The following is a 110623-nucleotide window of genomic DNA, read 5'->3' as shown; positions in this document are numbered from 1 at the left end:
GGCTCAGAGGCCAGAGTGCTATGTGGAGTCAGGGGACCAGAGTGATTGGAGAGCCGTGTCCTGCCTAATAGGGCAGTTCTGTTGCAGCCTCATATTGCCAAACGTTTCAGTTTTTCTTTTTCTTTCTTTTTTTTCTTTTTCCATTGAGGCAGGGTATTGTTATGTTATCCAAGCTGGAGTGCAGTGGTGCCATCATAGCTCACTGCAGCACTGACCTCCTGGGCTCAAGCAATCCTCCCACCTCAGCCTCCTGAGTAGCTGAGACCACAGGTGTGCACCAGCACACCTGGCTAATTATTATTATTTTTTTTTGAGATGGAGTTTCACTCTTGTTGCGCAAGCTAGAGTACAATGGTGTGATCTTGGCTTACTACAGCCCCCGCCTCCTGGGTTCAAGCGGTTCTTCTGCTTCAGCCTCCTGGGTAGCTGGGATTACAGACACCCGCCACTACTCCCAGCTAATTTTTTGTACTTTTAGTAGAGACGAGGTTTTGACATGTTGGCCAGGCTGGTCTCGAACTCCTGACCTCAGGCGATCCACCAGCCTCAGCCTCCCAAAGTGCTGGGATTACAGGTGTGAGCCACTGAACTTGGCCCTTTTTTTTTTTTTTTTTTTAAGAGACAGGTCTTGCTATGTTGCTCAGGCTGGTCTTGAACTCCTGGGCTCAAGCAATCTGCCCTCTTTGGCCTCCCAAATGCTGGGATTACAGAACTGCACCACCATGACTGGCCTCCAATTTTTCTTTTTTTTTATTATTATTATTATTATACTTTAAGTTTTAGGGTACATATGCACAACGTGCAGGTTTGTTACATATGTATACATGTGCCATGTTGGTGTGCTGCACCCATTAACTCGTCATTTAGCATTAGGTATATCTCCTAATGCTATCCCTCCCCCCTCCCCCCACCCCACAACAGGCCCCGGTGTGTGATGTTCCCCTTCCTGTGTCCATGTGTTCTCATTGTTCAATTCCCACCTATGAGTGAGAACATGCGGTATTTGGTTTTTTGTCCTTGCGATAGTTTGCTGAGAATGATGGTTTCCAATTTCATCCATGTCCCTACAAAGGACATGAACTCATCATTTTTTATGGCTGCATAGTATTCCGTGGTGTATATGTGCCACATTTTCTTAATCCAGTCTATCATTGTTGGACATTTGGGTTGGTTCCTAGTCTTTGCTATTGTGAATAGTGCTGCAATAAACATACGTGTGCATGGGTCTTTATAGCAGCATGATTTATAATCCTTCGGATATATACCCAGTAATGGCATGGCTGGGTCAAACGGTATTTCTAGTTCTAGATCCCTGAGGAATCACCATACCGACTTCCACAATGGTTGAACTAGTTTACAGTCCCACCAACAATGTAAAAGTGTTCCTATTTCTCCACATCCTCTCCAGCACCTGTTGTTTCTTGACTTTTTAATGATTGCCATTCTAACTGCTGTGAGATGGTATCTCATTGTGGTTTTGATTTGCATTTGTCTGATGGCCAGTGATGATGAGCATTTTTTCGTGTGTCTTTTGGCTGCATAAATGTCTTCTTTTGAGAAGTGTCTGTCCATATCCTTCGCCCACTTTTTGATGGAGTTGTTTCTTTTTTTCTTGTAAATTTGTTTGAGTTCATTGTAGATTCTGGATATTAGCCCTTTGTCAGATGAGTAGGTTGCAAAAATTTTCTCCCATTCAGTAGGTTGCCTGTTCACTCTGATGGTGGTTTCTTTTGCTGTGCAGAATCTCCTTAGTTTAATTAGATCCCATTTGTCAATTTTGGCTTTTGTTGCCATTGCTTTTGCTGTTTTAGACTTGAAGTCCTTGCCCATGCCTGTGTCCTGAATGGTATTGTCTAGGTTTTCTTCTAGGGTTTTTATGGTTTTAGGACTAACATGTAAGTCTTTAAACTATCTTGAATTAATTTTTGTATAAGGTGTAAGGAAGGGATCCAGTTTCAGCTTTCTGCATGTGGCTAGCCAGTTTTCCCAGCACCATTTATTACATAGGGAATCCTTTCCCCATTGCTTGTTTTTGTCAGGTTTGTCAAAGATCAGATAGTTGTAGATATGCGGCATTACTTCTGAGGGCTCTGTTCTGTTCCATTGGTCTACATTTCTGTTTTGGTACCAGTACCATGCTGTTTTGGTTACTGTAGCCTGGTGGTATAGTTTGAAGTCGGGTAGCGTGATGACTCTAGCTTTGTTCTTTTGGCTTAGGATTGACTTGGCAATGCAGGCTCTTTTTTGGTTCCATATGAACTTTAAAGTAGTTTTTTCCAATGCTGTGAAGAAAGTCATTGGTAGCTTGATGGGGATGGCATTGAATCTATAAATTACCTTGGGCGGTATGGCCATTTTCATGATATTGATTCTTCCTACCCATGAGCATGGAATGTTCTTCCATTTGTTTGTATCCTCTTTTATTTCATTGAGCAGTGGTTTGTAGTTCTCCTTCAAGAGGTCCTTCACATCCCTTGTAAGTTGGATTCCTAGGTATTTTCTTCTCTTTGAAGCAATTGTGAATGGGAGTTCACTCATGATTTGGCTCTCTGTTTGTCTGTTATTGATGTATAAGAATGCTTGTGATTTTTGCACATTGATTTTGTATCCTGAGACTTTGCTGAAGTTGCTTATCAGCTTAAGGAGATTTTGGGCTGAGACGATGGGGTTTTCTAGATATACAATCATGTCATCTGCAAACAGGGACAATTTGACTTCCTCTTTTCCTAATCGAATGCCCTTTATTCCCTTCTGCTGCCTGATTGCCCTGGCCAGAACTTCCAACACTATGTTGAATAGGAGTGGTGAGAGAGGGCATCCCTGTCTTGTGCCAGTTTTCAAAGGGAATGCTTCCAGTTTTTGTCCATTCAGTATGATATTGGCTGTGGGTTTGTCATAGATAGCTCTTATTATTTTGAAATACGTCCTATCAGTACTTAATTTATGGAGAGTTTTTAGCATGAAGGGCTGTTGAATTTTGTCAAAGGCTTTTTCTGCATCTATTGAGATAATCATGTGGTTTTTGTCTTTGGTTCTGTTTATATGCTGGATTATGTTTATTGATTTTCGTATGTTGATCCAGCCTTGCATCCCAGGGATGAAGCCCACTTGATCATGGTGGATAAGCTTTTTGATGTGTTGCTGGATTCAGTTTGCCAGTATTTTATTGAGGATTTTTGCATCAATGTTCATCAAGGATATCGGTCTAAAATTCTCTTTTTTTTGTTGTGTCTCTTCCAGGCTTTGGTATCAGGATGATGCTGGCCTCAAAAAATGAGTTAGGGAGGATTCCCTCTTTTTCTATTGATTTGAATAGTTCAGAAGGAATGGTATCAGCTCCTCTCTGTACCTCTGGTAGAATTCAGCTGTGAATCCGCCTGGTCCTGGACTTTTTTTTGGTTGGTAGGCTATTAATTATTGCCTCAATTTCAGAGCCTGCTATTGGTCTATTCAGAGATTCAGCTTCTTCCTGGTTTAGTCTTGGGAGGGTGTATGTGTCCAGGAACTTATCCATTTCTTCTAGATTTTCTAGTTTATTTGTGTAGAGGTGTTTATAGTATTCTCTGATGGTAGTTTGTATTTCTGTGGGATTGGTGGTGATATCCCCTTTCTCATTTTGTATTGCATCTATTTGATTCTTCTCTCTTTTCTTCTTTATTAGTCTTGATAGCGGTCTATCAGTTTTGTTGATCTTTTCAAAAAACCAGCTCCTGGATTCATTAATTTTTTGAAGGGTTTTTTGTGTCTCTATTTCCTTCAGTTCTGCTCTGATCTTAGTTATTTCTTGCCTTCTGCTAGCTTTTGAATGTGTTTGCTCTTGCTTCTCTAGTTCTTTTAATTGTGATTTTAGGGTGTCAATTTTAGATCTTTCCTGCTTTCTCTTATGGGCATTTAGTGCTATAAATTTCCCTCTACACACTGCTTTGAAATGTGTCCCAGAGATTCTGGTATGTTGTGTCTTTGTTCTCATTGGTTTCAAAGAACATCTTTATTTCTGCCTTCATTTTGTTATGTATCCAGTAGTCCTTCCAGAGCAGGTTGTTCAGTTTCCATGTAGTTGAGCGGTTTTGAGTGAGTTTCTTAATCCTGAGTTCTAGTTTGATTGCACTGTGGTCTGAGAGACAGTTTGTTATAATTTCTGTTCTTTTACATTTGCTGAGGAGTGCTTTACTTCCAACTATGTGGTCAGTTTTGGAATAGGTGTGGTGTGGTGTTGAAAAGAATGTATATTCTGTTGATTTGGGGTGGAGAGTTTTGTAGATGTCTATTAGGTCCGCTTGGTGCAGAGCTGAGTTCAATTCCTGGATATCCTTGTTAACTTTCTGTCTCGTTGATCTGTCTAATGTTGACAGTGGGGTGTTAAAGTCTCCCATTATTATTGTGTGGGAGTCTAAGTCTCTTTGTAGGTCACTAAGGACTTGCTTTATGAATCTGGGTGCTCCTGTATTGGGTGCATATATATTTAGGATAGTTAGTTCTTCTTGTTGAATTGATCCCTTTACCATTATGTAATGGCCTTCTTTGTCTCTTTTGATCTTTGTTGGTTTAAAGACTGTTTTATCCGAGACTAGGATTGCAACCCCTGCCTTTTTTTATTTTCCATTTGCTTGGTAGATCTTCCTCCATCCCTTTATTTTGAGCCTATGTGTGTCTCTGCACGTGAGATGGGTTTCCTGAATACAGCACACTGATGGGTCTTGACTCTTTATCCAATTTGCCAGTCTGTGCCTTTTAATTGGAGCATTGAGCCCATTTACATTTAAGGTTAGTATTGTTATGTGTGAATTAGATCCTGTCATTATGATGTTAGCTGGTTATTTTGCTCATTAGTTGATGCAGTTTCTTCCTAGCCTTGATGATCTTTACAATTTGGCATGTTTTTGCAGTGGCTGGTACCAATTGTTCCTTTCCATGTTTAGTGCTTCCTTCAGGAGCTCTTTTAGGGCAGGCCTGGTGGTGACAAAATCTCTCAGCATTTGTTTGTCTGTAAAGGATTTTATTTCTCCTTCACTTATGAAGCTTAGTTTGGCTGGATATGAAATTCTGGGTTGAAAATTCTTTCCTTTAAGAGTGTTGAATATTGGCCCCCACTCTCTTCTGGCTTGTAGAGTTTCTGCCGAGAGATCAGCTGTTAGTCTGATGGGTTTCCCTTTGTGGGTAACCCGACCTTTCTCTCTGGCTGCCCTTAACACATTTTCCTTCATTTCAACTTTGGTGAATCTGACAATTATGTGTTTTGGAGTTGCTCTTCTCGAGGAGTATCTTTGTGGCGTTCTCTGTATTTCCTGAATTTGAATGTTGGCCTGCCTTGCTAGATTGGGGAAGTTCTCCTGGATAATATCCTGCAGAGTGTTTTCCAACTTGGTTCCATTCTCATTGGTGTCACTTTCAGGTACACCAATGAGATGTAGATTTGGTCTTTTCACATAGTCCCATATTTCTTGGAGGCTTTGTTCATTTCTTTCTATTCTTTTTTCTCTAAACTTCTCTTCACGCTTCATTTCATTCATTTCATCTTCCATCGCTGATACCCTTTCTTCCAGTTGATCGAATCGGTTACTGAGGCTTGTGCTTTCGTCATGTAGTTCTCATGCTGTGGTTTTCAGCTCCATCGGGTCCTTTAAGGACTTCTCTGCACTGGTTATTCTAGTTATCCATTCCTCTAATTTTTTTTCAAAGTTTTTAACCTCTTTGCCATTGGCTCAAACTTCCCGCTTTAGCTCGGAGTAGTTTGATCTTCTGAAGCCTACCTCTCTCAGCTCATCAAAGTGATTCTCCGTCCAGCTTTGTTCCGTTGCTGGTGAGGAGCTGCGTTCCTTTGGAGGAGGAGAGGCACTCTGATTTTTAGAGTTTCCGGCTTTTCTGCTCTGTTTTTTCCCCATCTTTGTGGTTTTATCTACCTTTGGTCTTTGATGATGGTGACGTACAGATGGGTTTTTGGTGTGGATGTCCTTTCTGTTTGTTAGTTTTCCTTCTAACAGTCAGGACCTTCAGCTGCAGGTCTGTTGGAGTTTACTGGAGGTAAACTGCTTATACCCTGTTTGCCTGGGTATCAGCAGTGGTGGCTGCAGAACAGCAGATATTGGTGAACCACAAATGCTGCTGCCTGATCGTTCCTCTGGAAGTTTTATCTCAGAGGAGTACCTGGCTGTGTGAGGTGTCAGTCCACCCCTACTGGGGGGTGCCTCCCATTTAGGCTACTCGGGGGTCAGGGACCCACTTGAGGAGGCAGTCTGCCTATTCTCAGATCTCAAGCTGCATGCTGGGAGAACCACTACTCTCTTCAAAGCTGTCAGACAGGGACATTTAAGTCTGCAGAGGTTATTGCTGTCTTTTTTTTGTCTGTGCCCTGCCCCCAGAGGTGGAGCCTACAGAGGCAGGCAGGCCTCCTTGAGCTGTGGTGGGCTCCACCGAGTTCGAGCTTCCCAGCCACTTTGTTTACCTACTCAAGCCTGAGCAATGGCAGGCGCCCCTCCCCCAGCCTCACTGGCACCTTGCAGTTTGATCTCAGACTACTGTGCTAGCAATGAGCGAGGCTCCATGGGTGTAAGACCCTCTGAGCCATGTGCAGGATATAATCTCCTGGTGTGCCATTTGATAAGTCCATTGGAAAAGCACAGTATTAGGGTGGGAGTGACCTGATTTTCCAGGTGCTGTCTGTCACCCCTTTCTTTGACTAGGAAAGGGAATTCCCTGACCCCTTGCACTTCCCGGATGAGGCAATGCCTCACCCTGCTTCGGCTGATGCACAGTGCACTGCACCCACTGTCTTGCACCCACTGTCCTGCACCCACTGTCCGGTACTCCCCAGTGAGATGAACCCGGTACCTCAGTTGGAAATGCAGAAATCACCCATCTTCTGTATCACTCACGCTGGGAGCTGTATACTGGAGCTGTTCCTATTTGGCCATCTTGGCTCCACCCCCAACTGGCCTCCAATTTTTCAAGAAAAGCTATAAATACAGATTCCTCTCAGAAATCTCTCAATTTTAAAATGTCAGCAATTAATCAAAAACAAACAAACAAGACCATGTGGGTCAAATAAGACCTGACAGCTGGATTTGGTCCAAAGGCTGTGAGTTTGGAATCTCTTTTCTGAATTGGAAGTGATTATGAGCTAAGAATCTCCAAAAACAAAGCCTGTGTGTTTTCCCTGGGAAAGGGAAATCCACACCATCTGGGTGCACATCTCTCGAGAATCACTCCAGAAAGGGAGGGAAGCACCTTTCTAGCACCTTTCTCATGCATCTGCAGGGGGGACAGGTCACGGCCTATTTCTCTATCAGATCATCCTGCCACCAGGTGGGAAGGAATGAAGGGAAAGGACCCACCCCACAGTGCTCTCAGAGGTGGAGGGTAAATCCCTAGAGACCAAGCCACATGGGCTCATCACGGAAGGTCCTACACATGGAGAAAACATAACTGCACCTGTGACCATCTTGGGGACCCTCTATTTTGAGTGCTGGCCTTATCATGAGTAGTGATAAAAGGAAAGGGATTAAAATGCTAGAAGCTGGGGTAGCTGCACCATCAAGAGGCCTTCAGAGGCCGGGAGTGGCAGCTCACACCTGTCATCCCAGTGCTTTGAGAGGCCAAGAAGGAAGGATCACCTGAGGCCAGGAATTCAAGACCAGCTTGGGCAACATAGCAAGACCCCGTCTCTACAAAAAAAAACATAAAACAATCAGCCAGGCATGGTGGCACATGCCTGTAGTTCCACCTACTCGGGAGGCTGATGTGGGAGATCACTTGAGCCCAGGAGCTCAAGGTTGTAGTGAGCTGTGATCACGCCACTGCTCTCCAGCTTTGGCAGCAGAGCGAGACACTGTCTGAAAAAAGAAAAAGAAGAACAAGAAGAAGACGACTTCAGCCTTTACCACAAGTGGGAGAACAGAATCTTTGGGAAGGTGGTGATATCAGTTAACAAAACAGATAAACTGCTGTATCGGAGGCTCTGAGTGATAGTGTTTTCAACAAGACCAGTGTTCTCATCTCTCTCCTGTAATGGCATGAGAATATGAAGTCCAGGGCTGACATGGTGCCTCCGCAGAGGCGGGACCCAGCCTCCTCTGTTCCACTCTTGCATTCTTCGATGTCAAACTCATCTTCAGGGTCCAAAATTGTGCACCGTGATGCTGACACTCCAGCCAGTGGGAAGATGGTGAAAAGAAAGGACACTTCTTCCCTCAAAGGACCTGGCTCCGAAGTTGCTCGCTTCACTGCTGCTCACATCCCATCAGCCAGAACCTCACCAGGCAGCCACGCCAGCTGCACAGGAGGTGGGGAGACGAACCCTAAAACTATGGGGCCATACGCAATATCCATTGCAGTGTAACAAACCCCCACGCAGGACTGAGACATCAGTAATTGATTATTTCTCACAGTTGCATGAGGTGACAATCCAAGCAGTTCTGTGGGACTCTCCAGTGGCTGCAGGTGTTGGACAGCTGGATGGAAGGATCACAGCGGCCTCATGCATGCACAGTGGCAGTGGCCTCCGCTGTCTCCTCCATGAGGCCACTCATTCTCCAGTGGGCCATATGGATCACGGCGTGGTGGCCTCAGTGTTCCAAGGGGTGCAGGGCAGGATCTGCTGTGCTCCTAAAGGTCTAGGCCCCAGAACTCACACGACCACACTCCTACTGTATTCTATTAATCAAAGCAAACCACAGAACCAGCCCAGATTCAAAGAGGTAGACAGGCCGCACCATGTGATGTCAGGGACAGCAATGTCACACTGCAAGGGTGTAGGGCCGGGAAGCACCATTCACTGGGAGTCAGAACTGTAACCATCTCCCATGGTGGCCCAAATTAAGATTCTACTCTAAGTAGGAAAAGGAGAGTGGATACTGAAGGGATTCATTTATTCTGAAGTGAGAAATCCCCAAAAATAAAAGCAAGCAGACGTTCCTGGACTTGGCCACTTATCACCAGATTTATGGTCCTGTTTATTAGTCACTTTGTGGTCATGCTAGGGAAATCTGTCGCTTGAAATGATTGACTTTTCTAACCCATCATAAAGCTCCTATCTGGCTGAATTCAACACAAGCTTCTCATTTGAAGACGCGGAGGTGAACTCTGAGTTCACAGGACTTTAACCGCCCTGCAAAGACTGGCGGCTACAGGCACGGAGGCTGCAAGGACAGGCAACTACAGGTATGGAGGCTGCCGGGACAAGCAACTAGGTATGAAGGCTGCAAGGACCAGCATGAAGGCTGCAAGGACAGGCGACTACAGACATGGAGGGTGAAAGGACAGGCGACTAAAGGTACAGAACTCTCTCTGTTCCCGGAGCAATTCAGGACTTCTGCAGATATTGAGGACTTTTATCTTTCAACATAAGGAAACACAGAAATTCTTAACAGACTTTATTTAAGTCAGGAGAGGAAATAGCAAAGAACCGTCTAAAGGTGACCGTGTTTTGTGTCACCCCCACAGATACAAAGGGCCATTGTCTCATTAGCCACCTTTTGAGGGCATCTCACTTCACTTTGAGTGAAATTGGAACTACTCACTCTGGCTTACAAAGCACTCATGCCCAAGCCCTGCCCACTCTCCCAGCCTCCCCTGCCCTCCCTTCTGCCTGGAGGGCTTCTGGCCCTGCTTCAGTCAGGTGTCACCTCCCTTGGGGACCCTTTCTTCACCTCCCTAAGGAGTAAGCCCTCTCTCCTCCTGCCACATGTGAAACAAGTGTCCCTCTAAGCCATGATTTTCTTGTATTTCAATGAAGATCATGAAATTACCATTTTTTGGCTGGGCACAGTGACTCACGCCTGTAATCCCAGCATTTCGGGAGGCCAAGGCAGATGGATCACCTGAGGTCAGGAGTTCAAGACCAGCCTGGCCAACATGGTGGAACCCCATCTCTACCAAAAATACAAAAAAAAAATTAGCCAGACATTGTGGTGCACGCCTGTAATCCCAGCTACTCAGGAGGCTGACGCAAGATAATCACTTGAACCCTGGAGGGAGAGGTTGTAGTGAGCTGAGATCACACCACTGTACTCCAGTCTGGGTGACAGAACAAGACTCCATGAAAAAGAAAGAAAGAAAGAGAAAGAAAGAAAGAAGGAGAAAGAAAGAAAGAAAGAAAGAAGAAAGAGAAAGAGAGAAAGAAAGAAAAGAAAGAAACATTTTTGTCCAAAAACATGTCATCAATTTCATATGCTTTAACCCAATATCATAACAGTTAAATAACAGCCACCCTCTCCCCACACTCCCTCATGCCTGTTCTGGGGTCATTCCTCTGAGGCTGTCAGGACAGTAAAAGAGAAAAGCTTTAGAGCTAGGCAGAGCTGGGATTAACTCCTAGCTCCATTCCTTCCCAGCTGTATGACCTCAGGCAACTGGTATGATCTATCTAAGCCTCGGTTTCCTCATAAGTGAAATTCATGTAAATACCAAGGACTGGTGTGAGGATTAGAGAGGATGTATGTTCAGGCCAGGCTAGTGTTTACTGTGTTTGCAAAGTATGAGGGACAGGCACTGGGCATCCTCCCTCTGAGGAAGCAGCCACCAAAATGTCACCTGCACACACCTTGGCAGCAAGTGCTCCTGGTGCCCTGACCTGAACCAAAGGCGCCGTGTCAGGGGCTGTGTTCACCTGTCAAACATCCAGCCAGCAGCACTGGTATCACTTTCTCTGGCCACTAGAGCCCGCTCTCCTCACACTCAGGGCAGGCTAGAAGTGGTAGGAAATTAACACACTCTCCCCACCAAGAGCAGCCCTCATCCAATAGCTAAGTGGAATCGGTGTCTATGCGCTCTAGCCTTCTCCCCTGGGTGGGGTGATACTGAGGTGCGTGTTCTGCACTGCCTCCGAGAACTGCCCAGTGGGATGAAGCTCCAGGAACTCACAGCAGCTTCTCTGTGGATGATACACCTGTTATTGGCAGCCTTCTCTTCCTCAGTATTTCCTGGAGCCATCTATTTTATTTTATTTTATTTTATTTTATTTTTTTAAGATGGAGTCCTGCTCTGTCGCCCAGGCTGGAGTGCAGTGATGCAATCATATCTCACTGCAACCTCTACCTCCCAGGTTAAAGCAATTCTCCTTCCTCAGCCTCCCAAGTAGCTGAGATTACAGTTGCCTGCCACCATGCATGGCTAATTTTTTTGTATTTTTAGTAGAGACGGGGTTTCACCAAGTTCGACAGGCTGGTCTCAAACTCCTGACATCAGGTGATCCACCAGCCTCGGCCTCCCAAAGTTCTGGGATTACAGAGGCGTGAGCCACTGTGCCCGACCTTTATTTTATTATTTTGTTTGAGACAGGATCTCACTCTGTCACCCAGGCTGGAGTGCAGTGGTGCGATCATGGCTCACTGCATTCTAGACCTCCTGGGCTCAAGTAATCCTCCTGCATCAGCCTCCGGAGTAGCTGTGACTACAGGCACGTAACACCAGGCCTGGCTAAATTTTTTTAATTTTTCGTGGACACAGGTTCTCAATATGTTGCCCAGGCTAGTCTCGAGAACTCCTGAGCTCAAGCAATCTTCACACCTTCACCTCCCAAAATGCTGGGATTTCAGGTGTGAGCCACCGTGCCTGGCCTGCCACCTCTTAAATATGCTTGTTTCACCCAAATTCTTGGGTTTGCTTCTGGGAGAACCCAAACTTCCAGGAACATATCCTATAAATTATCCTTACATATGTGCAAAAATGACATATATTTGATTTATTAACTCAGCATTGATGCAATAACAAGAGATTGAAAATAGTATATCAAAAGAAGACTGGTTAAATACATTGTGTTACACTCACACAATGGAATACTATGCAGCGGTATAAAAGAATGAAAAAGTAATTTATGTCTTAATATGAACCGATGTCTGAGAAATATTGGTGAAAAAAAGCAAGATACAGACCAATATAAAGTATGCTACCATTTGTGCAAAAAAGTTTGTGTGTGTGTATGTGTGGTGTGTGTGCACACGTGCATACACTTGCACATCGCCTGGAATCTGTCTGAAGGAAACCTCAAAACACAATCTTGACTACCTTTAAGGAGGGGATTTGAATATCTGGAAAGGGAGACTTTTCACTGTACACTTGAATGCCTTGTGATTTTTGTACCGTAGACAGGCTTATCCATCCAAAAAATTAAAGTCACATTGAAATAATAAATGAATCCATAAAGGAAGCTTCATCATTCCTCAGTGGGCATCTTTGTTGGGCATCAGCGCTGGTGTGGAGGAGGCTCCTGGTTCCACCCACGGCTTCTCATGGGGTCTCCATCCAAGCTGCACAGGCTCCAGCAGGCCGCAGGCCGCAGGCTCGCAGGCGACGGGAAGTCCCACTTCTTTCAGTGGAGAGAAGCTGCTGTGTTTCCCTCTGTCTTCACCCACAGGATTGACCGTCCCCTCTCCCAGAGGAAAACCCAGCAGCGGCTTCACCCACACACAAGGGAGCCCAGGCAGTTCCCTTCTGCCGGAGAGGCTGCGCTGCCGTCACCTACCCACACGCCAGAGACATCTGAGTCACACACGTGAGCCACACGCCCCTGAGCACACACATGCACACACTCGCACACATGCACACACTTGCACACACGGACACACGCGCACACACACTTGAACACACATACTTGCACACACTCACACATGGACGTGCGAGTGCACATGCACGCACACGCACACATGTGCACACACTTGCACACACTTGCACACACTCACACACATGCACATACACACTTGCACACACACAAATGGAAGCCCAAGCCCGTCCTGTTGGGGAGACTTCGCTGTCCGACGTGTCCAGCAGCCTGGGGGCTACGTGTGGTCTGGGCAGAGTCCTGCTGGCCACCGAGAGGCAGCTCTGTCGGGAAGGAGCCGCTACTGGGGTTCGGCCCCCGGGGGACCCCCTTCACTCATCATGTCCTTGTATTGCCGCTTGAAGAAGCCGAGCTGCGGGGCAGAGGAGGGCAGTAAGAGCGACAGCAGCCAGGGAGCGTGCGGCTCCGCAGACCAGGGGGAGGGGGCGGGAGGGCCGGCAGAGACAGAAGGGACCCAGGAGGGCGGGGCGGGAGGGGAGTGACATCCGCGTCGGGGCCTGGAGAAAAACAGAAACTACAACAAGGAGGGCGACTCGTTCTCAGCGCGCCCCGCGCATGAACCCGGCCACCCTCCCTAAGAGACTGAGGCGCAGAGAGGCTCCTGGACTCGCCCCAGTCACACAGCTGGCAGCCCCGCCGGGGAAACCGAGGCACGGAGCTGCAGCGCGAGGCCCGAGAGGATGAAGGGAGGGGGTGGGGGAGCGGCGGGGAGCACCTTGTACAGCGCGGCGGTGATGAGGGCCAGGAGCATCAGTCCCCCGACAGAGCTGCCCACGATGAGCGGCAGGGGGTTGGGGACCTCGAACGGCTCCACTTTGGTCTCCGTCTGGGGGAGGAAGGAGAGGCGTCAGGGGAGACGACTCCGGATTTCTGGGGGTTCCCCATTCACACCGTGTGCACCCCTGAATCAAGTAGGGAACCCCTCCTCATGTCCCCCAGAACCCCAGCCCTCAGTCCTCCTCCCCCACCTCTTCTCCCTCCTCTTCCTCCGCTTCTCCGTCCTCTATCTCTATCGCTTTCTGCCTCTCTCTCTCTATCTCCATGGCTCACTGTCTCTGTCTCTGTCGCGCTCTGTATCTCTCTCTTTATCTCTATCTCTCTGTCTCTCCATCTCTCACTGTCTCTATCTCTATCTCTCTGACTCTCTATCTCTCTCTCCTTTGTGTCTGTCTCTGTGTCTGTTTCTCCCTCTGCCTCTCTCTGTCTCTGTCTGTCTCTCTCCTTACGTCTCTGTATCTCTCTGTCTCTCTGTCACTCTGTCTCTCTCTTCCTCTCTCTTTGTGTCTCTCTCTCCTCCCCCAGAAATCTCCACAAGCCCAGCCCCTCTCCCTCCAATAGTTCCTCAGCGCCCAAGACAGGTACCTGGGACCTCACAAACGCCCCCTGTCCCGGCAGCAGGGTGAACACGGAATCGTTAAACAAGATCTCAGCTGTGCTCACGATCAGGAGGTGGTTATGCGAGGTCTGTGGAAGAGAGCGGGTGGGCACTGCACCTGGGCCCTGAGCACCACGCCTGTGCCCGGCGAAGCCTCAGGACCCCACACACCTTGATGTACCAGTCAAACGAGAGGTTGCCTTTGAGGGTAGCATTGAATTCTTCCTGGATGCCAAAGAACGGGATGTCACACTGGATTCTCTGGCAGACAGCGATGGAGCAGTTCTGGGGAACGCAGGAGGGGAGGGGACGGGTAAGGAAGCCGAAGGCAGAGAACACCCCTCCCCGTTTGCTCAGAGACCATACAGGTTCCAGCAGGGAAGCGCTCTGGGTCTCTGTGTGGCCCTGGGGCTGACTTAGCTTCTCACCACCACGGGGGCCTTCCGAAGCTCAGCCAGAAAGTCGGAGTGAGAGGGCAAGCGCTCCTTGGTGTGGCACGTACTCGAGAGGTTCTGAGGAAAGAGACGCACTGAGAAGGGGCAGAGATGAAGGCGCCAGGGCCTCATCTCGGGAGGTGAGATGGCCTGGGTCCAGGAGAGGGGCGGAGCGGCTCTAAAACCCAATAGCATTAACAGAGGTGAGAGGAAGGCGCAAGGCCGTGCAGGAGTCAGGCCGAGCTCCGCTCACCTCGGAGAAGGTGACCTGGGGGCGGTCCCATATGACAGTCTGGTTCAGCCGGACGGGCACCAAGAACACCAGGCTGATGGGGAGGCTCCTCTGCCCCAGGTTGCTGACCTGCACCGGGGAGGGCGGGGTCAGGGCTCTGGCCTTCCTCCCCCACCAGCCTGGAGAATCAGCCTCCCCTCCCCACGGGGCAGGCCATAGGCCCGGGCGTCCTGCCCCTTCCTGTTTGAGAGAGTAGAGTGTACACCTAATACGCATTCCAGTGCCACACGGCCTGGTCTCCAGTCCTAGCTCTCCCACTTACTCAGTGGGAGACCTCGGGCTTGTTCTGTAAACCTCTCTGAGCCTCAGTTTCTTCATCTGTAAACTGGGGATCATGACAGTGCCCCACAGAGTCGTTACGAAGGTAACACAAGATAACTACGTGCGTGCATGTCACATACATACGTGCGTGTATGTGTGCATACTGAGTGATAGCAGCGTGGAACCAAGCCTGGCACACCACAGGTGCCTTGCGCACATTTCCCGTCCCTGTTTCTGCATTTTCTACCATCGATTTTCCTCCCCAGCCTCCTTCTCAGGACCCGGACGTCCCAGCTCCCCACCTGATATTGATGCTGCATGACCCGACTGGTATTCTCTGAGGCCGTGAAGTTGAGATATTTAGTGGAGACCCCATGGCTGAAGGGAGAAAAAAAGGACAGGAGGTGACAAAACATGAGGGGTGCCCTGGGAGGGTGTCTCAGGCTAAGTGTGTAAGGAGCGAACAGGCACATGGGTAATGGGTATGAAGTCCTGGGGGGTGGAGATGGGGTGGGGTGCAGGGGGTTGGGGGAACCAATGTGTGCTGGACACACAGTGCATGCTCATTTGGGCCACTCACACACACGTGCACAAATGCACACCCATGAGCACATACACACATGCACACAGACCCTCAGACACACACACGCACAAATACACACCCATGCACACATACATGCACATAGATCCTCAGACACACACACATGCACAAATACACACTCATGCACACATACATGCACATAGACCCTCACACACATGCACAAATACACACCCATGCGCACATACATGCACATAGACCCTCAGACACACACACATGCACAAATACACACTCATGCACACATACATGCACATAGACCCTCACACACACATGCACAAATACACATCCATGCGCACACACATGCACATAGACCTTCACACACACATGCACAAATACACACCCATGCGCACACGCATGCACATAGACCTTCAGACATATGCACAAATACACACCCAGGCACACTATGCACATAGATCCTCAGACACACACATATGCACGCACACCCATGCCCAGACACACATGCACATAGATCCTCACACACACATGCACAAATACACACCCATGCACAAGGATCCTCACACACACGCACAAATACACACCCATGCACGCACACACATAGATCACACTCACATCCACAAATACACGCCCATGCACACATACACACATGCAGATAGATCCTCAGACACACACATGCACAAATACACGTCCATGCACACAAACATGCACATAGATCATCACACTCACACACCCATGCCCAAATACACACCCATGCACACATACATGCACAGAGATCCTCAGACTCTCACACACACACACATGCACAGACTCATGCACACAGATGCACAATCAGCCGTGTCCAGCCCAGAAGTGGAGGCTCAGCTAAAGTCCTGGAAGCCAGCACCTGGTGACCACCATGTAGACAGCATATTTCACCGGCAGCTCCTGTTGGAATTCGGTTTTGTTGGTTCTGGGCATGTTGTTCTCACTGGAAGGAAAGAAAGAGCTCCAGCCGGCTCTTGAGAACTGACAGTTAGTCTTTCCTCCGCCCTCTCCCTCACTCCCTGCCTCCAATCAGCCACCAAGTTCTGTTATCTCCTCATCTGAAATCCCACTGTTCTCCAACCCCTGCCCCCGCCTAGCCCAGGCCCATCCCTCTCCACCTGGATGTCTGCAACCACCTTCTTCTAACTGGTCCCCTGAATTCACACCTGCTCCCACCCCAATCGCCAGCCCTCCTGAAGAGTGATCGTTCTAACATGCAAATATGATTATGTCACTCCCAGAGGCGAAACTGCAAATCCCAAACAACACCCGTCAGTCATTTTGGGACATGGCCTGTATCTAACCACCACCAACTCCTTCAGCCCTGCATTTCATGCTGAGGCCACTCTTAAACACACCCTGATCTTCCCGTCCCTGGTATCTGCTTCCTGCCTTCTGTCTTCATGCCCGCCCTCAGTTCGTGCCTTTGCTTTGTCTAAATATATTATATTTTCTTTTTTTCCTTTTATTTTTTATATTATTATTATTATTATTATTATTATTTTGACACTGGGTCTCACTCTGTTGCCCAGGCTGGAGTGCAGTGGCACCATCTCAGCTCACTGCAGCCTCAATCTTCCGGGCTCGAGCAATTCTTGTGCCTCAGCCTCCTGAGTAGCTGGGATTACAGGCATGCACCACCATGCCTGGCTAATTTTTGTTTTTTGTTTTTTTTGTAGAAACAGGGTATTGATATGTTGTCCAGGCTGATTTTGAACTCCTGGGTTCGAGCAATTGTTTTGCCTCAGCCTCCCAAAGTGCTGGGATTACAGGCTTGAGCCAGCACGCCCAGCTCCTAAATATATTTTCTTTAGGAATCTTCTCTGAACACCAAACTCCCAAGAACACTGGCCGTCCCCCATCTAATCTTGCATCTCATACTGGATTTGAGATGCAAGATTAATGGCTAGATTTCTTGTCTGTCTTTGCCACTAAATTATCATCTCCGAGAGGGCAGGAACCACTATCGTCTGATCCACCACCGTCCCACCAGCACTCAGCACAAGGCCCAGCACGTGGTGGGTGGTCAGTGAGTGTTTGCTGAGTGAACAAATGAGTTGAAGGGAGAACCACTGGGCAAAGGGCAAAGGCCCACCATGGGCCAGGGGCTGGGGCCTCAGACGGGCAACTGCCTGCAGAAGCCTGGTAGCAGAGAGCACCTGGTCACATTGGCCTTGAGGAGCAGTTTGTTTCCAAGGGAAGCCTTAGAGTCTACATCAAACGTGATATTAAAGGTGACCTGGAGTGAGAGAAAGGAGAGACAATGACAGAAATATGAGAGAAAAAATAACCCAAATGCCCGTCATCTGATTAATGGAGACATGAAATATGGCCCATCCATGCAACAGGATATTGTTCACCAAATAAAAAGCAATGAAGGCCAGGTGCGGTGGCTCACACCTGTAATCCCAGCACTTTGGGAGGCTGAGGCAGGTGGATCACCTGAGGTCAGGAGTTCGAGACCAGCCTGGCCAACATGGCAAAACCGTGTATCTACTAAAAATACAAAAATTAGCTGGGTGTGGTGGCGGGCGCATGTAACCCCAGCTACTTGGGAGAGTAAGGCACAAGAATTGCTTAAATCTGGGAGGCAGAGGTTGCAGTGAGCCAAGATTGCACCACTGCACTCCAGCCTGGGCAACGAAGTGAAACTCCATCTCAAAAATATATATAAAAAATTTAAAAACAATTTTTTTAAAGCAATGAGGTACTGACATATACTACGACATGAATGATCCTTGCTAAGTCCTTGCTTAATATTATGCTAGGGAAAGGATCACATACGGGATTATTTCATTTATATGAAATGTCCAGAATAGGCAAATCTATAGACACAAAGTAGATTAGTGGTTGCATAGGGCTGGGGGATATGGGAGGACTGGGGCTGAGGGCCAACGGGAACAGAAGCTCTTTGTGAGGTAATGAAGATGTTCCAAAATGGATCATGATGACGGATGCAAGACCCTATGAATTCACTCAAAGCCACTGAACTGTATACTTTATTTTATTTTATTTCATTTTATTTATTTTCGAGACAGGGTCTCACTCTGTCGCCTAGGCTAGAGTGCAGTGGTGTGATCATAGCTCACTGCAGCCTCAACCTCCCAGGCCCAGACGATCCTCCCACCCTAGCCTCCCGAGTAGCTGGGACTACAGGTGTGCACCACCACGCCCAGCTAATTTTTACATTTTTTGTAGAGACAGGGTCTCGCCATGTCACCCAGGCTGGTTTCAAACTCTCGGGCTCAAGCGATCCTCCTGCCTCGACCTCCTAAAGTGCTATGATTACAAGCATGAGCCACTGTGCCGGGCTTGAAATGTATGCTTTAAATAGGTGAATTGGATGGTATGTGAATTATATCTCAATAAAGCTGTTTTGTACAAAAAGGAACCACTACTAAAGAAGAGAAGAAGAAGAAAAGAATCCCCAAAGAAATCAAAGAGAAAAGGAGGGGAGGAGCCAGGAGTTCTGACCTCTGAGTTTTCCGGGAAGATGGGGTGGTTTATGCTGCAGCTGGTGCTCTTCAAGGCCCCAGACACTTCGATGGAGGAGGCAGACTCACAGGCCAGGCGCCAGGATCGCTGTGAGCGCTGGTTCTGGAAGGCAGGGGAGGCAAAGGCGGTGATATCCACCTCCGGCCGTGAGGATGGGGAAGCAAAGGTCAGATAGAGCCTGAGAAGGATGTGGCTACCTGGAGCCTGGACACCTTCCGGTAGGACAGGCCAAGCGGGAAGAAGAAGGTGACCTGTGTCCTGTAGGAGTCCTCACCATCATTTCTCACAGTCACTGTCACGTTGAACTCCCGGGGCCCACCCACCACAAGGCAGTCCAGGCTGTGGGAAGAAGAAGACAGGCCGGGGGATGGGGCGCTGGGCTTCCCTGTGGCAAGCCTGCTCCGGCAGAACAGAGACGCAGGCACTTGATGAAGAGACAACAGTGGAGGGGCAGCCACACTGGACCTTATAGCCCAGGAACACCCGGCTCCCTTGGGGGCCAGGAGGAGAACAGAGCGGGTCATGGTACGGGTCCTTCTCTGGAGGAGGTAAGGAGGAAAGGAAACTCACCTCATGAAACTGAAGGTGATGCTGAGGTCATCCTGGCAGATGTTGTCATTGCCACAATTCTTCTCAAAGGGAAACTTTTAAAAAATAAATATGATCAAATGAAAGGAAATAACCAAGTATTGTGAAATTAAACAATAAAATCAAATCTTGAAGTAAAATTAGATGCAATTAAATAAAATGAGTTTCAACCACCTTGGTCTCTGGTCTCTTCCACACCCCTGCAGGACCCCAACTCTGGACTCACCAAGGCTGTGAAGAGTCTCTGAGCATCCTCCGCCAGCACTGGCCGGAGGTTCCCGAAAGCAGACAACGGCGTTCCCACCAGAGAGAAGTTCAGGCGCAGCACAATGGGGCTCACTGGGTCCTCGATGCAATTCTAAGAGATAGCCGGGATTTGGGGATCTGCCCTCCTCAGCTCCCCAAGCCCACTCCATGCTTGGAGGACCCAGGGGTCTGGCCACTAGCCTGCTCACCGGCAACTGTAGTTTCAGGGTCTCACAAGTCTGGGTCAGCCCCAAGACCTGTGTCTGTCTGCGTGTGCTGTTCTTTGTCTCATTGAAGACGGCGCGGGAATGTGGGCGGCCGGAGTCCAGAGCCAGGTCATAAGTCACAACACTCTGGATCTGTCCTGAAGGGACAGGGTGGCACAGCAGTGGGGCCTGAGCCTCGGAACCCGGCAGATGGGAGTTCGAGGCCCAGCTCCTCTGCTTCTCAGCTGTGAGACTTGGGGTATGTTATCTGACTTCTCTGAGTCTTCTTTCCTTCCTTCCTTCCTTTTTCTTTCTTTCTTTCTTTCCTTGCTCTCTTCCTCCCTTTCCTTCCTTCCTTTTTTCCTTTCCTTTCCTTCCTTCCTTTTCTTCCTTTCTTTCCTTTCCTACTTTCCTTCCTTTCCTTCCTTCCCTTCTTCCTTCCTTCCTTTCTTTTTATTTTTTATTTTCTTTTTTGAGACAGAATCTCACTCTCTTGCCCAGGCTGGAGTGCAGTGGTGCCATCTCAGCTCACTGCAACCTCTGCCTCCCAGGTTCAAGCGTTTCTCCTGCCTCAGCCTCCCGAGTAGCTGGGATTATAGGCACATGCCACCACGCCGTGCTAATTTTTGTATTTTTAGTAGAGATGGGGTTTCACCATTGTTAGCCAGGCTGGTCTGAAAGTAATCCACCTGCCTCAGCCTCCCAAAGCGCTGGGATAAAAGGCATGAGCCACTGCGCCTGGCCTCCATTCTTTATTTTTAAAGTGAGGATAATAATGATACCCTCCCAATGGTAAAAAGGAAATGAAATAGTGCTTATCAAGTATTTAGCACAGTGTCTTTTATACAATAAGTGCTCAATAAATGGTAGCTATTCTGTTACTCACTAAAAAATTTATTGTATTTTTCTGACTACTTTAAATTTTTTTCTCTTTGTCTTTGGTCTTCAGCAGTTTGATTATAATGTACAATGATATAATGTCCTTCATATTTATCCTGCTTTGATTTTGTAAAGAATCTTGATGTCTTTCATCAGTTTGGGGAATTTTTTTTTTTTTTGAAACGGAGTTTTGCTCTTGTCACCCAGACTGGAATGCAATGGGGCAATCTCAGCTCACTGCAACCTCCGCCTCCCAGGTTCAAGCAATTCTCCTGCTTCAGCCTCCTGAGTAGCTGGGATTACAGACGCACACCACCACACCTGCTAATTTTGTATTTTTAGTAGAGATGGGGTTTCACCATGTTGGCCAGGCTGGTCTCAAACTCCTGACCTCAGGTGATCCACCTGCCTCGGCCTCCCAAAGTGCTGGGATTACAGGCATGAGCCACCGTGACTGGCCAGTTTGGGGAAATTCTTTAACTACTGCATCTTTCCTATTCCATCCTATTCCATCTTTCCTATTCTGTCTTTCCTATTCCATCTTTCCTATTTTCTTTCTCTCTCTCTCTCTCTCCTCCCCCACCACCACTTTCTGTAATTCCAACTACATGTTTGTTAGATCTTTCACCATATCCCACACATCTCTTATGGTGTTTTTCTGTATTTTTCTTTCTTTTTATCGCATATTTATCCAGATACTTTCAAATGACTTGTCTTCTTGTTCACTAATTCTCTGTTCTTCTTCTAATCTGCTATAAATCTATTTACTGAATTCTTCATTTCAGTCAGTGCAATTTTTGGTTCTAGAGTTTCCATTTGACTCCATTTTATGAATTCCAGGTTTTTGCTGAAGTTCTCATCCTTTACCTTTTTTCTTGAAGATATTAATTATAGTTACCTTTTAAAAATTCCTATCCAATCACTCTAATTTCTGAATCACCTGTGGGTCTATTTCTATTGTATATTGTTTCTCTTGGTTGCTAGTCAGTTGTCTCAATGGAAAGACCAAGGTATTTACCAAGGCCCCTCAAATCTCTGTCTCCCCAGCACTGAGGAGCTGCTGAATTCTCTGATCAGCTCTTTGGCTTTTCAGTTGCTGTTTTCTACTGGGTTTCTTGGAGTACTGACCTAGGCATTCGTGTCTTAAGAGTCAGCCAAAGAGTAGAGGGGGACTTCTATGTAGGTTTAAGAGTACCTCTTCTTCAATTCCCTACTCTCTAACATTTTGCTCTTAATTTCTAGCCATGCTGGCTGCTCTCATATCTGGAATGCTATCTCCTCAGTACAGGAAAACTGTTCCTAGAAAGGTAGTCATTTTTTAGGGATGGGTCTTGCTATGTTGCCCAGGCTGGCCTCAACCTCCTGGGCTCAAGTGATCCTCCCGCCTCAGCCTCTCAAGTAGCTGAGACTACAAGAACATGCCATCATGCCTAGCTAATAATTTTACTTTTAAAGAGGGTACAATTCTTTCTAGTACTGTCATTACTAGAGACAGTTATTCCTAGTGCTGTCACTACTAGAGACAGTTATTCTTAGTACTGTCATTACTATTCTCCCACCCCAAACACAGTTCTACTCTTTGAGAACAGGAACAAGGGAAGAAGTCACTGGTGATAAAATGCATATGTGAGTGCTTTGTAAATCTCTGTTTAGCTTCATCAATTCAATCTCCCCAAATAGGTTTTCTCTCCATTTATTAAAAAACAAAAACATAGTTTGTTCACAGGCATGGGGCCTTCAGTTCTCTGGAGAACTGAGGGAGTAAGGAAGTGCCACATGCTCACCTCTTTAGGGAGGTCCACTGGACTTCCCTACCCAGCAGGACAATAGCCTGCTCACTCAGGTAAGGCTTGGAGAAGGTTGTCAGAGCCTGTGAGAACTCAGTTCAGGACAGCCAGAAGGCTGGGCAGAGTGGATTGCAGCACCCATTCATGTCCTCGGTTGTTTAACCTCTTGAGACTCATCCACCAAGCCTCACCTTCTCTTAGCCGATCCCGTGTGCTCTTCTGGACATGGAGGCAGACTCTGACCTCTCCGGCTTCCTTGCCTTTCACCACCTGATCATTACACTCAAATACATTCCTTGCCACTTCTCTGGGATTGAACTCCATGATTGCCTTGACTCTCAGTACTGGCTGGGACCTAAAGGGACACCAGAAAACCATCAGGGACCTTCAAACAGGAAACATTCCTTCAAGGGAGAATGTCTGGTTGACTCCAAAAGGCAGTCTCACCTGAGCAGCAGCACATGCCCCTGGGCTCCTACAGTCAGGTCTACCAGTCCATCCATTGTGAGGTCCTGGCCCCCACTCAGTGACTGACCAAAATACTGGAGCCTGGGAGAGAGCTTGGAGCCTGCTATCCGCTGAGGGTAAAAAAGAGGTGTGGAGAGAGAAGGGGGTAGGAAAGACAGGAGATGTATAACTCAGTCATCCAGCATGGCCCAGACAGAGGTTCTCTAAGCTCTACTCAAGTCTCATCTCTTGCAACTAACCAAGGAACTAGGACAGCTTAGAACTTATCAAGGAATTATTCACCTTTAGACCACAACCTCAAGAGGATACCTACAATTTCTTTTTTAAAAAAACTTTTAAAATAAAAACGGGGTCTCACTTTGTGGCCCAGGCTGGTCTTGAACTCCTGGGCTCAAGCGATTCTGCCCCATCAGCCTCTCAAGTGCTAGGATTATAGGTGTGAGCCGCCACGCCCAACCCCAATTTCTATTAATTACCTGCATTTCCCTGCATACAGGGAAAAGTAAAAGTATATTATTTGGCTCAGCTGAATTTCATTTACGTAGTCAGAATAACGCAAACACTGAATGTTGATCTAACCAAAATGATCACATAAACATGAGGAGTGAATGGGGGGTAAAAGAGTGCTACTATGTGGCAAAAGGAAAACTGAAAAAGAGATCAATCTCCACTTTCATGGTGGGAAGTCAGTGGTAAAACAAAAATCAAAAAGTAGCAAAATTATTATTATCTAATTGGAACAAACAGAGAATTGAAAGAGCTGAAAGTGGTTCCCTCAAGAGCAAGGGAAATGAAGCCAAAACCATAGTGTATGTGGAAATTGTTGTTTTTTATTAGTGAGCTTTTTGGAACTATTTTGACTCTTTAAAGTATGTGCAAGAGTAATATTGAAAAAAATGACAGCCAAATAATAAATTTTAAAGAAATTTTAAAAGTGATTTTGTCATGTCCTTAATGCAAGTGAATTGGACACTTTTAATTATGGTATAAAAGTTATAAGACAAAGATATTAAAAATAACTATAGCTAAAATTATGTTACTGGATACACAATATAAATAACTGTAAATTGTGAATCAATAACATAAAACGTGTAGTGGGGAATAAAAGTATAGAGTGCATGTGATTTAAGTTCAGTTGTTATCAGCTTAAAATAGACCATGATAATTATGAGATGTTTTGTGGAAACCACAAAGAAAATACCTTTAGAAGTTATATACACAAAAAAAGGGTCAGACGCGGTGGCTCACATGGCTTACACCTGTAATCCCAGCACTTTGGGAGGCTGAGGTGGGCAGATCACGAGGTCAGGAGATCGAGACCATCCTGGCTAACGTGGTGAAACCCCGTCTCTACTAAAAATACAAAAAATTAGCCAGGAGAGGTGGTGGGCACCTGTAGTCCCAGCTACTCGGGAGGCTGAGGCAGGAGAATGGCCTGAACCCAGGAGGTGGAGCTTGCAGTGAGCCAAGATCGCACCACTGCACTCCAGCCTGGGTGACAGAATGAGACTGTGTCTCAAAGAAAAAAGTACAAAAAGAGAACAGAATGAAAGCATATTAATACAAAAATTAACAACAATAAAACACAAAGGAAGACAGCAAGAGAAGAAAAGAGGGACAAAAGACCTACATGACTAACAGAAAACAATTAACAAAATGGCAGTAGTAAATCCTTCTCTATCAATAATTACTTTAAATGTAAACAGAAGCAAACTCTCAAAACAGAGTGGCAGAATTAATAAAAATACAAAATCCAATTATATGCTATCTACAAGATACCCACTTTGTATTTACTGACACATAGGCTAAAAGTAAAGGAGTAGAAAATGCTATTCCATGAAAATGGTAACCAAAAGAGAGTGGGATGACATGCTAATATCAGACAAAATAGACTTTAAGTCAAAAAACAAATAATGATATTATATAATGATGAAATGGCCATTTCACCAGGAGTTACAACAATTAATTATATACACACCCATCAGACATCTGAATGTATAAAGCTAATAATGACAGAACTGAAGGGAGAAATAGACAGCAATTCAATAGTAAGAAACTTCAAAATCCTACTTTCAATAGCAAATAGAACAACTAGACAAAAAAAAAAAACAAGAGAGAATGGACCAAATGGACTTAACAGACATATACAAAATACACAAGCCAACTACTGCAGACTATACATTCTTCTCAAGTGCACATGGACCGTTCCCCAGGACAGACCACATGTTAGGTCACAAAACAAGTCTTAACAAATTTGAAATGATTTAAATTATATCAAGAATCTTTTCCAGCCACAATGGAATGAAACTAAAAACAATACCAGAAGAAAAACTGGAAAAAAACATACATATGTAAAAATTAAACAATACACCATTGAACAACTAATGGATAAAAAAAGAAATTAGAAAATAACATGAGATAGATGAAAACAAAAACACAATATACCAAACTTAATGGGAGGCAGCAAAAGCAGTACTAAAGGAAAGTTTGGGATAAACACCTAATTTTAAAACAAAAAGACAAATTTCAATTACAAAACCTAACTTTACACCTCAAGAAATGAGAAATAAAAGAACAAACTAAACCTAAAGTTAGTAGAAGGAAGAAAATAATAAAGATTACAGAAAAATAAATCAAATAGAGAATAGAAAAAAATCAATGAAATTAAGTTGATTTTTCAAAAAGATAGAATTGACAAGCTTTGGCCAGGTGCGGTGGCTCATGCCTGCAATCCCAGCACTTTGGGATGTCGAGGCAAGTGGATCACCTGAGATGAGGAGTTCAAAACCAGCCTGGCCATCATGGTGAAACCCTGTCTCTACTAAAAATATGAAAATCAGCCAGGTGTGGTGGCACATGCTTGTAATGCCAGCTACTCAGGAGCCTGAGGCAGGAGAACCACTTGAACCTGGGAGGTGGAGAATGCAGTGAGCTGTGATCATGCCACTGCACTCCAGCCTGGGCAACAGAGTGAGACTCCATCTCAAAAAAAAAAAAAAAGAACTGACAAGCTTTTAGGTAGACCAAGGAAAAAGGGAGAAAAAACAGAAACAACAGATAAGTAAAATTATAAATGAAAGAACATACAACTGATGCCATAGCAATAAAAAGGATCATAAAAGACTACTATGAACAATTATATGTTAACAAACTTGATAACCTTGAAGGAATGGATAAATTCCTAGAAATATACAACCTACCAAGCCTGAATCATAAGGCAATAGAAAGTTTAAACAGATCTATAATGAGTAAGGAAATTGAATCAGTAATCAAAGACCTCCTAACAAAGAAAAGCCCAGCACCTGATGGCTTCTCAGGCAAATTCTACCAACCAAACATTTAAATAAGAATTAATATGAATTCTTCTCAAACTCATCCAAAAAATTGAAGAGGAGGGAATACTTCCAAACTTATTGTATGAGGCAAGCACTATCCTGACACTAAATCCCAACAAACACACCACGAGAAAAGATCACTACATGCCAATTTCCCTATTGAACATAGATCCAAAATCCTAAATAAAATACTAGCAAACTGAATTCAATAGCACAAAAGGATCATACACCATGACCATGTGGGCTTTATTCCTGGCATGCAAGGATGGCTCAACATATGCAAATCGATAAATGTGATGCACCACATTAACAGAATAAGGAATAAAAATAACATGATCATATCAATAAGAAAAGAAAGCATTTAATAAAATTAAACATCTGTCTTAGCTTATTTGGTATAACAAATAACATAGACTGGATGGGTTATAAGCAATAGAAATTTATTTCTCATAGTTCTGAAGACTTGTGACATTCAAACTCAAGGTGCAAGCAGATTCAATATCTGGTGACAGCCTATTTTCTGGTTCATAGGCAACCATCATTTTGCTTTTGTCTAAGGGCACTAATCCTATTAATGAGGGCCACACTCTCATGACCTAAACACCTTCCAAAGGTCCCATCTACAAATACCATCACACAAGGAATTAGGCTTCAACACATGAATCTGGGGAGGACACAAACATTCAGGCCACAGGAATAGCCACTCATGATTAAAAACCCTCAACGAACTAGAAATACAGGGAAATTACAACAACATGATAAAGAACATAAAAAAAAGTGTCTAGTTAACATCATACCCAGTGGTGAAAATTTGATTTTACCACTAAAATTAGGAACAAGGCAAGGATGCCCACACTCACCACTTCTATTTCAACACAGTACTGAAAGTCCTAGCCAGAGCAATTGGGCAAGAAAAAGATAAGAAATGCATCCAAGTTAGAAATAAAGAAAAAAAATTGTCCCTGTTTGCAATTGACATGATCTTATTATACATAAGAAACTTGTTATAAATACTCTACGAAAAACTTATCAAATTTAATAAACAAATTTAGTAAAGTTGTGGAATACAAAATGAACATACAAAAATTATTTGTGTTTCTATACACTAACAACAAACTATCTACACACTAACAACAAACTATCTGCCATTTACAATGGCATCAAAAAATAAAATGCTTACAAGTTAATTTAACCAAGAAGGTGAAAAATATGCACACTAAAACTATAAAACATTGATGAAAGAAAGTTAAGACAAAAATCAATGGATGGATATCCCATATTATGGATTGAAAGAATATTTTTTAAAGGTCCATACTACTCAAAGTGATCGATAGAGTCAATGTAATTCCTACCAAAATCCCAATGGCATTTCTTACAGAAATAGAAAAAACAATACTAAAATTAATATGAAGTCACAAAAGACCTCAAATATCCAAGACAATCTTGAGCATAAACAACAAAGTTAGAGGTATCACACTACCTGACATCAAAATACACCACAAAGGTATACTCAGCAAAACAGCATGACACTGGCATAAAAACAGAGACATTGACCAATGGAACAGAATACAGAGCTCAGAAATGAACCCATGCATTTACAATCAACTAATTTTCTTTTCTTTTTTTTTTTTTTTTTCGAGACGGAGCCTTGCTCTGTTACCCAGGTTGGAGTGCAGTGGAATGATGTAGGCTCACTGCAACCTCTTCCTCCCAGGTTCCCCCATTCTCCTGCCTCAGCCTCCCGAGTAGCTGGGACTACAGGTGCCCACCACCATGCCTGGCTAATTTTTTTTTGTATTTTTAGTAGAGACGGGGTCTCACCATGTTAGCCAGGATGGTCTCGATTTCCTGACCTCATGATCCACCCGTCTCAGCCTTCCAAAGTGCTGGGATTACAGGCATGAGCCACCGCGCCCGGCCAACAATCAACTAATTTTCAACAAAGGTGCCAAGGGCATACAATGGGGAAAGGACAGTCTTTTTAACAAATGGTGTTAAGAACACTGGATATCCACAGGCAGAAGAATGAAACTGAGCCTTTATCTCAAACCAAATACAAAAATCAAAAGTGCTGAGCCAGGTGCAGTGGCTCACGCCTGTAATCCCAGCACTTTAGGAGACTGAGGCGGGTGGATTACCTTACATCAGGAGTTCAAGACCAGCCTGGCCAACATGGTGAAACCCCGTCTCTATTAAATATACAAAAAATTAGCCAGGCATGGTGGCGGAGGCCTGTAATCCCAGCTACTTGGGAGGCTGAGGCAGGAGAATCGCTTGGACCTGGGAGGTGGAGGTTGCAGTGAGCTGAGATCGTGCCACTGCACTCCAGCCTGGGCAATAGAGAGAGACTCCATCTAAAATAAAATTAAATTAAAAAATAAAAAAATTAAAAAGTGAGTTAAAGGCTTAAATGTAAGATCTAACACTATAAACTATTAGAAGGAAACGTAGAGGGAAAGCTTCATGACATTGGTCTGGGCAATGATTTTTTTATATGATCCTGAAAGCACAAGCAACAAAAACAAAAACAGACAAATGGAATTGCATCAAACTAAAAAGCTTCTGCACAATAAAGGAATAATTAACAGAGTGAAGAGACAACATACAGACTGGGGGAAAATATTTGCAAACCACACAACTGATAAATGGTTAACATCCATAACACATAAAGAACTCAATAGTAAGAAAATAAATAGCCCGATTTAAAAATGGGCAAAGAGGGCCGGGTTCAGTGACTCACACCTGTAATCCCAGCACTTTGGGAGGCTGAGGCAGGTGAATCACTTGAGATCAGGAGTTTGAGACCAGCCTGGCCAACATGGTGAAATGCCATCTCTACTAAAAATACAAAAATTAGCTGGGTGTGGTGGTGGGCACCTGTAATCTCAGCTACTCAGGAGGCTGAGGCAGGAGAATCACCTGAACCTGGAGGCAGAGGTTGCAGTTCACGCTACTATACTCCAGCCTGGGTGACAGACTGAGACTCCATCTCAAAAAAAAAAAAAAAAAAAAAAAAACTGCCCCCTACTACCACAGGAGGGCCAGCCTAACCGTTTGCTGCAAAAGTTGGCTGTAGTTGATCTTGTGAAAACTACTTTAAATTTCATATGCAGCCAAAAAAGAGCCCATATAGCCAAGACAATCCTAAGCAAAACAACAAAGCTGGAGGCATCACACTACCTGACTTCAAACTATACTACAAGGCTACAGTAACCAAAACAGCATGGTACTGATACCAAAACAGATATATAGACAAATGAAACAGAAAAGAGGCCTCAGAAATATCACCACACATCTACAACCATCTGATCTTCAACAAAACTGACAAAAGCAAGAAATGGGGAAAGGATTCCCTATTTAATAAATGGTTCTGGGAAAACTGGCTAGCCATATGCAAAAAACTGAAACTAGATCCCTTCCTTACACCTTATATAAAAATTAACTTAAGATGGATTAAAGACTTAAATGTAAAATCTATAACCATAAAAACCCTAGAATAAAACCTAGGCAGTACCATTCAGGGCATAGGCATGGGCAAAATCTTCCTTACTAAAACACCAAAAGCAATTGCAACAAAAGCCAAAATTGACAAATGAGATCTAATTAAACTAAAGAGCTTCTGCACAGCAAAAGAAACTATCATCAGAGTGAACAGGCAACCTACAGAATGAGAGAATATTTTTGCAATCTATCCATCTGACAAAGATCTAATATCCAGAATCTACAAGGAACATAAACAAATTTACAAGAAAAAAACAAACAACCCCATCAAAAAATTGGCAAAGGATATGAACAGATACTTCTCAAAAGAAGACATTTATGTGGCCAACAAACATATGAAAAAAAAAGCTCATCACTGGTCATTAGAGAAATGCAAATCAAAACCACAATGAGATACCATCTCATGCCAGTTAAAATGATGATCATTAAAAAGTCAGGAAACAACAGATGCTGGAGAGGATGTGGAGAAATAGGAATGCTTTTACACTGTTAGTGGGAGTGTAAATCAGTTCAACCATTGTAGAAGACAGTGTGGCGATTCCTCAAGGATCTAAAACCAGAAATACCATTTGACCCAGCAATCCCATTACTTGGTATATACCCAAAGGATTATAAATCATTCTACTATAAAGACACATGCACATGTATGTTTATTGAAGCACTATTTACAATAGCAAAGACTTGGAACCAACCTAAATGCCCATCAATGATAGACTGTATACTAAATGCCCATCAATGATAGACTGTATAAAGAAAATGTGGCACATATATACCATGGAATACTATGCCATAAAAGAGAATGAGTTCATGTCTTTTGCAGGGACATAGATGAAACTGGAAACCATCATTCTCAGCAAACTAACACAGGAACAGAAAAGCAAACACCACATACTCTCACACATAAGTGGGAGTTGAACAATAAGAACACATGGACACAGGGAGGGGAACATCACTGGAGCCTGTTGAGGGGTGGGGATCAAGGGGGAGGGAGAGCATTAGGACAAATACCTAATGCATGTGAGGCTTAAAACCTAGACAGCGGGTTGATGGGTGCAGCAAACCACCATGGCACTTGTATACCTAGGTAACAAACCTACATGTTCTGCACATGTATCACAGAACTTAACGTATAATTTTTTTTTTTGAGACAGAGTCTCGCTCTGTTGCCAGGCTGGCGTGCAGTGGTGCAGTCTTGGCTCACTGCAACCTCCGCCTCCTGGGTTCAAGCAATTCTCCTGCCTCAGCCTCCCAAGTAGCTGGGATTACAGGCATGCGCCACCAAGCCCAGCTAATTTTTGTATTTTTAGTAGAGATGGGGTTTCACCATGTTGGCAAGGCTGGTCTTGAACTCCTGACCTTGTGATCCGCCCGCCTCGGCCTCCCAAAGTTCTGGGATTACAGGCATGAGCCACTGTGCCTGGCCCAATGTATAATTTAAAAAAGAAAAAATAAATAAAAACATGAAGATTTAAAAAAAAAAAAAAGACTGCCCCCTACTACCACAGGAGGACGGACCAGCCTAAGCATTCACTGCAAAAGATGGCTATAATCGATCTTGTGAAAGCATTACTGAGCGGATCAAGATCTCTGGGAATGAACACTAAAGATGTTCCGAATAAATTATAGTCCGGCTGAGTGCAGTGGCTCACACCAGTAGTCCCAGCACTTTGGGAGGCCAAGGTGGGAAGATCACTTGAGCCCAGGAGTTGGAGACCAGCCTGGGAAACATAGACAGACCCTGTCACTGCAAAAGAAATTTAAAAATTAGCCAGGCATGGTGGCATACACCTGCAGTCAAAGACACTCAGGAGGCTGAGGCAGGCGGATCACATGAGCCTGGGAGGTCAAGGCTGCAGTGAGCCATGATTGCACCACTTCACTCCAGCCTGTGTGACAGACCAAGACCCTGTCTCAAAAATAATAATAATAAATAATAAATACATTTTAATCCAGTGGCATTTTAGTGTCTTTTTTGAAAACAAAAATTACATGTAATGTTACATTCTTGCATGTTCTTTGTTGATAGCATTAATTGATTCATTGGATTTCTTTTCTTTTTCTTTTTTATTATTATAATACTTTAAGTTTTAGGGTACACATGCACAACGTGCAGGTTTGTTACATATGTATACATGTGCCATGTTGGTGTGCTGCACCCATTAACTCGTCATTTAGCATTAGGTATATCTCCTAATGCTATCCCTCCCCCCCCCCACCCCACAACAGTCCCTGGTGTGTGATGTTCCCCTTCCTGTGTCCATGTGTTCTCATTGTTCAATTCCCACCTATGAGTGAGAACATGCAGTGTTTGGTTTTTTGTCCTTGCGATAGTTTGCTGAGAATGATGGTTTCCAGCTTCATCCATGTCCCTAGAAAGGACATGAACTCATCCTTTTTTATGGCTGCGTAGTATTCCATGGTGTATATGTGCCACACTTTCTTAATCCAGTCTATCATTGTTGAACATTTGGGTTGGTTCCAAGTCTTTGCTATTGTGAATAGTGCCGCAATAAACACTTGTATGCATGTGCCTTTATAGCAGCATGATGTATAATCCTTTGGGTATATACCCAGTAATGGGATGGCTGGGTCAAATGGTATTTCCAGTTCTAGATCCCTGAGGAATCACCACACTGACTTCCACAATGGTTGAACTAGTTTACAGTCCCACCAACAGTGTAAAAGTGTTCCTATTTCTCCACATCCTCTCCAACACCTGCTGTTTCCTGACTTTTTAATGATTGCCATTCTAACTGCTGTGAGATGGTATCTCATTGTGGTTTTGATTTGCATTTCTCTGATGGCCAGTAATGATGAGCATTTTTTCATGTGTCTTTTCGCTGCATAAATGTCTTCTTTTGAGAAGTGTCTGTTCATATCCTTCACCCACTTTTTGATGGGGTTGTTTGTTTTTTTCTTGTAAATTTGTTTGAGTTCATTGTAGATTCTGGATATTACCCCTTTGTCAGATGAGTAGGTTGCAAAAATTTTCTCCCATTCAGTAGGTTGCCTGTTCACTCTGATGGTGGTTTCTTTTGCTGTGCAGCAGCTCTTTAGTTTAATTAGATCCCATTTGTCAATTTTGGCTTTTGTTGCCATTGCTTTTGATGTTTTAGACATGAAGTCCTTGCCCATGCCTATGTCCTCAATGGTATTGCCTAGGTTTTCTTCTAGGGTTTTTATGGTTTTAGGACTGACATGTAAGTCTTTAATCCATCTTGAATTAATTTTTGTATACGGTGTAAGGAAGGGATCCAGTTTCAGCTTTCTACATATGGCCAGCCAGTTTTCCCAGCACCATTTATTAAATAGGGAATCCTTTCCCCATTTCTTCTTTTCATCAGGTTTGTCAAAGATCAAATAATTGTAGATATGCGGCATTATTTCTGAGTGCTCAGTTCTGTTCCATTGGTCTATATCTCCAGCAGCTGAGGGTCCTGACTGTTAGAAGGAAAACTAACAGCAGAAAGGACATCCACACCAAAAACCCATCTGTACGTCACCATCATCAAAGACCAAAGGTAGATAAAACCACAAAGATGGGGGAAAAACAGAGCAGAAAAACCGGAAACTCTAAAAATCAGAGCGCCTCTCCTCCTACAAAGGAACGCAGCTCCTCACCAGCAACGGAACAAAGCTGGACGGAGAATCACTTTGACAAGTTGAGAGAGGAAGACTTCAGAAGATCAAACTACTCTGAGCTAAAGGAGGAAGTTCAAACCAATGGCAAAGAAGTTAAAAACTTTGAAAAAAAATTAGAAGAATGGATAACTAGAATAATCAATGCGGAGAAGTCCTTAAAGGACCTGAAGGAGCTGAAAACCACGGCACAAGAACTACGTGACGAATGCACAAGCCTCAGTAACTGACGCGATCAACTGGAAGAAAGGGTATCAGCGATGGAAGACGAAACGAATGAAATGAAGCGTGAAGAGAAGTTTAGAGAGAAAAGAACAAAAAGAAACGAACAAAGCCTCCAAGAAATATGGGACTATGTGAAAAGACCAAATCTACATCTCATTGGTGTACCTGAAAGTGATGGGGAGAACGGAACCAAGTTGGAAAACACTCTGCAGGATATTATCCAGGAGAACTTCCCCAATCTAGCAAGGCAGGCCGACATTCAAATTCAGGAAATACAGAGAACGCCACAAAGATACTCCTCGAGAAGAGCAACTCCAAAACACATAATTGTCAGATTCACCAAAGTTGAAATGAAGGAAAAAATGTTAAGGGCAGCCAGAGAGAAAGGTTGGGTTACCCACAAAGGGAAGCCCATCAGACTGGCAGCTGATCTAGTCTGATGGGCTTCCCTTTGTGGGTAACCTGACCTTTCTCTCTCAGCAGAAACTCTACAAGCCAGAAGAGACTGGGGGCCAATATTCAACATTCTTAAAGGAAAGAATTTTCAACCCAGAATTTCATATCCAGCCAAACTAAGCTTCATAAGTGAAGGAGAAATAAAATCCTTTACAGACAAACAAATGCTGAGAGATTTTGTCACTACCAGGCCTGCCCTAAAAGAGCTCCTGAAGGAAGCACTAAACATGGAAAGGAACAACCGGTACCAGCCACTGCAAAAACATGCCAAATTGTAAAGACCATCAAGGCTAAGAAGAAACTGCATCAACTAACGAGCAAAATAACCAGCTAACATCATAATGACAGGATCTAATTCACACATAACAATACTAACCTTAAATGTAAATGGGCTCAATGCTCCAATTAAAAGGCACAGACTGGCAAATTGGATAAAGAGTCAAGACCCATCAGTGTGCTGTATTCAGGAAACCCATCTCACGTGCAGAGACACATATAGGCTCAAAATAAAGGGATGGAGGAAGATCTACCAAGCAAATGGAAAATAAAAAAAGGCAGGGGTTGCAATCCTAGTCTCGGATAAAACAGTCTTTAAACCAACAAAGATCAAAAGAGACAAAGAAGGCCATTACATAATGGTAAAGGGATCAATTCAACAAGAAGAACTAACTATCCTAAATATATATGCACCCAATACAGGAGCACCCAGATTCATAAAGCAAGTCCTTAGTGACCTACAAAGAGAGTTAGACTCCCACACAATAATAATGGGAGACTTTAACACCCCACTGTCAACATTAGACAGATCAACGAGACAGAAAGTTAACAAGGATATCCAGGAATTGAACTCAGCTCTGCACCAAGCGGACCTAATAGACATCTACAAAACTCTCCAATCCAAATCAACAGAATATACATTCTTTTCAACACCACACCACACCTATTACAAAACTGACCACATAGTTGGAAGTAAAGCACTCCTCAGCAAATGTAAAAGAACAGAAATTATAACAAACTGTCTCTCAGACCACAGTGCAATCAAACTAGAACTCAGGGTTAAGAAACTCACTCAAAACCGCTCAACTACATGGAAACTGAACAACCTGCTCCTGAAGGACTACTGGGTACATAACAAAATGAAGGCAGAAATAAAGATGTTCTTTGAAACCAATGAGAACAAAGACACAACATACCAAAATCTCTGGGACACATTCAAAGTAGTGTGTAGAGGGAAATTTATAGCACTAAATGCCCATAAGAGAAAGCAGGAAAGATCTAAAATTGACACCCTAAAATCACAATTAAAAGAACTAGAGAAGCAAGAGCAAACACATTCAAAAGCTAGCAGAAGGCAAGAAATAACTAAGATTAGAGCAGAACTGAAGGAAATAGAGACACAAAAAACCCTTCAAAAAATTAATGAATCCAGGAGCTGGTTTTTTGAAAAGATCAACAAAATTGATAGACCGCTATCAAGACTAATAAAGAAGAAAAGAGAGAAGAATCAAATAGATGCAATAAAAAAATGACAAAGGGGATATCACCACCGATCTCACAGAAATACAAACTACCATCAGAGGATACTATAAACACCTCTACGCAAATAAAATAGAAAATCTAGAAGAAATGGATAAATTCCTCGACACATACACTCTCCCAAGACTAAACCAGGAAGAAGCTGAATCTCTGAATAGACCAATAGCAGGCTCTGAAATTGAGGCAATAACTAATAGCTTACCAAACAAAAAAAAGTCCAGGACCAGATGGATTCACAGTCGAATTCTACCAGAGGTACAAGGAGGAGATGGTACCATTCCTTCTGAAACTATTCCAATCAAGAGAAAAAGAGGGAATCCTCCCTAACTCATTTTATCAGGCCAGCATCATCCTGAGACCAAAGCCGGGCAGACACACAACAAAAAAAGAGAATTTTAGACCAATATCCTTGATGAACATTGATGCAAAAATCCTCAATAAAATACTGGTAAACCGAATCCAGCAACACATCAAAAAGCTTATCCACCATGATCAAGTGGACTTCATCCCTGGGATGCAAGGCTGGTTCAACATACGAAAATCAATAAACATAATCCAGCATATAAACAGAACCAAAGACGAAAACCACATGATTATCTCAATAGATGCAGAAAAGGCCTTTGACAAAATTCAACAACCCTTCATGCTAAAAACTCTCCATAAATTAGGTACTGATAGGATGTATCTCAAAATAATAAGAGCTATCTATGACAAACCCACAGCCAATATCATACTGAATGGACAAAAACTGGAAGCATTCCCTTTGAAAACTGGCACAAGACAGGGATGCCCTCTCTCACCACTCCTATTCAACATAGTGTTGGAAGTTCTGGCCAGGGCAATCAGGCAGCAGAAGGGAATAAAGGGCATTCGATTAGGAAAAGAGGAAGTCAAATTGTCCCTGTTTGCAGATGACATGATTGTATATCTAGAAAACCCCATCGTCTCAGCCCAAAATCTCCTTAAGCTGATAAGCAACTTCAGCAAAGTCTCAGGATACAAAATCAATGTGCAAAAATCACAAGCATTCTTATACATCAATAACAGACAAACAGAGAGCCAAATCATGAGTGAACTCCCATTCACAATTGCTTCAAAGAGAATAAAATACCTAGGAATCCAACTTACAAGGGATGTGAAGGACCTCTTGAAGGAGAACTACAAACCACTGCTCAATGAAATAAAAGAGGATACAAACAAATGGAAGAATGTTCCATGCTCGTGGGTAGGAAGAATCAATATTGTGAAAATGGCCATACTGCCCAAGGTAATTTATAGATTCAATGCCATCCCCATCAAGCTACCAATGACTTTCTTCACAGAATTGGAAAAAACTACTTTAAAGTTCATATGGAACCAAAAAAGAGCCTGCATTGCCAAGTCAATCCTAAGCCAAAAGAACAAAGCTAGAGGCATCACGCTACCTCACTTCAAACCATACTACCAGGCTACAGTAACCAAAACAGCATGGTACTGGTCTTTTCTTTTTTTCTTTTGTGACACAGCTTTTAGTCTCACTTGCATTTATGTGTGTTTTTCAGACAACAATTAATAATTATATTGAAAATGTAGCAGCAATTGTCTTGAAGGGTGTTCATATACATTGGACTGACTTGTGTAAACTCTCTGTTAAACATGATTTAAAAGCCATTAAGAGTACTTTGCGGCCAGACATGGTGGCTCATGCCTGTAATCCCAGCACTTTGGGATGCTGAGACGGGCAGATCACAAGGTCAGTAGTTCGAGACCAGACTGGCCAACATGGTGAAACCCCATCTCTACTAAAAATACAAAAATTAGCTGGGCATGGTGGCGCACGCCTGTAATCCCAGCTACTCAGGAGGCTGAGGCAAAAGAATCTCTTGCCCAGGAGGCAGAGGTTGCAGTAAGCCAAGATCATGCCACTGTACTCCAGCGTGGGCAACAGGGCAAAATTCTCCATCTCAAAAAGAAAAAAAAAAAAGAGTACCTTGCATTGCTAATAGATATTGCCATTAGCTGTGAGTGTTATATGTCTGCACTGATATTCTTATCAAAAATTTCTATATTAGCTTCAAATATTCAGTTTAAAACTCAAACTTTGAGATTTTTGTAGCTTTTAGTTGGTTAATTTTGAAAATTTAATATGTTGATGGAAGTTTTAAATTATCATCATTATTTTACAAAATGATGGAGGAGGAGCTAAAATTCCTTGTTAAGAGAATTATGAAGTGTCAAAAAAATTCTTCATTAGGACACAAGGAAAAAGGATGGCCTGCTAAATCATTCAAAATGCTTTTTGGTACCTTGGATTAATCATATAATAGCTATAGCAAGAAATAGATACCATGAACAGACCAATAACAAGCAGCGAGATCGAATCAGAAAGAGCCCAGGACCAGAAGGTTTCACAGCTGAATTTTAACAGACATTCAAAGAATTGGTACCAATGATATGATACTATTCCAAAAGATAGAGAAAGAGGGAATCCTCCCTAAATCATTCTATAAAGCCAGTATCACACTAATATCAAAACCAGAAAAGGACATAACAAAAAAAAAGAAAACTACAGAACAATATCCCTGATGAATATAGAAGCAAAAATCCTTAACAAAATACTAGCTAACCAAATCCAACAGTACATCAAAAAGATAATACATCATGATCAAGTCTGTTTCATCCCAAGGACGCAGGAATGGTTTAATATATGCAAGTCAATAAATGTGATACATCACATAAACAGAATTAAAGAAGAAAACTATATAGTCATCTCAATAGATGCAGAACAACCATTTGATAAAATCCAGCATCCCTTTATGATTAAAAAAAAGGCTTTCAATAAATTAGACATAGAAGGGACTTATCTCAAAATAATAAAAGCCATTATCTGACAAAAGCACAGCCAACTTCATATTGAAGGGGGAAAAGTTGAAAGCATTCTCACTAAGAACTGGAACAAGACAAGAATGCCCACTTTCAACACTTCTATTCAACACAGTACTGAAAGTCCCAGCCAAATCAATCAGTCAAGAGAAAGAAATAAAGGGGTCCAAATTGGAAAAGAGGAAGTCAAATTAGAGCTGTTTGCCAATGATATGATCATTTACCTAGAAAATGCTAAAGGCTCATCCAAAAGATTCCTAGATCTGATAAAAAATTTCAGTAGTCTCAGATTACAAAATCAATGTATGCAAATCAGTAGCACTGCTATACACCAACAACGACAAAGCTGAGAATCAAATCAAGAACTCAATCCCTTTTATAACAGCTACAAAAATAAAATAAAATGCCTAGGAATATAGTTAACCAAGGAGGTGAAGCTCCCTACAAGGAAAACTACAAAACACTGCTGAAATAAATTATAGATGACACAAACAAATGGAAATATATCCCATGCTCATGGATAGGAAGAATCAATATTGTGAAAATGACCATACTGCCCAATCTACAGATTCAATGCAATTCCCATCAAAATACCAACATCATTTTTCACATAACTAGAATAAAACAATCCTAAAACTCATATGGAACAAAAAAAAGAGCCCAAATAGCCAAAGCAATACTAAGCAAAAAGAACAAATCTGGAGGCATCACAGTACCAGACTTCAAATTATACTACAAGGCTATAGTTACCAAAACAGCATGGTACTAGTATAAAAATAGGCACTTAGACCAATGGAACAAAATAAAGAACCCAGAAATAAAACCAAATACTTACAGCCAACTGATCTTTTACAAAGCATACCAAAACATAAATTGGGAAAAGGACACCCTATTCAGTAAATGGCGCTGGGAAAACAGGCAAATCACATGTAGAAGAATGAAACTGGATCCTCTTCTCTCAACTTATACAAAAATCAACTCAAGATGGATCAAAGACTGAAATCTAAGACCTGAAACCATAACAATTCTACAAGATAACATTGGAAAAACTCTTCCGGACATTGGCCTAGGCAAAGAATTCATGACCAAGACCCCAAAAGCAAATGCAACAAAACCAATAAATGGGACCTAATTAAACTAAAAAGCTTCTGCACAGCAAAAGAAATAATCATCAGAGCAAACAGACAACCCACAGAATGCAAGAAAATATTTGCCAACTATGCATCTGACAAAGGACTACTATCCAGAATCTATAAGGAACTCAAACAAATCAGCAAGGAAAAAACAAATAATCCCATCAAAAAGTGGGCAAAGGATATGAATAGACAATTCTCAAAAGAAGATACACAAATGGCCAATAAACACATGAAAAAAATGCTCAACATCACTAATCATCAAGGAAATGCAAATTAAAACCACAATAAAATACCACCTTACTCCTGCAAGAATGGCCATAACTAAAAAGTCAAAAAACAATAGATCTGGCATGGATGTGATGAAAAGGGGACACTTTTACACTGCTGGTGGGAATGTAAATTAGCACAACCTCTATGGAAAACAGTATGGAGATTCCTTAAATAACTAACAGTAGATCTACCATTTGATTCAGTAATCCCACTACTGGGTATCTACCCAAAGGAAAAGAAGTCATTATATGAAAAAGATACATGAACATGCATGTTTATAGCAGCACAATTCACAATTGCAAAGATATGGAACCAAACTGTGGTACCCGTCGACCAATGAGTGGATTTAAAAAAGTTATATATATGTGTGTGTATATATGTGTATATATACACAGAGTACTACCCAGCCATAAAAAGGAACAAATAATGTATTTTGCAGCAACTTGGATAGAACTGGAGGCCATTACTGAAGTAACACAGGAATGGAAAACTAAATATATGTTTTCATTTATAAGTGGGAGCTAAACTATAAGGATGCAAAGACAAGAGTGATGTAATGGACTTTGAGGACTTGGTGAAGGGGAGTCTGGGAGGAGGTAAGAGACAAAAGACTATATATTTGGTACAGTGTATGCTGATTTGATGACAGGTGCACTAAAATCTCAGAATTCACCACTACAGAATTCATTCATGTAACCAAAAAGCACTTGTACCCCAAAAGTTACTGAAATTTTTTAAAAATCATATGATGACTATAGTCCACTCAGTACTTGCTTAAATTTTAGATAATAACTATAGTCCATTCAGTACTTTCTTAAATTTTAGAAAAGCTATATAAATTACTTGTACATAACTTGAAGACTGCTTTGGCTGGGTGCAGTGGCTCACATCTATAACCCTAACACTTTGAGAGGCTGAGGCAGGAGGATGGCTTGAGGCCAGAAGACCAGCCTGGCCAACATAGTGAGACTTCATCTCTACAAAAAATTGAAAAATTAGCCAAGCGTGGGGGTGCACACCTATAGTCTCGGCTACTTGGGCAGCTGAGAAGGAAGAATTGCTTGAGCCTGGTTGTCAAGACTGCAGTGAGCCATGATCTCGTCACTGCACTCCAGCCTGGGCAACAGAGGGAGACCTTGTCTCAAAAAAATAAAAAGAGAGAGAAAGAAACAGAGAGAAAGAAAGAAAGAAAGAAGGAAAGAAAGAAAGAAAGAAAGAAAGAAAGAAAGAAAGAAAGAAAGAAAGAAAGAAAGAAAGAAAGAAAAGAAAGAAAGAGGGAGGGAGAGAGAGAGAGAAAGAAAGAGGGAGGGAAAGAGAGAGAGAGAAAGAAGAAAGAAAGAGAAAGAAAAAGCTGGGTGCGGTGGCTCACGCCTGTAATCCCAGCACTTTGGGAGGCTGAGGCAGGTGAATCACAAGGTCAGGTGTTCGAGACAAGCCTGGCCAACATGGTGAAACCCCGTCTCTCCTAAAAAGAGAAAAATATTAGCCAGGCGTAGTGGCGGGCACCTGTCATCTCAGCTACTCGGCAGGCTGAGGCAAGAGAATAGCTTGAACCTGGGATGCGGAGGTTGCAGTGAGCCGAGCTCACTCCACTGCACTCCATCCTGGGCAACAGAACGAGACTCCGTCTCAAAACAAACACAAAAACAAAAGAGAAAAAGAAAGAAAAAAAAGAAAAGAAAGAAAGAAAGAAGGAAGGAAGGAAGGAAGGAAGGAAGGAAAGAAAGGAAGAAAGAAAGAAGAAAGAAAGAAAGAAAGAAAGAAAGAAAGAAAGAAAGAAAGAAAGAAAGAAAGAAAGAAAGAAGAAAAGAAAAGAAAGAAAAAAAGAAAGATTGTTCTTCCTTTGGCTAATTAAGTAATGCCCTCACAGCACTAGATTGCACAGTGCTCTTACTGGATAAACTCAATAGTGCCTCTAGTTGGGTTGATTGAGGATGTCTGAAAGGCATTCACAGAGCCCGATGCCTGCTATTGCACAACAGATGAGCCTTTTCCTTTCTACACTGAGAATTTTCTTCTGTTTTTAGTGTGGTTTATTTTTGGCTCAGAAATAGTTGCTATGATGAAAATATTCCTCTGTTAGAAAAGACGGTAGCTACAACACCACTTTGAAAGAACCATGAGCATGAGCTATTTTTAAAAGCCAAAATAAGTGGGATTTTTTTGTCAGGGTTAATTTTTGATTATGTTAACACTGTTTTATGATAAGGTGACTTTTTTAGATTAAAGTCAAAGAGGTTCTATATTTTTATCATTACAGATCATAGTTACAACATAGTGAGTTCTGCATACTGACTCAGGTAGTGAAACCTTAAATAAGTTAGTAAGAAAAGCAATAGTTTTCTGAAGCCATGATATGGGTGATACACAGTTCATACTCAAATTATAATAAAGCTCTTCATATTTGTGAATTATAGAATACTACCTTTTATAAATCCATATTTTTAGGGAAATTTAGGAGTGATATAGAACTGGTAAATTAGTAAAATAAGTTTCACTGGATTTTTGTATATAATCATCTCTAGTACTCTGGAAACTGAGGATTCATTATGCTGTGATCAACTTCAAATACTTTTTAGTTCCAAATATATGAGCTAATAAGCCTTGCTTTTATAAGTATGTGCCAAATTCGTCAACATCAATGGGTTTTCTAAAGCGAATATAAGTGTCTTTCTTTTAATGTTATTTGACTCTAATAAAATGCAGGATTATATATATAAATGACAAAGTTATAGTACTTAAAATAGTATGGTACTAGCATAAAGATAGACATATAGACAAATGGAACAGAATACAGAGCCCAGAAATAAACCCATCCATATGGGTCCAACTGATTCTCCTAAATAATGCCAAGAATACACAATGGGTAAAGGATACTCTCTTAGACAAATGGTATTGGGAAACTGGATATACAAATGCAGGAGAATGCAACTTGACTCTTATACCATACACAAAAATCAATTCAAAATGAATTAAAGACTTCAATGAAAAAGTAAAACATCTAGAATAAAACTCAGGGGAGAAGCTGGAAAGATGGTGGTTTGAGCAATGAGTTTATGGCTATGACACCAAAAGTACAGATGACAAAAATAACTAAGCCTGACTGCATCAAACCAAGTGAGACTTCTACACAGCAAAGGCAAGAATAAGCAGAGTAAAATATAACCTACGGAATGGGAGAGAGTATTTGCAAACCATGTATCTGATAAGGGGTTAATCTCCAAAATATATAGTGAACTCATACAACTCAATAGCAAAAAATCTAATAACTTTTCTCTTTTTTTGAGACAAGGTCTCCCTCTGTCTCCCAGGCTGGAGTGCAGTGGCACAATCTTGGCTCACTGAAACCTCCACCTCCCAGGTTCAAGCGATTCTCCCATCTCAGCTTCTGGAATAGCTGGGATTACAGGCATGCACCACCACAGCCCGGCTAATTTTTGTATTTTTAGTAGAGATGAAGTTTCACCCTGTTGGCCAGGCTGGTCTTGAACTCCTGACCTCAGGTGTTACGCCCGCCTCGGCTTCCCAATGTGCTGGGATTACAGGCATGAGCCGCTGCTCCCGGCCTTAATAACTTGATTTAAAAATAAGCTTAAGGGCTTGAAGAGACATTTTTTTCAGACACAAAAATGCCCAATACATACATGAAAAGATGCTCAACATCACTAATCATCAGGGAAATGCAAATCAAAGCCACAATGAAATTTCACTTGCACACCTGCTAGCCTGGCTGTTGCCAAAAAAACAAAAGACAAGTGTTGGTAAACACATGGAAAAATCAGAACCTTTGCACACTGTTGGCGAGACTGCAAAATGGTGCAGCTCCTAAGGAAAACAGTATGGAAGTTCCTCAAAAAATTAGAAATAGAACTACCATAAGATTTAATAATCCCACTTCTGGTTATTTAACCAGAGGAATGGGGATTATGATCTTAAAGAGATATGAACATGCCCATGTTCATTGCAGCACTATTCACAATAGCCAGGATGTGAAAACAACCTAAATGCCTATCAACAGATGAGCGATTTTTCCTTCCCTCTCTACCAGGAAATGATGGATTTTTTTAATTGTGGTATATACATACAGTGGGATATTATTCAACCTTAAAAAAGAAAGACATCAGCCTGGGCAACATAGGGAGACCCCATCTCTACAAAAAATAAAAATAAATTAGACAGGCATGGTGGAATGGGCCCACAGTCCCAGCTACTCAGGAGACTGAGGTGGGAGGGTCGCTTGAGCCCAGGAGGTTGAGGCTTCCAGGAGCCGTGTTTGCACCACTGCACTCCAGCCTGTGTGACAGAACAAGACTTTGTCAAAAAAGAAGAAGGAGGAGGAGGAGGAGGAGAGGAGGAGGAGAAGGAGGAGGCGGAGGAGGAGGAAGAGGGGGAGGAGGGGGAGGAGGAGGAAGAGGGGGAGGAGGAGGAAGAGGAGGAGGTGGAGAAGAAAAAGAAGAAAGATATTCTTTCATTTGTGACAACATGGATGAACCTGGAGGACGTTATTCTAAGTGAAATAAGCCAGTCACCAAAGGATGAATACGGCGTGGTTTCACTTATATGAGTTATCTAAAATAGCCAAACTGGCGGGGTGCGGTGGCTCACACCTGTAATCCCAGCACTTTGGGAGGCCAAGGCAGGTGGATCACTTGAGTCCGGGAGCTCAAGACCAGCCTGGACAACATGGCAAAACCCAGTCTCTACAAAAAATACAAAAATTAGCCAGGCATGGTGGTGCATGCTTGTAATCCCAGCTACTCGGGAGGCTGAGAGAGGAGAATCGCTTGAACCCAGGACGTAAGGTTGCAGTGAGCCGAGATTGTGCCACTGCACTCCAGCCTGGGCGACAGACTGAAACTTTTGTCTCAAAAACTAAAAAAAAATAAAATAGCCAAACTCATTGAAGCAAAGAATATAATGGTGGCTGCCAGAGGCTAGAGAACAATGACGAGTTGCTAATCAATGGGTATACATTTTCAATATGCAAGATGAAGTTCAAGAGGTCTGCTGTACAACATTGCACCAATAGATGACAGTATTACATTGTACATTTTAAAATCTGTTAAGAGGATAGGTCTCATGTTAAGTGCCCTTACCACAATAAAAAAATTTTTAAACATAAAGAAAGAAAAATGTAAGGCTGGCAAAAACCCAGAGACCAGAGGCCAGAAAACTAGATGGTCTCAGGTGGCTATGGTGGGAAAGAATATGACACAGGGAAGATGGAACCAGACTGTAAGGGTCCCTCCAGACAGTGGGCTCCACCTGGCAGGAGACAGAAAGCCAACTTACAGAGCAAAACAGTTGTCAGGTCCAGAATATAGGGTGACAAGTCATCAGGATGGGCTCCATGCTTTGCAAGACTCAGTGCAAAAAAAATGTAGGACACCTTGTTGAAAAATTACTAAGAATCGAAGATGGCAATAGCAGAACATTAAGCCAAGCACAGGGCGCTTCTGAGAGAGGGGCACGTGTGACTGCACGATTCCACATCTGTGAAGTGTGCAATCCCGTAAGGTGGCCAACTGCATAGGTTTCCCAGGATGTGGGATTTCAGTACTAAATCTGGGACAGAGTTAAGCAAACTAGAGCTCTTGGTCACCTTACCAGGACCGAGATTCAGAAGAAAGGAATGCCTGCATCCCAATACTGCTAGCTTGCCATTTGCCATCGCTGGGCCTTGATCTACTCATCTGTAAAGTGGGGGTGATGAGGCTATCATGCACCTCCTATTGCTGTAGAAATAATCAATCTGGAACTAAGAGTCTTTGAGATTTCTGTGAATGTGTGTGTGTGTGTGCACATGCACGCATGCATGTGCAAGTCTGACTCTGTCACTCTGGCTGCTGGAGTACAGTGGTGTGACCAGGACTCACTGCAGCCTCAACCCCCCAGGCTCAAGCAATCCTCCGGCCTCAGCCTCCAGAGTAGCTGGGACCATGGGTGTATGCCACCACACCTGGCTAATTTTTTTTTTTTTTTTTTTTTTTTTTTTTTTTTTTTTTTGGAGAGATGGGTTCTCACTATGTTGCCCTGACTGGTCTTGAACTCCTGGGCTTAAACAATCCTCCCAACTCAGCCTTCCAAAGTGCTGGGATTACAGGCGTCAGCCACCAGGCCCAGCCACATGTTATTATTTTTGAAGGTTCTGAAAGGAGTACTGTGAGAACTTATCTGGCAGCTGTGGGCACACTGAATTAAGAGAAAGATCAACAAAGAGGCTACTGTCATGACAAGGACAGTGACCAGGTCTCACCTGGCTATGGGAGGGGCTGATGCCAAATCCTGAGGTTCCGTGAAACAGGTAAACAGCACCCCGGTTGTCCTCCTCTCCTGGGGCCCCAATGGCCACGTCCGTCAGCTTGTCCCCATTTACGTCCCCCAGCACTGTTAGGGCTGCCCCAAAGCGGCCCCAGGGTTGGCCCTGCTCCCCGTAGAGAACAGCATCACACTGCCACCGAGCCCTCTGCTAAACACAAACAGTATCAGGCCCCAACCCAGGCGACCCCTCCACCCACACCGGGCCCCACCCAGCCCAGGTCCCATTGCCACTCACCCCCCTGGGCAAGGGGCACACGGACACCTGGCCCCCTCGGGTCTGCTCGTAGTAATGGGGGGCCCCGATGAGGACCAGGTCGGTGCTGCCGTTGTTGTCCACGTCCACGGAGCAGAGGGAGGCCCCAAAGTAGGCGCCGATCTGAAAGAGACAGGACCGTAATCACACACCTCTTCCCACCTAAAGCAGATGTGGAGGTTTTCTCTCTCTGAAGAAAAGTTATGCCTGCTGGGGGAATCCCTCTGGAGCAGATGTGATCTTCTATATGGTTCATGATAAATTATCACTTGGATGTGCTGCCAGCTAAAGGAACCTATATAATAAGCCTGGCAGAATGGTTTCTGCCTGTAATCCCAGCTCCTCGGGGGGCTGAAGTGGGAGGATCCCCTGAGCCAAGGAGTTTAAGGCTGCAGTGAGCTTTGTCACCACTGCACTCCAACTTGGGCAACAGAGCAAGATCCCAATCTCTAAGTGTATATATATAATTTTTTTAATAATTTAAAAGATAAAAAATAAGCCTATAGTAGAGTCAATGGGCAGTGAGTGAGGATTTACTCCAGGTGGTATTCCTGGGAGATTATTAAGGCAGCAAAGAAGAATTTGGGTTGGAAAATACATAGAAAATTCTAGAAGAGAAGACAGAATACCACCCTTTCAATATATTGGGAATCTTTAGGGAGGTAAAAAGTCAAAGTTGGCACTCTGACTAATAAGGCTAATAACTGGCTTAGATTAAAAATAACTATTTGTTATTTGAATATTTGTTGTGATATTAAGAAATATCTTCAAGGTCAATATGTAGAATTCATCCATAAAATTCACCTATTTAATCATACATTCATTCATTCATTTATTCATTCATTCAACAAACAAGTGTTTCTTATTGCTAAGCACACAGCTGGGTAATAGAGATACAGTGCCTTCCAGGGCCCTCAGTGCAGCCAGGTGGAGGAGAGGAGAGTAATCAACAGATTAACAGGGAGATGTATATAGCAATTTCAAACTGGGACAAGTTCTAGAAAGGGAATGTGCAGGGGACATCATGCCACGGCTCTGCAACGTGATTTCTGCCTCATACACCATTGAGGGAAGACTCATTGATAACTCAATACTTTATCCTAAAGTCAACAGAATTTGATTGTTTTTTAGGTCAGATTTATTGGGGAAGAGTTTACATACAATAAAATTCAGCCTTTTAGTACATAGTTTTATGAGTTTTGACAAACATATAAAGTCATATAACCGGCCAGATGCAGTGGCTCATGCCTGTAATCCCAGCATTTTGGGAGGCCAGGGCGGGTGGATCACCTGAGGTCAGGAGTTCGAGACCAACCTGGAAATCATGGTGAAACCCCGTCTCTACTAAAAATACAAAAAAAAAAAAATTAGCAGGGCATGGTGGTGGGTGCCTATAGTCCCAGCTACTCAGGAGGCCGAGGCAGGAGAATGGCGTGAACCTGGGAGGTGGAGCTTGCAGTGAGCCGAGATAACGCCACTGCACTCCAGCCTGGGCAACACAGCGAGACTCTGTTAAAAAAAAAAAAAAAAAGATAAAAAGATAATAACCATGATCAAGTGTGATTTATCCCTGGGATGTGAGATGCAAGGATGATTCCACATATGCAAATCAATTAATGTGACATATCACATTAACAGAATGAAGGACTAAAACCACATGATCATCTCAACATACACAAAAAAAAGCATTTGACAAAATTAAACATTCTTTTATAATAAAAACTCTCAATAAATTTGCTACAGAAGGAATGTACCTCAATATGATAAAGGCCATATACGACAAGCCCACAACAAACATCATACTCAATGGTGAAAAATTGAAAGCTTTACCACTAAAATGAGGAAAAAGGCAAGAATGCTCACTCTCACTACTTCTATGTAACATAGTACTGGAAGTCCTGGTCACAGCAATTAGGCAAGAAAAATAAATGAAAGAGACCCAAATCAGATATAAAAAAGGAAATTTGTCTCTGTTTACACTTAAAATGATATATATATAAAAACATATATATAAATATATTTTTAAAAAACCCTAAAAACTCCACCAAAAAAGAACTACTAGAACTAATGAATAAATTCAGTAAAGTTACAGGTTACAAAATCAATGTAAAAAATCAATAGTGCTTCTATACACTAACAATGAACTATCTGAAAAAGAAATCAAGAAACAATCTCATTTACAATAGCATCAAAAAAAATACCTAAGCTTAAATTTAACCAGAGAGGTGAAAAACATGTACACTAAAACTATAAAACATTGATTAAGGAAGTTAAACAAGACAAAAATAAATGGAAAGATATCCTATGTTCATGGACTGGAGTATTAATGCAATCTTCTGATTCAGTACAATCCTTATCAAAACCCCAATGGCATTTTTTTACAAAAATAGGAAAAAAACTAAAATTTATATAGAACCACAGAAGACCCCAAATAGCCAAAGCAATCCTCAAGAAAAAAAATACTGGAGGCATCATAATTCCTGATCTCAAAACATACTGTGTCAAGAAAGCTCTAGTAAGCATAACAGCAAGGTGGTGGCATAAAAGCAGACACATCAACCAATGGGACAGAACAGGGAGGCTAGAAATAAAACTATGCATTTATGGTCAATTGATCTTCAATAAAGGTGCCAAGAATATGCAAAGGAGAAAGGACATTCTCTTCAACAAATGGTGTGGGGAGAACTGGATATTCATATTCAAAAGGATTAAATTAGACCTTTATCCCAAACCATATACAAAATCAACTCAAAATGGATTAAAGGCTTAAACACAAGACCTGAAACTGTAAAACTACTAGAAGAAAACAAAGGGAAAAGCTTCTTGACAATCAAGCTTCTGAGCAATGATTTTTTGGATATGACCCCAAAAGCACAGGCAACAAAAGCAAACCAGACAAATGGGGTGGCATCAAACTAAAAAGTGTCAGCTTAACAAAAAAAGAAAATTTCAGGCCAATATTCTTGATGAACACTAATGCAAAAATCCTCAACACACTACCTGCAAACCAAATCCAGCAGCACATCAAAAATCTAATCCACCATGATCAGGTAGGCTTCATCCCCGGGGTGCAAAGTTGGTTCAACATATGCAAATCAATAAATATGATTCATCACATAAACAGAACTAAAGACAAAAACCACATGATTATCTCAATAGATGAAGAAAAGGCTTTAATAAAAGTCAACACCCCTTTATGTTAAAAATTCTCAATAAACTAGGTATTGAAGGAACATACCTCAAAATAATAAGAGCCATCTACAACAAACCCACAGCCAACATCATACTTGATGGGCAAAAGCATTCCCCTTGAAAGCCAGCACAAAACAAGGACGCCTTTGCTCACTAGTCCTATTCAACATAGTATTGGAAGTTCTAGCCAGAGCAATCAGGCAAGAGAAAGAAAAAAGGGCATACAAATAGGAAGAAAGGAAGTAAAAAAGTCAAACTATCCCTGTTTGCAGACAACATGATTCTATATTTAGAAAACCCCATAGTCTTGGCCTAGGAGCTCCTTCAGCTGATAAATAACTTCAACAAAGTTTCAGGATACGAAATCAATGTACAAAAATCACTAGCACTCCTATACACCAACAAGAGCTGGGAGCCAAATCAGGAAGGCAATCCTATTCACGATTGCCACAAAAAGAATAAAATAACTAGGAATACAGCTAACCAGAGAGGTGAAAGATCTGTACAGTGAGAATTATAAAACACTGTTCAAAGAAATCAGAGATGACACCAAAAAAATGGTAAAACATCTCATGCTCATGGATAGGAAGAATCAATATCATTAAAATGGACACACTTCCCAAAGCAATTTATAGATTCAGTGCTATTACTATTAAGCTACCAATGACATTCTTCACAGAACTAGGAAAAACTATTTTAAAATTCATATGGAATCAAAAAAGAACCTGAATAACCAAGTCAATCCTAAGCAAAAAGAACACAGAAGGAGGCATCACATTACCTGACTTCAAACTATACTACAGGGCTACAGTAACCAAAACAGCATGGTACTGGTACAAAAACAGGCACATAGACCAATGGAACAGAATAGAGAGCCCAGAAATAAGGCCATACACCTATGACCATCTGATCTAAGACAAAAATAAGCAATGGGGAAAAGAATTCCTATTCAACAAATGGTGCTAGGATAACTGGCTAGCCATATGCAGAAGATTGAAGCTGGACCCCTTCCTTACACCATATACAAAAATCAACTCAAGATAGACTAAAGACTTAAATGTAAAACCCAAAACTATAAGAACCCTGGAAGACAACCTAGGCAATACCATCCTAGACACAGGAATAAGCAAAGATTTCCTGACAAAGACACAAAAAGCAATCTCAACAAAAGCAAAAATTGACAAATGGCATCTAATTAAATGCAAGAGCTTCTACACAGCAAAAGAAACTATCAACAGAGTGAACAGACAACCTACAGAATGAGAGAAAATATTCACAAACTATGCATCCAACAAAGGTCTAATATCCAACATCTACAGGGAACTTAAACAAATTTACAAGAGAAAAACAACGCCATTAAAAGGTAGGAAAAGGAAATGAACAGACACTTTTCAAAAGAAGACATGCATGCAGCCAACAAGCATACAAAAAAAGCTCAAAATCATTATCATTAGAGAAATGTAAATCAAAACCACAATGAGATACCTTCTCACACCAGTTAGAATGGCTATTAGTAAAAGTTAAAAAGTAGATGCTGGTGAGGTTGTGAAGAAAAGGGAACACTTATACTGTTGGTGGGAGTGGTAAGTTAGTTTAACCACTTGGGGAAAGCAGTATGGCAACTCCTCAAAGAGCTAAAAGCAGAACTACCATTCAACCCAGCAACCCCATTACTGGGGATATACCCAGAGTAATATATATCATCCTACCATAAAGACACATGCACATGAATGTTTATTGCAGTACTAGTCACAATAGCAAAACATGGAATCAACCTAAATGCCCACCAATAACAAATAGGATTTTTAAAAATGTGGTACATATACACCATGGAATACTGTGCAGCCATAAAAATAGCAAGATCGTGTCTTTTGTGGGAACATGGATGGAGCTGAAGGCCATTATCCTTAGCAAACTAACACAAGAACAGAAAAACAAATACTGCATGTTCTCACTTATTAGTGGGAGCTAAACTATGAAGAACTTATGAACACAAAGAAGGAAACAACAGACACTGGGGTCTACTTAAGGGTGGAGGTTGGGAGGAGGCAGGAGCAGAAAAAATAACCACTGGGTACCGTAGGGGTGGGTTGCCCCTCCACACCTGTGGGTGTTTCTCTTAAGGTGGAACGAGAGACTTAGGAAAGAAAAAGACACAGAGACAAAGTATAGAGAAAGAAATAAGGGGACCCGGGGGACCACCGTTCAGCATATGGAGGATCCCCCCAGCCTCTGAGTTCCCTTAGTATTTATTGATCATTCGTGGGTGTTTCTCGAAGAGGGGGTTGTGTCAGGGTCACAAGACAATAGTGGGGAGAGGGTCAGCAGACAAACACGTGAACAAAGGTCTTTGCATCATAGACAATGTAAAGGATTAAGTGCTGTGCTTTTAGATATGCATACACATAAACATCTCAATGCTTTACAAAGCAGTATTGCTGCCCGCAGGTCGCACCTCCAGCCCTAAGGTGGTTTTTCCCTATCTCAGTAGATGGAGCATACAATCGGGTTTTATACCGAGACATTCCATTGCCCAGGGACAGGCAGGAGACAGATGCCTTCCTCTTGTCTCAACTGCAAGAGGCATGCCTTCCTCTTATACTAATCCTCCTCAGCACAGACCCTTTACGGGTGTCGGGCTGGGGGACGGTCAGGTCTTTCCCTTCCCACGAGGCCATATTTCAGACTATCACATGGGGAGAAACCTTGGACAATACCTGGCTTTCCTAGGCAGAGGTCCCTGCGGACTTCCGCAGTTTTTGTGTCCCTGGGTACTTGAGATTAGGGAGTGGTGATGACTCTTAAGGAGCGTGCTGCCTTCAAGCATCTGTTTAACAAAGCACATCTTGCACCGCCCTTAATCCATTTAACTCTGAGTTGACACAGCACGTGTTTCAGAGAGCACGGGGTTGGGGGTAAGGTTATAGATTAACAGAATCTCAAGGCAGAAGAATTTTTCTTAGTACAGAACAAAATGGAGTCTCCTATGTCTACTTCTTTCTACACAGACACAGTAACAATCTGATCTCTCTTGCTTTTCCCCACAGGTACTAGGCTTAATACCTGGGTGACAAAATACTCTGTACAACAAACTCCCATGACATGAGTTTACTTATATAACAAACTTTCATGTGTACTCTCAAACCTAAAGTAAAAGTTAAAAAATTATAAAATATCAATCTAATTTTTTTAAATTAAATAAATAAATAAAAAGTGACAGCTACTTAATGGTATGTATCAAGATTCTTTTCAAAATTCTTTTGGATACTCTACTTTTTTATTTTTTATATAAATTTTAGAATTGGCTAAATTCTGCAAAATATACTTCTAGGATTTTTACCTTTTTATGAATATGTAATAATTGCACATATTTACAGGGAACATGTGATATTTTTATACAAGCATACAATGTGTGATGATCAAATCAGGGTAACTGGGATATCCGTTGCCTCAAGCATTTATCATTTCTTTTGCTGGGAACATTCCAATTCCATTCCTGTAGTTATTTTGAAATACACAATAAATTATTGTTAACTATAGTCACCCTACTGTGCTACCAAACACTAGGTCTTATTTTTCCTAACTGTATTTTTGTACCCATTAACCATTCCCTCTTTACCCCATCCTCCTTACTACCCTTCCCAGTCTCTAGTAACCCATCATTCTACTCTCTACCTCCATGAGATCCATTTTTTTTTAGCTCCTACACATGAATGACAACATGCAATATTTGTTTTTCTGTGCCCGGGTTGTTTTACTTAACATAATGTCCTCCAGTTCCAATCCTGTTATTGCAAATCACAAGATTCATTCATCTTATGGCTGAGTAATATTCCTTTGTGTACCAGAAAAATGCAAATGAAAACCACAATGGGATATCATCTCATTCCAGTTAAAAGGGCTTTTATCGAAAAGACAAACAATGATGGATGCTGGCAAAGATGCAGAGAAAGAGGAACCCTCATGCACTGTTAGTAGGAATGTAAATTAGTAAAGCCACTATAGAGAACAATATGGAGGCTCCTCAAGAAAACTAAAAATGGAACTACCATATGATCCAGCAATCCCAGTGCTGGGTATATTGCCAAAGGAAAGGAAATCAGTATACTGAAGAGATAACTGCACTCCCGTGTTTATCGCAGCACTATTCACAATAGTCGAGATATAGAACCAACTTAAGTGTCCATCAACAGATGAATGGATAAAGAAAATGTGGTACATGGGCACAATGGAATATTATCCAGGATTTTTACTGCGTTGAATCTGTAGATCAACCCAGGGAGAATTGACATCTTAACAATATTGGAACTACAATATTCGAATCCATGACCACAGCATATCTCTCCATTTATTTAGCTCTTTTATTTCTCTCATTAGTGTTTTGTAGTTTTCAGCATAAAGTTACCGTACATGTTTCGTTTGATTTATACCTAAATATTTCATGGTATTTTATGCTATTGTAAATGGTACTTTTTAATTTAAATTTCCAATTGTTCAATTATATTATAGAAATACAACTAATTTTTATACGTTGCTCCTATATCCTGAGAACTTACTGAAAAAACCTATTATCTTAGCTTTTTTATAGGTTCTTTGGAATTTTCCATGCAATTGTATCATCTGCAAATAGAGAGGGTTTTATTTCTTCCTTTCCTCTTTGTATTTTTTTTTCTTCTTTTTCCTGCTTTATTGCATTGGCTAGGTCTTTCAGTACAATGTTGGATAGGAATTATAAAAGTAGATATTCTTGTCTTGTTTCCAATTTTAGGTGAAAAGCATTCTCTTTCACTTTTAGGTACAATGCCTGGTAGAGATTTTTTGTAAATGCTCTTTTTCAGGTTGAGGAAGTTCCCTTTAGTTCCTAGTTGGCTGAGAGTATTTTTAATCATGAAACGATGTTGTATGTTGTCAAATTAGAGTTCTCTATCTGTTCAGGTGGTTACATGTTTTTTCTTCTTTAATCTGCTGTTATGGTGAATCACATTGTTTTCCTCAAAGTAGCTTTTATAATTTAGATTAAATGTATAGACCATAAAATTTACCATTTTAAAGTATAAGGTTCACTGGGTTTTAGTACATTCACAATGTTGTGTAATCATCACCACTACCTCCAGAACATTTCCATCTTCCCAGAAAGAAATTCTCTATCTGTTAGCAGTATTTCCAATCCCCAATCCAACCCCCAGCCCCTGGAAACCACTAATTTACTTTCTGGCTTGATGGCTTTGTAAGTTTTGAATCGGAAAGTGTGAACCCTCCAACTTTGTTCCCCTTTTCTAAGATTGTTTTGGATACAGGACAAGATCAATATGTAAGAATCAGTTGTATTTCTTTTTTTTTTTTTTTTTTTTTTAGACGGAGTTTCGCACTTGTTGCCCAGGCTGGAGTGCAATGGCATGATCTCGGCTCACCATAACCTCTGCCTCCCGGATTCAAGCGATTGTCCTGCCTCAGCCTCCCAAGTAGCTGAGATTACAGCCATGTGCCACCACACCTGGCTAATTTTGTATTTTTAGTAACGACAGGGTTTCTCCATGTTGGTCAGGCTGATCTCAAACTCCTGACCTCAGGTGATCCACCTGCCTCGGCCTCCCAAAGTGCTGGGATTACAGGCGTGAGCCACTGGTCCCGGCCAGTTGTATTTCTATATCACTAAACAATCGGAACTTTATTTTTTTATTATACTTTAAGTTCTAGGGTACATGTGCACAACATGCAGGTTTGTTACATATGTATACATGTGCCATGTTGGTGTGCTGCATCCATTAACTCGTCATTTACATTAGGTATATCCCCTAATGCTTTCCCTCCTCCCTTCCCCCACCCCACAACAGGCCCTGGTGTGTGATGTTCCCTTTCCTGTGTCCAAGTGTTCTCGTTGTTCAATTCCCACCTATGAATGAGAACATGCAGTGTTTGGTTTTTTTGTTCTTGCGATAGTTTGCTGAGAATGATGGTTTCCAGCTTCATCCATGTCCCTACAAAGGACATGAACTCATCCTTTTTTATGGCTGCATAGTATTCCGTGGTGTATATGTGCCACATTTTCTTAATCCAGTCTATCATTGATGGACATTTGGGTTGGTTCCAAGTCTTTGCTATTGTGAATAGTGCCGCAATAAACATTCGTGTGCATGTGCCTTTATAGCAGCATGATTTATAATCCTTTGGATATATACCCAGTAATGGGATGGCTGGGTCAAATGGTATTTCCAGTTCTAGATCCTTGAGGAATCGCCACACTGTCTTCCACAATGGTTGAACTAGTTTACAGTCCCCCAACAGTGTAAAAGTGTTCCTATTTCTCCACATCCTCTCCAGCACCTGTTGTTTCCTGACTTTTTAATGATTGCCATTCTAACTGGTGTGAGATGGTATCTCATTGTGATTTTGATTTGCATTTCTCTGATGGCCAGTGATGATGAGCATTTTTTCATGTGTCTGTTGGCTGCATAAATGTCTTCTTTTGAGAAATGTCTGTTAATATCCTTCACCCACTTGTTGATGGGGTTGTTTTTTTCTTGTAAATTTGTTTGAGTTCTTTGAAGATTCTGGATATTAGCCCTTTGTCAGATGAGTAGACTGCAAAAATTTTCTCCCATTCTGTAGGTTGCCTGTTCACTCTGATGGTGGTTTCTTTTGCTGTGCAGAAGCTCCTTAGTTTAATTAGATCCCATTTGTCAATTTTGGCTTTTGTTGCCATTGCTTTTGATGTTTTAGACATGAAGTCCTTGACCATGCCTATGTCCTGAATGGTAATGCCTAGGTTTCCTTCTAGGGTTTTTATGGTTTTAGGTCTAACATATAAGCCTTTAATCCATCTTGAATTAATTTTTGTATAAGGTATAAGGAAGCGATCCAGTTTCAGCTTCCTACATATGGCTAGCCAGTTTTCCCAGCACCATTTATTAAATAGAGAATCCTTTCCCCATTTCTTGTTTTTGTCAGGTTTGTCAAAGATCAGATGGTTGTAGACGTGTGGAATTATTTCTGAGGGCTCTGTTCTGTTCCAACAATTGGAAATTTAAATTTAAAAACCAGTACAATTTACAATAGTGCCAAAGGTCATGAAACATTTAGGTATAAGTCTAATATATGGGTCCCTTCTGTTTCCATATAGACTTCAGGATCAGCTTGTCCATTTCTGCAATATTGGTATTTGGGATATTGAACAAGCCCTGCATGTCTGGGATAAGCCACACCTACCCTTCTTTCCTGTTTTCTCCCACCACTCCTCCCACCACCCTATACGCATATTCTGACCCTCCATTCCATTCTCTCTCCCTCCTCTGGCCCCTTGCTTCCCCACACCCCTTTTCACTTCTCTTGTGCTTCCACCTCAGGCCTTGGCTTAGCTGCCACTTCCACCAGGAAGGCTTCCATACTGCCTTTCTGTGGGTGCCCCTCCCATTTGCTCTCATAACTCCCAGACTGTCCCACTTTAAGCATCTATCACCCTTGATGGTAATGTGCGTGTACTTGTGTGGGGTGGGGGAGTTGACCAGCCAGCCTTCCTCATGTGGTCCTGACCACACACCGAAAACAGAGAAGTGGCATCCAATCCACACTTGACTTCCCGTAATTCCTCTACACTTTTTTCCCCACCCCATCCCTTATACATGTCAGGCATTGACACCATCAATGGACAGTATGTGTTTAGAGAGACCATGTGAAGAATTTGACTATTGGCAAAGAATTATGACAAGCTGTTCAGGTATCAGGAGAAACTGGTTTCATCCCCATACAATGCATTAATTACAAGTCAAAGAGAACCACCGACAAAAATTTTAAAAACACACAGAACTACAGGCAGACACGAAAAATGAAGTACCTGGGAACACAGCTAACCAAGGAGGTAAAAGGTCTCTACAAAGAGAAATACACTGTTGAAAGAAATCAGAGACGACACAAATAAGCGGAAAAGTATTCCATGCTCATGGATTGGAAGAATCAATATTGTTAAAATGGCCACACTGCTCAAAGCAATTTGCAGATTCAATGCTATTTGTATCAAACTACCAATGCCATTGTTCACAGATAGAAAAAACTATTCTAAAATTAATATGGAACAAAAAAAGAGCCTAAATAGCAAAAGCAATCCTAAGCAAAAATAACAAAGCTGGAGGCATCACACTATCCGAATATGAGGCTATAGTAACCAAAACAGTATGGTACTGGTACAAAGACAGACACATAGACCAATGGAATAGAACAGAGAGCCCAGAAATAAAGCCACCCACCTATAACCACCTGATCTTCAATGAAGTCTTGCTTCAAGACTATGAAGCAAGCAATGGGGAAAGAACTCCCTATTCAATAAATAGTGTGGAGATAACTGGCTATCCATATGCAGAAGAATGAAATTGAACCCCTTCCTTACACCTTATACAAAAATCAACTCAAGGTGTATTAAAGATTTAAATGTGAGCCCTCAAACTATTAAAATCGTAGAAGAAAACCTAGGAAATACTTTCTCAACAGCAGCCTTGGCAAAGAACTTTTGGCTAAGCCCTCAAAAGCAACTGCAACAAAAACAAAAATCAACAAGTGGGAACTAATTAAAGAGTTTCTGTAGAGCAAAAGAAACTATCAACAGAGTAAACAGAAAACTTTCAGAATGGGAGAAAATATTTGCAAACCACATCTGACAAAGGTCTGAAATCCAGAATCTATAAGGAACTTCAACAAATCAACAAGCAAGAAACAAATAACCCCATTAAAAAGTGGGTAAAGGACATAAACAGACACTTCTCAAAGGAAGACATACAAGTAGCCAAAAAACATTTGAAAAAGAAAGTTCATTTTCACTAATCACCAGAGAAATGCAAATCATAAACCACAATGAGATACCATCTCACACCAGTCAGAATGCTATTATTAAAAAGACAATAACAGATGCTGGTGAGGCAATGAAGAAAAAGGAACGCTTATACATTGTTGTCTGGTGGGAATGTAAATTAGTCCAGCCACTGTGGAAAGCAGGTTGAAGATTTCTCAAAGAATGTAAAACAGGGCTACTATTCAGCCCAGCAATCCCATTACTGGCCATATATCCAAAAGAAAATAAGCTGTTCTACCAAAAAGATACATGCTCGTATGTTCATCACAGCACTATTCACAACAGAAAGACATGGAATCAACCTAGGTGTCTATCAATGGTGGATTGGAAAAGAAAATGTGGTACATATACACCATCAAATACTACGCCACCATAAAAAAAAATGAATCACATCCTTTGCGGCAACATGGATGCAGCTGGAGGCTATAATCCTAAGTGAATTGACGCAGGAACAGAAAATCAAATACTGCATGTTCTCACTTATAAGTGGGAGCTAAACACTGGGTATACATAGACATAAAGATGGGAATGATAGATACTGCAGACTACCAGATGGAGGAGCAGGAGGTGTGGGTTGAAAAACCACCTATTGGGCCAGGCGCAGTGGTTCACACCTGTAATCTCAGCATTTTGGGAGGCCAAGGCAGGAGGATTGCTTGAGCTCAGGAGTTCAAAACCAGCCTGGGCAACGTTGCTTGAGCTCAGGTGTTCAAAACCAGCCTGGGCAACATAGTGAGACCCTGTCTGTAAAAAAAAAAAAGAGAGAGAGAGAAAAGAAAAGAAAAAGAAAAAAGAAAAACCACCACAGGTACTATGCTCACTACCTGGGTGATGGGATCTGCAGCCCAAACCTCAGCAACATGCAATGTATGCATGTAACAAGCCTATACATGTACCCCAAATCTAAAACTTGAAAATTTTTTTTTAATTGAGATGAAGTCTCGCCCTGTCATCCAGGCTGGAGTGCAGTGGCACAATCCCAGCTCACTGCAACCTCCGCCTCCCGGGTTCAAGTGATTCTTCTGCCTCAGCCTCCCGAGTAGCTGGGATTACAGGCACACGCCACCACGCTTGGCTATTTTTTTTTTATATTTTTTATTTTTAGTAGAGACAGAGTTTCACCATATTGGCCAGGCTCATCTCAAACTCCTGACCTCAGATGATCCACCTGCCTCAGCCTTCCAAAGTGCTGGTAAGGGAGGAGACCACCCCTCATGTTGTCTTATGCCCAATTTCTGCCTCCAAAGAAAGAAGTAAAAACTAAAAGGCAGAAATTAAATCCACAGGCAGACAGCCCGGCGCTGCACCCTGGGTCTGGTTAAAGATCAACTCATGACCTAACCAGTTATGTTATCTATAGATTCCAGATATGGTATGGAAAAGCATTGTGAAAATCTCTGTCCTGTTCTGTTCCGTATGCAGCCCTCAGTCACGTACCTCCTGCTTGCTCAATCGATCACGACCCCCTCACATGGACCCGTTTAGAGTTTTAACCCCTTAAAAGGACAGGAATTGCTCACTCAGGGAGCTCAGTTTTTGGAGACATGAGTCTTGCTGTAGCTCCTGGCTGAATAAAGCCCTTCCTTCTTTAACTCGGTGTCTGAGGGGTTTTGTATGCAGCTTGTCCTGCTACACTGGTATTACAGGCATGAGCCAACATGCCCTGCCTGAAATTTTTTTTTTTAAAGAACTATAGGCAGAGGAGGTTCCAAGATGGCTGAATAGGAACAGCTCCAGTCTACAGCTCCCAGCGTGAGCGACGCAGAAGACGAGTGATTTCTGCTTTTCCAACTGAGGTACTGGGTTCATCTCACTGGGGCTTGTAGGAGAGTGGGTGCAGCCCACAGAGTATGAGCCAAAGCAGGGTGGGGCATCGCCTCACCTGGGAAGTGCAAGGGGTTGGGGAATTCCCTTTCCTAGCCAAGGGAAGCCGTGACAGAGAGTAAGTGGAAAATTGGGACACTCCCACCCTAATACTGCACTTTTCCAATGGTCTTAGCAAATGGCACACCAGGAGATTATATCCCGCGCCTGGCTCAGAGGGTCCCACGCCCACAGAGCCTTGCTCACTGCTAGCACAGCAGTTTGAGATCAAGCTGCAAGGTGGCAGTGAGGCTGGGGGAGGGGTGTCCACCATTGCTGAGGCTTGAGTAGGTAAACAAAGCGGCCAGGAAGTTCGAACTGGGTGGAGCCCACTGCAGCTCAAGGAAGCCTGCCTGCCTCTGTAGACTCCACCTCTGGGGGCAAGGCATAGCTGAACAAAAGGCAGCAGAAACTTCTGCAGACTTAAATGTCCCTGTCTGACAGCTTTGAAGAGAGTAGTGGTTCTCCCAGCATGCAGCTTGGAACTGAGAACAGGCTGCCTCCTCAAGTGGGTCCCTGACCCCCAAGTAGCCTAACTGGGGGGCACCTCCCAGTAGGAGCCGACTTACACCTCATACGGCTGGGTGCCCCTCTGCAACGAAGCTTCCAGAGGAAGAATCAGGCAGCAACATTTGCCGTTTTGCAATATTTGCTGTTCTGCAGCCTCCAATGGTGAAACTCAGGAAAACAGGGTCTGGAGTGGAACTCCGGCAAACTCCAACAGACCTGCAGCTGATGGTCCTGACTGTTAGAAGGAAAACTAACAAACAGAAAGGATATCCACACCAAAACCCCATCTGTATGTCACCATCATCAAAGACCAAAGGTAGATAAAACCACAAAGATGGGGAGAAACCAGAGCAGAAAAGCTGAAAATTTTAAAAATCAGAGTGCCTCTTCTCCTCCAAAGGAGCGCAGCTCCTCACCAGCAACGGAACAAAGCTGGACGGAGAATGACTTTAACGAGTTGAGAGGAGAAGGCTTCAGATGATCGGTAATAACAAACTTCTCCGAGCTAAAGGAGGATGTTCGAACCCATCACAAAGAAGCTAAAAACCTTGAAAAAAGATTAGACGAATGGATAACTAGAATAAACAGCATAGAGAAGACCTTAAATGACCTCATGGAGCTGAAAACCATGGCATGAAAATTACGTGATGCATGCACAAGCTTCAGTAGCCAATTCAATCAAGTGGATAAAGGGTATCAGTGATTGAAGATCAAATGAATGAAATGAAGCAAGAAGAGAAGTTCAGAGAAAAAAAGAGTAAAAAGAAATGAACAAAGCCTCCAAGAAATATGGGACTATGTGAAAAGACCAAATCTACGTCTGATTGGTGTACCTGAAAGTGACAGGGCGAATGGAACCAAGTTGGAAAACACTCTTCAGGGTATTATCCAGGAGAACTTCCCCAATCTAGCAAGACAGGCCAACATTCAAATTCAGGAAATACAGAGAACACCACAAAGATACTCCTCAAGAAGAGCAACTCCAAGACACATAATTGTCAGATTCACCAAAGTTGAAATGGAGGAAAAAATGTTAAGGGCAGCCAGAGAGAAAGGTCAGGTTACCCACAAAGGGAAGCCCATCAGACTAGCAGCTGATCTCTCAGCAGAAACCCTACAAGCCAGAAGAGAGTGGGGGCCAATATTCAACATTCTTAGAGAAAAGAATTTTCAACCCAGAAATTCATATCCAGCCAAACTAAGCTTCATAAGTGAAGGAGAAATAAAATACTTTACAGACAAGCAAATGCTGAGAGATTTTGTCACCACCAGGCCTGCCTTACAAGAGCTCCTGAAGGAAGCACTAAACATGGAAAGGAAAAACCAGTACCAGCCACTGCAAAAACATACCAAATTGTAAAGACCACCGATGTTAGGAAGAAACTGCATCAACTAACGAGCAAAATAACCAGCTAACATCATAATGACAGGATCTAATTCACACATAACAATACTAACCTTAAATGTAAATGGGCTCAATGCTCCAATTAAAAGGCACAGACTGGCAAATTGGATAAAGAGTCAAGACCCATCAGTGTGCTGTATTCAGGAAACCCATCTCACGTGCAGAGACACACATAGGCTCAAAATAAAGGGATGGAGGAAGATCTACCAAGCAAATGGAAAACAAAAAAAAAACAGGGGTTGCAATCCTAGTCTCGGATAAAACAGTCTTTAAACCAACAAAGATCAAAGAGACAAAGAAGGCCATTACATAATGGTAAACGGATCAATTCAACAAGAAGAGCCAACAATCCTAAGTATATATGCACCCAGTACAGGAGCACCCAGATTCATAAAGCAAGTCCTTAGTGACCTACAAAGAGACTTAGACTCCCACACAATAATAATGGGAGACTTTAACACCCCACTGTCAACATTAGATAGATCAACGAGACAGAAAGTTAACAAGGATATCCAGGAATGGAACTCAGCTCTGCACCAAGCGGACCTAATAGACATCTACAAAACTCTCCAACCCAAATCAACAGAATATACATTCTTTTCAACACCACACCACACCTATTCCAAAACTGACCACATAGTTGGAAGTAAAGCACTCCTCAGCAAATGTAAAAGAACAGAAATTATAACAAACTGTCTCTCAGACCACAGTGCAATCAAACTAGAACTCAGGGTTAAGAAACTCACTCAAAACCGCTCAACTACATGGAAACTGAACAACCTGCTCCTGAATGACTACTGGATACATAACAAAATGAAGGCAGAAATAAAGATGTTCTTTGAAACCAATGAGAACAAAGACACAACATACCAGAATCCTGAGACACATTTAAAGCAGTGTGTAGAGGGAAATTTATAGCACTAAATGCCCACAAGAGAAACCAGGAAAGATCTAAAATTGACACCCTAAAATCACAATTAAAAGAACTAGAGAAGCAAGAGCAAACACATTCAAAAGCTAGCAGAAGGCAAGAAATAACTAAGATCAGAGCAGAACTGAAGGAAATAGAGACACAAAAAACCCTTCAAAAAATTAATGAATCCAGGAGCTGGTTTTTTGGAAAGATCAACAAAACTGATAGACCGCTAGCAAGACTAATAAAGAAGAAAAGAGAGAAGAATCAAATAGACGCAATACAAAATGAGAAAGGGGATATCACCACCAATCCCACAGAAATACAAACTACCATCAGAGAATACTATAAACACCTCTACACAAATAAACTAGAAAATCTAGAAGAAATGGATAAGTTCCTGGACACATACACCCTCCCAAGACTAAACCAGGAAGAAGTTGAATCTCTGAATAGACCAATAGCAGGCTCTGAAATTGAGGCAATAATTAATAGCCTACCAACCAAAAAAAAGTCCAGGACCAGGCGGATTCACAGCTGAATTCTACCAGAGGTACAGAGAGGAGCTGATACCATTCCTTCTGAACTATTCAAATCAATAGAAAAAGAGGGAATCCTCCCTAACTCATTTTTTGAGGCCAGCATCATCCTGATACCAAAGCCTGGAAGAGACACAACAAAAAAAGGAGAATTTTAGACCAATATCCCTGATGAACATCGACGCAGAAATCCTCAATAAAATACTGGCAAACTGAATCCAGCAGCACATCAAAAAGCTTATCCACCATGATCAAGTGGGCTTCATCCCTGGGATGCAAGGCTGGATCAACATACGCAAATCAATAAACATAATCCATCGTATAAACAGAACCAAAGACAAAAACCACGTGATTATCTCAATAGATGCAGAAAAGGCCTTTAACAAAATTCAACAGCGCTTCATGCTGAAAATTCTCAATAAACTAGGTATTGATGGGACGTATCTCAAACTAATAAGAGCTATTTATGACAAACCCGCAGCCAATATCATACTGAATGGGCAAAAACTGGAAGCATTCCCTTTGAAAACTGGCACATGAGAGAGATGCCCTCTCTCACCACTCCTATTCAACATAGTGTTGGAAGTTCTGGCCAGGGCAATCAGGCAGGAGAAAGAAATAAAGGGTATTCATATTGTCCCTGTTTGCAGATGACATGATTGTATATTTAGAAAACCCTATTGTCTCAACCCAAAATGTCCTTAAGCTGATAAGCAACTTCAGCAAAGTCTCAGGATATAAAATCAGTGTGCAAAAATCACAAGCGTTCCTATACACCAATAACAGACAAACAGAGAGCTAAATCATGAGTGAACTCCCATTCATGATTGCTTCAAAGAGAATAAAATACCTAGGAATCCAACTTACAAGAGATGTGAAGGACCTCTTCAAGGAGAACTACAAACCACTGCTCAATGAAATAAAAGAGGACACAAACAAATGGAAGAACATTCCATGCTCATGGATAGGAAGAATCAATATCGTGAAAATGGCCATACTGCCCAACATAATTCATAGATTCAATGCCTTCCCCATCAAGCTACCAACGACTTTCTTCACAGAATTGGAAAAAGCTACTTTAAAGTTCATATGGAACCAAAAAAGAGCCCACATTGCCAAGTCAATCCTAAGCCAAAGGAACAAAGCTGGAGGCATCACGCTACCTGACTTCAAACTATATTACAAGACTACAGTAACCAAAACAGCATGGTACTGGTACCAAAACAGAAATATAGACCAATGGAACAGAACAGAGCCCTCAGAAATAATACCACACATCTACAACCATCTGATCTTTGACAAACCTGACAAAAACAAGAAATGGGGAAAGGATTCCCTATTTAATAATGGTGCTGGGAAAACTGGCTAGCCATATGTAGAAAGCTGAAACTGGATCCCTTCGTTACACCTTATACAAAAATTAATTCAAGATGGATTAAAGACTTAAATGTTAGACCTAAAACCATAAAAACCCTAGAAGGAAACCTAGGCAATACCACTCAGGACATAGGCATGGTCAAGGACTTCATGACTAAAACACCAAAAGCAATGGCAACGAAAGCCAAAATTGACAAATGGGATCTAATTAAACTAAAGAGCTTCTGCACAGCAAAAGAAACTACCATCAGAGTGAACAGGCAACTTACAGAATGGGAGAAAATTTTTACAATCTACCCATCTGACAAATGGCTAATATCCAGAATCTACAAAGAACTTAAACAAATTTACAAGAAAAAATCAAACAACCCCATCAAAAACTGGGCAAAGGATATGAACAGACACTTCTCAAAAGAAGACATTTATGCAGTGAAAAGACACATGAAAAAATGCTCATCATCACTGGCCATCAGAGAAATGCAAATCAAAATCACAGTGAGATACTATCTCACACCAGTTAGAATGGTGATCATTAAAAAGTCAGGAAACAACACGTGCTGGAGAGGATGTGGAGAAATAGGAACACTTTTACACTGTTGGTGGGACTGTAAACTAGTTCAACCATTGTGGAAGACAGTGTGGCGATTCCTCAAGGATCTAGAACTAGAAATACCATTTGACCCAGCCATCCCATTACTGGGTATATATCCAAAGGATTATAAATCATGCTGCTATAAAGGCACATGCACACATATGTTTATTGCGGCATTATTCACAATAGCAAAGACTTGGAACCAACCCAAATGTCCATCAATGATAGACTGGATTAAGAAAATGTGGCACATATACACCACGGAATACTATGCAGCCATAAAAAAGGATGAGTTCATGTCCTTTGTAGGGACATGGATGAAGCTGGAAACCATCATTCTGAGCAAACTGTTGCAAGCACAGAAAACCAAACACCAAATGTTCTCATTCATAGGTGGGAATTGAACAATGAGAACACTTGGACACCGGGTAGGGAACATCACACACCGGGGCCCGTCGTAGGGTGGAGGGAGAGGGGAGGGATAGCATTAGCAGATATACCTAATGTAAATGACGAGTTAATGGGTGCAACACACCAACATGGCACATGTATACATATGTAACAAACCTGCATGTTGTGCACATGTACCCTAGAACTTAAAGTATAATAAAATAAAAATAAAATAAAGAACTATAGGCACCATATCATGGGTGCAGTCCTATTTCAGGAATTTGCAAGAATGATTTTGACTAGAGAGTTTTGCCTCACTCACTAGTTCCCACATAATATGTGACCATGCTGCTTCTGCAGGGGTGATATTCAAAATAATGAACAGCTGGAGCTGCACAGGTACTGAGCAGGGGCGTGGCTGGAGCAGATCCTAGAGGGTGTGTGAAGTGTCCTGCCTGACCTCATAGTTGCTGGATCATGGGGAAGCCCACAGAGACTGGGGAAGCACCAGAGTGCATGGGTGAGGGGGAATCCACCATTTATCAATGAATACAGAATTGTTTCAATATTTTATTAACTAACATGGCTATCCTGGTTATATACGGGTTGAATACCAGCTCTGAGCATAGAAAGACCCATAGAGAGCTCTGTACAGGCAAGCATTGTTATTTATCATTGTTAAAAAAGCTGAGGACACAGCATTCACAAATGCTAAGCTGATCCCACAGCTCCCCAGCTCACAGCCCCCAAAGGCTCCTTTACAAGAGGGCCATGCATGTCATCTGAATGCCCCTCCTGGAATCTCTAAGCCCCCAGGGCGCCTCTGTTTGCACATTCATGCTCCACAAACCGCACTCACCTGGGTGCCCTTGACATTAGCGTTGGACTCCCACATGCCAGTGTTCTGCCTGAACATCGCTACCAGGCCGATGTGCTGATATCGAGGTGCCCCCAGAACCAGGCTTTGCACCCGGTTCCGTAAGATGATGGCAGCAGCATAACCTGAAGGTGGGGGTCTGAGAGATGAAGTGCATTCCCTGCCCCCTCCTCCACCATGCAGACCCACCCCTTGAGTATGGGCACTGGGGCAGCCCCACGCTTGCTGTGTTGGGGTAACTGATCCCTACACTATATTTCTCTTTATGAACATAATTACAATTCAATTTAGAAGTTTCTGGCCAGGTGCGGTGGCTCACACCTATAATCCCAGCACTTTGGGAGTCTGAGACAGGCGGATCACCTGAGGTCAGGAGTTCCAGACCAGCCTGGCCAACATGGTGAAACCCGGTCTCTACTGAAAATACAAAAAAAGACCAGGCACAGTGGCTCACGCCTGTAATTCCAGCACTTTGGGAGGCTGAGGCAGGTGGATCACCTGAGGTTGGGAGTTCGCGACCAGCCTGACCAACATGGAGAAATCCCATCTCTACTAAAAATACAAAATTAGCCGGGCGTGGTGGCACATGCCTGCAATTCCAGCTACTCAGGAGGCTGAGGCAGGAGAATCGCTTGAACCTGGGAGGTGGAGGTTGTGGTGAGCCAAGATCACGCCATTGCACTCCAGCCTGGGCAACAAGAGCGAAACCCCATTTCGAAAAAAAAAAAAAATTAGCCAGGGGTGGTGGTGCATTCTTGTAATACCAGCTACTCAGGAGACTGAGGTAGGAGAATCGCTTGAGCGCAGGAGGCAGAGGTTGTAGTGAGCCGAGTGCCATTGCACTACAGCCTGGGCGACAAGAAAGAAACTCCACCTCAAAAAAAAAATTTGAAGTTTCTGTCTTTAAAGCTATCCCAAGAGACTCATAGCTGGTATCCCATACATATGTGTCCCATTCATTCAAGACCCGGACATCTATGCTAGTTGACTTATGCCAAATCCTGACCCCTTCTTAGAGTAACCCTTGCCCTCCCCACTTACCCAAGTAAGCATCATTCATGTCTGAATCCACTCTGGTCATGTTGATGAAGGTGCTTTTCTCGTTTGATGTATATAGAAAGACTCCACCAGCCCAGTCGTAGCTCCCCACAGTGCTCAGCAAGGGGCCATTCTGGGAAAGGTGTAGAACAGGGTTGATGAGGAAGGAAGAAGGGACAACTGCTGTCCCTCACAGAGCTACTTCCCAAGTATCTATCACAGAGAAGAGTCTCCAAACCCCTACATCTCTCCTATCTCTTCTTGCTACCCCCTGCCCCACCCCTGCAATTTAATGAAGGGCCACTTACAGAGGTGATGGCAGCGCTGAAGCCTTCCTGAGACATCTCATGCTCAAAGGAGCTGCTACTTCCTGTCTGAGTACCTGTAAAGAGGAGAAGTTTCTACATTAAAGAAAGCAGAAGGCCGGGCATGGTGGCTCACGCCTGTAATCCCAACATTTTGAGAGCCTGAGATGGGCAGATCACTTGAGGTCAGGAGTTAGAGACCAGTCTGGCGAACATGGTGAAACCCCGTCTCTACTAAAAATACAAAAATTAGCTGGGCGTGGTGGTATGCGCCTGTAATCCCAGCTACTCGGGAGGCTGAGGCAGGAGAATCACTTGAACCTGGGAGGCAGAGGTTGCAGTGAGCCAAGATCGCACCACTGCACTCCAGCCTGGGCAACAGAGCAAGACTCAGTCTCAAAAAAAAAATAAAAAGAAAAGAAAAGAAAGCAGAAGAACCTAGAACAGGTACTGAAAACCCAAGTGCTCTGGTGGCCACAGACAAAGGAGACTCCGACAGGATCTGTGTCAAGCTGGACAGCATACGTCCCTCTTAGAAGGATGGCAGCCATTCACTTCCAGCAACATCCTGCCAAGTGGGAATGCGGTCTTCAAGGTGTCTAATCTTCCAGCTTTTCAAGATAAGCCATAAACCCAGACTGTATATGAAATCCCCCAATTTCTAAATTCCTTTTATTCAACAAACATTTATTGAGCACCTTCTGAGTACCAGGCACTATTCTAGGCAATTGGGATACAACAGAGAACCAAACAGACGACGGCTGGCAACACATCCAAATTTTTGTTAAAATACTGGGTGGGATTTGACTCCCCCATACTCCAATTTACCAGCCTATAGCCAAGATTTGCAAAATTACAGATAAAAGTATGGATTCTTTGACTTCAAAGGAATTGACCAAGTGAGGCTGGGACTGGGAGCTGAAGGAAGTGGAGAGAGTTGATGCTGGGGGATACCAAGGGTTAGGAAGGTCTGGATTCTAGAGGGGACTATGTGTTCCGGGGTGGGGGGCTGCCTCTGGAGCTGCTCTGGGAACACAGATGCCTGACTCACCCTCGATCGCAAAGATCTTCTCCCGAAGCTGGTTCTGAATGGTCTTCAGAGCCTCGAAGTTATTCACCTGGAACACGTGATCACGAGGCGGCTTGGATGCGATGGTATTAAGCTCTTGGCGGGATTTCTCACTGCGGAAAGCATCTCCCACCTGTTACCAAGGAACAGAGGCCAAATCATGGTCTGAGGCTAGCAGTATCATCTGGCAAAGACAATTCTGCAGGAAACTAGTCTGAACCATTATTTATCAAGTGAGGAAATGCATCAGAAGGTCCCTGGGACAGGGTTGCCAGGTATAGTTGGGCAGGTTGTACACTGCACAAGGCACTGTGCCAAGGAAGCAAGTTGGGGCAGAAACCCGGCTGCTGATCCATCTGCTGTGCCACGTCTCCTGGTATGGAGCTGACCTCCCCCTAGAGGAAGGGGAGCCTTTTTCTTTATATGAAGGTATGTCCTACATGCCAAGGCATGTATCCATGGTGATATTGCTTTCTGTGTCATGCAGGTGCTGTAGTAGTTTGATTACACTGATGATCCTGACTCCTTGCCTCTTCCTGTATCCAAGCCCTTTCCCCCAGCACTCTGCTGTGCCCTCCTGCTCTTGGTGGAGTCATCTGCCCCCTTCATTGCCTCTGGGCTCAGGCATGAGTCTTGCTTTAGCCCATTGTATACAGAGCACCCTTGACATAACTGACTCCATCTTAGAAAAAGGCTCCATTCTATATTTCACAGGGCACTTTGCCAACAAGGATAAGGTTGTTTTAAACAAATTTTTAAAATAGGCCAGGTGCAGTGGCTCATGCCTATAATCCCACACTTTGGAAGGCCAAGGCGGGCAGATCACTTGAGGTCAGGAGTTCAAGAACAACCTGGCCAACATGGTGAAACCCCATCTCTACTAACAATACAAAAAAAAAAATTAGCCAGGCATGGTGGTGCATGCCTGTAGTCCCAGCTACTCAGGAGGCTGAGGCACAAGAACTGCTTGAACTCGGGAGGTGGAGGTTGCAGTGAGCCAAGATCATGCCACTGCACTCCAGCCTGAGCGATAAAGCAAGACTCAGTCTCAAAATAAATAAATAAATAAATATAAATAAATAAAATAAACAAATAAAGACTACATCCAACCAGATATGGATGCAAACAAGCACATTCTTCTCTGTCTGTTCTCACCAGACAGCTCTGTGACTAGAAGAGATCAGGCCTTCAGCAGCTCAAAGCAGCCGTTGGAACTCACACCTCGCAGTAGCTCATGAGGAGAGCCTGGCATTTGCTGCCGAGGGCTCCGTCGCATCAAAGACTCTGCCTTGCAAGACTAACAGGACCAGGACCCTTGGGCCCAGACCAGGAGTCCTTGTCATTCATCCTTTCTCTTCTTTCTTTTTCTTCTGATGTTAAATGTTACTTTGTTTGCTGTGGAATGTTTAACCTATAACTTACATATTGATTAAGTATACTATTATATATGGTTTGCAATATTGACTGACTTGTGGGTGGCTTGAGCCAGAGTGTCTGAGGGAACAGGATGCACTAAGAAGAACTGCCTCCTTGGGAATTCCATGCAGTTTGTGGCGTTTGTGATTGAAATAGCATCAGCGAAAGATGTTGTGGAAAAACACAAACCTGCATGGACCTGGTTATCGCTAACCTTGCACTGCTCGTGACACCCATGGATGTTATCAAACATGATGCAGAGGCGTGAAAAAGCACTTGCAACATCTCCACTGTTCTCTTGCTCCCCTGCCTTCACCATGAGGACATGTCCAGGCTAGCCCTGGAGAATGAGAGCCAGGTTGCCAAAGGGCCAAGTCACCCCAGCGGTTCCACCCAAGGCCATCTGGTCCAGCAGATGACATAGCTGGCAACCCTCAGAAACAGAGACAGCCTGGCCAAGATCAGCAGAGCAGCCTGCCAACCTGTAGCTAATGACAGTGAGGAAGGCCATTGAGACCAGAACTCTTGGCAGGCTGACCCACACGCTTACTTATTATTTTAAGCTGCTGAATTTTGGGATAGTTTATTACACAGCATTGATGTGGCAACAGATAGCTGATACGGTGTATATGAGCTAGCATTAGCTCTCATGTCACTTTGATTTTAATAATATTTGCAAATTGAAGGGAGGATGGATCCACATAGAAACCCTCCACAGAAGCATCAACCTGAGAGCTGCATTCCCTACCCCAATGACGTAGCGAATGACTCCCTCTCTGTCTGCCTCAGGGATGACGTCCTCATATCCCAAGGGATCGCCAAACTTTTCTCCATCCGTGATGACAACTAGGATCTTAAAGGCATTCTTTCGGGCTCCGTTGGTGATGTTAAACAGCTCTCGTCTGTGCAGGAAACAGGAGGGACAAAGTCAAATGCAAGTAGATGACACGCTAATTTTTTTTTTTTTTAAGAAATAGACACTCACTCTGTTATCCAGGCTGGAGTGCAGAGACACAATCATAGCTCATTGCAGACTTGAACTCCCAGGCTCAAGTGATTCTCCTGCCTCAGCCTCCTGAGTAGCTGGGACTACAGGCATGTACCACCACACTTGGTTTATTTTTTTATCTTTTTAGAGATAGAGTCTCACTATGTTGTCAATTGGTCTCGAACTCCTGGCCTCAAGGTATCCTCCCACCTCGGCCTCCTAAAGTGCCGACATTACTGGTATGGGCCCCCGCACCTAGCCAGAGATGCTATTAACGTCAGAAAGGAAATGTCAGCAGAGTCCCAGACACAGATACAGCTAGGCGAGGTCTCGGAGGGGCTCCGTCTCCCCTGAGACTTAGCACTGAGATGCAACTGCCCCGAGACCTGGAAAAGCAGCAGGGAAGGGAAAGGAAGCCTTCACGGTTTTTGTTTTTATACTTTCGCATAATCTGGGTTTTTTAACTGAGTATTATTACTTTTGAATTTTAAAAATATATATATTTATGGCTGACACCTGTAATCCCAGCACTATGGGAAGCCAAGTCGGGTGAATCACCTGAGGTCAGGAGTTCAAGACCAGCCTGGTCAACATGGTGAAACCCTGTCTCTACTAAAAATACAAAAATTAGCTGATGGTGGTGGTGGACGCATGTAATCCCAGCTACTCAGGAGGCTGAGGCAGGAGAATTGCTTGAACCCGGGAGGTGGAGGTTGCAGTGAGCCGAGATCAGGCCACTGCACTCCAGCCTGGGTGACAGAGTGAGACTCTGTCTCAAAAAATAAATAAATAAATATATACATATATATATATATATATATACTTAATTGGCCTTCAGGAAACCTCTCCCAGAGCACTGCACCAGCTCCCCAGCCCCTCTAGGACTCTCCAGTGCTTCTTGTACTTCTGTCCCAACCCCATCCTTGCCTCTACACCCACCTCAAAATCAGAGTGAACTTCCCAAAATGAGACATGGAGATATCTCACCACGGGCTGTAAAGCTGCCTTTGGCTCCCTGGCCTGAGCTGATCTTTGTAGCTTCCCTCCAGACACCTTTCCCTCACTTCCCCACTCCACTCCCACCTTTCACTCACGACTTGTCCTTTGATGAACACACCACGCACAGCCTCCCCACCTCTGCCGGTGGGGAAGCATCCTCTACCACCCCTGTCTGAACGGCTCCCTTCATCCATCAAAGCCCAGCTAAAAGTGTCTCCTCCTCCCTCCATCCTAAGTGAAAAGGGGAAGCTTACACCACTTTGCGGATGCCCGTGGCCGTGTGTGTCCGCCCAAGCAGCTGCGTTATTGGCTTCACCAGTGATCTCGGGTTAGGGTTGTTCTGGAACTCTTTGAAGGTAAAGTGAATCCAGAATTCTTCAGAGTACTGCATCAAAGAGAACTGCGGAGGGGGCGGCTGGTGTGATGCTGGAGAAGGTGCCCCCACCCCTCAGACATCTCCCAGCAAGCTCCACGAAGATCTTAAACACTCCACTCTCCAAATTCCTCCTCTGCGCTGCCCCTAATCCCCTGCCTCACCAGGACGGAGAGCTGCCAGCAGCTCCCATCTCTCCTCAATACTAGAACACGGCCAGCGGCCGGGAGCAGTGGCTCACACCTGTAATCCCAGCACTTTGGGAAGCCGAGGCGGGTGGATCACCTGAGGTCAGGAGTTCGAGACCAGCCTGGCCAAAATGGTGAAACCCCGTCTCTACCAAAAATACAAAAACTAGCCAGGCGTGGTGGCATGCGCCTGTAATCCCCGCCACTCGGGAGGCTGAGGCAAGAGAATTGCTTGAACCCGGGAGGCGGAGGTTGCAGTGAGCCAAGATCACACCACTGCACTCCAGCCTGAGCGAAAGAGTGAGATTCTGTCTCAAAAAAATAAGAAATAAAAATGAAAATAGAACTCAGCCAGCAATGACACGTGGGCTTCATCTCCCATGCCAACCTTAACAATTAGAGCTGCCCGCTTTATAAAAGGCTGAAAGAATGCTGAGGCTGCATCCAACAGAGCAGAAAAGAGACTCAGGAAGGCAAACCATAATCGATCGTCAATTTGGCAATGTCTGCAGTTGAACTGGGAGGAGAACATGGTGGCCCGGTTGCCATGTATCTTCCAGCCCCGTGTGGGCTCTTCCCTAACCTACCCATGGGCCCTCACCAAGGTTTTGGACTTTTTTAATTGCTCCATCACAGTTGAGACAAACTCCTTCATCCGCCGAAAGTCATATGGGTTGATGCTACCAGAGCCATCAATCAAGAAGGCAATGTCACTATCCTCTTGAGGACACCCTGGGGAAGGGGGAAAAGAGTATGAATCAAGTAATTTGACACTTGGTGTTTTGGGTTTTTTTGCATGTCAGCCCTCTGCTGAACAATGAGAATATAGGACCCCGTCTCTATAAAAAATATAGATGTTAAATATATATACAAATTATGTATAATATATATATAATTTTTAACGTGTGTGTATATATATATATATACACACGTTAAAAATTAGCCAGGCATGTTGGCACATGCCTGTAGTCCCAGCTACTCAGGAGGCTGAGGGTGGGGGATCACTTCAGCCCAAAAGGTTGAGGCTTCAGTGAGCTATGATCACGCCATTGCACTCCAGCCTGGACCACAGAGAAAGACCCTGTCTCTTAAAAATAAATAAATAAGTAAATAAACAAGGACAAAGTGGTATGGAAAATTTTCGTTAATTCTGCCCAAGGGAATCAGGGAATGTGGTGATGTTTGACTGGATCTTGAAGAACAGGAAATAATTTGCCCAGCTGGGCGAGGTGGCTCACACCTGTAATCCCAGCACTTTGGGAGGCTGAGGCAGGTGGATCACTTGAGATCAGGAGTTTGAGACCAGCCTGGCTGACATGGTGAAACCCTATCTCTATTAAAAATACAAAAAGTAGCTGAGATCGCACCACTGCACTCCAGCCTGGGTCACAGAGCAAGACTTCGAAGAAAAGGAAGAAAGGAAGAAAAGGAAAGGAAAGGAAAGGAAAGGAAAGGAAAGCAAAGGAGGAAGGAAGGAAGGAAGGATTTGCCAGATATACAAAAGGAGTAGATTCTAGAAAAGGGAATGGCACACACATATAAAGTGATGTGGAATGTGCTCCTCTGCCTTCTGCCCCATCCCCAAATCCACTTTCTACCCATTGCCGCTCAGCTCTGTGGCCCGGGAGGTCAACCTGCAGGGACCCCATCACCAGGACTCTGTTGCCCTCTGGATTCCCATTGGATTTGGCAGATGAGGGGGCTCAACAGAAGATTAGAGGGAGGAGGGCAGTGAGGTCCGGGTGTTCTCCCATTGAGGTTGCTTGGGGACAGCTATGTCCTTCACAAAAGACCAACTGTTCCTCAGAAGGAAGCCAGCTCCACATGACTCTCTCCAGACCCTGGTGAGCTCTCCCTCTCCTCAACCCATAAACCCAGGGATGGCAACAGACCTGCTTGCCCAGGGCTTGGAAAGTCCCTGATGGCTCCCTTAGGCCTGTCACAGCTTTATAATTACTCCCTTTATAAATAAACCCCCCTCTTTGTAAATAAATCTTACTGAAACCGCCTTTGCAAAATTATGACTGAGACAGTGAAAGAGATCTAACTTAACTGATTCCATCTTGCTTCTAACCTCCAAGCTGTCCGTGTTCATTCCTGGGTGTAGGCTGAGCTAACTTTGGGAGACACTTAGTTTATAGTTTATAGTTTAAACAAAGATCGTAACAGCCCTTTCCCAAAGCAGACCTCCTTCTTGCCTGGGGACTAGGTTGCCTTTGTAGGACTAACGTTAGCCACAAGATGAGAAATTATGATTTAGGAGTCATGCAGCTGGAGGCTACAAGATTCTGACCCTCCCTAAACTGCTCCTAAAATCAGTGCTTGAGATATTTTGCAGACCTTGCACTTGATGGATCAGCTGGCACTGCCCAGATCAATAAACTGGTTCATCCAATCTTGCGGCCCCCACCCAGGAACCAACTGAACGCAAGAAGACAGCTCCGACTCCTGATGATTTCATCCCTGACCAATCAGCACTCCCAGCTCACTGGCTTCCCCCGCGACCTACCAAGTTATCCTCAAAAACTCTGCCCCCAAATGCTCGAGCAGACTGATTCGAGTGATAATAAAACTCTGGTCCCCTGCATAGCTGGCTCTGTGTGAATTATTCTTTCTCTATTGCAATTCTGCTGTCTTGATGAATCGGCTCTGTCTAGGCAGCAGGCAAGGTGAACCCCTTGGGCAGTTACATTACTGGAATGTGCTTTTGGTCCCAGTTGAGACTCCTACTGATACATGGGACAAGGGCCTCAAAAGGATTCTGGCAGAATCCAGGAATGCCGTTTGATGGAAACAGCACTACAGGGACAAACGTATGTGATGGCGATGGAGACACAGCGGTGGCATCAAGCAAAGAGCAGCGGGCAAGGGCCTTTCTACTCCAATAAGGAGCTCGACTTTATCTGTAGGCAATGGGGAGCCACAGAAGGTTCTTAGAAAAGGAAGTGAGATTATTTGTTTTGTATTTTAGAAAGACTGGCAGGGCACAGTGGCTCATGCCTGTAACCCCAGCACTTTGGGAGGCCTCCTGAATAGCTAAGACCACAGGCACACGCCACCATGCCTGGCTAATTTTTTTTTTTTTTTTTTTTTGTAGAGACAGGGATCTCCCTACGTTGCCCAGGCTTGTCTTGAACTTGTGGCCTCAAGCAATCTTCCCACCTTGGCCTCCAAATAGCTAAGACTACAGGTGCTCATCACCACACTCAGCTAATTTTTTTTTTTTTTTTTTTTTTAGAGACAGGGTCTCACTACATTGCCCGGGCTGATCTCAAACTCCTGGGCTCCCAAAGCTTTGGGATTGCAGGTATGAGCTACTGTGCCTAGCCAAGGCGTTTTCCTAAAGTACAAGACCCTAGCACCTCCCTAGCTTCTGACTCTAATGGGACCCAGTTCCCCCACTCTTCTGCACCGAGAGCCCAGACCTTGAGCAGACGTCACCTCAGTCCTGCCCCCTCCCCTGGTCTTTTGCTGCGCATCTGTTCCCTCTGCCAAAGGCAACCCACCTCGGAGGGCCTCTGGGAACTTCTGGGGCTGCTGCCGTAGGTTGGATCCAAACAGGAAGCAGAGCCCTTTCACATACGTGTTCTCACTGCAAGTCTGGTGCACGGTGGGACCACAGGCCTAGGGGACAGGAGCCAGTGGAAGGGGCTGCCCCTGCTTCCTGTCCTTGTACCCCAGCACCTCCACCCTCCACAAGACCCCCAGCCCCACCATGCGTGGGCCCCCAAACACCCCCATTAGGATGCTCCTCTGATCCAGCCCCACTCACCAGCAGCTGGGGGGGGCTGGTGGTGGCTGCCAGGGACAGGCCCAGGGACATGTTCACGGCCTCCACGGGGACTGCGGGGACAGATATGGGCATGGTCACCCTGGTGGGGGGACAGAGAAGGCTGTGGAAGAGCTGGGCAGGGGTCACCTCCATGCGGGAGACAAGGAGGTCTGACGGTGAAGGGGGATCCTAAATCTTGGGAAAGAAAGGAACACAGAGGGATTGCCTGGGGATGTCTAGGGTAGAGACTGCAGGCAGAGGAGAGGGTACGGAGGCAGGCACCTGTGTCCCCACCACAGATCCCCAGGACACAGGAGTGACTGGAAAGTCCCTATGTGTTCACAGGGGAATCCCAGTCCCAGCCCGGCAGGGCAGTGACTCACCCTGCAGGCGGATGGGCTCGCATGAGCCTGTGCTGTAGTCGCACTGGTAGAGGCTGCCCCTTTGGTTGGCAGCCACTATCTCCTGGGGGGCTCCAACCACCACCCTGTGGGGAGAAGTGGGAATAGAGAAAACTTCGACATGTGGGGAGAGAAGGAGACCACAGAGGAAGTTCTGCCACCCAGAGGAAAGTGAGGGCCCATACCCGGATTCCTAAATTCCTGTGACTAGGAGGAAGAATTAGCAAAGAAAAAAATGGGAAAATGTTAAGACTCAGAATGAGAAAAGGTCTTCCTAAGAATGACACAAAAACCAGAAGTCATTTAAAAATAGGACCAGGCGCGGTGGCTCATGCTTGTAATCCTAGCACTTTGGGAGGCCAAGGGGGTGGATTGCCTGAGCTCAGGAGTTCAAGATCAGCCTGGGCAACATGGTGAAACCCCGCCTCTACTAAAAATACAAAAAAATTAGCCACGCATGGTGGTGCGTACCTGTAATCCCAGCTAAATGGGAGGCTGAGGCAAGAGAATTGCTTGAACCCGGGAGGCAGAGGTTGCAGTGAGCCGAGATAGCACCACTGCACTCCAGCCTGGGAGACAGGGCAAGACTCTGTCCCAAAAAATAAATGAATAAATTTTAAAAATAAAAATAGGTCAATTCAAGCTGGGCACCATGGCTGATGCCTTTAATCCCAGCACCTTGGGAGGTTGAGGCAGGAGCATCATTTGAGGCCAGGAGTTTGAAACTAGCCCGGGTAACATAGTCAGAACCCATCTCTACAAAAAATGTTTTTAAAAATTAGCCAGGTGTGGTGGTACACACCTGTAGTCCCAGGCCAACCTTTTTTTTTTTTTTCTTTGAGACAGGGTCTCACCCTGTTGCCCAAGATGGAGTCCAGTGGCATAATCATAGCTCACTGCAACCTCTGCCTCCTGGGCTCAAACAATCCTTCCACCTCAGTCTCCCAAAGTGCTAGAATTACAGGCATGAGCCACTGGACCCGGCCCACACAGTCATTTTATTTATTTTTATTTTTATTTATTTTCTTTCTTTGAGACAGATTCTCACTCCATCACCCAGGCTGGAGTATAGTGGTGCAATCTCGGCTCACTGCTGCAATCTCTGCCTCCCGGGTTCAAGCATTCCTCCTGTCTCAACCTCCTGAGTAGCTGGGATTACAGGTGTGTGCCACCATGCTTGGCCAATTTGTGTATTTTTAGTAGAGATGAGGTTTCCTTATGTTGGCCAGGGTAGTCTCGAACTCCTGGCTTCCAGCGACCAGCCCAGCTCGGCCTCCCAAAATGCTGGGATTACAGGTGTGAGCCCCTGCACCCAGCCTCCACACAGTCATTTTCAATAAATTTCTGGGCCGGGCGCAGTGGCTCACACCTATAATCCCTGCACTTTGGGAGGCCGAGGCAAGTGGATCACGAGGTCAGGAAATCGAGACCATCCTGGCTAACATGGTGAAACCCCATCTCTACTAAAAATACAAAAAACTTAGCCAGGCATGGTGGCACGCACCTGTAGTCCCAGCTACTCGGGAGGCTGAGGCAGGAGAATCGCTTGAACCCAGGAGGCAGAGGTTGCAGTGAGCCGAGATCACTCCACTGCACTCCAGCCTGGGCGACAAAGCGAGACTTCGTCTCAATAAATAAATAAATAAATACATAAATAAATACATAAATAAATTTTTGTATGTGATAAACTACCATAAGCATACTCAAAAGAAAAATAATACACAAGGGAGAGAGCTTCACAACTCATACCCCAGACTACTTTCCTCAGTGTACTCAAAGCTTGTACAAACTAGTAAAAAAAAAGAAAGAAAAATGGCCAACAGATAAGAAAAACATGTTCACAGAAAATGCCTCTCTCATAAAAAAAAGAAGCAATTTAAAGCTAAATTAAGATACCACTTCTCACCTACTCGATCTGCAGAGATCAGTAAGTTTGATAGCACACTGAGTTGGCAAATGAGTGAGGGAGTATGAGGAAGTAGGTATTTTCATGAATTTCTGGTATGAGTGTAAATTGCTGCCACCACTGTAGAGGGTGATCTGGAAAAATCTATTAAAATTGCACGTGCTCATGCACCCGTGGATACCGCAATCCCAGTCCTAGCCTTTACTTCCAAATAGGCTTGCACATGTGCAGAATGACAGCATTGTTCATAGAGCAAAAGTTTGGGAACAATCTAAATGTTCATTAACAAGAGATCTAATGTAATGTAAAAGGAGATTACAAGCCAGGCGCGGTGGCTCAAGCCTGTAATCCCAGCACTTTGGGAGGCCGAGGCAGGTGGATCACCTGAGCTCAGGAGTTCGAGACCAACCTGGCCAACATGGTGAAACCCTGTCTCTACAAAAATACAAAAATTAGCCTGGCGTGGTGGCAGGCACCTGCAATCCAAGCTACTCAGGAGGCTGAGGCAGGAGAATCGATTGAACCCAGGAGGCAGAAGTTGCAGTGAGCCAAGATCATGCCACTGCACTCCAGCCTGGGCGACAGAGGGAGTCTCTAAAAAAATAAAATAAAATAAAATAAATTATAGCATCTCCCAATTATGGCATGCAATGCAAGCATAACATGGGATTAATGGACTCAAATCACTGGGCTGTATTATGGGAGATAAAGCAAAGAGCAGAGACCAGCCCCCTTCTTCTGGAAAGGTACTATCACCTCCACAAATACTGTTTCTGTAAAGGTAAATGTTTTAGGCTTCAGCATCCATACAATCTCTATCACAGCTCCTGAATTCTGCCATTACAGCTCAAAAGTGGCCATAGCCAGGCACAGTGGTTTACACCTATCATCCCAGCAAGTTGGGAGGCCCAAGCAAGAGGATGACTTGAGGCCAGGAGTTTGAGACCAGATTGGGCAACAGAGTGAGACCTCGTCTATACAAAAAAATCAAAAAATTAGCCAGGTGTGGTGGCACATGCCTGTAGTCCCAGCTACCCAGGAGGCTAAGGTGGGAGGATTGCTTGAGCCCAGGAGTTTGAGTCTACAGTGAGCTATGATTTCACCTGTGCACTCCAGGCTGAATGACAGAACAAGACCATGTCAGAAAGGAAAGAAATAAAGAAATGAAGGAAGGAAGGAAGGAAGGAAGGAAGGGAAGGGAGGGAAGGAGGGAAAGAGGGAAGCAGGGAATGAGAGAGGGAGGAAGGAAGGGAGGAAGGAAGGAAAGAAAGAAGGAAGGAAGGAAGGAAGGAAGGAAGGAAGGAAGGAAGGAAGGAAGGAAGGAAGGGAGGAAGGGAGGGAGGGGCAATAAACAGTAAGTGACAAGTGGATGGAGTTGTTTTCAATAAAATTCATTCACAAAAATAGGCGGCAGCCTGCAGGCAGGCCTTAATTTCAGTACAATGTATACTACACATGGTGTGTTGGCTGAGGGAGGGAACGTGTATGTGTTATGTACACACAGAGTCTCCCCGAAGGAACACACAAGAAACCATTTGTGAGGTCCCTCCTGGGAAGGGAACTAGGGGAAGGGAGTAAGGAAGAGATTTTTACTCTTACACCCTTTTGCATCTTTTGAATTTAGAACACTGTAAATTCAAAAGATGAATTTGTTGTATATTTTGAATTGATTTATCTGTTGAAAAAGATCACTCAAATCGCTGATTTTTTTCAGGTATGTAAGTCTTGGAGAGAAAGCACTGAGAAAGGGGGCTCCATCTGAGGGTCTCACCTGGATCCCTGAAGCTGGACCACGCTCTGCCCGAAGCCCCTTGCGTTCTCTTGGAAGGTCATTGCGTTTTCAGTGTCCAAGTTGAACCCATGACATAAGGTCAAGGCTAAAGGGAGAATGGGGGAAGGGTCAAGCAGAGGAAAGTAGCATGCCAGTTAGGGGCTGTAGTCCTAGCACCTTGGAGGGCTGAGGCAGGAGGATCACTTGAGCCCTGATTGTGCCACTGCACTCCAGCCTGAGCAACAGAGAGAGATCCTATCTCAAAATTAAATACAAAAAAAGAAACAAAAACTAATAATAATTTAAAAGACAGCAATGGCTGGGTGTGGTGGCTCAGGCCTGTTATCCCAATAATTTAAGAGGCTGACGTGGGAGGATCACCTGGGCTCAGGAGTTTAAGACCAGCCTAGGCAACACAGTAAGACCCCATCTCTACAAAAAATAAAAAATTAGCCGGATGTAGTGGTACTCAGGAGGCTGAGGTGGGAGGATTGCTTGAACCCAGGAGGTCAAGGCTGCAGTGAACCATGATCATGCCACTGCACTGCAGCCTGGGCAACAGAGAAAGACCCTGTATCAAAAAAAAAAAAAAAAAAAAAAAAAAGATAGCAGCATGTCTTCCTGCTCCATTCCCTTTCCCATCCATTCGGTCACCCTAACTAACCCAGCATCCAGATGTCTGCCTCCCAGGTCCAGCTCTGATAGCCTGGGGCAGGGATTAGCATACTTATTCTGTAAACAGCCAGATAGTAAATTTTAGGTTTTGCAGACCAAGAGGCTGATAGAATATGTTGTACAAGTACTTATATAACAAGACAGAAAATACTTTTCCACAAATTTGTCATTAGGGAAATTCCAAACATAATGATTGAGTACAATTTGTTTGTAATACGGGTTTACAAATGAGACAAATAGAATTCTTTGGGGGTGGTGCTCCCTATCATCAAATCGATTATCAGTGTTCATCTTCAATCTCTAGCTGGCAGGTTGTGCAAAAACAGGTCGTGGGCCATATCGGACCCCCAGGCCACTGTTTGCTGACTCCTGACCTAAGAACCACCGTCGTGGGGCACGTCCAGTCCTGCTCTGAATTCCAGCCTCCCTTCTGAGCACTCAAATGGCTTCTTTCCCCGGTGTCAAAACGATGATTTGCCCAACAGTGAAGTTTCTATACATTCTTAATTAGATAATTTCCTTCCTATGCAGCTCTCAAGTATTTCCTTCCCTTTTGAGGAGAATTTCATTTTCCACAACATATAAGCATAAAAGGTAACAAACTCAAATCATTTTCATTCATCAGTCATTCAACAAACATTTGCACCCGGGATCTTGGAAAATAGAACCGGAGGCAAAGTGGAGATGGTGAGAGGGGATCCAGGAGGAAGCACTCAGGAAAGGGGTCTCACACCTGCTGTGCACCCTGGGCCATGTCACTTCTCCTCTCTGGGCCTCCGTCTCCTCATGTGTGAAGCAAGGGGACCGGCAAGCAGCCTTGCACAGTCCATGAATGTGGTCATTCATCCAGGCTTCCCTGGCCAGCCTGTCTGGGTCTAGCTGTTCTCCCTGCTTCTTCTTGAACCCTTTCTCCTTCCCCACATCCCCTTTGCCTCTCCCCAGACTGACTCCTACATATTCTGGGCCCTCTATTTATGACAGACCCAAAAGTTCCCCTCCTCCCCACCCAGAGTCCCCCGCCCCACCCCCATGCACCTGTTAACAGAAGGACTCTGAGAGCCATGGCTGGAAGGAGCCAGAACCTGGAAGGAGGTGAACCAGGGCTGCAGGCACCACTGACGAACCACAAGGAAGCCACCAAAGCAAAGAAGGGCAGAAAAGGAGAAGTAGGAGGCAGAAGTCTATCAGAGATTCAAAGGAAGAGGGCGGAGGCTCAGTGAGCACATAGCCCTGCCTGGTCTTCCGCCCAGGACTGCCCACAGCCTGCCCACCCTTCCTCCCCAGCTTCCTGACCCAAACCTTCGAAGTCAATACCACTATCCAAAAGGTGCCATTTGTCACCCACTTGTTTCTTGGGTTGGCCCAAGCATATGAACAAGCTGAATAGACTTAGCCTGCCTCCTGGAATTCGTGTTCTAAACATTAATACGGGCCAGGCGCAGTGGCTCACGCCTGTAATGCCAGCACTTTGGGAGGCCAAGGCAGGAGTATTGCTTGAGCCTGGGAGTTTGAAACCAGCCTGGGCAACATAGAGAGACCCTGTCTCTACAAAAAAATATTTTTAATTAGCTGGGCATGGTGGTGCACGCCTGTAGCCCCTGCTACTGGAGAGGCTGAGGTGTGAGAATTACTTGAGCCCGAGGTCCAGGCTGCAGTGAGCTATGATCACACCACTGCACTCCAGCCTGGGCAACATAGGGAGACCCCGACTGTACAAAAAAATACATTTAAAAAATTAGCCAGGCATGGTGGCACATGCCTGTAGTCCTAGCTACTCCAGACGCTGAGGCAGGAGGATTGTTTGAGCTCAGGAGTCTGAGACTGCAATGAGCCTCAATAATGCCACTGCACTCCAGCCCAGGTGACAGAGTGAGATCCTGTCTCAAAAAAAAAAAAATTAAATAAATAAATAAGCAAACATTAATACAGATCAAACAAGTGTAGGAGGTAAAACTCTGTGTCTTCCTGAAAACACACTTTGCAAAATGTCCCTCCTTCAGCCCATGGAAATGGGAGCGCCCTTCAGCCAGAGCTGTCCTCATTTGTAGCCATCAACAAGGACAACTCAAGTACAGGCATACCTGGTGCTTTTTAAATATTATTTTGTGCTTTTTTTAGAGACAGAGTCTAGCTCTGTTGCCCAGGCTGGAGTGCAGTGGTGTAATCACAGCTCACTGCAGCTTCAATCAACCTCCTGGGCTCAAGCGATCCTCCTACCTCAGCCTTCCGAGTAGCTGGTACTACAGGCACATGCTGCCATGGCCAGCTAATTTTTTTAAAATTTTTTGTAGAGACAAGATCTTGCTATGTTGTTCAGGCTATTCTCAACCTCCTGGACTCAAGTGATCCTCCTTCCTCAGCCTCCCAAACTGCTGAGATTACAGGTGTGAGCCACTGCATCCAGCCTATTTTGTGTGTGTGTGTGTGTGTGTGTGTGTGTGTGTGTGTGTAAAGGCCTCAAGCTCTTCACCCAAGAATTTTCACTTCTAGTAATTTATCCTAAGAATAGTTAAGAAGTGTAGTCAAAAATATATGTACAAACTTGGCTGGGTGCGGTGGCTCATGCCTGTAATCCTAGCATTTTGGGAGGCTGAGGCGGGGTGGCTCACTTGAGGTCAGCAATTGAAACCAGCCTGCCCAACATGGTGAAACCTCATCTTTACTAAAAAGACAAAAAAATTAGCCAGGCGTGGTGGCAGGCACCTGTAATCCCACCTGGGAGGTTGAGGCAGCAGAATCGCTTGAACCCTGGAGGCAGAGGTTGCAGTGAGCAGAGATTGTGCCACTGCACTCCAGCCTAGGCGACAGAGCAAGACTCTTATCTCTAAAAAAAAAAAATATATATATATATTTGCAAGCTTGTTCATTGCAGCATTATTGTTAATATGAAAAGCTAAAAAAACCTGAATATTCAACAGAGGAATGGTTCAATGATACTTCACTCTGTGATATACCCTTACCCTCCCCTGTGTCTGTCACTTTTAATTCTGTTTTCAAAGGCACAGGAAAATAGGTATCCTTCCACACATACATGGAACACAAACCTCACCTTTATGTGACCGCCAATGTGATTCTCAAGCCAATGATTTTTTTCACTCTTTCTCAAAACATTTTCTTTTTTTTTTTTTTTTTTTGTGAAACGGAGTCTCCCTCTGTCGCCCAGGCTGGAGTGCAGTGGCGTGATCTCAGCTCACTGCAACCTCTGCCTCCCGAGTTCAAGTGATTCTCCTGCCTCAGCCTCCCGAGTAGCTGGGATTACAGGTGCTTGCCACCACGCCTGGCTAATTTTTTGTATTTTCAGTAGAGACAGGGTTTCACCATTCAACACATTTTCTTTTGCCTCTAGTTCTACTTTCCCGATAACTAGATGGAAAAAAAATGCTTGCTGGCTGAAAAAAAAAAAAAGCAATTAAAATTATGTACATTTGGTTAAAAATTATCTGTTTATAATTTTTATATATAGCCAGGTATGGTGACTCCTGCTTGTAATCTCAGCACGTTGGGAGGCCAAGGCAGAGGGATCATTTGAGCTCAGGAACTCAAGACCAGCCTGGGCAATACAGCAAGACCCTGACTCTACAAAAAAATTTTTAAAAATTAGCTGGGCATAGTGATGCACGCCTGTGGTCCCAGCTAGTCAACAGGCTGAGGTGGGAGGATCGCTTGAGCCAAGGAGGTTGAGGCTGCAGTGAGATATGATTGCACCACTGCACTCCAGCCTGGAAAACAGAGACAGACCCTGTCTCTAAAATATATATAGGCAGGGCATGGTGGCTCACGCCTGTAATCCCAGCACTTCGGGAGGCCGAGGTGGGAGGATCACCTGAGGTTAGGAGTTCGAGACCAGCCTGGCCAACATGGTGAAACCCCATCTCTACTAAAAATACAACAATTAGCCAGGCGTGGTGGCAGGCACCTGTAATCCTAGTTACTTGGGAGGCTGAGGCAGGAGAATCACTTGAACCTGGGAGGTGGAGGTTGCAGTGAGCTGAGATTGCACCATTGCACTCCAGCCTGGGCAATAGAGCTTGACTCAGTTTCAAAAAATAAAAAATTAAAATTAAATAAATAAGTACATACATACAAAAATAAATCATATATATATATGATATATATATATATATATATGATATATATATATATATATATATATATATATATATATGCAGGAAAACCAAATGTTAATAGTCGTTGTCTCCAAGATAGAAGGATTACAGGTATGTTCCAGTATCTATTGCTGCAGAGCGAGCTACTCCAAAACTTCATAGTTAAAAACAGCAGCATATTATAATCTCTCACGTATCTGTGAATCACCTGGCCTCAGCAGTTCTCAGCGGGGTCTCTCACATGATTGCAGTCGGATCACGACCAGGGCTAGAGTAATCCAAAGCTCAATTGGGCTGGGCTCCCAAAATGGGTCACTCCCACAGCTGGCAGTTGGCCGTGGGCTAGGAGCTCAGTTGAGGCTGTCACCTGGGCACCCCCACATGCCCTCTCCATGTGGCTTGGGCTTCTCGCAGCATGGTGGCTGGACTTCAAGAGCAAGTGTTCCAACAGACAGGAAGCAGAAATTTCCAGGCTACTAAGGTCTTAATCTGGAACCTGGCGCCAAGTCATCTGCACCACATTCCATTGATCAGGCAGTCACAGAGCTCATCCACATTCAAGCAAAGGGGACACAGATCCCACCTCCCAATGGGAGGAATTTGTGGTTGTATTCAATCTGCTACAAGATGACTTTAATATTCTTTTCTATATCATTTGTACTTAAAACATTTATATAGGCTGGGTGCAGTGGCTCATGCCTGTGATCCCAATGCTTTGGGAGGGCAAGGCAAGAGGATCACTCGAGCCCAGGAGTTTGAGGCTACAGTGAGCTATGACCTCAACACTGCACTCCAGCCTGGGCAACAGAGCAAGACCATGTCTCAAAAAGAAAAAAAAAAAGACCTTTATACAAAAAAAAAAGACTCATAATCATAAAAAATACCAATAGATAATTTAAAACAACAGGTTACCTGTATTTGTTAGCAGGTAAAGAGGCTGAGGAAAGGACGAACGAAGTCATGAGCCCAAGATGAGAAGATACCAACCAGGGTGCCCGGGGAGGAGTTTAGTAGATCAGCTGGGTTTGCTTTGGGAAAAGTTTTCACACTCTGGCCACTATGGGGGCTGCTCGAACTCAGACGTGGAGGCCCCTCCTTGCCCTGAACAGTGGCCAAGGGTCCACTCTCTGTAAAAATATAGGCAAGATCTCAGACTGGCTGTCCAACCTGCAGAGGCTTTCTCAATGAGCCACCACCAAGTGTGCACCTGACCTGGTGACCGTGGGTGGGGACATATCTATAAGCTGTTGGCTGTTCCCTCCTACCTGTCCCCCGTCCCCACTCTTGATAAAATCTTAGCTTGATTTCCCCTATAAGTGGACTCTGAGACGAGGCTTCAAGTGTAAGTAATTTATCTGGAAGGTGATTCCGGGAACACTGGTGGGAAAGTGAGGAAAAGAAGGAGCTAATGCCAGGCACTATGGCTCATTGCCTGTAATACCAGCACTTTGGGAGTCCAGAGTGGGAGGATCTCTTGAGCCCAGGAGTTCAAGACCAACCTGGGCAACATAGGAAGATTCTGTCTCTTAAAAAAAAATTTTTTTTAATTATCTAGTGTAGTGGTATACACTTGTAGTCCCAGCTACTCAGGAAGCTGAGGCAGGAGGATCACTTGCACCCAAGGGGTCGAGGTTGCAGTGAGCTATGATCATGCCACCATACACTGTACTCTAGCCTGGGCAACATAATAAGACCCCGTCTCTTAAATTTTTTTAATTAAATAAATAATTAATTAATTAAACATTAATATGTATCAAACAGGTGTGGGAAATCAAACTATCTCCCTGAAAACGCACTTCGCAAAATGGCCCTTGGACATTTTGAGCCCAAGTGTTGGAGGCTGCAGTGAGCCATGATCACACTACTGCACTCCAGCCTGGGCAACAGAGTGAGACCTTGTCTCAAAAAAAAAAAAGAAGGAAGAAAGAAAGAGCTTATAAAAGATATGTAATTAAACAAATTACTGGCCGGGCATGATGGCTCACGTTTGTAATCCCAGCACTTTGGGAGGCTGATGTGGGTGGATCACCTGAGATCAGGAGTTCGAGACCAGCCTGGCCAACATGGCAAAACCCGTCTCTGCTAAAAATACAAAAACTAGCCAGATATGGTGGCATGCGCCTGTAGTCCCAGCTACTCGGGTGGCTGAGACAGGAGAATGCTAGGAACCCGGGAGGTGGAGGTTGCAGTGAGCCGAGATCATGCCACTGTACTCCAGCCTGGGCAACAGAGCAAGACTTCATCCTCAAAAAAAAAAAAAAAAAAAAGATTATTGACCTGGTGCAGTGTCTCACGCCTGTAATCCTAGCACTTTGGGAGGCTGAAGTGGGTGGGTCACTTGAGGCCAGGAGTTTGAGACCAGCCTGGCCAACATGGTGAAGTCCCATCTCTACAAAAAATACAAAAATTAGCTGGGCATCATGGTGCATGCCTGTAATCCCAGCTGCTCGGGAGGCTGAGGCATGAGAATTGCTTGTACCCGGGAGGCAGAGCTTTCAGTGAACTGAGATTGTGCCACCACACTCCAGCCTGGGCAACAGAGCAACACTCCATCTCAAAAAAAAAAAAAAAAAAAAGAATAGAGAGATATGTCATCTTCATGGATGACAAGACTACAAGACTACAGATGTCAGTACAGATGTCGGTTCTCCATTTAATCACTCAAATTCATTATAATCTCACCCAGCAGAATTTTTCTAGAATTTGACGTGCTGATTCAAAAATTGACTGGACTAGAAAACACACAGCAATAGCCTATAAAGCAATGGGACATACCTTACAATGTCATGTTATTCCATAACAAGTACCCTATCAAAGCAATATTCTAAAGCCACAGTAGGTAAAAGTACAGTGTTGGCTCTGGAATAAGTATATAAGACCCTCGGAAAGAATACAAAATACGTGTGTAGAAATCTGGTATTCCCATCAGAAACAATACATTTCTCCTACTGAAAAAGCAAACAAGACTTTCTTTGATTCCACTCCCCTCATCAACCACTGCCCATTTTTTACTTCCCTTTTGCAAAACTTCTCCAAAGTAGTTGTCTGTGTTGGCTGCACCCTGTTCTACTGCTCACATCCTCCCTTAACCCCATTCCAACCAAGCCTGTGCTCCAACCCGGCACCTACTTCACCTAAACTATTTTTATCAAGGTCACCAAGGCTGCCTGAGTGACTCCAGTGATGAGTTCTGTCTTCATCTTGAGTGACTCAGCAGCAGCTTCTGACACTCGGCCCTTGCTTCCTGGAACTGATTTCTACATCTGTCCTCTGACCCCACACTCTCCTGCTTCCTGCCTACCGCCCTTGACCCTCCTTCTCAGTTTCTCTTGCTGATTCTCCTCTTCTCCCAACCTCTTCAGAAGGATCTCAGAGCTCAGTCCTTTGACTGCCTTTTTTTTTTTTCCAACTCCTGGGTCCAAATGATCCTCCCACCTCAGCCTCCTAAATAGCTGGTACTACAGGCGTGCGCCCCCATGTCCAGGTAATTTTTCAATCTTTTTGTAGAGACGGGGTCTCACCAAGTTGCCCAGGCTGGTCTCAAACTCCTAGCCTCAAGCCATCCTCCCACCTCAGCCTCCCAAAGTGCTGGCATTACATGGGTGAGCCACCGTGCCCAGCCGAAGTCAATTTTCAGTACAGCAGTCAGAGGGATTGTTTCAAAACACAAGACATACCATGCCACTCCTCTGCTCAAAACCTTGCAAAGGCTCCCACGTTACTGATAGTAAAAGCCAGTCCTTTCTACAACCTACAAGGACCTGCGTGACCTGTCATCCCAGCCCCAGCCCTTACCTCTCTGAGCTTACCTCATTTTCTGGGACAGCAGCCACCCTGGCCTCCTTGCCATTCCTCAAACCTGCCAGGCACACCACCACCTGAAGGCCATGGCACTGGCTGTTCCCTCTGGTGGGACCACTCTTCCCCCAGGGGTCGGCAGGCTCACTGGCCCACCTCCTTCAAACAAGTGGGTTTTGCATCACATGACTCTCTATACTCAACTTCGCAAACCTTCTTTGCCACATTCCTCAACATTTTCCAGTTTTGCTCTCAGGGGAATGAAGGTATCAGGTCTTCATCTTCCCTTTTCCTGCACAGCACCCAGGGTCACGGCTTCTCTCTTCCCAACAAAATCTCCCAGTCCCACCTCTCCAAATTTCTTTCCTTGTCTACACAGACAAATTATCTCTGTCTGAGCTCCTCCAATTTGCTTCGCTCACCACACTCGAAGAAACTTGCTACAGGATCCGCCCTCCTGAGAAAGTTGTGGGAAGAACAAGAACAAAATACTGTTTTTCCATTGCACTGGATTGTCAAGAAAAGTTCCTGTGATCCTGTCAGGCCTCTGAGCCCAAGCTAAGCCATCATATCCCCTGCACGTATACATCCAGATGGCTTGAAGCAACTGAAGATCCACAAAAGAAGTGAAAATAGCCTTAACTGATGACATTCCACCATTGTGATTTGTTTCTGCCCCACCCTAACTGATCAATGTACTTTGTAATCTCCCCGACCCTTAAGAAGTTTCTTTGTAATTCTTCCCACCCTTGAGAATGTACTTTGTGAGATCCACACCCTGCCCGCAAAACATTGCTCCTAACTCCACTGCCTATCCCAAAACCTGTAAGAACTAATGATAATCCACCACCTCTCTTTTCGGACTCAGCCCGCCTGCACCCAGGTGAAATAAACAGCCTTGTTGCTCACACGAAGCCCGTTTGGTGGTCTCTTCACATGGACACGTGAGACAACCCCAGCTACCCAGGAGGCTGAGGTGGGAGAATCACTTGAGCCCAGGAGATTGAGGCTGCAGTGAGCTATGATTGCACCACCGCACCCCAGCTTGGGCAACACAGCGAGACCCTGTCTTAAAAAAAAAAAAAAGAAAGAAAGAAAAAAAAGTTCCACCTGAGTGTCATCCTCAGCCATCTGGTTAAGCCTTTGGGTCTGGAATCAGACTAAGGGCACTAAAATCCTAGTTCTACGCCGGGTGTGGTGGCTCACACCTGTAATCCCAGCACTTTGGGAGGCTGAGGCAGGTGGATCACCTGAAGTCAGAAGTTTGAAACCAGCCTGGACAATATAGCGAAACCCTGTCTCTACCAAAAATACAAAAATTAGCCGGGAATGGTGGCACATGCCTGTAATCCCAGCTACTCAGGAGGCTGAGGCAAGAAAATCACTTGAACCCAGGAGGCGGAGATTGCAATGAGCCAAGATCACACCACTGCCCTCTAGCCTGGGCAACAGAGCTAGATCTCATCTCAGAAAAAAAAAAAAAAAAAAGAATAAAAATATCCTAGGTCTATAAGTATGCCCTTGAACAACTTACTCTCTGGACCTCACTGTCCTCATCTGGAAAATGGGGGCAATAATTGTACTAACATCTTGGGGTGATTGTGATAGTTAAATGAGATAATAATAGATGTCAAAGTGCACGTAGTCAACATTCGCTGTAATCATTCTACCAACTGTGTTGGGTTGATGGATAACCTGGCCAGCGCACCCTCGATGACACACAGAGGTTGGTGGCTGAAAGCTGCCTGTCGCTCAGTGGGAAGCATTCTGGACACTTCCCTTGCCACCTCAGTTGTCCATGCAGCAGGCCAAATGTCTGGCAGGCCAAGGAAATTGTTCTACCACAGGCTTTGTGAGTCCCAGGTGTTTCGACCAAGGTCACACAAAGAGCATGGTTGGCCACAGGTGACTTGCAGGGCAGCGACAGCCATTTCACCATCTCTAAGCTCTTGCCTCCCAACCTTGAAAGGAGGAGTTGCTCAGGGCCTAACCTGAGCAGGGCAGGAAACAAAACTACTAATTCCTGGAATAGGCTACTTGGTACTCAGTAAATCTCATGTTCTACTTGTTCTGTTGTTTTTCCCCAAAAGGCCCTAACTGATGTGTGACTTAACAGAGTTTTTGTAAGGGTTAAATTAAATAATGCATGTGAAAAGCTTAGCACAGTGCCTGGCATGTAAGATGCGCCCCCCCACCGGCAAAGATGATTATTTGTATTGGTGGAGACTAAGGTTCAACTGCTGTAATAAGACCCAAAATCACAGAGGCTTAGCCCAGACAGTCCTGTGATGGCCCCAGCATCAGCATTTGGGGGTTACAGAGGCTCCATGGTGTTGGAGATCCAGGCTCCCTCCAGCAGGTTGCTCTGCCATCCTGAGGGTTTTGTCTTCATCCACCTGGTCAAAGACGGCCCAGCGCCAAGTCCACCCTCGGGCTGACAGGAAGGATAAAAAGAAGTGGTGCCTGGCAGGGAGTGGTGGCTCACGCCTGTAATCCCAGCACTTTGGGAGGCCGAGGCAGGCGGATCACCTGAGGTCAGGAGTTCAAGACCAGCCTGACCAACATGGTGAAACCCCATCTCTACTAAAAAATACAAAAATTAGCTGGGTGTGGTGGCACATGCCTGCAATCCCAGCTACTTGGGAGACTGAGGCAGGAGAATCGCTTGAACCCAGGAGGCAGAGGTTGCAGTGAGCCGAGCTCAAGCCACTGTACTCCATCCTGGGCAATAGAGTGAGACTCTGTCTCAAAAAAAAAAAAAAAAAAATTGAGGCCAGGCACGTTGGCTTATGTCTGTTATCCCAGCACTTTAGAAGGCCGAGGCAGGCAGATCACTTGAGCCCACAAGTTCAAGACCAGCCCAGCAACATGACACAACCTTGTCTCTATAAAAATTACAAAAAAAAATTAGCTGGGCATGGTAGCATGTGCCTGTGGTCCCTGCTACTTGGGAGGCTTAGGTGGGAGGATCACCTGAGCCTGGGAGGTCAAGGCTGCAGTGAGTCAAGATTGCACCACTTTACTCCAGCCTGGGTAACAGAGCAAGAATCTGTATCAAAAAAAAAAAAAAAAAGCCAGGCACAGTGGCTCACACCTGTAATCCCAGCATTTTGGGAGGCCGAAGTGGGTTCACATGAGGTGAGGAGTTCGAGACCAGCCTGGCAAACATGGTGAAACCCCGCCTTTACTAAAAATACAAAAATTAGCCAGCCATTGTGGCGGGCGCTTATAGTCCCAGCTCCTTGGGAGGCTGAGGCAGGAGAATCGCTTGAACCTGGAAGGCGGAGGTTGCAGTGAGCCAAGAGCATGCCACTGCACTCCAGCCTGGGTGACAGAGTGAGACTCTGTCTCGTCACAAAGAAAAAAAAAATGGTGGGAAGGCCCCTTTCCTTTAAAGGTGAGACCAAATGTTGCACACATCATTTCCTTCACATCTCCTTGGCCAGGACTTAGTCACATGGCCACACACAACTGCAGTGGTGACTGGGAAATGTAATGTTATCCTAAGTATCTGTGTGCTAATTAATGGGGTTGCATTACTAAAGGAAGAAGCGGAAAGCACATGGGGGCAACTAGCTCTCTCTGCCACATATCATTATCATTACTCTAAGCACGCTGTGGATGAAACATCTTGTACAATTTGACAAAGTAACTATGGTCCTTAGGCATCCTTGACCTGATATAAGTATCATTACTGTCACATTCAGCTCAGGGCCTCTCTATTCAGAGCTTTACAGGCCTTGGGGTTTGGGGAGAGGCTGCAGATTCGACAAGAGCTTTCCTCCAGAAAAGTTTTATGTGCCTTAAATAAAGTGGGAAATTGAGGGAGAGGGGGGCTTCCTGGTTCCACATGAGGGAATACAGAGGTTGGAGAAAGGGCGGAGGCAAAGCCCTGAGGGGAGGCAGGCATCTCTCACTCCAAGGGGCTCCTCAGCAGAGGAGAGAGCCATGGTTAAGCTAAATAGCAACCCCAGGAACACCTCAGCTGTACTTCAGCTACTGGGGACCACAAGCAAGAGATGGACCCAGCTTGGAGTCTAGAGAGAGTCAGGGCATTTCCAACCACATATGGGTACCAGTCATGTGGAACCCCTGCCATCCCTCCAATTCTTTCCTCTCAATCTCTCACCCTGGGGGAGCCACAAACAGAAGGAAGAGAAAAAGGAGGAGAAGTAAAAGGGTGGATCACACCCCCTGGCCCCTCAAAGTCCCTAGAGCTAGCATTAAACTGTATATGGTATGATGACTTGGAGATTATGCCCATCTTTCCACTAGACTCTTCATTCAACAGGTATTAACTATGTGCCAGGTGCTGCTCCAGGCTCAGGGAAATGGATGTGAACGAGAGAGGAAACCTCCCTACCTTTAAGGAGCTTACGTTCTTGGGGGGTGATAAACAGTGGCTGCCTTGAGAGCAGTGACTATGTCCTGCTCATGGCTTTATCCCAGGACCCAGCACCTTATCTGGCTGGGGCTCACTGAGTGTTGCTTAGATGAACCACATCACAATTGATTTTGTGTTGGACACTTGTGGTTATCTCCCCAGCATCCGGTTTCCCCCTTCCCAGTGACTCTCAATTTCCACTTGGAGGACTACGTGGTTTGGGAAGAACTGACTTTGCCCCAGGTCTGAGGGTGGAGCATGTGAACTACATTAAGACAATCCAACTATTCTATCGCTCTGACATAAGTCGTTGGTTCAAGTGTGGGCATGCGTCTAATCAAAGTGGATCTCAGGACAAAGATGTTTTTTCTCCTCCTAGTGTGATGTAAAACCTGGAACCACTGCAGCTATTTTTGCTACTGTGGTGCTGGGATTACAGATGTGAGCCACTGCACCCGGCCAAAAATTTTTTAAAATTTAAGAAAAGAAATCAAGGGAGATAAGAAATTATTACTGTTGTTTTAAACCTCTAAGCTTAGGGTCATTTGTCATGTAGTTTCAGATAATTATTAGGTGGGTGCAAATGTAATTAAAGTAATTAAAGTCATGGCCAAAACCGCAATTACGTTTGCATCAAACTAATAGTACAATTGACTATTGGGTGTGTCTGGAATACCATCCTTCTGCTTCTTTTTGTTTTCCTTAGAAACTCCTACTTGCTCTCCAAGGGCCAACTCAAGTTGTCACCTCTTCTGAGAAGCCTGCCCTAATTTTCCTGCTTAACCCCAAGCTCTGTTACACACAGCTCTATTAGCAGTCCTTACACTGTGATCTTATTGTTTATGAGGTTATTTCTCTCACTATAGCTTTTTGAAGGCAACAATTTTGAATTATCCAAATGCATACGCCCAAGACTGAGCATGGTATGTGCTACATTAAAAAGGAGTTTGATGAAGTTTGGTTGAATAAATAAATAATGGAAACTTCAGCTGTGGACAAGACAAAGAATGCTGGTGGGGTGTGGTGGCTCATGCCTGTAATCCCAGCACTTTGGGACGCCAAGGCGGGCGGATCACAAGATCAAGAGCCCGAGACCATCCTGGCCAACATAGTGAAACCCCATCTCTACTAAAAAATACAAAAATTAGCCGGGCATGGTGGCGAGCGCCTGTAGTCCCAGCTACTCGGGAGGCTGAGGCAGGAGAATCACTTGAACCCAGGAGGCAGAGGTTGCAGTGAGCTGAGATCGTGCCATTGCACCCTAGCCTGGTGATAGAGCGAGACTCTGTCCAAAAAAAAAAAAGACAAAGAATGCCTTCCACTGGTTTTGGAGTAAAGCAGAGGTAATAAAGAAAAAAAGAAAGAATGGAGAGAAGGGTTGAAGATATTATTGATCTAGCTCCTAGCTCTTTAGCTCACATTGAAAACCCCTTTCCCTGGTCATAAAAATGCCAACTAAGCCTACATAAGCTATAGTGGGTGGTTCCATAATATCTTTTGCCCTCAAAAAATTAGTCTAAGGATAGGAAAAGATGAGAACCATTTCAAAATAGAACTGGAGCCAATGGCCGGGTGTGATGACTCATGCCTGTAATCCCAGCACTTTGGGAGGCCGAGGCACACAGATCACTTAAGGTTAGGAGTTTGAGACCAGCCTGGCCAACATGTTGAAACCTCATCTCTACTAAAAATACAAAAATTAGCCGGATATGGTAGCGCACACTTGTAGTCCTAGCTACTGGGGAGGCTAAGGTGGGAGGATCACCCATGCTCTGGAGGATCAAGGCTGCAGTGAGCTATGATCGCACCACTGCACTCCAGCCTGGGTGACAGAGCAAGACCCTGTCTTTAAAAAAAAAAGAAAAGAAAAGAAATGAAAAGCAATAATGTGGTCCAAAGCCGAGTGTCAAGGTCATGACAGGGAAACATAAGGCGGCTGAATCTTGACCATGTCTAGAAATAACATCTGGTTTCAGGCACTTCCTGCTCACAGACAGAGCAAGGGGAAATGTGGCTTAATACGGGGCTCACCAGGGAGCTAGCAGAGCCATGGGTTGAATATCTTTTTCCAGAATCTTGATGATGAAAATGATTTGGAGGGTAGAGAGTGGGAAGGTCTCACAGGTAAGGTACTAAGCCTAAAAACAAACAGGAATTTGAGAAGAGGTTGGAATAATAAATACCCAGTTCAAACACAGAAAGGAGAAGTGGATATCGCAAAGATTTAGAAAGTAGAAAAGAGAAGACAGGCTGGTCACGGTGGCTCACGCCTATAATCTCAGCACTTTGGGAGGCCGAGATGGGCAGATCACTTGAGGTCAGGAGTTCCACAACAGCCTGGTCAACATGGTGAAACTCCGTCTCTACTAAAAATACAAAAATTAGCCGGGTGTGATGGGCATCTATACTCCCAGCTACTCAGGAGGCTGAGGCAGAAGAATCACTTGAACCCAGGAGGCGGAGGTTGCAGTGAGCTGAGATCATGTCACTGCACTCCAGCCTGGGAGACAAAGCAAGACTCCGTTAAAAAAAAAAAAAAAAAAAAAGAGAGCGCGCACAAATTCAGATGTAGTTATAGACATGCAAATTAACTGGTTGATGTGAACGACAGAGCTAATAAGGTAGCATTAATAGATGTATGTCATGCCTGTAGTGCCAGCTACTTGGAGGGTCAAGGGCAGGAGGATGGCTTGAGCTTAGGAGTTCAAGGCTGCAGTGAGCTATGATGTACTGCACTCCTGCACTCCAGCCTGGGCAATAGAGCAAGATCCTGTCTTTAAAAAAAAAAGATGAATAGGCTGTGTGTGGGTGTGTGGTGGCTCACGCCTGTAATCCCAGCACTTTGGGAGGCCAGGGTGGATGGATCACTTGAGGCCAGGAGTTTGAGACCAGCCTGGCCAACATGGCAAAACCCCATCTCCACTAAAAATACAAAAATTAGCCAGGCATGGTAGCACATGCCTTTAAGTAATCCCAGCTACATGGGAGGCTGAGGCATTAGAATCGCTTCAGCCTGGGAGGCAGAGGTTTCCGTGAGCCGAGATCGCACCACTGCACTCCAGCCTGGGCGACAGAGCAACACTCTGTCTCAAAAAAAATAAATAAATAAAGCTTTTTAAGCACTAAAACTCATTTCACAAATACCATTCCAATTTCATGCCACAGAAAGGCAGAAATGATACATACCACATCCCTGATTAAGGTAAAATCAGAAATGATACATACCACATCCCTGATTAAGGTAAAATCAGAAATGATAGATTAAGGTAAAAACAGAAAATACTGAAAATATAACTAAAAGTGCCTAATTCTTGAAAATTGAAAATGTAGAACAAATAGTCAATACATACTATAATGACATACTGTATTTTACAATAATAATAATAATACATAATAAAAACTGACACTGATTGAGAATTTACTCTGTGCCAGACATGGTTCTAAGTGATTAGCATGTGTTCACTCACTGACCCTTCACAGAAATCCTATGAAGAAGGTATTCTAGCCCCATTTTGCAGATGAAGAAACTGAGGCACATGGAAGTTATGTAACCAGGCTGGGTGCAGTGGCTCACGCCTATAATCCCAGGACTTTGCGGGACTGAGGTGGGAGGATCACTTGAAGCTAGGAGTTCAAGACCGATAATATAGCAAGACCTCTTCTGTTGTGGGAAGCTCAGAACCCCTAATGGAGGGACCAGCTGAAGCCATGGCAGAAGAACATAAATTGTGAAGATTTCATGGACATTTATTAGTTTCCCAAATTAATACTTTTATAATTTCTTATGCCTGTCTTTATTGCAATCTCTGAACATAAATTGTGAAGATTTCATGGACACATATCACTTCCCCAATCAATACCCTTGTGATTTCCTATGCCTGTCTTTACTTTAATCTCTTAATCCCGTCATCTCGTAAGCCGAGGAGGATGTATGTAGCCTCAAGACCCAGTGATGATTGTGTTAACTGCACAAATTGTTTGTAGAGTATGTGTGTTTGAACAATATGAAATCTGGGCACCTTGAAAAAAGAACAGGATAACAGCAATGTTCAGAGAATAAGACAGACAACCTTAAATTCTGACTGCTGGTGAGCCAGGCGGAACAGAGCCATATTTCTCTTCTTTCAAAAGCAAATGGGAGAAATATCACTGAATTCTTTTTCTCAGCAAGGAACATCCCTGAGAAAGAGAATACATCCCTGAGGGGAGGCCTCTGAAATGGCCGCTTCGGGGGGCAGCCGTCATTTATGGTCAAAGCTGTAGGGATGAAACAAGCCCCAGTCTCCCGTAGCGCTTCCAGGTCTATTAGGACAAGGAAATTCCCGCCTAATAAATTTTGATCAGACCAGTTGTCTGCTCTCAAACCCTGGCTCCTGGTAAGATGTTATCAATGACAATGCGTTCCCGAAACTTCATTAGCAATTTTAATTTCACCCCAGTCCTGTGGTCCTGTGATCTCGCCCTGCCTCCATTTGCCTTGTGATATCTTATTACCTTGTGAAGCATGTGATCTCTGTGACCCACATCCTATTCGTACACTCCCTCCCCTTTTGAAAATCACTAATAAAAACTTGCTGGTTTTACGGCTCAGGGGGCATCACCAAACCTGCTGACATGTGATGTCTCCCCTGGACACCCAGCTTTAAAATCTCTCTTTTGTACTCTGTCCCTTTATTTCTCAGACCAGCTGACACTTAGGGAAAATAGAAAAGAATATTCTATGTGAAATATCAGGGGTGAATTTCACCCGATATCTGGCTGAATTTCCCCCGATACTCATCTCTACAGAAAAATTTAAAATTCACACCACTGCATTCCAGCCTGGGCAACAGAACAAGACTCTGTCCTTAAAAAAAAAAAAAAAAAAAAAAAAGGCCAGGCACAGTGGCTCACGCCTGTAATCCCAGCACTTTGGGACGCCAAGGCGAGCAGATCACCTGAGGTCAGGAGTTCAAGACCAGCCTGACCAACATGGAGAAACCCCATCTCTACTAAAAATACTTTTTAGCCGGGCATGGTGGCACATGCCTGTAATCCCAGCTACTCGGGAGGCTGAGGCTGAGGCAGGAGAATCACTTGAACCTTGGAGGCGGAGGTTGCGGTGAGCTGAGATCACACCATGGCACTCCAGCCTGGGCAACAAGAGTGAAACTCCATCTCAAAAAACAAGGCCAGGTGTGGTGGCTCACGCCTGTAACCCCAGCACTTTGGGAGGCCGAGGCAGGTGGATCACCTGAGGTCGGGAGTTTGAGACCAGCCTGACCAACATGGAGAAACCCCGTCTCTACTAAAAATACAAAATTAGCTGGTGTGGTGGCACATACCTGTAATCCCAGCTATTAGGGAGGCTGAGGCAGGGGAATCCCCTGAACCTGGGAGGCAGAGTTTGTGGTGAGCCGAGATCACACCATTGCACTCCAGTCTGGGCAACAAGAGCGAAACTCCGTCTCAAAAAAAAAAAGGAGGAAGAGAATATAGCTTTTTAAACACTAAAACACATTTCACAAAAACCATTAAGCATTTTTAGTTGTCTAGGGTGGTACACACCTGTAGTTTCAGCTACTCAGGAGGCTGAGGCAGAAGGATCACTTGAGCCCAGGAGGTCAAGGCTGCAACCAGCCACAGTCATGTGACTGCACTCCAGCCTGGGCAACAGAGTGAGACCCTGTCCCAAAAAAAAAAAAAAGTTATGTGATTATATGCCAAGTATTTACAACAGAGATTATGTCTTTTGGGATGCTTTGAGCTACAAATAACAGAGATCACAACTTAAACAATAGCCCATGAATCCTATCACAGAAAGAGGCCAGACAGGAGCTCCAGGGCAGGGTAATCGGAAGCTCAGCAGTGTCTGTTAAACACCGAGTGATTTTATCTCACATCACTGGATTCCACAAGGCTGAACTGAATTGTTGTCAGGTTCCTCTTTGCTGTTCTGAAGTTTCTCCTCACTTCCCCTTTTCCCATTGAGGAGTGAGCCTCCCTTACCTAATGTGTTTCACTTCCCCGGTATCTACAACTACAATTTATTGGGCTTCCTGCTGGACTCTTAGAAATGAAGCAATGAATTCCTCACTTATTCATTTACTCATTAAAATATATAAACTCAAGATAAACTCGAGAGACTGAGGCAAGAGGATCTCTTGAGCCTAGGAGTTCAAGGCTGCAGTGAGCTATGATCATGCTACTGCACTCCACCCTGGGTAACAGGGTAAGACCCTATCTCTTTAAAAAAAAAAAAAAAAAAAAAAAAAAGTATCTCTCTCTCTCTTTTTTTTTTTTTTTTTTTGAGATGGAATTTGGCTCTTGTTGCCCAGGCTGGAATGCAATGGCGAGGTCTCAGCTCACTGCAACCGCTGCCTCCCAGGTTCAAGCAATTCTCCTGCCTCAGCCTCCCAAGTAGCTGGGATTACAGGCACCTGTCACCATGCCCGGCTAATTTTTGTTTTTTTAGTAGAGACAGGATTTCACTATGTTGGCCAAGCTGGTCTTGAACTCCTGACCTCAAGTGATCTGCCCACCTCAGCCTCCCAAAATGCTGGGATTACAGGCATGAGCCACCACGCCCAGCTTGCTCTATCTCTCTTTCTCTCTCTCTCTCTCTCTATATATATATGTATATGTATACCTATACATATATATCTAGATATATAGAGATAACGTGTGTGTATATATATCTATATATATATAATGTGTACATATATATAATGTGTACGTATATATAATGTGTATGTGTGTATATATATATAGAGAGAGAGAGTGAGAGAGAAACAACTATGTACCCGGCATCAGGGACCTACAAATAAGCAAAACACACAAGGTCCCTTCCCTCACAGAGCTTTTCTTTCTTTCTTTCTTTCTTTCTTTTCTTTTTGGTAGAGGTGGGTCTCACTATGTTGCTCAGGCTAGTCTTGAACTCCTGGCCTTAAGTGCCTTAGCCTCTGAGAGTGCTGGGATTACAGGCGTGAGCCACAGTGACTGGCCCAAACACAAATTTTTCTTTCTTTCTTTTTTTTTTTCCAAGGCAGAGTCTCGCTCTGTCACCCAAGCTGGAGTGCTGTGGCGCGATCTTGGCTCACTGCAACCTCCATCTCCTGGGCTCAAATGATTCTCGTGCCTCAGACTCCCAAGTAGCTGGGATTACAGGCACACACCACTACACCTGGTTAATTTTTTTTATTTCTTGTAGAAAAGGGGCCTCACTGTGTTGCCCAGGCTGGTCTCAAACTCTTGGCCTCAAGCATTCCTCCCTCTTCAGCTTCCCAAAGTTCTGGGATTACAGGCATGAGCCTTCACACCTGGCCTCGCTTGTCTTTTTTTCTTTGAGAGAATTTGTTTCTCATAATTGCAACCATAGTGGATTTATTGTTTGATGTGATTGTTGTCTCTTATGAGTATTGCTTATTTCATTAAAAAACTCTTTGATATTAGATCTCACACTATTTGATTCGCAAAGTTGCGAATCATGGTTTCGCAAAGTTGCGAAAGATGGTTTAAGGGTGAAGGAAAAGCGTTCATTCACACAGCGAAAGCCATTTCTATCCACTCATCCAGGCCTTGGGCAACTGAACAGTGGGCATTTCCTGGTTCTTGAGTCCTTTCCTGAAACACCCAGCTACACCCGAGCCTTGCTAAATTCTCTGCTCTGTCTCAACTCCGGGACAAAAGCCAGAAAAACAGTAGCAGCAGTTTAGATTGGCCATGACTACTTTCAACTTTACTAATACAAGCCTCCCTTCTGAGGATATTAGAGTCACATTCTACCCCCATCCCCACCCCCAGGCAAACGCTTCAGAATTCTTTCAGGATGGGGATTAACTAATAACCGCATGGGGAAGAGAAGCCAAGATTGAGAGATAGATCAGGCTCCTGGGCCGACACCATCACTATTGCTGTTGGGAACTGCTGAGAGACTGTTTCCTCCAATGAACTGGAGACCTGATTCCAACCCTCCCTTCATTCCCTAAGAGGGTCAATTAAGATCATGGATATGAAAGCACTTTGTAAAATCTGAAAGTGCTACCCATGTGATTGCATCTGAATTGGAATGTTATGAGTTAGGGTTCAGGTTTCAAGCTCCAGTTAGAAATCTTTTAGGGACTAAGGCTGGGCATGATGGCTCACGCCTGTATTCCCAGCAGTTTGGGAGGCCAAGGCAGGCAGATCACCTGAGGTCAGGAGTTCAAGACCAGCCTGGCCAACATGAGTGAAACCCCATCTCTACTAAAAATACAAAAAATAGCCCGGAGTGGTGGCGTGAGCCTGTAATCCCAGCTACTCGGGAGGCTGAGACAGGAGAATCACTTGAACCCAAGAGGCGGAGGTTGTAGTGAGCAAGATTGCACCACTGCACTCCAGCCTGGGAGACAGAGCGAGACTCTATTTCAAAAAAAAACCAAATAAATAAAATAAATCTTTTAGGGACAAGGGATTTTCCCACCAGGTAGAGCAGCAGGGATGTTGACCCAAAGAATCCATGCTCAGGACCCAGGTCCCACCCTGACGGAAGGAGCTTGCAGTGCCAAGAGAGTGTGTTGCCATCACTCAGGCACTGTGAAGGCACAAAAAAAAATACCCTGTGCAGATGACACTTAAGCCAAAGCTGTCCAAACATTTCCTCTGTACCACAAGGAGAAGAACTCCATAAACAGAGTTGAAGGACAAGCTGTCAGATTAGGAGAAAACACTTGCCACACATGTATGTAGCAGAAAAAAAAAAATGCAGATATATAAAGAACCACAATAACTCATGAAGGAAAATAAGCAGCCGGGAGCACGGTGGCTCGTGACTGTAATCCCAGCACTTAAGGAGGCTGAGGAAGGTGGGTCACTTGAGGTCAGGAATTCGTGACCAGCTTGGCCAACATGGTGAAACCCCTTCTCTACTAAAAATACAAAAAGCCGGGCATGGTGGTGCGCACCTGTAATCCCAGCTACTCAAGAGGCTGAGGTAGGAGAATTGTTTGATCCTGGGAGGCAGAGGTTGCGGTGACCCAAGATTGTGCCACTGCACTCCAGTCTGGGTGACAGAGCGATACTCCGTTTCAAAAAAAAAAAAAAAAGCCAAGGCATAGGAACAGACCATTTTTAGAAGAGGAATTATAACTGGTCAATAAATGCATACAATGAGAAAAATGTAAATTAAACTTTTAAAAAGCCATGTGATACTATTTATTTATTTCCCATCATGTTGGCAAAAAGAAATAAGAATTTGAGCTTGATAATATTGAGTGCTCCAGCATGGCCAACATGGTGAAACCCTGTCTCTACTAAAACTACAAAAATTAGCCAGGCATGATAATTTTAGCCAGGCAAAAATTAGCCTGAAATCCCAGCTACTCGGGAGGCTGAGACAGGAAAATCGCTTGAACCCAGGAGTCGGAGGTTGCAGTGGGCCAAGATTGCACCACTGCACTCCAGCCTGGCAGCCTGGGCGACAGAATGAGATTCTGGCTCAAAAAAAAAAAAAAAAAAAAAGAGTGCTGGAGAAGATTTGGAGAAACTATATTCTCGTACGGTGCTGTTTGGAATGCAAATTGATAGAATTTTTGTTTACAGCCCCAAAGCTGAGGACAAAACTGATTAATACAAAGCCCCACATTCTAAACCCAGCCGCAGACACACCCTTTAGGATTCCTAGTGAGAGAGCAGGTCCATCTTGCTAATTTCCACCCTCATCACCCTCCTCAATGAGACAGCTGTGGTGGTTCCTCACCTGCCCCCACAGGGACGTCCCACACCTCAAAGCAAGTGAGGAGGTTGCTTCAAAAGAAGCCCTGACAAGCCTGGGCAACATACTGAGACCCCATTTCTACTAAAATTAAAAAGTGAAAATTAGCCAGGCAGGGTGGCGCACACCTATAGTCCCAGCTACTTGGAAGGCTGAGGCGGGAGGATCGCTTGAGCCCCGGAGTTGGAGGCTGCAGTGAGCTGTGATTGCACCTCTGAACTCCAGCCTGAGTGACAGAGACCTTGTCTCAAAAACAAACAAACAAACAATACAACAACAATTTAAAAAGAAGAAGAAGAAGCCCTTGTGGAGATTGGAGGCAGCTCTCCTGGGCTGCAGGAACTGGAAGGCTCAGATGAAGGCTGACAAGAGGTTCTTAGGAGAACCTGATGCAGGCCCCTGAGTGTGGCGTCCACCAGTGCTGTTATCCAACCCAGAGGATTCTGGAGGAGGAACGAGAAGGTCCGGAGCAGCCCGAAGGGGCCAGACAGGGAGAGAGAGGAGGGCACATCCTTTTGGATAGGTGAGAATAAATGAGACCCCTAGGCCTAGTGAATGCCAACAAAATGAGCAGGCTCTAGTGTTGTGGTGGCCCCTGCCCTAAACAGCTGCCTACCCTGGCAAAGGGACGGGCAGTGAGAGGCTGCCAGGAGTGGAATCCCCTGGGGCAGGGGCAGGGAGGAAGGACTGAGGGGTTGTCATAAGAGGCCAGCCAGAAAGCGTCTGCCTAAACCACCTCAGAAGAAGCCAACACCTCCCAGGAGAGCACATGACAGGTGTCACAGATCATAGACACACCAATCATGTGTCACCCAGCCCCTTTTCCTCTGATTAACCTTGACCTTGAAGGAGCCAGCAGAGAGGAGTGGAGAGGGTTCCTTCACCACTTTAGGTCACCTTATTTATATTTACATTAAAAAAAAAATACTGGGTCTCCTTCTATTGCCCAGGCTGACACGTAGTGGCCCAATCATAGCTCACTGCAGCCTCCAACTACTGGACTCAAGCAATCCTCCTGCCTCAGCCTCCTGAGTAGCTGGGACCCCAGGCGTGCATCACCATATCCAGCCTTTTTTTTTTTTTTTTTCTGGAGAGATGGGGTCTCACTATGACTGGTCACAAACCCCTGGACTCAAATGCTTCTCCCACCTCGGCCTCCCAAAGTGCTGGTATTATAGGCATGAGCCACCGCGCCTCACCAGGTCTCTTTAAATTGGATGTGATATTAACTTTGGAACCATGCTGGGCTTTTTTTTCATATCTGAAAATGAGACTCCCAAAGTGCAAAGCTATCCTCCCACCTCAGCCTCCCAAGTAGCTGAGACTACAGGCATGAACCACCATGCCTGGCTAATTCTTTTCTGAGATAGAGTCTTGCTCTGTCACCCAGGCTGGAGTGCAGTGACACAATCTCTGCTCACTGCAGCCTCTGCCTCCTGGTTCAAGTGATTCTCCTGCCTCAGCCTCCCGAGTAGCTGGGATTACAGGTGCCCACCACTGCACCCAGCTAATTGTATTTTTAGTAGAGACGGGGTTTCACCATGTTGACCAGGCTGGTCTCGAAATCCTCACCTCGGGTGATCCGCCTGCCTCGGCCTCCCAAAGTGCTGGGATTACAGTCATGACTCATCATGCCTGGCCAAAAAAAAAAATTTTTAATTAAATTTTAAAAATAGGCCGGGCGCGGTGGCTCATGCCTGTAATCCCAACACTTTGGGAGGCCGAGGCAGGTGGATCACGAGGTCAGGAGATTGAGACCATCCTGGCTAACACGGTGAAACCCCATCTCTACTAAAAATACAAAAAATTAGCTGGGCGAGGTGGTGGGCGCCTGTAGTCCCAGCTACACGGGAGGCTGAGGCAGGAGAATGGCGTGAACCCGGGAGGCGGAGCTTGCAGTGAGCCGAGATGGCGCCACTGCACTCCAGCCTGGGCGACAGCGAGACTCCGTCTCAAAAAAAATAAAAATAAAAATAAAAATAAAATGAGTTCATGTCCTTTGCAGGGACATGGATGAAGGTAGAAACCATCATTCTCAGCAAACTAACACAAGAACAGAAAACCAAATACTGCGTGTTCTCACTGATAAGTGGGAGTTGAACAATGAGAACACATGGACACAGGGAGGGGAACATCACACACCGGGGCCTGTTGTGGGGTGGGGGCATAGGGGAGGGATAGAATTAGGAAAAATACCTAATGTAAATGACGGGTTGATGGGTGCAGCAAACCACCATGGCATGTGTGTACCTATGTAACAAAACTGCACATTCTGCACATGTACCCCAACTTAAAGTATAATAAAAAAAGAATTATATTAAATAAAGCTGTTATTTAAAAAAAATACAAATAAAAGGACAAGGTGCACTCTGTGTAGTAACACACAGGGCTCTCCTGACTGCACGGCTGAATGAAAAAGCATGTTGCAATGTGGGATAGCATGTGATACTCATGCAGAGTATCACATCATTTGTAGAGAAAAAACAATATTATATATTTTCTGTGGGATATATCTATATACAGGAAGCCTTGGAAAACTACTCATGGCTGGGTGTGTGGCTCATACCTGTAATCCCAGCACCTTGGGAAGTCGAGGTGGGCGGATCACCTGAGGTCAGGAGTTCGAGACCAGCCTGGCCAACATGGTGAAATCCTGTCTCTACTACAAATACAAAAATGAGCCGAGTGTGGTGGCGCATGCCTATAATCCCAGCTACTCAGCAGGCTGAGGCAGGAGAATCACTTGAACCTGGAAGGCAGAGGTTGCAGTGAGCTGAGATCACACCACTGCACTCCAGCCTGGGTGACAGAACAAGACTCTGTCTCAAAACATAAAACAAAGCTACTCACTAAACTTGACAATATTACTTCTGATGAGGAGGAAAAAGAAATAATCAGCATTGGGGGTGTGGTCAAAGGAAACCTTCCCCTTATCTGTAAGATATAATTAAGTACAGACATGAGTTGTTTTATTGTAGTTCACTTTATTGCTTTTCATGGATACTGCATTTTCTACAAACTGAAGGTCTGTGGCAACCCTGCGTCAAGCAAATCTATTGGTGCCATTTTTTCAACAGCACGTGCTCACTGCACCTCTCTTTGTCAGATTTTGGTAATTCTCACAATATTTCAAGCTTTTCATCATTCTTCTATCTGTGATGGTGATCTGTGATCAATGATCTTTGAAGTTACTATTGTAATTGTTTTGGGGTACCACAAACCTCAACCATAAAAGATGGTGAACATAATGGATAAATGTGTGCATTCTGACTGCTCCACCAGTCGGTGGTTCCCCTCTCTCTCCCAGTCCTTGTGCCTCTTTATTCTCTTAGACACAACGATATTGAAATTAGTACAATGAGTAACCCTAGTGTCCTCTAAGTGTTCAAGTGAAAGGAAGGGTCATGTTAAATCAAATTATTAAGCTTAGCGAGGAAGGCGTTTCAAAAGCTGAGACAGAGGCTGGGCGCGGTGGCTCACGACTGTAATCCTAGCACTTTGGGAGGCCGAATCGGGCGGATCACCTGAGATCAGAAGTTTAAGACCAGCCTGGCCAACATGGTGAAACCCTGTCTTTACTAAAAATACAAAAATTAGCAGGGTGTGGTGGCGGGCGCCTGTAATCCCAGATACTCAGGAGGCTGAGGCAGGAGTATTGCTTGAACCCAGGAGGCAGAGGTTGCAGTGAGCCAAGATCATACCACTGCACTCCAGCCTGGGTGACAGAGCAAGACTCTGTCTCAAAAAAAAAAGGCTGAGAGATAGGCTGAAGGCTAGGCCTTTTGCACCAGTTAGCCAAATAGTGAATGCAAAGGAAAAGTTATTGAAGGAAGTTTAAAGTGCTACTCCAAGGCCTGGCACAGTGGCTCAGCTAATAATTTCAGTACTTTGGGAGGCCAAGGTGGGAGTATCACTTGAGCCCAGGAGTTTGAGACCAGCCTAAACACCATAGCGAGACCCTGTCTCTAAAAAATATTTTAAAAATTTAAAAATTAGCCAGCATGGTAGTTCACACCTGCAGTCCCAGTACTCAGGAGGCTGAGGTGGGAGGATCATTTGAGCCCAGGAGGTCCAGGCTGCAATGAGCCGTGATTGCACCACTACACTCCAGCCTGGACAACAGAAAGAAATCTTGTCTCAAAAAAAAAAAGTGCTACTCCAGTGAACGTGAATAATAAGAAAGTGGAACAGCCTAATTGCTGATACGAAGGAAGTTTGAGTGATCTGGATAGAAGATCAAACCAGCACAACATCCCCTTAAGCCAAAGCCAAATCCAGAGCAAGGTCCGAATGCTCTTCAGTCCTATGAAGGGTGAGAGAGGTGAGGAAGCTGCAGAAGAAAAATTGGAAGTCAGCAGAGGTGGAAGTCAGCAGGGTTCATGAGGTTTAAGGAAAGAAGCAATCTCCACAACATAAAAGTACAAGGTGAAGCAGCAAGTACAGATGGAGAAGGCGCAGCAAGTTCTCCAGAAGATCACTGATGAAGGTGGCTACACTCAACAACAGGTTTTCAATGTAGATGAGATGGTCTTTGATGGAAGAAGATGGCATCTAGGACTTTCAGAGAAGTCAATGCCTTGCTTCAAAGCTTCAAAGGACAGGCTGACTTTCTTGTTAGAGGCTAATGCAGCTGGTAGGACTTCAAGGTGTAGCCAGTGGTCATTTACCATTTGGAAAATCCCAGGGCCCTGAAGAATGATGCTAAATCCACCCTTCTTGTACTCTAGAAATGGAACAAAGCTGGGGTGACAGCACATCTGTTTACAGCATGGTTGACTAAGTGGTTTCTCTTGTTTTATTTTGTTTTTTTGTTTTTTTGAGATGGAGTCTCGCTCTGTTCCACGCTGGAGTACAGTGGCGCGATCTTGGCTCACTGCAACCTCCGCCTCCCAGATACAAGTGATCCTCCTGCCTCAGCCCCCTAGTAGCTGGGATTAGAGGCATGTGCCACCATGCCTGGCTAGTTTTTTTATTTTTGGTAGAGACGGGGTTTCACCATGTTGGCCAGTCTGGTTTCAATCTCCTGCCCTCAGGTGATCCACCCGCCTTGGCCTCCAAAAATGCTGGGATTACAGGCGTGAGCCACCGTGCCCGGCCAAAGACTGAGTGTTTTAAGCCCATTCTGGAGACCTGCTGCTCAGAAAAATAGATTTATTTCCAAAGTTTGCTGCTCATTGACAATCCATCTGGTCACCCAAGAGCTCTGATGGAGATGTCCAAGGAGATTAGTGTTGTTTCCATGCCTGCAAACACAACACGCATTCTGCAGTCCATGGACCAAGCAGTAATTTCGACTTTCAAGTCTTATTACTTCAGAAATACATTTCATGGCCGGGCGTGGTGGCTCAAGCCTGTAATCCCAGCACTTTGGGAGGCCAAGGCAGGTGGATCACCTGAGATAAGGCGTTCGAGACCAGCCTGGCCAACATGGTGAAACCCCATCTCTATTAAAAATACAAAAAATTAGCCAAGAGTGGTGGTGGGCGCCTGTAATCCCAGCTACTTGGGAGGCTGAAGCAGAATTGCTTGAACCTGGGAGGCTGAGGTTGCAGTGAGCTGGGATCACACCACTGCACTCCAGTCTGGGTGACAGAGCAAGACTCTGTCTCAAAAAAAAAAAAGAAAGAAAGAAAGAAAGAAATGCATTTCATAAGGCTATAGCTGCCATAGATAGTGATTCCTCTGATGGATCTAGGCAAAGTCAATTAAAAACCTTTTCTGGATAACTTGCAAGTTATTCAGAAAATCTAGCTAAGATCATTGATGAAGGTGGCTACACCTTACAACAGATTTCCAATGTAGACAAAACAGCCTTCTATTGGAAGAAGATGCCATCAAGGACTTTCATAGCTAGAGAGGAGAAGTCAATGCCTGGCTTCAAAGCTTTAAAGGACAGGCTGACTCTCTTGTTAGGGACTAATGCTGCTGGTGACTTTAAGTTGTAGCTAATGCTCATTTACCATTCCAAAAATCCTAGACCCCTTAATAATTATGCTAAATGTACTATGCCTGTCTCTATAAATGAAACAACAAAGCCTGGATGACAACATATCTGTTTATAGCACAGTTGACTGAATATTTTAAGCCCACTGTTGAGAACTACTGCTCAAAAGGAAATTTCTTTCTTTTTTTCTTTCTTTCTTTCTCCATTGCCCAGGCAGAGTGCAGTGGCATGATCATAGCTCATCGAAGCCTCAACCTCCTAGGCTCAAGCAATCCTCCTGCTTCAGCCTCCCAAGTAACTGGAACTACAGGTTTGTGCCACCATGCCTGACTAATTTTTTTTATTTTTTGTAGAGACAGGGTCTTGCTATATTACCCAGGCTGGTCTCAAACTCCTGGGCTCAAGTGATCCTCCCTCCTCAGCCTCCTGAAGTGCTGAGATTACAGACACAAGCCACCACATCTGGTCAAAAAGACTCCTTTCAAAATATTACTGCTAATTGACAATGCACCTGGTTACCCAAGAGCTCTCATGGAGATGTACCAAGAGATAAATGTTGTTCTCA

General features: G+C 44.2%; 1 protein-coding gene across 2 annotated transcripts; it reads right to left on the bottom strand.

Annotated features, from left to right (window-relative positions):
- Nucleotides 1–11662: 11662 nt before the first annotated feature.
- On the bottom strand, nt 11663–83248 carry ITGAM (integrin subunit alpha M). 2 transcript variants are annotated; one of them, XM_019012856.4, is made up of 30 exons: nt 83132–83248; nt 81422–81527; nt 77727–77830; nt 77344–77414; nt 77078–77195; nt 74173–74303; nt 73265–73410; nt 71772–71925; nt 69590–69740; nt 68542–68615; nt 68237–68366; nt 67178–67320; nt 46681–46821; nt 46381–46593; nt 23144–23274; nt 22888–23051; nt 20034–20188; nt 19805–19936; nt 19561–19634; nt 19188–19329; nt 18970–19092; nt 17655–17734; nt 16355–16438; nt 15218–15293; nt 14616–14723; nt 14357–14440; nt 14100–14213; nt 13916–14017; nt 13269–13379; nt 11663–12905 (listed from the first exon to the last, which is right to left on the bottom strand). In XM_019012856.4, exons 1-30 carry the CDS (start codon nt 83157–83159, stop codon nt 12834–12836), a joined length of 3462 nt encoding a protein of 1153 aa, XP_018868401.3. In that variant the 5' UTR covers nt 83160–83248; the 3' UTR covers nt 11663–12833. The 2 variants fall into 2 exon arrangements, with proteins under 2 accessions (XP_018868401.3, XP_018868402.3); XM_019012857.4 differs by having other exon boundaries at nt 46381–46590.
- Nucleotides 83249–110623: the final 27375 nt, after the last annotated feature.

This window comes from Gorilla gorilla, chromosome 18, assembly GCF_029281585.2.
Source record: "Gorilla gorilla gorilla isolate KB3781 chromosome 18, NHGRI_mGorGor1-v2.1_pri, whole genome shotgun sequence".
Lineage (NCBI taxonomy): Eukaryota > Metazoa > Chordata > Mammalia > Primates > Hominidae > Gorilla > Gorilla gorilla.
This window is presented reverse-complemented; position numbering and strand designations above follow the sequence as displayed.

Coding starts and splice junctions, on each gene's coding strand:
- ITGAM (XM_019012856.4), bottom strand. CDS start 83,159: ATGGCTCTCAGAGTCCTTCTGTTAACAG. Junction 23,275..46,380: donor TCAGCCCCTCCCATAGCCAG/GTGAGACCTGGT, acceptor TTTTACCCTCAG/CGGATAGCAGGCTCCAAGCT. Junction 14,214..14,356: donor TTCGGAAGGCCCCCGTGGTG/GTGAGAAGCTAA, acceptor TGCGTTCCCCAG/AACTGCTCCATCGCTGTCTG.